Below are 144,179 nucleotides of genomic sequence, written 5' to 3'. Positions count from 1 at the left end.
TTTGTTAGTAAAGATGTGGTGAACGTGAGGGTTTTGCGTTTTGTTTCTGGAACGCATTCAACTGGTAGGCTACTCGTAAACCCCGGAAGTAAATTTGAAGACCAGTTAATGTAGCCAAGTCTGAGCGCAGTAGGCTATATGGCTTCAGCACGATACAAAGAAAAAATAAGCTTGATCGACTTGTGGATCCATACAAAATTGACATAGTCGCCATGAGTAAAGATCACTCATTGCCAATCATATCCGGACATTAACTATCTTTTGCATAGCGGCAGGTTTGACAGTGAGTGCGTTCACATGCACACTATACGCCGATCAACCGATAATTGTAATACAGTAGGACTCCACTCATCCGAACTTCAGAGATCCGAACCTCCCGGTCTACCGGACAGGCTTAAATTTTTTTTTTTTTTTTTTTTAGCCTGCTATCTGGTTACTGGTGGGATTTTCATTATAGTACTGTATCCTACTGTGAATAAAAACAGAACTATATGTAGACCTACATGTTGCCTGTAGGCTGTAGCCTACTGTCACGTTTCATTTCTTTGTTACTCTAATGTCGAGCGCAAAACGCAAACGAGTCTGCTGCGTGAGAGCTGCATTCCTTGGTAGCCAGAAAGCGGGTCAGCAACCTGAAGCAGAGGAGCATCGAGTCATTTTTCGTTCCCAGTTAATGGACTTCAGGAACAAAGACGTGTTGTGGGCATGTAGATTACTAGACCTACTAAACCTACTGTATTTGTTAAATAATAGCCTACAGCCTAGGCTACGTTAGCCTACATCGGTTGTTTTAGAGACTTTCTTTTAGGCTACAATAGCCAGACACAACAACTTTTCTGTCATTTCATTTATTTATTTCATGATTATCATTTGCTGTAATTGTTCTAATGTTGGGTTGTTTTTAGGCTATACCATTTTGTTCTGCGAATACAGTAGCCTATCGATGCAGCGTACGCCTCATTTGAGAATAAAGTACTGTATTTGATCAAAGCATGCACTCAAGTGGAAATTCGGTTATTTTATTATAGGCTACTGTAGGTCTATTATAGGCTAGGCTATTTGAGTTAAGTTGGCTATTTGATTGCAATTTTGATGCATTTTCACAAGTAATTAAGGTTATTTATCGGTCTATTATGAGTCTATATGGAACAAGTACCACTTATTGAATTTGGTGCATTTTAACATGTGTTTCAGTCATCCGGACATTTCAGAGATACGAACGACCTTCGGTCCCGTTGGGTTCGGATAAGTGGAGCCCTACTGTAATGCGATTATTGAAATGGTCTTGTGAAGGCCTTTATCTGATTTCCAGAATCGGGGTAAGGTCTTAGAACCGCCAAAGACGTCTATTGGACGATTGTGGGTTTTCATTTGTAAGTATATTTTAATAAAACATTGAAGTCCCCCTGTCAATGAATTTCCCTAAAATTGTGTTCTGTCGCACCCCCTATTGTTAAATTATAATATACAATTATAATATATATATATTCAAGATCATTCAAATAACAAAATATCGTGTATGTTTTTATTTATTTATACCGGCCGCCAGCCGTTCAATGAACGGCTATAGGGAATGCGCAGTTTCGCGCTGGCTACAGCCTATTATATGCACAGTTTCGCAGCGACGTCCTCCAGTTGGCTGAAGAGCTGCGCGCTCTGGCGTCCAAACAGCCACCGGCGGCGCCCCTCGCAGTGTCCACAGAAGAATACCCCCACCAAAATACCTGCATGGTGAAGACAAGAACAGAACTGTCTACAGGAACAGAACTGTCTACCAATGCATGAAGTGCACCATAGCTGTCTGTGGCAGTTGCACTGCCAAGGTGCAGAGGATATGCGCGAAGTGTATTTGAGCTGCCGCCTCAACCGTGCGTAAGAGCAGAGCGCCGTGCGTAAGAGCAGAGCGCATCAACTCGTCACGAGTTACTCGTGTATAGCTACAACTAGTAGCCCATAGCCATTAAAACGGCTTATTGTTTTATTCATATATCAACTAGATAATTCGATAATAATAAGTAGCCTAGTAGGCTATAAAAGGAATTCAATAGGGCCTAATTAGCCTTAAGTTGTAGCCTAGGCTAGAGTACAATCACAAGACGCATAGGCCTAGCCTACCGTAAAAAGCGTTGCGTTCTCATAGGCCTATTAACTTAGATAATTATTAATTAGATAAGTATTATGTATCTACGTTCTATGCTGCATCTGTACAGTAGACTACTGTTTTATTTGGATCCTTGGCCAAAATGCTGTTCTTGTAGCCGTTTCATCGATTCTTCTCCTTTTGTGAAGTGTAGGCTATATTCTTGTTAAAGTGCGGCCTAGGCTTTATTCTAAAAAATATGAGAAAGGCCTATGACGCCTTTCACATTCAAATCATATTTTGCTTTTAGTAACATTAAAAACAATGCAAATGCAAATCATGCAAAGTAAGGACTGCGTTTTAACTGCACGCGCCCTCCGACGCCGCAGGTGAAGGCAATCAAGGTGATTTGATGAACGAGCTTACGGCGGAGCTCTGCACACCGGGTCTCAATCATCTAATCAACCTCAACCTACAAGAACCCTGGTGTTCTCGACGCTCATCGCCAGATCTTCCCATAACGTTCCTGTGGCAAGTACCTAGCTAGTTTTAGCCAACTTTGACTGCTGTGCGTATCTCAGTTGTGTTTTTTCCGTCGTGTTATTTTTTTTCTTATCGTGTTTTCTGTTTATCCCCAGATCTGATGTGCAGTGCCGCTTGCCTGTCAATCCACCTCTGGACTGATACTATGGATTCCTCGACCCCTGCCTCGCCCCTGACCTTGACCTTGGATTTTATTTACTGGATTACGTACGCCGATCGCCTGACCCCGCCTGTGACTTTGACTCTGATTTTTGCCTTGCCCCCGAACTGTTTTGTAGGACCATTAAAGGCCCTGCTGGGCAAACCGTCCGCTGTCTCCTGAGTCGTGGTACTGGTGTACTGAGTACTGGTTTTAATTTTGAGCGACAAATTGGCTCTGTGGTTAAAGGCTCTTTTTTCCAGCTGAGGCTCTTATCCAAAGTGAAACCGTACCTCTCTCCTAAGGACCTGGAGACAGTCATCCATGCTTTTATTTCTTCAAGATTGGACTACTGTAATGCCTTGTATGTGGGCCTTGACCAGCGGTCACTGAGGCGCCTGCAATTGGTCCAGAATGCTGCTGCACGCCTCCTGACTGGAACCAAGAAGCGGGACCACATCACACCGGTGCTGGCCTCCCTCCACTGGCTTCCTGTTCGCTTCAGGATTGATTTTAAAATCTTAATGTTTATTTTTAAGGCTCTACATGGTTTGGCCCCCCACTATCTGGCTGAACTGATTCAAGTTCGGGCGACATCTAGAACCCTGAGGTCCTCCTCCGAGACTCTTTTAATAGTCCCTAGATCGAGACTAAAGACCAAGGGTGACCGAGCTTTTGCGGTGGCTGGCCCAAAGCTCTGGAACAGCCTCCCTCCACACATTAGACACGCACAGAACCTAGGGCTCTAAGTCTCAGCTTAAGACTCACTTGTTTGCACTGGCTTTTGAGGCCTGATAGCCTACATCCCCTGTCCTGTTTTGTGTCCTGTCCTTTTATTGTTCTGTGATTATGTGCACTTTATTCTGTTTTTTGCTTTAGTTTATTTTATATATTGTACAGCACTTTGGTGCAACTTCGGTTGATTTTAAACGTGCTTTATAAATAAAGTTGACCTTGACCTTGACCTTGACCATTCCCGGCTGCTCCAGGAGGCTTCCACCGCCGTGGCAGTGGTCACCGCTGAGCAGCGCTCTCAATCGGACCAGGACCAGGGACTCATCAATGCAGTCCAGGCTTTATCCACCCAGGTCATGGCCGCGTACGCCACCAAGTTCCGGACCCTAGCCATGGGCAGCGGCTGGAACGACGTGGGGCTGCGGAGCGAGTTCCGCCGTGGTCTGAGTGAGACCCTGAAGAACGCGCTAGTGCGAGACCGCCCCACCTCTCTCAACCATCTCATCTCCCTGGCTATGGAGATCGATGAGCGAAACCAGGAGAGGAGACGCGAGAGGGCACTGCGTCATCCTGCTCCCCTGTCGTCTGTCCGCTCTGGGGGCGCACCGGCTGTCCAGAACATCTCCAACTCCAGTCACCTCGGCCTCAACCCTCAACAGCAAGGAACCTATGCAGCTGGGACGGGCTCGTCTCACGGCGGCCGAGAGGGACCGGAGGAGGGGCCAGGGACTGTGTATGTACTGTGGAGAGAGGGGTCATCTCCGTGACACCTGCCCCTCTCTGCCAAAAGAGTAGGCTCGCCTGGGGGGGATTCTGGGTGAGCCGTATAACACATTCCCCACCATCTGTCAGTCCCAGGTTCAATGTCAACCTCGCCTGGCAGGGTCAGACCCTCTCCATCAGTGCGCTCATTGACTCGGGGGCGGACGAGAACTTCATTGACGCGCACCTAGCCCACACAGCGGCTCTCCCCCTCACTCTCCTGGAGTCCCCCCTCGCCGTCTCTGCCCTCGACGGTCACAACCTGGGCCCCCTCACCCACCACACGGAGCCCGTCTCCATGACCATCTCGGGGAATCACCTGGAGGAGATCCGCTTCTTCGTGCTCAAGTCGCCCCAGGCTCCCCTCATCCTGGGACGACCATGGCTGGAGCTCCACGTGCCCCATGTCAGTTATGGGACCGGGCAAATTCTTAGCTGGAGCACGGCCTGTTACGCGCGGTGTCTCCGCACCGCCCAGACTCCTTCCCTTTCGTCACGGCCGCCCCCTGCTCCCCCCGACCTCTCCACCGTACCGGAGATCTACCACGACCTGGGAGAGGCCTTCAGCAAGGAGCGCGCCCGCACTCTTCCCCCGCACCGGCCCTATGACTGTGCCATCGAGCTCCGTCCCGGTGCCAAGCTCCCAGTCAGCCGCCTCTACAGTCTCTCCCTCCCGGAGAAGGCAGCCATGGACAGCTATATCTCGGAGTGTCTGGCTGAGGGTCTCATCTGTCCTTCTCTCTCCCCGGTGGCAGCGGGGTTCTTTTTTGTGAAGAAGAAGGGTGGGGACCTCAGGCCATGCATTGACTACCGGGAGCTGAACACGGTCAGGAACACCCTCTCCCCCTCATGAGTTCCAACTTCGAGCCCCTCCAGGAGGCCACTATCTTTACGAAGTTGGACCTCCGGAGCACCTACCACCTGGTTCGTATCCGTGGGGGGGATGAGTGGAAGACCGCGTTCAAAACCCCCCGAGGCCATTACGAATACCTGGTCATGCCATTTGGCTTCACCAACGCCCGCTCGGTTTTCCAGGCTATGATGAACGGGACATGCTGGACATTTTCGTGGTGCTCTACCTCGACGACATCCTGGTGTTCTCCAGGAGCGCTGAGGAACACGTCCAGCACGTCCGCCTCGTCATCCAGCGTCTCCTGGAGAAGCGCCTCTTCATCAAGGCCGAGAAGGGCACCTTCCACGCTCCCTCTGTGGAGTTCCTGGGACTCATCGTGGAGGGTGGACGGACTCGGCCTGACACCAAGAAGATTCAGGCTGTCGTCGAGTGGGCACCACCCACCAACCGGAAGCAACTGCAGTCCTTCCTGGGCTTCGCCAATTTTTACCGCCGATTCATTCGGGACTACAGCCGGGTGGCCGCCCCCCTCACCGCTCTCACCTCCTCTCTGCGCCCTTTCACCTGGACACCTGCAGCCAGTGCCGCCTTCACCGACCTCAAGAGGCGTTTCACCTCCGCGCCGGTCCTGCTCCATCCTGACCCCTCGAGGCCCTTCACCGTGGTCATCCTGACCTCGACCTTGGATTATATTTACTGGATTACGTACGCCGATCGCCTGACCCCGCCTGTGACTTTGACTCTGATTTTTGCCTTGCCCCCGAACTGTTTTGTTGCACCATCAAAGGCCCTGCTGGGCAAACCGTACGCTGTCTCCTGAGTCGTGCGTTTGAGTCCTTTGCCAACCAGCCATAACAGTTCCATACCACAGTGGAAAGCAGCCCGATTGGTTCGCGTCCCTGCCGCTCGCTAAACAAACATGGTGGCAAACGAAGCAACGAGTGGTAACCATGGATGTATTAACCTTAACGTTAGAAGAATAAACGCAGCTATAGGTGAAGTTATTGCAGAAATAGACTGAATCACTTAAACAAGAACAAGAGTATGCACTAGTGGAGTTTCTCAGTGGAAAATACGTTTTTGCCGTTCTTCCGACTGGATTTGGAAAAAGTTTGCTGAAGGTGTTTGTCAGTCAAGGCAAGTACCCCCGCCCACATAATCTCTCTCTATGGGGCGAAGGCCAGACCGATATTGCGGAGCGAAGCAGTGAGCTCGCTAGATCGGGATGGTCATACCAGGCTACTGAACCTCTTGAATTACAACAGCCCCAAAACATCCCTCACCCACCACCATAGTTCACTGTGGGTATTAGGTACTTTTCCATGTATGATCAACACATGACCCACACATTACCACAACTCTCAACTGACAAGACAGTTGGCCATGGCAGACAGAACAAAATTTAACATATGCACATAAGTAACTCATTATTACCTTTCTATCACTATCTTGGCATTGTATTAAATAATGCACATACACACAAACACACAAACACATGCACACAATCAATTTGGCCTTATAGGGTTAGAATTCTCAGGTATTTACCCTTTAGAATGTTCAGGTACTGTATATACTCTTTAGAATGTTCCGGTACTGTATATACCCTTTAGAATGTTCAGGTACTGTACAGGGGGCGGCTGTAGCTCAGTTGGTAGAGCGGGTCGTTCAATGATCGAAGGGTCAGTGGTTCAAATCCCAGCTCCGACTGTCCACATGTCGAAGTGTCCTTGAGCAAGACACCTTACCCCAAATTGCTCCAATTAGCAGGTTAGCACCTTGCATGGCAGCTACCGCCATTGGTGTGTGAATGGGTTAATGAGAGGCCATTGTAAAGCGCTTTGAGTGCCGCTAAGGTGGAAAAGCAGTCCATTTACCATTTATATACCCTTTAGAATGTTCAGGTACTGTATATACCCGTTAGAATGTTCAGGTACTGTATATACCCTTTAGAATGTTCAGGTATCCCACAGTTGCAAAATAACATTCATACCGTAGGCCTTACAGGGTTCCGTACAGGACTGGGCCTAGCTTGTGACCAGGAAAACAGCCCTAGATGTCTAGTGTTTAGTTGCATAGAGCCTGATATGATATATGACATCTTGTGATTGAGTTAGTCTGCAGAAGGGGGTGGGGCCTCCAGAGCTTCTGCAGTGTGTCTGGGTCTGCTGTGTGATCTGCTGGCTGGGATCATGGACCTGGGCCTCCACTGTAAGACTACTGGGTTTCAAGCTACACTTTCTTAGTCCTGAGGAACCAGCATTGAAAACATGGATCATTTTAAAAGACTCTAAAATGTCTGCCTACTCATTATCATCTTAAAACCTGCCCTTATCAGAATATAACAACAAAAAAATCTCCTACAGTAATAATCTATGAATTTGGCCCATGTCATGAGTCATGAGTTCTACTGAACAGCAATAATCCACCAGGACAGAACACTACTACCATGGCGCTGAATGGCCCGGCCTCATAATAGTACGATGACAGAGACAAACATGGCCGCCTTGAGTTGAATTAACCTACTTTAATATTTTAACAAGTGTAGAGTCAGTTAAAACATTTTATGTTGGCCGTAACTACAGCAAGTAGGCCCAGTTCTTCTCATAATACTAATTATATCAGCCTGCAGGGTAAAGAGCTGCCTAACACTGTGTCCTGTCGCCGTATTTATACGTGAAACAAAGCACTCAATTTACAATAAAGATCTACAGTGTATAGGGGCTCAACAGAAATGACTCCATAGGGGAGAGAAAGCATCCATCTTGTTGATGTGATAATATGAGAGGGCATGGAATGTCTGACCCTATCTCTAACGAGCGCTCAGTAAACATGTTGTCCTCCACCAATGACGTATCGGCCCTTTGAGTCAGTGAAGGAGTGGAAGCAAATGTAAACATGTAGGGGTCATTCGCAGGCGTATTCTGATGGTAATACAGTGCATTGATGTAGCCGACACTTCAACCTCAATGGGAACTCCAGAATTCACCAAAACGAAAAATTACATTTTTGCTTTTTATTTTATTTATTTTTATTTTTTAAAACATGGGCCCACTGTACACTTAATATTCTGCGATGTTGAAAATAACCCCCCTCCCCCCAAAAAAAGAAGCGTGGACTTTGGACTTCCAGAGAAGCGGTTGGAACGGTTCCCTGCTTTGTTGTGGAAAATCTGACTGTTTGTTGTTTGTGAGCGTGACGTGTTCAGGGACGACGCTAGTCTGGATTCCTGTAATGAGGCGTTGATGAAAGGAGAGAGGGATGACACGGAGGAGAGGATGAGGAGAGGGGAAGGTCAGAGAGCGTCAGCTGGGTGGGGCGGGGCAGCTGAGGGTTGGTTCAAGTGGAAACACAGGAAGAGAACTGTAACGTACTCAGCTACACACGTTACTTTAGTCGCTATAGCCAAGTACCACTCTGCTACAGTTCTGCACATCGCTTAATCCATCAACTCTCTGATTCTGACAGGCCTCCATGTCTCTTAAAGCTTGAGTGTGGGCAGAGGGTGTGGAACTGGGGTTTAAAGGAGAATTGTACATCTTGGCTGCTGGTTAAGCTATAGCTCAGGCCTCTAGAGTTAAGGGTATAGTGTCTTTGTTTTGGAGTGATTAATTTTGCTTTGGTTTGACACAATGTCATGGCTTTTTACAGAAAGGACTAGCAATGACAATGTCATAATAACATCTCTAGCCAATTAATGATCACTTAAGCAATAGTTATTCAAGGTTAGTGAGTGTACTGGTACTGTAGAAGTCAGGAGGCCATGGACTTTGACTTGGAGTGACTCAGGTGAGCTGCTTTGTTGTAAGCTGCAATAAAAGAAGTCTTCAGCATTACTTGTTGATAGTAATCACCCAGGCGAGCGTTATAAATGGATTATAATCAGTTATAACAGCTTCTAACAGGGTGTCAGCGCAGGGCAGAGGCTAAATCCTGGCAGTAATAAATAGCATTTATATATAGCACCTCAACATGTGTGTGTATATATATATATATATATATCTCAATGATGCTTTGATGTGATGAACAAGTCAGACAGACAACAGACAGACCAAAACACAACCAACTAACTAACTTGCTAACCAACTAACTAACTTGCTAACTAACTGACTGACTGACTGACTAACTAGCTTATTGACTGACTGACTAGCTAACTAGCTAACTAACTAACTGACTGACTGACTAGCTAACTAACTAGCTAACTGACGGCCTTGGTGAACAGCCCTGACCCCACCTGTATTTAGTGATGGAGTCCAGGAGAACGGGGGAAGCAGGCTCCTGTCGTCATGCTACCTACATCCCTCTTCCCCTCTGTCGATGTTGTTCCATATACATCCTGTCTCCTCCCACTCCTTCCCTGTCTAAACACCTCCATGCACTCCTCCATGTCCCCATTCCTGCACTCCCTGTGTCCTTGTTTGAGGACTGATGAGCATGAGGAGCATATGACAGAGCAGTGGAACACAGCAACACCCCTGTACTTGTTCATAAGGAGCTCTCAACCAGGGGAACAAGGTAGGTGCCTTAATACGCTGGACTCCTTTTACAGGTAGAAATGTGTACTTACTATGGGTGAAACTCATGTTGTTTTTTATTTTACATTTATTTAACAAATCAAATGGAGGCTAATCTGCCTCATTGTCAGTTCATTTTATTTATTTATTTAGTATTAATTAATTAATACTTGTTATATTAATAACCAATTAATTAATTAATTTATTTTAATGAATAAATTAAGAGTCCTGTCTTTCTGCATGTCTTCCAAAGATGTACCTGGCCTCTCTCCTGCTGTGGGGTTACCTGAGGTGTTTTGCAGGGGCGTCCTCAGGTGAGCAGAGCACTGTTTCTGTTCATAATGGAATTCAGAGGGACATGTTTAATTGGATCTGATTTGATCAGTTGTGGTTGTAAATAAAATATTAGATTGTGTTTTCTCTCCATCTACTATATATTGTTTGATACAAGGGGGATCTCCTCAGACGTGGGTCAAAAAGTATTAATTAATATTTAATTAATTAATACTTTTTTTATTGATTTATTTAATTAATTTCACCTTCCTTCCTTTCTTTGATGTTGTTCAGGCAGCAGTGATTGGTGCTACAGTATCTGTGGTAAGAACAGGACTACATGTCCCAACAAGCACTACATTCTGTCCAGTAGTATGGGTCCCTGGTAGGGTCAGGCTGTGCTGTGCTGACTCCTGTGAATTCCCCAAATGGGGACATTTTGACTGCACCATGGTACCGGTATCCTGTAGTATGGGAAATAAAGATGTCTGAAACCTTGAATCAAAAATGTCAACTCCTAATGTGTCCCAGTAGGCCTTTATTTCAGTGTTTAAGGAAATATGCTCATCTGTCCTCATCCTTCCTCGTCGCCCTCCTCCCCCTCCTCTCCCTCTCCCCCTTAGATAACACCCCGTCACTCTGGCACGGCCTCCCAGGCTCATTCTGTGGAGGTAAGCGTCAGTCTCCTGTTGACATTGTGACCAGCAAGGCTGTGACCAAACCAGACCTCCCTGACTTCACCCTGGTCAACTTCAGCAACCAGCACGTCATGAAGTCCCTCAGCAACAACGGACACACAGGTACCAACATGGCGCCGCCGGACGCTTTCATTGGTCATGGCTCATCTCTCGTCTCACAAAGGACAAATAAAACAAAAGTCACATAGTTCTCTGTGAAAGTACAAACAGTACTAATGTTAACACCTGTATACATCACAGCGGGATTGATGTGTGTCTAACCCTGTTGTTTTTTCAACCCTTGATGTTTGTATAGTGAAAGAATTTCCTTATCTATCTTGCATCATTACGCAACGCAACCAGCGCCTGTTAGTACTCATGTCATTTAAAAGGGATCGCACAACTGTGCAGGGTGATGCGTGTGCTAGCTAGCTGGAGAAGGATTATCGTTGTTTCTCACACTCTGTCTGTCTGTACTATCTATCTGTCTGTCTGTCTGTCTATATATCTATCTGTTAGTAAAGTGTGATTTGGAGGAGGGTATGGTGGAGGTGAGGGACGGTGGCCTCAATTGGACATACTCTGCTCTCCAGTTCCACTTCCACTGGGGGGACTCTCAGTTCCAACCAGGATCAGAACACAGCATCAACGGAATCAGATACCCCATGGAGGTGTGTGTGTGTTGTAGTAATAGTAGTAGTAGTAGCAGCAGCTTTAGTAGTAGTAGAAGTAGTAGTACAGCAGTATTAGTAGTAGTAGTAGTAGCAACAGTAGTAGTAGCAGTAGTAGTAGTATAAGTAGTAGTAGCAGCACTACTACTACTACTATTTCCATCAGTGCCACTTGCAGCCTCAAGAGGGAGTAATAGTGCTCATTAATGCATAGCCTAATGTAACATGGTCTATAGTTCCCCTCCATGCAAGCAAAGTCCCACTTTCACTTTATGAAATCAGGAGAGTAAAAGAGAAGGCTGTCTAGAGTTTACAGATTGTCTCTTTAATGTTATCAGGCTCCCTACCTGCATTGGGTTTACAAAATATTGCCAAGTAGGCGCTTTTGTCTTTGTACATATATGGCGATTAGGGCTCCATCCATCCATCCATCTTCATCCGCTTATCTGGGGTCGGGTCGCGGAGGCAGCAGCTCCAGCAGGGGGCCCCAGACATCCCTTTCCCTAGCAGCATCAACCAGCTCTGCCTGGCCACCAGGTGCTCGCAGGCGGGCCCTCCGTCTGGGCCTGGCTCCTGACGAGGGCCCCGGGCTTTCTCCGGGCCGGGTCTCGCTTCCTTTTTGTTGTTCTGTCATCAGGGGTTGTTTGCGATTAGGGCTGTCAAATGAAAACAATAATAAGCTGTGATTAATCACAAGTTTAAGTCATTCGTATTATTATTTTTTTTTTTTAATTTTAATTTTTAATTTAATTTTTGTTGGGGGATGGGTGAAACAAATAGCCTACATGTGTGGTGTTAGAATAAAGAAATGCATGACAAAGTGGTTAGTAGCCTGACATTCAGATTCAGGGGCCAGGCTAAGTGGCTTTAGTAGCCTGACATTCAGGGGCTGGGGCCATTCTGGGGGGTGCAGGGGGGGCATGTCCCCCCCAATATTTGAGATCATTAAAATTGTCCCCCCCCCAATAATTATATTGGGGTAGTGGCATTCAAATGACCATACAGCCGCGTAGGAAGATGTCCCCCCCAAAAAATACTGTAAATGTAAATGTCCCCCCCAAAGTTGGATACAGATCCCCGCCACTGTGTGTGTCTCATATTTGTATACACTGTAACACTGTGTGTGTGTGTCTCATATTTGTATACACTGTAACACTGTGTGTGTGTGTCTCATATCTGTATACACTGTAACATGTTTCATGGTTTTGCCTAGATGCACATCGTGAGCCTGAAGAAGGGCCTCACTAAGGAGCAGGCCGTGGCAGACCCTGAGGGAATCGCTGTTCTTGCATTCTTCATAGATGTATGTACATGTAGCCCAATGCTTATTTGCATAATACATCTATGATTTATAGTTCTGCACAGACCTGCAGAGAAGCGATTGACAGGTATGCCACTAATCTATGTATTTAAGGTTTGGACCGGCCTCTATACACAAAGAGAACACATCCTGATTAGCTCAGATGGACATGGAGCTGGTAGAGGAAGAAGCAGCTGTAGTAGGAGGCAGTGTTTCTCAACAGCTGTGTCTCTCTTCCTCAGGGAACAGAGGACACCTCACAGCCCTGGGAGGACCTGACCAGTCACCTCTCAAACCTCAAAGAGGAAGGTTGGTCTTCTTGTAGTTCAGCCCCTCAAGGGTAACGCTAGTGCACTAGTGGAACACTGAATGCTGCCATCATTACAAAATAGTCACGTTTAAAACACCTCACTATTGTATGGCAGAAGTCAGTAGACATTCTGTTCTTCACAGTGTCTGCCTGGTGTGTATGTACAGTATGTTCACGATTAATCGGTCCACATATCGGTCCGGTATTACTGATATGAACTGGCCTTGTACACTCATCCGTGTAGCCAAACAGAATGTGAGCTCATGAGATCGGGGTGGTTGTACATCTGTGTTCAGAACATCAGTGTACACTTTCAATTACTCACTGTTCATGCTCTTCCCATCGCAGGCAGCAGCGTCGATATCCACAATATCCACAATATCTCCTTAAATGACCTACTAGGAGAGGTGAACCGCACCAAGTTCTACAGATACATGGGTTCTTTGACCACCCCCACCTGCAACGAGGCAGTGGTTTGGACCGTCTTTCAAGAGCCAATCCAAATTAGCAAGGAGCTGGTGAGTCAGCGTAAATAGATTGCATTGGTTTGTTATACAGTAGCTTTAATTATTCATGACCGTTATGTCATCGCTTAAAGGGACAGTCGCTCAAATAAGTCATTTTCTTTTCTGTGTAAGTAATCCCAACATGATGTCACTGTGATGGATTTTTACAAAATATCAAATGGTTGTTTCTGACCTTCAAAAAGATCACACATTTACTTAGACACCTGTTTTTATACTTTACACTGTTTGACTATGGTCAACATGATTTGAAGTTTTCAAGCTGAAATTGTTAAGTATGTAAAATATCACCACTTTGTCTGTGCACTTGTGAGTTTACTTAGTCAGGTAATCGAACCGTGTACAGTAGTTTGTTGAAGCTTGTGACTAACCAGTCAAGACATACAGTAGGCTCATGAACTATGATTGACAATAGGTGACCACATATTAGACAGTGAGAATACCATTTGTCACGTAAAAAATAACAAAAAAGTTGACAAGCAGAAAAGAAGCTCAGAAAAGGATGCCCCCTACAAAAAGAAAAACAATACAAATCTCATTACAAGAATGGAGAGTAATCAATTTCCTCATTGAGACCAGGAAACACAACGTTTAAAAATCCCCAACGTTTCCCTTTGCAAGAGACATTTAAGACCCCCCTCCTCCTCCTCCGAGACCTTGGGACCTGTGTGTGTGTGTGTGTGTGTGTGTGTTTGACCATAAGGTATTTTTAATTTGAGGCCCTGATTGCATAGATACATGCATGTCCCATCACCCCTATCTCATAGTCTGTTTGGTGCGACCTACATACTGTAGAAGCACTCCCGTTCATACTCCAGTCTGTAGACATGTAACAGGGTTACTGCTCTGGTATTATATTCATCACCCTTGGACCAAAGATCACCTTGTGAAAAAACACACTCCTCCCTCCCCCTTTTTTTCTAGTGTCAGTTTTTTAAAATTTAAAGTTTATATAATAGACATCCTTTCAAACGCTCAGCATTGTGAAACTGTACTAAACAGTCCGCCTTTTGGAGGAAATCAACCGAAGTCTTCAGCTGATTTAACCCTCATATCTCTCTGCCTCATCTCCATTCCTGTCCCAGAACTATTCAAGTCTCTCTTCTTATCTGTTGTTGATTGTTCTCCATCAACCACAACAGTCCTCTCTCTACAGTATCTCAACCATCTGCATATTTAGAATGGACTTCTCTATCTCTCCTAGGCCCCTGCGTGTGTAGAACACGAGGGGCCCTCACAAGACGCTCGGTCTGTGCAGGTGTTACGTGAGCGTCTGAACATGTGACTAATGCTCTGTGTAAATGTCAGGGGATGATGGTTTTACACAACAGAGTTCAGCTGAAGTTCAGAGTTCAGCAGAAGTTCAGCTGAACTTTTTCGGTGAAAGTCGTTACGTGTCGATAGCCTGGAGACTACATCACATGTCTAGGTTGTTATTCGTTCGCATGGCTTCTACCGTTGCTATGCCGATGACACCCTCCTGTCATTCCTGCTTTTTTTTTTTTTTAGATATATTTTTAAGGCATTTCTGCTTTATTACGACAGGACAGTGTAGGTGACAGACAGGAAAGGTGGGAGAGAGAGAGAGAGAGAGAGAGAGAGAGAGGGCAAGCAGTAGTAAACAAACTATTTTAAATGTAATTATTGTAAGTGGCATTGGATAAAAGTGGCTAAATTACTAACCTTCCGCTGTCTCTCTCCATTCAGATTAAACTATTCCCGATCAAGACAGGATTGAAAAGCATATATCGTCCTTCCCAGAGTCTCAACGGACGCTCTATCCAAGCCTCCCCAGGCATACCGTCCTCTCATGGTGAGTTGGGGGAATAACATACTATGTTGATGATTAAACTGCAATGCGGCCAATGCTTCATCAGTGCCCATTGAAAACGTCCTGTGTGCTTTCGGAACGGGCCGACTGCCCCCATTATAGTCTTATTATCTCATTATGGCCTTAAGCCGCCTTTACACCATTGCGGAAAAAATGACTCCGGTCTCCGCAATCCGCACCCTGGTGGACACCCCGTACTACCGTACACCATCCCACCCTGGTGGACACCCCGTACCACCGTACACCATCCCACCCTGGTGGACACCCCGTACCACCGTACACCATCCTCACCCTGGTGGACACCCCGTACCACCGTACACCATCCCACCCTGGTGGACACCCCGTACCACCGTACACCATCCCACCCTGGTGGACACCCCGTACCACCGTACACCACCCCAAAAACTTGCGGGTGCGGGGAACTGAAACTGCCGGACAATACGTCAGTGTAATGGCTAAAAGTATTATTGTATTCTTCTTTAACTATTTATCATTCTTATCTTTACTTCGAACCACTTCCAATACGGGAAAGAACAGAGACTACTCGTGTTTGACTGGTAAACTATGGTAGAAACGGTGTGTTGCTCCCGTCTTTATTGAACAACCGAAGTGATACAGAGCAACGTTCCTGATTCACTAAACTTGACTACGTCATAGGCCTACACTAAAGCATGTAGACTAGATCTATTCTTATTGACCATGAATTTGACTTATGTTCTATGCAGGCTATTCAGAGATAACTAAACTAAGAAATAACTACTCCAAGAAGCAGATAACAATGAAAAAAAAAAAAAATGGGACTAAGAAAATGGCACAGTCAGGTGCAGGGTTGCCAGATTGGTGTGATGTTTTCCAGCCCAATGAGTGCTCAAAATCCGCCGAATGTGATAAAAAACCGCCCAAATATTATAGTATATAATATATAGCAGTGCATGCTAAGAAAAATGCCTTTCAGTTGAAATACCGAAAATAATAATAACTCGTGGTAAACTGCAACACACGCCTACATATGTCACACACACAGCCTACGACAGAGAGAAAGTTGCGTAAGCCCATCAAATAGTCAAAGAAATTATAATGCAGGCAACAAATTATAATAACACATGAGAAGCATGGCTATATCATGAACAGATGACAAGCTAGATAACAAGCTTTAGTGGTGACAAGAAACCGCAGAATGTGACAAGTGGACTAGGCTACACAACTTCCAATGGTAGGCCTATATAACCACCTGTATAACCACCCATGAATAGCCTGCCTGCTCGCCTACAATAACCGAGTCAGGAGTGTGACTCAGGCAGGCAAGCAGGCAGAGACACAAGTAGGCTAATGAATCACTCAATGATGCGACATCCAGAAACACCTGCTGTATAGTATTAAGTAAAAATGTCTTACCGTCACGCCGAACAAGCCAGGAGTCCATTCCAACTTCTAACGTAACTCGTCAATGTAAAACTATGTACATGTGGTGAACTTGCTAATTAGCAAGTATTAATAGATGGTTGAGTCAAAGCTCCCCAACAACTGTCGGGGAGGGTGGAACGTTGCAGCCGTCAAACCGCTCCGTTAGACCGAGCGCACGTCCATGACAGCAGAAAGCAGCGGTAATCTCATGCGACTTCTGGCATCATCTTTAGCGTCACTTGGGAAAATTCTCTCTCCACATGAGCATTTGATATGGGCAGAGTGCCACATCCTGAAAGCACAGATTTCCTCCGGCATCTTTAACGGCCTCTACCTCCAGCCAAAAGGCATTGATGCGGTGATCATGACAGAAACCTGCTGATCCCACATCCCCAAATGGGCATCTTTAGGTTTCTTCGGGGGTAGCTAGCTAGATTTGACTCCGACCTCGACCTTCTCCTTGACCGTGTGAATCAAATGCATTGAACAGGGAGAGCTCCCTCGCCCCTATTGGACAGGTGCACATCTCCCACCCTATTAACATCATTGGATAAAATTGAAACTTCTGTCCCGCCTGTTTTAAATTTTTTTTTTTTTTTTTTAAACGCCCACCCAATGCTATTTTTTCCGGCCAAACGTGATCAAAAGAAGCCCAATTGGGCGTGAACCCGCCCAATCTGGCAACACTGGTCAGGTGTCGACGTCACCGAGCAGTCAGTAAATCTGTCAACAATCATCAGACATCGCGGTACAAATTTGCCAAACTATATTAAAAGGTTACAGACTTTGTAGCAAAATGTGTCTGTGGAAAAAATATTTTATCACCCAGCTATCTTAGTTACACCAATATTGAACTATTTTGATAGCTTTGGGTTGTGTGTGTGTCATATTTATTAAGTTTGACAAATCTACAAAGCTTAATAGCTAACTTTAGCTAACTAGCCATAGCCGAAGCCGGCTCTATGCTGGCTAGATTGTCTGGCTATATTCGTTATATTCGTTATATTGACAACGTGCTTCACTAGATCACATGGGATTGTTAATTCTGTTCGGAAAACGATATATTTTATAACATTAAATTCAAGTAAAGTGACAAGAAAGCGATCTATTATTGTTTACACACACCATTGTTTACCAAAACCATAGCAACGCTATTTTCCGGTCGTACTGCCGGACTGGGATTTGCCGGATGAGTTATTTTTTGAACGCATACAGACCTATACCTCCATGATACAGACCTATACCTCCATGATACAGACCTATACCTCCATGATACAGACCTATACCTCCATGATACAGACCTATACCTCCATGATACAGACCTATACCTCCATGATACAGACGTCCACCGGAGCGGAATTTTGTCCGCACCGCATCCCTCGGAGCCCTGTCGCATGCGGTCTGCGGACTCTCATAGGAAATGAATGACTTCCGGTCTTTTCAGAACCGTACCGCAGTCATTTTTCCGCAATGGTGTAAAGGCGGCTTTAGGCATACGCGCAGTTTGACTTTTTGATCAGGGGGGGCAGTCAGCTAGCAGGAGCCAGGCTGTTCAGTGCATTTCTCCAATCCGGTCGCGACCCAGTCTCTAGAATACATGTTTTGGACGCGTTACAGACAGTTTGCTCATCTGGCCACCAGGGGGGGCAGTGACCCCCCTTGCCCCAGCCAATCTGCGCGCCTGGCTTTAGCCCTTTTCAGGAACTATGAGTGCTCTGATGACGTAGCATTTGCTACCACAGTCCTTTCTACCAACATAGGCAATTTTGACTTTTAAATAGTCGCCAAGTTGGCGGCGCTTGGCGCTCATATTTAAAAGTGTCAAATAAACATTTTAAAGCCACTGACCAAAGCAGAATCGCCTATTCTAACAAACGATGGGTTTTGAAAGCTCTGCGCTACCGTTAAGTGATCTTTTTAGCCGTTTTTTGTGGCATCGTCATTATTTTTCGAGGTAGTCTTCTTCAACTGCCATACAACTCCGTATAGCGGACAGTGCCCCATCTGGTCGGAAATCCTCGAAACTACCTCAAAAAATAAAATAAATATATCTTCGTTGTGATTAAAAAATATATCTTCGCTGCGTGTTCAAACCAGCAGGATTTCATGTGCATCTTGTTGTGGTTCGACCGCCCTGAGGTGCTTCTCCGTCTAGGAGCGCAGTGTCAACATTATAAGGAAAAGCATGACGCGCATAACGACCCAGCTGGCATTTCAACGTTGATTAACAGGTGATTCAACGTCATGTGATGACGTGAATCAACGTTGGATTAGGTTTAGATTTTGAAAGGTGAATTAACGTTGATATCGCGACGTTGTTCCAACATCTTACTCTTCAACATGGGTGAATTAAGGTCTTACAATCACTGTTGAATGTGTGTTGAATTTGAAATGTGAATCAACTTTGAAATCCCAACTTTGTTTCAACGGCTTATTTTTCAACATGGGTAAATTAAGGTATTTGAATCAACTTTGCATCACTGTTGAAACTGCAACTTTGTTTCAACTTCTTACTTTTCAATCATGTAGCCATGGAGAAGAAAGGCGTGAACTTTTTACAATTTTATTTTACATTAGAATCAAGATGCACATGTAGGCCTACAACAGCAGTGAATGGGGTTGCAACACTGACAACTGTGCAAATAGCAACAACATCGATCCAACAATAATGTGAAAAATAAGTGTTTGTGGCACTGGCACAAACACACATTTTGTGACATACTTCTATACAGCAATGCTACAGAAAAAGGCATTCACAGTCAATCTGCCGGCTGGTAACAGCTTTTAGCTTTCTAAACATAACCTCATCTGCAGCACCATACGACCCAGGATGTAGCCTATGTTAAAACGCGAAAGCAAAACCAACAAGCTTAACAATATATTAACCTTTCCATCTACAATTAGCGGCAAAAGTTGAATAACAAGGGAATGACTGGCACATTGCTCAGCTTGTATAGAAGTAGATACTAGCTACGTCCAGCTAGTGCGAGACAAACAATACATCTATGGAGACAAACATTACACACGATACATACACCGCACCAACATTGCCAAAGAAACTACGGTGTCCATAATAGGACATCCTCGGATGTCCATGAAAGGAAATTTGAATCTCATTCTTTGTGCAAGCGCAAAATAAGGAATTGTGACCAATAAGATTAATTTATTGCAAAGATATATAAAGCAAAACCTTCGTTGGGCCACTTTTTACCTATATTGTGCGTTAAAGGGCTATAAGGTTGAAGACATCATGTTGATGTTGATGTACATCAACGTACAGATCTTCAACAGAATTTCAACGTTAATTTATAAGTATTTTATCAACCTTTTTCAACCATTGTGCATTCAATATTGTTTCAAGGTTGAAACCATGACTGACATTAATCCAACTATATTTCAATGTTGAAGGTCGGTCGTGTGCCAGCTGGGGACATGCAATAAGAGAGAATAGAATAGATTAATAAGGTTAGAATTATTATTGCCTAAAGGAAGGGAAAGTTATCACATCGCCCCCTAGTGGTAGTGTTCCTAATGCCGAGAGAATGAATGGGATTTCTCATAGACACGTCTTTTGAAAAATTATATCTTGGTCGACACCGAAAAGTTAGTAGAATGCCTTAAACGGCAAATACTTGGAGACAAACTTTATTGATTCTGGTGATTATAGTTGATTTTCAATCACAATCCGAATTATGAAAATATTTTTCTTAAATTCCATTGACTTTGACTGGAGGAATGGAGCAATTTTGAAATATTGAAAGAAGGTGAAATACTGTTTGAAATTCTCACGGTTAGTAGGTTATTACTGTAAAGACACCCAAGTTTTTGTTTTGATAACTTCACCAAAATGGCTTCGTAGTAATTATTAGAAAATCCGGTCTATGGGAGTTGAAACTCCTCTCCGATAGGAACAAATCCGCTAGGGGTGCATGTTTTCACTTTCCCTCCCTATTGCAAGCAGTCTTGTTGTGTATTATTCTTCAATTATAGGCCTAATGTCTAATTTGCATAGCATATAACAACAATCAAATGTACAGTAGGCTATTAGGCTACAACATTTCGTTTCTGTAGGCTATTCTATGTGCACTTTACCATCAATTCTGACTAGAATGTGTTACATTACTAACCTGTAGCTGCTGTACTCAGCTAGCAAGCCATGTTATGACACTGTGAAGAATCGTATGCCGATGGCAAGCGCCGCGTCTAGTCCCGTTATCAGATTGTGACTACGTATTCCTTCCCAGGTCAATTTCCAGTAGTCTAGCTCTTACCACACACTCACATACACATTACACTCTGCACACTCACTGTATACACACTGACCGCTACAGTTGTTCTTAGCTTGTCCTTTTTTGCACTAGCATTTTGTACTTGCTCTTTGCACTGTCCTGTCTTTGCACTGTCCTGTCTTTGCACTGTCCTGTCTTGTCCCTGCACCCTGTCCAATGTTGTCTCCTTGTTATGCATCACGACCGAAAGCAAATTCCTAGTATGTTGAAAAAACTGCATGGCAATAAAACAAATTTTGATTATCCAATTTAGTTGTTTCTGACGCTATCAGTGTCATTTTTGGCACAGTGCCCTCTGGCCGCACTTCCCTGGGTACCAGTGCCTGTTAACACGTGCCTGTTTCGGAACAGCCGATTAATTGCAGCTTTCTCAAGAAACACTTATCCAAACCACTTGAAACTGCACTTTGTTGGGTCCTGAGCAATAGGTTACAGCTGCCGAATTGATACAATCATGATACAGACAGACAGAGATTCCTGCCTTTATAGTTAGATGTCTTGCTCGCAAACAAGCCTTTTAAAATCTTAACTCAGTTTCTCTCCATCAGGTCATCACTGGTGCTACGACGAGCACTGTGGTAAGAAGAAATAAGTAATTTTGCTAATTTGTCAACCATGAACTGAAATTGTCATGTGGCATGCAAATTATAATCATATAATCAATCAATATTCCATAAACATTTGACTTGAACTCAAACCTTAATATGACTTCAGGTTGTATTCAGAATGTTCTTAATCTCTATAATCCCTAGAGTATAATCCCTCTCAATGGCATATGCTGCCCTCATCTCACTGTCGGGGTCAACGTCAGTCTCCCATCAACATCGTTGCCAATGAGACCAAGGAGAACAAGAAGCTGGTGGAGTTCACCTACACCAAGTTTGACGACAAGCACACCATGAAGCACCTGGTCAACACCGGACACTCAGGTACACCGCGGGGACATGTGTGGATCTGACTCTGAACCGGGTCATCGGGTTCCAAAGAGAGTTTAGAACCATCTCTTATTTTTTTGCTCTTTCTCTCTCTCGCTCACTCTCTCTCTCTCTCTCTATCTTTCCTCTCTGTCTCTATGTCGTTCTCTCTCTGTCTCCCTCTCTCTCCCCTAGTGAAGTGTGATCTGAAGGAGGACATGGTGGGGGTGTCTGGAGGGGGTCTGGGCTTTGACTACAAGACTCTCCAGTTCCACTTCCACTGGGCCGACGCGTCCGACCACGCCCAGGGCTCCGAGCACATGGTGGACTCCCACAGATACCCCATGGAGGTTAGGGACATGTCAGGCTTTACACAGAAACACATCTAGATACATTTAATAACAATATCGACAAGCCTTTCAAATACCAAGCAAGAATTCTCAATACTATTAGACCCAAGTTTAGTATATTATTCCAGTTTGATGGGATTTGTTGTGAGTCCAGGAGCTAAAGGTTGCTATGTCCTGTCTGCCTCTCCAGTTGCACATAGTCAGCCAGAGGAGTGACCTGACTACGGAACAGGCGAAGAAGACCCCAAATGGCTTTGCAGTGTTGGCATTCTTTATAGAGGTGCAGCGAGTCCCAATCCACTTCCCTGAATGCACAGTATAAGTATGCTGTTGATATGCAGATCTGCAAATCATCTGATCGTCTCTAAAGCGCATCTGACCTATCCAGTATCGATATTGATCAGAACAAATCTGGCATAGGGAGTGTTGTTCTTTGACTCATTGTGGAAAACAGGTCACCAGTTGAGATTGTTCTACATCTACAGCGTAGTTACTGATGACGTCATCTAAACCTTGGCACTCTAGCGAGTCCTGCACTCTAGCGAGTGATGGAGGTCCAGGGTTCACTGGGACTAGGGTGGTCTGGAAAGGACCAGTAACTATGATCCAGGGTTCACTGGGACTAGGGTGGTCTGGAAAGGACCAGTAACTATGAAGGAGGTCCAGGGTTCACTGGGACTAGGGTGGTCTGGAAAGGACCAGTAACTATGAAGGAGGTCCAGGGTTCACCAGGACTACCAGGACTGTACCTGCTCAGTGGAAGACTAACAAATCCACCAAAACGTTGCATCAAACACACAGTGATGCTGAAAATAACAGGAACATGGCATCTCTAGATGTGCCCGACATAATATGTTGGAGTGTGACTATTCTACCTGTAGTGCGAGAGAGGCTATAGGCGCAGGTGTGAATGCATTCACTGAGGAATGCCCTCTCCCCTCACCAGGCTAATGTAATGGAACTTAACTGATCTAGTCAAAAGGATTTACCAAGATTCGCTCAAAAGGTTAAGTCTGGTTCATTGTGAAAACATACGAGCGCAAGGACTTTCTGGACAACGCAACAAGAGTGGTTTATCCAGAGAAGCGCCGCCCCTGGGTCCTGCTCTGCCTTATATTCAAGCAAAACACAGGTACGGTGCCTCCAGGATGTGATTGGCTACTCCATTGTACGTCATAGTAAGGTGACGGGTATAAAACAGTGGCCGAGGGATGAAAAGAAAAGCGCGGTACACTTTGAATATAGACAAAGGAACAAAAGGCCTGAGCCAGGACGGGAAGGTTGGGTGTGAGGCCCTTCCTGTCTTGGTGAGGAGGAAGACAGAGGTTCAGGAGGTGTTTGGAATTACAAAAGAGAGAGAGGAACAAAGGTTTAAGGTGTTTGGATGTAAATTCTATAACAATCCCCCATTTGTGCCTGAACAGGTACACAAAAATAAAATATAAAATCCAAACACAAAGTGTAAACATTCAGCTATGCTATACATGTGGAAAGGAAGTAATCTCTCCACTAGGTGGAGCAAATTTTTTTTAATTTATTTTTTATTGTGAAATATTTAACAAAAAAATAGATTATTTTCTTTCCACGTGCAAAATCACGCACCAAAACCCCTTGTTTCAGAAATATGACAGGAAACGAGGTAAAAAAGATGACATGATTATATACTATTTATAGTCTAAAAGTGGACAACCATTCACCAAAAACCTTGATTTAAAGTTTGAAACAAGGTAAAAAGATGAATGGTTACCAGTGTAAGAAGGGCAAAAAAAACTCAATTTAGAGGAAAAACCCAAACTTATTTATCAACTCATGTTTCAACCATTGTAACTCTTGTAAACAAATATGATATTTTTTCAAGATAATTTCTAAGTTCATTCACTCCTGTTGTGAATAATCGCATGTAATTTCTTCTGGATCGTAGCTTCCATGTTTGCGTCTCTGAATGTTCAATGTAGGTTCCAGTGTGTGCGGTTAGAGGTGCAGTCATTGCTGTTGAGCTTGTCCACGTTGTCATAAAAACAACCACGAGAAGGAGGTGACCGGCAAGGTCAGTCTCCGATTGCTCATCAGAGGAGAGGACAGTGTGGCGGTGACCGGCAAGGTCACTCTCCGATTGCTCATCAGAGGAGAGGACAGAGTGGCGGTGACCGCTTTGCCCTTGAGATCTCTGGTTCGGCTGCATGGACCGTCCTCTCAGCTACTTTTGACAGCTATTCCACACAGGCCAGAATGCCATGGTCTTGATTGTTCCATCTTTGACGGGTAGGTTCACCCCGCTACATCTCTTTGACGGGTAGGTTCACCCCGCTACATCTCTTTGACTCCATGTTTTCTGGCCTGTTCTCAGGCTGCTCATCTGCTCCTTGGTTTGGGACGCAACGGCGTCGAAGTTCTCTCAGCTACTCTGGCAGCCGTCTGCGTGGTGAGTTGAATCTGGTACTGCCACAGGTCGCGGATCAGGACCCAACGGCCTGGTTGGAGATGATAAGAAGAAGCCCTCTCTGGCGTCCAGAATGGTCACCTTTCCTTAGTGGGGACTTCATACGGGGCAGGTCGGCAATGTCTTTGAGAGACATGGGAGGAGAGACCTGTGAATCCACAGATGAGAGAGACAACAGAGACACAACAGAAGAGCAAAAGGAGAGTCCTCTGGTCTGGTCTCCCTGTTCCCCTCTTTGAGTGGTCTGGTCTGGTCTCCCTGTTCCCCTCTTTGGTCAGGAACCCCCTCTTTGGTCAGGAACGGTTATCAGCAGTCTGTTGAAGATACTCAGAAACATCGTTAAGTGCAAGCCACATTCTATCATCCCCTCTTCCTGGCGGGAGATGATCCTGCTTTGGGGAAAAATGGTGTTATTCAGTCAGGAAAACTTAAACAGGGTGTCTGTTCAAGTGTCATTAGAGCCAGTCGGGCTCGTCAGTCTATGTAGTTTGTCAGTGGGGATCTAGCTTTTGTCCATTTACCGAATCGGACAGTAGCAGGGATCTAGGCTCTGCAGTAGCCTACAGTGACATCAGGGGCAGTGTAAGAATTACTTTAACACGCCCAGTCCCCAGTTGTGATCAAGGCAATTGGATTTTGCTCTTAGACTTTCTCTCGCGATTTTATGAAATAAAAATAAAATAAAAACATTCTTGTCTCAACAAAATAACATCCCCTAAGGGTAAAAACAAATTCCCTGAAGTCAGGATAAAACAGAGATGGGGGAAAAAAATGCATCACTCAAATAAAATAACACTAAAATGAACTTGCTTCATCTACAATTAACAAAACATCAATTATCAATCAATCAAAGCTTTATTTGTATAGCTAATTATTAAATATTGTATATCTAAAACTTCCCTCTTCTGCATTTGAGGACAGAGTATTGGGCACGCTTCGGACAAAATGGTCTCTTCCCTATGTCATACTTATCTGTCGTTCACGGTGAGTCGGTGACATGGCCCATCTGTAGGGAAACAGGCCGGTTACCTCCATCTCCGGTCCTGTGCCCGTCTCCTGGTTCGGCATTCACCCATCACTCCCGGACAACAGTTGTCTGTAAAAACACTCAGAAAAAACACTCAGACCCGATGAATGTGCCTCAAACTATAAACATGAGATATTTAACATAAACATTAAAAATATATAATTGGGTTAGGAGATGCTGTATTCAGATTAAGACACTGGCAAACATTATCTATCCCCCCCACTATCATGTACAAACCTTACGTCCTCAGCTACATATGTCTTTTCCTGTTTATTTACCTTAAAAAAATGGGTCTATATTGGCTAGTTAAAATCTACCTTGTGGGTTGTTCAAGTGAACCCCAGCAGGTGGCGCCGAATCCCAGGTTGCAGGATTCTCCCTCTCATTTTGCCTGCGGTAACTGTGACATTCTCTTATCCAGTGGCCAGTTTTACCACAATGAAAACACGCGTCAGTTTTGTCTCCGTTTTCGTTTCTCTCACTCTTTTTCATCCTGTAGTCCGTTCTGTTTCTACCTTTACGATTCTTGTTCATGTGACGGCCCTGTGGTCGTTGTTGGTTGGGAGCAGACGGAAAAACAGAGTTGGGAGGCGGGGCGGCAGCTGCAACAGCGGGTGAACCAGTCATAGTTTGAGCAGGATGTGTGAGCTCTGAGTGTCGAGTCGGCGTGATAGAGTTCAAACCGGAATGACTAGGAGGGGGAAGGGACCCTGAATATTTACCTCTCTGATTAACTTCCTCAGCTACGCTTCTTTCTGACTTGAAAAAACACTCATGTGCGACTATTTCCCACTTCCTGAATGCATTCCAATCTATCGCATTTCCAGGCTCCCTTCCTAACCTAGTCATCTCAAACGCCTGTAACTGAGCTCTTACAGTCGCCAACTCGAGAATCTTGAGTGTACCGGACAGGGGGAAATCAGAATGTCTCGCCCAGAGCAAAAACTGCATACAAGCATCATCCCAAAACCTTTGCGCAACAATCTTAGCTGGGCCAGACAGCGAACTAGTATTGGTATTCATAATTAACACAATACCCTACAGCCTATAATTCAAAACTAACAGTGAAAAGAAAAGTATAGTTAAAACAGGCGAGAAATAAACGAAGGAATACAATTTCGAAAGAAACAGACACATTAAACCGCTAAGTAACTCACCCAGCAACTGGTCCTTTGTTCTCCCTCTGGCTCGATGGCGGATCACGGGAGAGCGGAGTGGTGTTTTCTGCGTCTCCCAGACAACCAGCTACTAGATCTAGTAGTTGGGATTTAACAGTCGAAACAGTGTTCAAAATACTTACAATACTTACCTGGATAATAGGCGCGCTTAACAAACAATACAAGGCAAGAGCCGAAGCTCAAACAGTAAACAACAAAGACTAACAACCCCGTGCAGGGACACAGAACACAAAAGACGAACAAAGGCCCACGTTACACGTTACAAGCAAAAAAACATATGCCTGCCTGGCTGACCCCCAGCCCTCTTGGTTGGAAGCTACCCAACCACCCGGGATAAAAGGGACAAACGTTTCAATAAGAACCGCGGACCGGACACTACCAAGTCACTCCCAGTAGCTACCTTCGTTGAGAAAACATACAATGGCTTTGCGGTTTTAATTCCACCCGCGACCGGCCAAAGGGAAACCCGTTCTGTTCCAACTTTGGCGTATTAACTCAAAACCGTTCTAAACTGCACCCGATAAACAACCTAAACTGTACATCAACGGCAGGGAAACAAATCACGAGACCAAAGTCACACCTCTTCTGAAAGGCATAAACCCTAGTAACGAAACAAGGACGAAGTCAAAGAACAATACAATATCAAATATCGCTATTGTTGAGTCACAACTACTTAGACCGTCACTAAAACCCACCCCGGGGGTTTCTGTTTTCAACAATCTAGACCAACACAATCTGAAACGAAACCAAGGCAAATACAACTCAAAACTAGGGCTGTCTTCAACTCAGGATTTTGTGATTCGACTCAGACTTGGTGTTCAAAGCGACGCGTCGAATCGTCGATGTGTTTTTTCTCTTTCTCCTGGCTATCAGAAAATCACTTGACATCAAGTTTCCGTGATTATTTTGGTTAGGCCTATATTGGTAGCCTATAGAAACAATCAATTGTTGCCAAGGCACATTTCTGAGTAGCTTAGGGTATTTGAAATCAACGAGAATGACAGTTACATAATTACAGCATTTTAAATAGCTAGAATAGCCTGGCTATCGGTTTGTGGAATAAGATGGAGGGATGCTTCATTTTGTTCAATCTTTTTCTGAACGAACTTTCGTCCATTTAGGTTATGCTTGAATAGCCTTTATTGGGCTATTTTACCTTGATTGGTGTTTATTATTTTCCGTTGAACAAAAAAGTAGAATAAAGTTTCAAAATAAATTATTAGCCTTGCTCATATTTCCGCTCTGCTAAAATCCTCTCCGCTGCCTCCGAATGTGTTTGATAGCTTGTTTCAAGTGCAGCCCATCCCTCTTTCTTGCATTGTCGATGGTTTGGACCACTAATAATCGAGATAATTAATAGACAGGTTATCAATATCTTAAACATTTTGTCTTCATATCCATTTTGTGACATGTCGGGAGATTCGTCCCCCACCCCCCCCATATGTCTAGGCTGAGGGGAGACCGCCGGAGTCGGGAGAGCTGTGAAACTTTCAACTCAAAATTGCAGGCTGCACAATAAAATACACCTGTTTTCTTGTTAAACATGAATCATCTAGCATTGTCCATCTACTTCGGATGCCCCATGTTTTTATACAGTTTCACATATCCTACATTAGGGTTGGGCAATTTGACGATAGTCTCCTCAACTGCGCATTTGAATGCTTGCGCGAATCGGCTCATAGTTGGGCAGCAGTCAACAAGGAAATGTTTTGGCTGTCACTAAAGCATTTTCACAGACGTTAGAGCTCAAGCTGTCTATGGGAGACCCTATTTTTACCATTGGATATACAAGAAGATTGATTTAGGAAAGCAGTGTGATATTCCATTTGGGAAATGCACGTGATTGCTGGCGCATAGTAGGCTAGGCTAGGCTAGGCATAGACGCTTAGCGGAGGGGAGAGGGGCTCCCTGCCTTCTTCCCTCTGCTATATCAGTCTTAACTCTTCTTTTACAGCCCAACAAATAGCTACGGTAATAGCCTAGGTCTAAAATGAATGATTGGCCTGTCCTTGATCTTAGTCCACCTCCTAGTCCTTGACAGTGGAGCAGAAAACGACTGCTCGACTTAAAGAATCTCTGTCGACTTAAGGGTCTCCGACTGATGATTCGACGCGTCGACTTTCAGGGGGCAGCCCTACTCAAAACCATAAGAGGGTTCGTTGAAACGTACCTGTGAGTTCAAGAATCCAGTGGAAGAACTGAGGAAATAATCTCAGCGTGTGCTCTGGCGCAAGAGAGAAGATTGACTTTCCGAGCCCACTATAATGGACCGACACGTCTGTCGACCAATTCATCCACTGGAATCCCGAAGCAACCTGAGATAGTTCTCCCTTTTTGCCATTTCCCTCGCCAAATTGTAATGGAACTTAACTGATCTAGTCAAAAGGATTTACCAAGATTCGCTCAAAAGGTTAAGTATGGTTTATTGTGAAAACATACGAGCGCAAGGACTTTCTGTACAACGCAACAAGAGTGGTTTATCCAGAGAAGCGCCGCCCCTGGGTCCTGCTCTGCCTTATATTCAAGCAAAACACAGGTACGGTGCCTCCAGGATGTGATTGGCTACTCCATTGTACGTCATAGTAAGGTGACGGATATCAAACAGTGGTCGATGGATGAAAAGAAAAGCGCGGTACACTTTGAGTATAGACAAAGGAACAAAAGGCCTGAGCCAGGACGGGAAGGTTGGGTGTGAGGCCCTTCCTGTCTTGGTGAGGAAGACAGAGGTTCAGGAGGTGTTTGGAATTACAAAAGAGAGAGAGGAACAAAGGTTTAAGGTGTTTGGATGTAAATTCTATAACACTAACGAAGCCGATTCGTCAAGCAGCACTGGCCACCACAAGGTGAGTGAGTTCCTGAACATCACTAAGATAACATCCCAAAGCATCGAGGGTGAAGAAACCTGAAGAAATATCTCATGCTGAGGTTTAAGGCACCAACAAAACAAAAACAAAGCATCATGTTTCAGATGTGATATGAATGTACCAGTGATTTTAAGTACCAGTGATTTGAAGTCCATCTTCTCTGACTCTGTCATCCAGACGATGCATGGTTGAACAGGCCACCATTTACATTTACCTTACATCTGAGTTAAGACAGTTCTGTTTATCCAAAGAGACTTACAATAAGTGCATTTGATGGCTGTAGACTGTCTGTTGTATTCTTCAGCTAGATGGATGGATGGATGGATGGATGGATGGATGGATGGATGGATGGATGGATGCTTTAATGATCCTCTAAGGGGTAAATCTGGCGTTTCAGCAGTGGAATTACAGCAAGGTTGGAAAAGAAAACACTAGATACAGAGAAGTAGCCTAAGGAAGAGGAAGGACAGGGACTATAAACATCCATCTGTACTGCATGTGTTCAGTATAGAATAGAAACTATGTACATACATACATAATCTAAGGTCATGTCAAGTGAAAGTTGCTGTGTGTAAATCTACAGCCATGTACTGTGCAGGTGAAGATGAAAGTAAAGACGGATGTTTCTTTCTTGTCCTTTAAGACGGCGGGTTCGGAGCAGAACTCGGACGGCTGGACCAAGCTGATGTCGTACCTGCCCGCCATTAAGCACCTCAGTGAGTGCACACGCTTAACCAAGGCTACTCCAACCATCGTTTTACTTCCCTTGACAATGGCATAGTGTACAGTACTACAGTTACAGTACAGCTCATGAAGTATGTTCATTACGAAGCGAGACTCTAGCGATATCTAATAAATACCCTTACATATACACAATATAACGAATTAACTCTACTAGCAATGCCATTCTCCATTAGTGACTTAGGTCACTATCCATTAATTTACTTGGATGAATCAACAGGGTCTAAAGATGATTGGAAAAATAAGCAAAAAGTTGAAAATGTTAAACTATCCCTTTAAAGCATGGGACACATAGGGACACATACTAAGGAGACTGTACTGTAGGTTATTATTCTCCCTTCATGCTATCTACTGTCATTGTCGTAGACAGCCAGGTTGAAGTAAGCCAGGACATCTCTATGGACGACCTGCTCGGCGACGTGAACAGGAGAGAGTACTACCGCTACAACGGCTCCCTGACCACGCCCACCTGCGACGAGGCGGTGGTGTGGACCATCTTCAAACACCCGCTCAAGGTGGACCCGGCCCTGGTGAGTGGAGCGGCCCGTCTTGGAGGAGGTCAGGTAAAGCGCTGGAGGAGGAGAGGAGGAGAGCAGTCTGTCCGCCTCGTGGTCTCGCCTGTCAGTCACAGACAGCGAGGCCTGAGAAGACCCCCAACCGGGGGGCGGCTGTAGCTCAGTTGGTAGAGCGGGTCGTTCAGTGATCGAAGGGTCAGTGGTTCAAATCCCAGCTCCAACTGTCCACACTGTCCAAGTGTCCTTGAGCAAGACACCTAACCCCAAAATTGCTCCCAATGAGCAGGTTGGCGCCTTGCATGGCAGCTGCCGCCATATGTGTGTGAATGTGTGTGTGAATGGGTGAATGAGAGGCCATTGTAAAGCGCTTTGAGTGCTGCTAAGGTGGAAAAGCGCTATATAAGTGCAGTCCATTTACCATTTACCCACGCACCCCCCACTCCAGAGAATCAGACAACGCATACACAGCACAAGCGCTCTAGATTACAGGGTACTGCAGGTTTCAGCAAGTTACATTTAAGACATTTTAAGACCTTTTTAATGCCACTTGCGATTTAAGACCAAATTTACCCGGTGAGACCTGATGCCCAAGAGCTGCTGATATATTTTGAAAAGTAAAATCGGCAGATTACGACCCTTTGATTATTTGAAACATATATATTTTGGTGAACAGAATTATTCTATTATGTCAAAAACTGTGTTTTGACTGACTAAAAGGGAGGTCCAGGACAGAAAAAAAAAAAGTTAAGTCAAATTTTTTCCAGATCTGAAAGTCTAGAGTATACATTAAAAATGTATGACATCACTGGAATTGTTTTCCCTTTGATATTTTTCTGCGAATTCCCATATATACAGTAGGAAAGGGCTACACTGACTTTAATAAGGCCTGTACACAGAATTTAAGCATTTAATCCAAATAATATCAACGTAAACAAGCGACCCTGTCCCCCTTTAAGACTTAAGACTTTTTATATTTAGTTAACTTAATTTAAGACTTTTAAGGACATGTCCTGGTATATCTGAGAGGCGAGCTTCTGTGTCCTCAAACGACCGGAAGAGGATTAGGGCAGGGCTAAGCTTCTCATTATCATACATTCTCAATGATGTATAGTTCTTGGCATTCCTTAGAGCTGGTATAGTGAAAGATTTCACCTGTAGTGAATGTAGGGTAACAGGTTCTAGCACAGCACACAGACCACAGGATCAGGTGAGATATTATTGTAGAGCACATTTCAGACATGAATGTAACACAATGCACTTCACAATAACAAAAAATGGAATCCATAAGTCCAGCCTGACTGTCTGATCATGATAGTGCTGTTTGTTCGTCCCTCAGCTCACCTGCCCTGCCCTAACAGCACTGGCTCCTGCTTTGTCCACTCCATCAGATTAATACCCACAATGATAATATCTCTCTTCCTGTTCCCTGTCATGCTGGTTACGCACATCAAACAAACAAAACATTCAACGATTGGAAAAATGCATGGAAGGAGTTTACGGTAGCTAACAGTGATGTTAGCTGTGATAGTGAAGCTCCGAGGCCTGTGTAGAACCACGTGATGTGTGTTTGAGATTTAAGTTGTAGATACAAGACCCGAAAACCACCACCAATTGCCACAAAGTATGCTTTTATAAGGTTATTTATGATCATATGCGATCCCAAAGAAATGTTCTCAGAATCAAATGTATTAAGGTCACAATTCATCAGCTAGCCAGTTGGATTGGTTTCAGGTATAAAACTATTTATATAAGGATTTTCTGAAATGCCAATGGAGTTAATGTAGGCGGAATTCACTTCCTGTTTCCCCCCACTGTTGCACTCTATACAACGCAAATGGAGGGTTGCCTGATTAGAGATAGTCCTCTATCGAGTGATTTAAAAAGAGAAACCTTTAAGTAATGAATTTAAGACAATGTAAAGGGGCACACTTGTTTATTTGGATAAATTGTTTAAAATCTCTGTGTAAGCCTTTTTAAAATCACAATCAGTGTACAGTAGCTGTTTCCCTTCACAGAAAACTGAATGGCGGAAATTGTTCAGTGACATCACTGGACTTGTTTGATCCTTTGATATTTTTCAGCCGAATTTCCCGTGGATCGATGCCAATGAAGGAACTTCCCTGAAGGAAGTTCCTCAAGCTTTAGAGTTTGTTGTAAGTATAAGGAATAAAGGAATAAAAAAGCAGCCCTTCCGAGTTCCGATCATTTGATCAGGTCTGGTAGGTGCCAAGGCTCCAGTCCAACAGAGACGAGATGTATGGTGGATAAAGCACTGATAATGGCTTTGAAAATAAACAGATACCAGTGATAGTTACGCCTTAGAGAAAGAGATGGCCAGCCCATCTTATGATAAAGAACACAGTGGTGACTGTCATATCTATCACCCGTAATAAATCTAAGGGCAGAGTGGTGGACAAAGTCCAAGGGTTTCAAGGTTGACACTGAAGCATGTCTTTAGATAGTGTCACCATAGTCTAATACTGATGAAAAAAAACAGCTTGAACAATTCCTTTCCTGCTGAACATAGGAAAGCTTGAACCGTTTCTGTACAGGAAGCCAATTTTCTGCTGCAGTTTAGAGGCTAGATTACACACACTCACACACACACACACACACACACACACACACACACTTACTTGCTTATGGTAGTCCATCGTGACCGATGATGACTTCTGCTACTACACCAATGCATGATGCACACTGTCTGCCACAGACAGGGCAAGTGAAGGCCTGACCCGATGGGGCAGGTGTAGTCTTCTGACCCGATGGGGCAGGTGTAGTCTTCTGACCCGATGGGGCAGGTGTAGTCTTCTGACCCGATGGGGCAGGTGTAGTCTTCTGACCCGATGGGGCAGGTGTAGTCTTGGCCGCCTTTCTCCTCTCTCTTTTTGCCAGATGGTGTTTTCTTCTGTTCTCCTCTGCCAGCTCTGCTCCTTTGTGACAGAGTCAACGCCAGGAGGAACGATCTGCGGCAGCAGCTTCCATGGCAGCAGGCTGTATCTCACACTTTTTGAGGAGAGTCTTGAGCTGCTCTTTCAGCCTCTTCTTCTGGCCCCCTGCCGAGCGACGGCCTAGGTGGAGCTGGACATACAGGATTTTGCGCGGGAGGCGTAGGGTGGCATTCTGGTGACATGGCCGAGCCATCTGAGTTGGTGAAGCATGATGGTGACCTGGAGGTTATTGTTGTTAAAGACTCTCTTCCTCAGTCGCCCAAAGGAGGATGAGGCCTGTTTGATTCGGTTTTGTATACACACACACACACACACACACACACACACACAAACACACACACACACACTCTGTACATACTGTGGAATGTACATCTGACTTGGTGCTCCTCCCTCCCTGCCTATAGATGAAGAGGTTCCCGTCGTATGCGGGCTACAAGAACGTATTCCGCCCCCAGCAGGCCTTGCACGGCAGGACCGTCTACACCACGGCAGGCTCCGGGGCACGGGGGCCAATCAGCTTCCTGCTACTAGCCTGTCAGGCCTGCCTCTACGTCCAGTCTGTCCAGTCTAGGAGAGAGAGCTAGAACTCATTTGTGAGTCCATCAACCCGTCAATCAATCGGTGATCCTATGTTAGGAATCCTAAGCGGCTAGTATTGTTTGGTATTTTTAGTTGTATACCATCTGTCACATTAGTCTGGTCAAGAGAGGGGATGCAAAGACCATGTCACTATACGAGATCTACTGTAGTAGCTCACTTGTATACTATACCTACAGTAGCTGTGACAGTTCACATGTATACAGTACACTAGTCATTTAACATTAGCAGCTTTTATCCAGAGCGACTTAGAATAATTGCATTTAATTGAGGTCAGTGTGCTACTACTAGAACTCACAAGTGCATCTCCTTTCTAAACAAGTGACTAAGAGCATAATCTAGTGCTGAAGGCAAAGTGCAAGAAAAGCAAACAAAAATACAATAGGTGCTTAAGAGGGAGGATCCTGGTATTAGTACTTCTTGAAGAGGTGCGTTTTGAGCCTGCGGTGAAAGATGGGCAGTGACTACTATCCTGATGTCACATAGTCCTGTAGCTGCTATAGGGTGGTAGTTGTTCCCCTGCAGGGCAGTCTTTGCAGGGCAGTCTTTGCATGGCAGTCTTTGCAGGGCAGTCTTTGCATGGCAGTCTTTGCAGGGCAGTCTTTGCATGGCAGTCTTTGCAGGGCAGTCTTTGCATGGCAGTCTTTGCATGGCAGTCTTTGCATGGCAGTCTTTGCAGGGCAGTCTTTGCATGGCAGTCTTTGCAGGGCAGTCTTTGCATGGCATTTGCATTTGTTTAGTGTCTGTTATCGGTTGCATCAGTGCACACTGTGCACACTCACATACTATTTTGATTGTGTTAAAATAAGTTAAATTGCAGTGTAAATTTTAACTGTTTAACTGCATGCAATCTAGTTCACAATGACATAGGAAAACAGGCTTTAGGTTGACTATTAATTATTTATTGATGTTTTGGGTTGACTTACATCTTCTATAGCTATATGAAAATGTATTCTCAGGACTTTTTGCCGTTATTCATACACACACACACACACACATGTACACACATGCATGTGCGCACACACAAACACGCACACAGCACTGTGATAAAGGAGTGAGCATATAGAGATTAATGTATTGTTTGTTGGTGTTGTTGCTTATTACTCAGTTATTATTATGTTATTGTTGTCATCAAAGAATACAAGAAGCCAAACCAGTTGCTGTGTGATTATCATTTATAATGGTGTGATAAACACTTATTTTACAGGATACATTCTAACAGGACTTCAATATCCTTCACCTTTTCAAACAATAAGCTAACTACCTATTATGTGGTGGTATATTATTTAATCCATTATCTAAAAATTGATTAAAATTGTTATTGATACCAATGGAGGTCACTGAGAATTTGGCTATGAACTCCATCAACAGCTGTGAGTCTGTGAGTCTGTCAAGGACTGAAGATTACGCTTTTGGTTTACTAATGTGGTGTCTCTCGGGGCCCATATATATTCTAACTCATAACAAATTCCTAAAGGCTATATTCATTATTAGATTTTTCTAAAATGCACTAAATAAAATGAATATAATGTTACATACAATAGGCTACCTGAAACAACTCCCCTTCCTTAATAGTCTTTTGAACAAATGCACTCGGTAAAGATCTCTTCCCCAAGTCAATTCATTCACTACCACATTCATTTGTAATGTATATCAACACATTCCAACACATTCCAAGTCAATTCATTCACTACCACATTCATTTGTAATGTATATCAACACATTCCAACACATTCCAAGTCAATTCATTCACTACCACATTCATTTGTAATGTATATCAAACACATTCCAACACATTCCAAGTCAATTCATTCACTACCACATTCATTTGTAATGTATATCAAACACATTCCATTCCATTAGGATTCCAGTTCCCACTGTATGCATTACAAGTTATGCCGGCCCTCACAGACAGCTAGTTAACTTCAGTAGCTTAGCACAATTCACTATTTGTATATTTACAATCACTGAATGGTGGTCAACGGGCCGGTTTGGGCAGCTTCAAACGGCTAAAAAACAGGCTAGCTAGATTCTGTAGCCCAAGAGGACTCCAATGATGTCAAATGTTGACAGTTGGTCGATTTTACCGAACAGAACGTACCGGAAATTAGCATAATGGCTAGTGGACATTTTGTGCGTGTGTGTGCACATTGCGTGCCGCCTGCTGTCTGCTGCGGGTAGTGCTATCACTTATCAGTAATTGGCCATTAAGTCTGCCCTAATTACCAAATTAAACAAATCTGGCCCTGTCACTGCTCAAGATAGCAGCACCAGTGCCTAATGAACACTGTCAGGCCAACGATGTCTGAGGTAAAGACAGAGACATAAACAGAGATACAGAGACTTGCTCATTTAGTGTTAGACAAGAGGCCCAGTGGAAAAGCCCATAATTTTTAAAGGGCCTTAAATTCCTGTCATCGCCCTTTGTGACGCACATGCAGCTACTAACAGAGCGGACGAACCTGATCGTCGGTACAGTGGAATGTCAGCATCTTGATAAGATGATAGGATATCGTCAAACAAAGTCAACAGTGTCACAAGTGCATAATGGACAAATTGATTGGTTGAGGGGGGGGCGGGTGTGTCACTGTTTTCAGAGGGGAGGCCCACATTGATGGAGTTTGGGAACCCATGTTCTAGGGCAGGGGTGGCCAACCCGTGGCTCGCGAGCCGCATGCGGCTCTTTGCCCGTCAATGTGCGGCTCCTCCATCCATTGATTAAAAAAAAGTTGGCTTGCGGCTCTTCCATCCTTTCATTAAAAAAATAAATTAATTCATTCCATAAGAACGTTTCTCTCTCTCTCTCTCTCTCTAGTTTCTCTGTGCATTTCTTCCCGCCCATTTTAGTTTATTGCAGATTTGTCATTAAATCATATGATTCGTTTCGCTAGGTCGCGAGGAAGTCGCGTGAGAACCACTTCAAACCAATCATATACGTAGGTAGCAAATCACCTTGGTTACAAAATAAGAAATACAACAAGAAAATATCTTGTTGTATGTATTAAATTTAAATAAATTAACTTTAAATGTATATTTAATGGACAATAACGTTTTTCTTCTTATTTTAGACTAGGGTGCCTTGGGATGTTAAGTACTTATGAAGGATGCGGTGACTGAAACAATTTTTTGTGGCTCTTAATCTCTGACTGGTTGGCCACCCCTGTTCTAGGGTAATGACATCTTTAATAACCTGCCAATCAACCACACAACATGAGAGTCTCAGTCCATTGCATTGTGTTCATCATACAGTATAAAAGGTTGATGAAGTAAAATACAGTACCGTATATCACCTAACTGCTAATCAAGTAGCCTAGCCTAGATCAGCTGACCGCTCTAGAAACATGTTTTGAGTTCCATTTCATTACCTTCACACAATGGGTCTCTTTGGTAATATGTTAATGATCCCGGAATCATCAGGAAGAAACCAAAACTGCTAATCAAGTTTGGCAAGTAGATCAGCTGACCGCTCTAGAAACATGTTTTGAGTTCCATTTCATTACCTTCACACAATGGGTCTCTTTGTTAATATGTTATTGATCCCGGAATCATGAGGAAGAAACCAAAGTCCTACTGTGTTGAGTGGGACCACAAGTAGCCTATGACCTCAAGCAAGGACTACTGTACAGGGTTGTGTAGCAACATACAGTATGTAGCCTTTGTAGTAGAGTGTCTGTCGCAGTGGTGTGACATGGGGCCTGTTAGGTGTTGCTGTAAAGTGATGCCCCCCGCCCCTCCGCCATGAATATGTAAAGAGGCAAGTAGTAGTCAGGTTGCTTCAGAAGCGAAATCCTGAGCTATTAGCACGGGTGCGTTAACTAGGGTGGTAACGCCCCTCCATCCTATAAGCATGTGAAGACAATAAATAAATACAATGTGTATTATTCTCACAATCCTCAATTAAAAATGTAGGGTTTTCCTATAGCCTATTTAAAAAAGTGAATTTAGGTGTTTGTGCATTCTTTGACTGAAGGGTCACATTCACTTTCTTACATAAAGAGACCTATCGCTGATATAGTAGAGCTTCTATCCAGCTCGTCAACTCTCTAGCTCGTTACAGCGCGTCAATCATCCGAGTCACGGACTGCGTCCTATAGCTGCTTATCTTCAACCTCATCTTCACCTCCGCCGTGGGCGTTCTGCTGAGTGCGTCCAGGCCTCCGGTGGGAGTCGCTGGTCCCGGGGGAGTTAACTCCTCCTGGGCGGGCCGGCTGATAAAAAGAAGGATGAGGATGGGTCGCGTCCCAAAGGTGCAGCAGCAACACAGACACCGGGAAGGTAAGATAGCTGGCATTGTTTGCAATAAGACGTTTGGGGAGTTCATGTAGGATATTTATCTTCGCAAAGGATGATTATTAATCGATTTAGCTTATTTATGTGGATAATGTTGCAGGCCCTAAGGGGTTTTATTTAATTGAGCGCATGGGCAAAACGTTATTAGCTTATCAATTTAACTGTTGTGAAAGTCGGTAGCCTAAGCCTGTATGGTAGGCCTATATATATTTTTAGGCTAAATTATGTGTTCTGTTCCGTTTTTTTAAATCTAACTGCCTTAAACTGTCTGTAGAGAGCATGTCTGTAGTTATATAGGCCTAACTGAAGTTCACAGACAACTCATCTCATCAATTAACGGCCATTATTGGATCCACCTGTCAACTCGGCTCCGCTCTCGCTTCCCACCAATTAACACGCGACAGTATAATAATAATTAGCTAAACTGATCATAACAGCTCACATACCCCCACCAATGGCTGCAGTAATATGTAAGGCAAGCTTTTTGGACGGAAATCAGCGATCGGCCAGAAATAAAATGAACTCAATATGCTTCCTATATTTGAGCGATCAGCTGCTCCAGTTCGTTCGGCTATAGGGATGATTTAGCCTAGGTCTAGCTCTATAGGGATGATTTAGCCTAGGTCTAGCTCTATAGGGATGATTTAGCCTAGGTCTAGCTCTATAGGGATGATTTAGCCTAGGTCAAGCTCTACTTGCATGACCAAATGCTAGAGCTTATCCTACGTTTTTGAAGTTAGTTGTGGAATATGGTTTATGTATTTATTAAAACATTGTCAGGGGGGGGGCATTTCCATTTAATATGCATTAGGCCTAGCCTTCACTAAGCCAGTGAACAGTTAGGCAAATAATCAGGTTTTATGTTGTGTAGGCTAGCCTTTGCATAATCAACACTTGTTGGTGTCGGTGACATTGATGCAATACATGGCCTACATACATCGGCTAATTGCCTATATATTTTAACGTATTTGCTATGTAAATATTTGCTATTTTTGCCAGTTCGAGAGTAGAGGCACTGTAGGTTGTGAACCTAGGACTCATCCGCTACACCGAGTCACCTGATACATCCGCAAATTAGTAGCCTACATTTTTTTGTCTGCCATTAATTCTGTGCATCACTTCAGTTTGTGTGGTCTGTAATTCGTGAAGAGCAGCTTAAAAATTGGTATTCAAATAGCTTTCTTTAGATGTGGGGTTTAAGAAGGGGTCATTCGTGAATGTATGTTATTTATGTGTGTCACGTCCATATAATTTTCTGTACCAAATATCATTTCAGATGAACCGGCTTCTTGTCGTTTGTATAGCGTCCGTCTTTCTACCCACGGTGTACAGTGCTGATGACAATATCGGTAAAGTGTTATTGTGTAGGACTACAGTCAAAATGTTTAAAGCATGCGGTTACTGTCTACAGCTTGAGTCATAGCCCTCGCTATAGATTCGATTGTACCTTCTTCTTTCCACAGCCTGGTGTTACCATAGTTCAACTTGTAGTAAGTACTGGTATCATTCTATTTTTATTTACATACGGTTTGATCGTGAATTCCTCTAAGATAAGTAGCCTATACGTTTTCCTTACTTTAGTTCAACATGATTGTGTAAAAATGTTACCAGCTCATTAATTTAATCTCAACAAATGTCACTTCTAGAATGCATTTTTGTGACATTGGCACATGCCGAGAATCCCTTCAGTTACTAGATCTGTTCTTGATTGTTCTTGTCTGGCATAGTCATGCAACCAAAGATACACACCCGCCCAAATCAAGAATATTTGAAAGTTGAGAGAAGTACTTGGACCTGGGTATGGATCTGATTTGATGTCTGATATCCACTTTAAGACGATGCAACTTGGCCCACCATCGCCACGAAGTACTGCAACGGCAGCAGGCAGTCTCCCGTTGACATTGTCTCCGCGTCGGCCCAGAGCGATGCCAATCTGACCGCCTTCACCTTCACCAAGTTTGACGACCGCTCCGCCCTGACCAAGGTCAAAAACACGGGCAAGACAGGTGAGGAGGCCGCTGTCTGCTGGTGGAACCCAGCGGAACATGGAGTAGCTGTGGAGAACTGTGGAGAAACTCACTCCTCAAAGGAGCACTGACGGTCCCTCCGACAGGGATGTCCCTGTTGGCGCAATTGTCAGTGTGTCCACCTCCCAAGTGGGAGAAACGGGGGACACTGGCATGTAGAGTTGCAAGCCTCTTTCTTCACTCTGGCGCAGTAGATCTTACAGGGTTGGATAGGGAGGAGCAATATGTTAAGCCTCGGATACACTAGAAGACTTTCACAATCTTAATGACTGGGACTCTGGGAGTATACATTAGACGACTGGCTTCTGAGAGTACAGTATACACTAGACGACTGGCTTCTGAGAGTACAGTATACACTAGACGACTGGCTTCTGAGAGTACAGTATAAACTAGACGACTGGCTTCTGCTGATTTTTGTATGACAACTGAAACTGGGTATCGCACATTTAACGACTGGACCAACGAGTGACGAGTTTTCACTACACGATTGCGTCCAGAATCTGCTCAAAAATATCAAACGTTTGATATGCTCCGACTCGCATCGGGAGAAGTCTGTTCTCATAATACACTTGCCGATTTAAATCTTTACCCCTCATACACTTACAGATGTCTGTGCCAAATTGCCACTCCGACTACCCCCAACTATTGCAGACTGCTGCTGACTAGGACAGACTCGGCAGGATTGTGAATCGTGTATAAAATCCGGCGTAATATCTTGTAGTGTATCCTCAGCTTTAGAAGCTCCACTTATGCCCTGTCGAATCATTTGAGATCTATTCAAGCTGGCCGTGTAATGTAAGGAAGCTGTCCCTGAACAGGAAGAATCTAGTCTTTAGGCTCCTGAGCCAGCAACCATGCAGCGCATCATACAATACAACTCCCCTCCTTTCTTCTCTCTTCTCTCTCAGTGAAAGTGGAGCTGTCCTCTGGCGTCCAGGTGTCCGGGGGCGCTCTGTCCGAAGCCTACGACAGCCTGCAGTTCCATCTGCACTGGGGCAACGGCTCGTCCATCCCTGGCTCGGAGCACACCGTGGACGGCAAACGCTACCCCATGGAGGTACAGAAACGCTCGACAAACAAACCTGGACCTGACCTGAACCATACTGAGGCGCAAAAAGCACCTGATTTTGGTGGTCCTGTTAAAGAACAGCCTTTTTAAGGCAATGCATGTTTACAAATCATGAGAGGATAAGGAAGATGGTGAATATTCCGCCTTTGTATATCAGAGCACAAGATGGAAGCCATGTTGTAGTAGCAGTACACGTGAGAGTAGGCATGCGTTTACCTGAACAAGGCCAAGAACCTTGCCGTTTGCTGCTTGACTATATTTGATATGAATTCTGAGTGAATCCAGAAGTCTTGAAGGAACAGATGGTCGTTCTGTGCTTCACTGTTTTCCAGCTGCACATTGTGAATCTCAAGTCTTCTCTGAATGGTAGCACACAACTGGGCATTCAAGACTCCACTGGACTTGCTGCTCTGGGCTTCTTCATCGAAGTAAGCCATTGCTATACATTCCGTATATATTATTCATATATGCACACAAGATTCAATTGTAGGCTACGTTTGGAAACAAACTGTTGATGGAAAGAGAGTTGAGCTGTTAAATTTACACTCAACAGGTGGCATCTGGCAATGAGACTGGTTCACCAGCAAGCTGGAAAACCTTGACCTCCTACCTGGCCAACATTACCAAGAAGGGTAAATCCAGGCACCTCTCTTCTGGACTAATTCCTAGAAGCTCTTTCAAATTCCCCTGTTGGTTTATTTATTTATTTTTTATTATCAAGTGTAATTTCTAATACTACCTCGCCAGATGACTATATGGACATCACTGGTCTGTCTCTGGATGACCTCCTGGTGGGAGTGGACCGTACCAAATACTACCGCTACCTCGGCTCTTTGACCACCCCTGCGTGTAATGAGGCAGTGGTTTGGACTGTTTTTAAGGACTCAATCAAAGTCAGCAAGGACTTGGTAAGCATGCTTCACTCTGGACTATTTTGTGCCTTGAAATTGCCTCTATTCATTTGTCTCTATTCATTGGATGCTATAATAATGTAATGAATACTGTTTAATGGTCTCCATCCCTCCTCAGATCGACCTCTTCAGTACGACAATCCACATCGACAACACGACCTCATCGCTTTTGATGACCAATACTTACCGGAACGTCCAGCCGGCCAATGGTAGGCAGGTGACCACCAGTAGCTCCTCCCCCCTGTTGCTGGGCGGAGCCTCCAGGACCTTGTTCTCTCTTGGTCTCGTGTCTCTAGGTTGGCTTCTGCTGAGACACTAGGATCGCCCCCCCCCCCCCCCCCCCATGGGACTGCCATGACGTCACAAAGCAAACCATCTGTTCGGCCCTTCGAGCTGCTGTACCTCTCAGAACAAAAATCTGAGATTTATTTTTTGCTAAACTGAATCATTGATTAATTAGATTAATTATTAGTCATAATGTATTGTCATTTTGAGTGTAGGCCTTGTTATATATCCTTGTCTTGCCATTAAATGTGTTTTTAATGTGATTGATCTCACTGGCCCTCCCTCCATGTGAAACTCCTCCACCAGCTCTGTAGTGGAGTCATTGTTGGGGCGCTCCCTAGGTGGCAGGGTCTGTCCGCCCGCAGAATGGAGGCACTGATGGATAGCTTTGGTGTTTATGAAGGACTGATGCTTAGCTTTGGTGTTTATGAAGGACTGATGCTTAGCTTTGGTGTTTATGAAGGACTGTTTGTCAGAATCATTCACTGAAAGGAAGGGTGCCATAACATAATTATGGAAATGTTTATTGCTCTCACAATGTCTACTGTACATCCAACAGATATCGTTGTTATTCATTGTTAAAAGTAAGTTACTGATTGTAGATCTTGTCTTGTGTGTTCTGTCTTTTTCTTTGGTTTCTGACCAGTTGAGCTCTGATTGGTTCCTGACCAGCTGAGCCCTGGTGTAAGTTTTCAACCAATGAGGCTCTAGTTTCTCAATGGATCAGGCTTAAGCAAATAACTGATAAATTGTTCCATTACAGCAGAAAATCATCATCATAGTTTTGATATCAATATCGCTTGACTTGACTTCACAACCAGCTGGTATTTAGGATTAACTTGTGGGTACTTTGTTGCACATTTTGTGGCTGGATTCTTGCCAAACATTTAATTTTCAAAGCCTTACTAGAGTTTCGGAGAGGAAGGCGAGGTCCACACAGGTGGTAATAAGAGAAGCTGGATTATATTTCAAAGCATACAAAGGGACTTCCTTCTCCACTGTTTATAGCGTAAACAGTTTATATTGGATAGAGTGGATTCATGGGTAAATTGGGGTGTATTGTGGAGGTTGGCCTTTGTTTTGTCAAGGGATCTGTATCTTTTTGTGAGTGGCTGGCCGCGCAGCTAGAATAGCAAATGTCCAGTAGGGGTGTGCCCGAATACGAATACGGTATTCGGATGAGCACAAATAGTAGTTTTTGTACGAATAGTACAGAAAATAGTAAATTTGTACGAATATTGGAAAAAATATTCGGGAGGGGGGAGAACAGTCAAATACTGTATGAGCGAGCGATACGCGCACGTTCTCTCTGCTTGTTGACATGACACGACGAGGGAGAGAGAGAGAGAGAGGGAGAGAGAGAGAGAGAGAGGCGCACGCGCTTGCAGTCTCGCACCTGCTGTCTGTCTAGACGTCTAAACGCGGAGAGGGAGAGAAAGTTTGGAGCGACTCATTTTCCTCAGCTTATTATATATAGCCTAGGCTACATTTAATTTGGCTTTATGTCATATTTGCTGTGCAAATGCATGATTGATTGAATATGTATCTTATAAATTGAATATTTGGGTTGTTGGAATATTGTTTATTGAACATTTGTAATGTTATTTTCGTCCATAGTCTCTAGCACATAGGCCCGAGCGCGTTCTAGAGGCGCACGCTTTTTTGAACCATTTAGGCCTGCGTTACTGTAGTGGCTCACACATGATCCTAATTTGAATAGACCTATATAATTTGTGTTTAATGGTTGTGCTGAAGCAGTGACATGATATGACCCCTCCGATTTGTTTGGGAAAGGAAATAGAAAGCAGAAACTTTGGATTACGGACTCCTGAGGCATGTATTAGTTTAGAGTTTAGTTTATTGGTTTGAGTGTAAAATGTTAATCTTTTCAATTATATTTATAGTAATACATGTTTATTGCTGGGTTTGTGAAAACCATTACTAGTACACCGCGCTGCCTGTGTCAAATGGTTGCAGATAATATATTAGATATTATGGGAGAAATAGAGCTACTATAGCTGTTCTAGCAAAGTTGCTATGAGGACTTTTTTTCATTTAGTTTCTAACTAAATGTATAGATTTATATGTCTATATATGTCTGTATAGATTTGTATGTCCCCCAGTTAAGGGTGGTGGTGGGGTTCTGACACTTCATAGTTTGTTAAAATAAAAACATGCAGATATGATATGAGACTTTTATTTAATTAGGGAAGTCAATTGAAGGCAAAGTCCTCGATTAAAATGATGCCCTAAAGCATAATAAATATATAAGAAAAACAAAATAAAAACATTTGCATTAAATGCATACAGTAAATAAATAAAACAAAGCATTTGAACAACATGTATAAATAAAATATACATAGTCACAATAAAACACTATTAAGCAAAACATGTACATACCTCTTTACAGACGCTACCTAAAAGATCCTTGAACTTGTTCATAGAAACAAGACTGCTCAACTCAAAGGAGAAGGCTCCTTTTCAACAACCTGGACCTTATTTACGGCATATTATAAGACGTTTGACTCACCAAAATAACTTTGGTGTTATTCGGAGGCCTGTAGAAGAAATGTAAAATCCAGCCCGAGCCAAGTATATCCATGTAATGGCGGTGGACACGGCACCGAGAATGCAGTTTCTAAAAAATGTATTTTCTGCCGCCAAACGGTTGTTTTCATCAATCTGTCTTTATGAATCGCTAGTTGTCCTTACATAGAGCGAGGGCTTGTTGTGGTTTTCACATGCCTCTATAATATGATCTTTAGAAACATCTTTAGAAACAAAATAAAGCTTCCCCACTTGCTCCAGCACGCATGCGCACAGCGTGCAGACTGGCTATTCTCCGTCTGTAGGCTACACTCGCGGCTCACATTCTCTACGCTACGATCGGCTTCCATCATATTCTAAGTCATCTTCTATATCCTCAAAATCTGATAAATATTCAGCCATATTGCACACAATATTCCAGGCACCAACAAGCCGATCGTAGTGTTAATTCCTTTAGCTTTCCTAACCCAAACAATTGGGCAATGATCACTACAACCTTGTGCAAGGACACCGCTAGATAGATATTTGTGTGATCTATTTGTTAGAATAAGATCAATTAAAGTGGATCTAGACAGATCATCTAGGTTTGGCCTGGTTGGTGAAGAAATCAAATGAACTAAATTTAACTCTAGGCACAGGTCTTTCAACCTAGCAGAGTTACCAGATAACCAATTTAAATTCAGATCGCCTAGTACAATCAATTATGTTGAGGCATATGATGTCATATAGGATGATGAGGAGGATGATGATGAGGAATTATACTTAATAATTAATGATAATAATAATAATAATAATAATATATATAAACAGCAATTCTGATGCGTTGAAAGCACAGCAATTGCAATGCCAATTAATATTAGGCTAAAGAAATGACATTTCCCCTCAGTTTAAACCATTTTGAACCGACTTCCGGTTTTGTCAGAATACGAATACGAATAATTAGCTGTCAAATACAAATAGTTGCCTCTCAGCACACCCCTAATGTCCAGTAGTCGTCACTCCCTTTTTCCCTTTGTCCCGTTGTTGACCTGCAGTTCTATGTTGCTACCACAAGAGGCAGTGGTCCCAGAACCTGCAGTTCTATGTTGCTACCACAAGAGCATTTACCGTTTTCGGTCACAGGAGGGCAGCAACAGGCTTAGATAGACAGTTCCAGTTCTAGAGAAACACGGTCTTCACCGGTGGGGGCAGGTGGGTAGCCTGGAGAGGGCTCCACAGCCCCCGACCCAATACGACGCGAGGGGGCGGAGTCTCGCCGCCACACCATGGATCCCACAACTCAGCCCTCGAGTGGGCTAGAGACACAGGGTCCACGACCAGCTCTGACCCGAGGGGGCGGAGTCTCGCCATCACGCCACTATCAACTGCTAGTTGTTGTGAGCTCATGAGTTAACTGGCTATCTCGCTCTTATTGTACAGGATTGCAATAGCATTGGAAGCATTGGAACTGATGTTTCCAAGCGACAAGACCTATCTTAATTTATCAGACATTATTTCATGTCATTTAAATTCACAGTAATTTCAGAGGCATGACTAGCTTCCTTCCTACCGGTCCTGAACAGAAAGAAAGCCAGCAAGGCACATAAACCAGGCTGGACCTGGCCTGGTTTATCCTTTATTTAACCAGAGAAAAGCACATTTCTTTTAAGTGAACGCTGGCTAAGAAGGGACACAATTACAGACATACGATACAAAAGCCACACGACACACAGCAGATGCAACAGTTGGTGTTGAAACTAAAAAGTCCTACATTAGTAAAAGACACTTTCAGACCTGGATGGACCATGGTCTCCGAGCACGATGCCAAGAGAAACACGAGCCACAACGATCACGTTTCAGGTCCCGCAATATTTTCCATGGTGATGGACTAGATCCTCTCGTTGTGAAAAGAACCACAGAAGATCAGATGGCTCGGGGGTCAGGGTCAGATAACGAGCCTGTCAAAATGTGGGACGTTTCAGTAATAGTTAGTGTTAGTGAATAAACGAACAAACAAAAACTCAGCAGCAGTTGACGCTCCTTAACATTCCTAAAGGTTTTGAACAGGCAGCTACAATCACATGAATTATCAGTGGTGATTCTAGCCTGGTGTTTCTTGCCCAGGCGATGAGTGGGGCCCCAGGGCCCAAACAAGGCTACACTATAGGGAGGACATCATGGACCTGCAGGTGTTCAGCGTCATATTTCAGCACATCGCCTTATTCACACGCTGCTATGTGATGCTGAAATTCTATATGACGTTGGGAGGGGTGGAAACTGTTTCAGGGACATAACCTAAGTATTGCGTTTCAGTCTTTGAGGTGGTGTCAAATATCTTCATTTCCTCCATTCCGTTCATTTTAGGCTATAGGCAATCTGTGGGAAAATGTCACTCGACCCAGGACTAATTGCAACAGAATTGAAAAACACGAAACCCTTCCTATTTAACATACCTGAGCTGAAACCTTCCCAGGTAACATACCAAATCTCCATGAAAATCTAAGTGGTGGAACATATTGGTCAATATTGGCATCATTTGTGCATGAGGTCAAAATACTGTCCGTTTTACTGATATAAGTTAATAATTTGTTGTGGTCATATTATAAATGTATATGACGAAGAAATCATGTGTATTGCATTATTAGGAAAGCTGAAACCTGAAATAATATGTATTTGTATAAATCTGCAGGTTAAATCAGTGTGAGTGGTGTTTGTTGCTGAATAGTTCTGTGTGGTAAAGTTCATGTTCTTGTGGGGGTCAACATCCCTCTAGAGGTGTACTGTAAGTGTAGGACAAGAGTTCCGTCCTCTTGTGCACCTCCCATTATACATACAATAGTAGGCTATATATTCTTGCTGCACGTTGCTGTAGGTCAGTGCGCTTAAGCTAATGTACTTTTGCTACCAATAAGAAATGTTACCATACTATACCACGGTACGTACCATGGTATAACGTGGTATATACTATGACACAGCTGAATGTACCATGGTACACTAGTATGTATCGTGGTACAACAAGGGATGTACAGTGGTATAAATGAATGTACCATGGTACACTATAGTATGTACCATGGTACAACATGAAATGTACGATGTACAGATGAATGTAAAGTACCATGGTAAACTAGTATGTATTGTGGTACAACAAGGGATGTACCATGGTATAAATGAATGTACCCTGTCACAGCATGGGAGAATATGACGAATCATGGTAGTATGATAAACACTATAGTACAATGCTAAAGTTAAATATTATCATTATTTTTTCACCATTGCACTGAGCAAATTAGCATGAGCTGAAGTGAAGGCCAGCTACTCTCTGTTCTCTGCTACTGCACGACACACTAGGTCTGGCTCTGCAAGGAATGCATCATACCCACTAAAATGGTGCGCTGCTTCCCTCACAAACCATGGATTAATAAGGGCATTAAAGCCCTAATTAACAGGAGAAGGAGGGCCTTTATGGTGAAGGACAGAGAGGAGGCCAGGTCAGTCCAGAAGGAGCTGAAGAGGGAGCTGCAGAGAGAGGGAGGAGAGCAGACTGGAGCTGAGCAGCACCAAGGAAGAGTGGGAGGGGATGAAGAGAACCACTGGGCTGGGTCCTTCAGGCCCAACTGTGGAGGGGGGTCAAGAATGTGCCAGCGGGCTGAACCAGTTCTTTAAGAGGTTCGACACAGCCCCTACCCCCACCCCCGTGAGGCCAGAAGGCAACTCAACACCCCTCGTATGTCCGCCTGCAGGGCTGCCTGTCCGACGTGGTGATTAGCAACACAGTTGCCCGCCAAGGAACAGTCCTGTCTCCTTTCCTGTTCACCCTCTACACCTCTGACTTCAGCCACAACTCTGGTGCATGCCACCTTTGTTCTCGGATGAGTCCTCTATTGTGGGCTGGATCAGGGCAGACGATGAGGAGTACAGGGACGTGGTCAGGAGATGGGTGGTGGACTTCAGAAAGAACAGGAGGCCTCCAACCCCCAACTCCATCAAGGGGGAGGAGGTTGAGATGGTGGACTCAGACAAGTTCCTTGGAGTGCACCTGAACAACAAACTGGACTGGACTGACAACACTGAGGCCCTCTACAGGAAAGGACAGAGCAAACTGTTCTTCCTCAGGAGGCTCAGGTTCTTAGGTGTGTGTAGCAGGCTGCTGAGGATGTTCTACCATTCTGTTGTAGCCCGCACACTGTTCTTTGCTGTCGTCTGCTGGGGAGGCAGCATCAGGTCTGGGGAAACCAACAAGCTGAACTAGCAGGTGAGGAGAGCCGGCTCCGTCGCGGGGCAACAACTGGACAGTCAGGTATGGGGTTAGATCTGTTTCAATACTTGTCAATATACACCACATGTTTCACAAATGTTTTTTGGTGATTCACAAATACATTTGTGTGGTTCACAAATAAATTCTTGTCTCACAAATGTTTTTTGGTGATTCACAAATAAATTCTTGTTTCACAAATGTATTTTTGTGGTTCACAAATATATTTAAAACTCACAAACTAAACGTATTTACTTGTACCTGAGACACGAACCATTCTGGCGAGAGAGACACGAACCATGAAACTGCTGACACAAATCAAAATTGATTTTGAAACAGATCTACCGTCAACCCTATGGTAGTTATTTTTCATAATGTTTGCAAATATATTTATGTGATTCACAAATACATTTGTGTGATTCACAAATAAATTCTTGTTTCACAAATGTATTTTTGTGGTTCACAAATATATTACAAACTTGTGCACCGCTTGTATTTACTTGCCCCGCTTGTATTTACTGGCACCTGGGAGACACGAACCAGAAAGCGAATTATGAAACGTTTAGAAAAAATGTACCCTGCCTCATCTCCAGCCAATCAGATTACAAGGCAGCTCCGACCAATCAGTGTGCGCGTTTTGTTTTGGTTCCGTCACTCAGCTTCGGTTTCTTATTTTGTTAGGGGATTAATTGAAGTCCAGAGTTTAGGGAAGGGACCTTACATTTTCAGTCACACTTTCGATTCCCAGGCTTGTCTTTTTTGTTGCCCTTTTTTATGAAGTAGGCTACAGGACATTTTGATCACACCATATAGGTTCCCAATACAATTAAAATAAATAATGGGAGTCAAATGTATCTTCTACAACTACCGTAGATGCTCAATTCACCTTCACATGGGCACCTTCTAGCCCAAGTATGGCTGATGTGATGTCAATGCACTCTGAATTTTAGACTTGTAAAGACAATTTCCCCTAAATTCTCAGCTGATACATTTACACTCATTCTAAGGGTGTTAGAAGCATTTTACTGTGAGGAACACCATGCTTGTGGTCTCACCTGTGCTGTTGTCCTCCAGGGTTGCAGAGTGCAGTTGAGGAATGGATGGTGTGTTGACTTGTTCAGACTAAGATTTGCAGGTGTTACTGGAGAACCTACCATGATATGAAGTGCTACCCAGCAAAAATGCATTTATATTTTACAGCATAAACAAGCAACGTTATAAAACAGTGTCCTCTTTTCTTTTTTTACCACAGCGCAGCAGGCTAGCCATGGTCTATGACTGACAAGTTAAGGTCAGTCAGCAGTCAAGTAATTTAAAGGATGTGGGGACACCATATTGTGGGGACACGATGTTGGGGGGGGGGGGGGTACTTGTCTTTCTTACTGTAAGTTTAATTATTCTTAGTTGACAGCCCAATTCAGCAGGTTGTGTGCACCCCATAAGTGACAAGGTACATCAGGAGGGTATGAAAGGACATACAGTACATAAGTGTCCATTTTCACCAGCTGCTTATTACAAGGTAACCTAAGGAAGCTTTACCATAGACTAACCCTTTAATTACTCCACTTTATAGAACTGAAAGGTGTACCCTATGGCATCTATGACAATCGATTCATTTTTACCCGAAGGAGACAGTGAGGGCATAAATAGGGACTTTTACAATTGAGAAACAGAACAGGAACTTGGTACGCATTTTATTTCATTCATATCTTTTCTGTTCAATGTCCCAGTGTCTGTTCAGTTCTGAGACTTGCTGCCTTCTACCTCCAGCTTCATCTCCATTCGCCCTGTCACCTGGGGTCTACTGGGTTCCGTGGTGACTGGTGACAAAACATTGAGCAAGGTTGGTGGGTAAGGAGGTCAAGGCATACTGACGCAAATGGCAGTCGAGACGATGTAGCTGTATTTATGTACAGACATATAAGAAGGCTGAAGGCTAACAGAACATTGGTGTGTGTGCGCGTGTACTGACCTTTGCGCTTGCAGATGTCAGTGATGATGCGCCGCCTGTCACTGCCCCCTCTTTGGTGATGATGTTCTGACCCACCCAAGTTGTCTCTAAGTAGATCCTCCTCCTGGAGCCTTTGGCCACCACCAGCCAGGTCACGCGGTCGTCAAATCTGCGAATGTGGAGGATTGCCAAAAGGGGGACAGGAATGCAATCCATAAACACAAATAACGTGCGGGCTCTGCAGTCTTCAGAGTTAGAGAATGAGAGAAAAGCATGTTACCAGCAAGTACAATTCTCAAAGCAGCTGGATTAGGTCAGACACATGCAAGAAGGCTTAAGAATATAGACTGCCTAGAAAAAGAAAATAATTATTATTTTTTTTTTTTTAATTAAATTAAATTAAAATTAATAATTAAGAACGGCAAAAATTTATTTTCCACCGAGAAACTCCGCTAGTGCATACTCTTGTTCTTGTTGAAGTGTTGTGATTAATATGTACAATCTGATATGTCTACAAACCTACAGAACAAGCCTACAAACTAGATTAATCTATTTAAAACAATGGCATTTTCAGTATGTACAGTATATGCTCACATTCAATCACAGTACATTTTGTTTGGACATCTTTTCATGTAATGACACTCAACTCCTCAATGCCCCTTACATTCACAACAAATTTAGCAGCATTTGAATTATCTGCATTATAAACAGCCAACTGGTTACGGTCCCTGTTTCTTATAGAATATGAAAAGCTCTGCGCAAGAGCATTCCCGTTCACAGCAAGGTTATTATAGTTAACGGAAACTAACTAAAAAATGAAAACTAGGTGTGAAAAAACATTTTAGTTAACTGAAATAAAAACCAAAACTAGGCTTTACAAAAAAACGATAACTAACTAAAACTGTATTGTGTGTTTACAAAACTAACTAAAATAAACTAAAATTGTAGAGAAAATGTCCTTAGTTTTAGTCTTTTTCATTTCATACATAAGCCTAGTATTTTGGGTGGATATGAAATCTATCCTCCATTATTTCTTTAGCTGTGCCTTTGAGCTGAGCTTTAAAAACGAATTAAAACTAAACTGAAATTGAACACAAAAAGTTAAAACGATATAAAAATAAAAACTAATGAAAAAAGCAAAACTATTATAACCCTGGTTCACAGTCACAATTTTAAGGTAGCACAACAAGAGCGTCAATCAAACCAAATGAATTGTTTGTGGCTATGGCTGCATTACATATTGTGAAGCCTACACTATAACCTTTCGTAGTGAGCAGAATGTTCCCAACAGCACAACATTTGTAAGCAGTTACATTGTTTTTGTGTTGCAGGTTTGTAACAAAATGTCATGGTTTTGAAAAATGTTATGTTTTTAAGTGCAGTATCTTCTGTTCTCACAAGCTTTTGATAGGCAAAGAAATAGATAAAATGTGTGAGGGGACAGCTTGGGTTCCACTAAATAGACTAAGGAGTTTTCCATTTGTGTCTTCATAAACAAATGCTGAATATGTCCATAGGAGGCCCCAGTCTCTGACACTGCGAGTGAGGTGTGTTGCAGCTGTATGAGCAGTTTAGTTCTGGAACTTGTGTAACAAACTGGGCAAAGCATAACTCGCAAAGTTAAGCTGGCCTTTGGTGGTATGAGACAGTAAAATATGCAATGATGCACAAGCCAGGAGCATCCAGTGGTTATAGAACGGCCTTGGTAGTGTATTTCTCAAGAGAGCCGGAGAGAAAAGAAGAAGAAAAGCTCCCCTTTCAGAAGCTTTTCCAGCCATGTCAGTTGGCAGATGTTAAGTGGAAAGCAGCATTGGCAAAGTGGGAATCAAATCAAAGATTTAAAAATTGTCTGACAACCCCGAGACACTGAGTGCATGTAGTCTGGTACAAAATCTTTTATGACATGAAATGATGGCAATAAGATAAGGGAGCTTGGACCTTTTACACCCATTTCTGCCTGGGAATTGTTCCTATCAGTAGCCAGCTGGGCTGGCTGCACTACTGGCCATGTTTCTCAGTTGTGGAATCTGCTCTTCTAAAGGATACACCCCTGGAAATCCCCTTCCCTTGGCAACAACTTCACGTTTATGATAACCAAACCCACATCCAAATTCCCTGTTAAATTGCTTGAGATTCTAAACCATGGCTCTTGCTACGGATCTCTGTGGAAATGTTGACTGATCTCTGACATCAAGATTTTGCTAAGCTGTGTTTTGAGGGGCATAGCTAGAAAATAATTGGCTAATTCCAGTAGGGTTTAGAAACTCTCGTATGACAAGCATGACACTGGTCACCAGGAATAAGACCAAGCATGACACTGGTCACCAGGAATAAGACCAAGCATGACACTGGTCACCAGGAATAAGACCAAGCATGACACTGGTCACCAGGAATAAGACCAATGTAACCAATGTAGCAATCAGGACAGTAAAAGTGTAGTTCAGCTTTGTCATTCAAGTCAAAGAACTGTTTGTCTAAGAACCATTTTGTTTTGGGCACACATCCCGGTACCACATAGTGCAGCAACAGGAGTAAATCTTTCACTGCTGCTGTTGACAAGCTGTGTCTCAGGATGAACACTGTCAGAAGAAGTAGAGCACCCATGGTCACAGTGTGTATGGTTTTGTCACGATCAAATGAGGGGTCAAACATATTTTCCTATTGATATAAATAAAAACACGTATTTAGTACATTTATTACATGGCAAGTAGAAAAACAACCATCAAATTAAAAGAAAAGCCTTCTGGCAATGCACCTCAGATGTAATACCATTTACCACAGTAGTGCCAAATAAATATTACACTTGATATGGTTATTTCTGGTCAAATATAACTGGAAGTGTTATTTTCAGCCCCCTCGTCAATTTGGGGTCCATCAGGGTTTTTCTCCATCAAGCTACCATATGAGAACCAGGCCAGGTCGAGCCTGGCTTATATGCGTGACTGGCTTGTTTCTGTTCAGGGCTGCGTTTCCCAGAGGCATCGTAGTGCTATGTTCATCGTAGTGCTACGATGAACGCCGTAGCTTACGATGAACGTAGCGCTACGATGCCTCTGGGAAACTCAGCCCAGGACTGGTAGGACGGAAGCTACTCATGCCATTGAAATAGCTGTGAATTGAAATGACATGAAATAATGTCTGATAAATAAAGATAGGTCTTGTCGCCTGGACACATCAGTTCCAATGCTTCCAATGCCAATACAGCACAATAAGAGCCAGTTGGCTCATAGGCTCATAACAACTAGCAGCAGCTTCCATAACATTAATGGTAGCGGTCAGTGGCTAAAGCAGTTACACTGATGATAACATAAAGTCATCCCCACCGGGTCCTGAACCCTAGTCTCCTGGGTGGGAGTCCAATGCGCTCACCACTACTCTACTTGTGCAGTGGAGATCGGCGGGTGGGTTTTGGTGTCCTTCTTCCAGTCCCTCGTGTGGGTTGGGGTTAGAATATGGGTTGGGGTTGGGACAGGATCTGACCTATAAGGCAAGGGGTATAGGTTGGAGTGAAAGGATGAACATGTGGAGGTTTGGGGTATAGTCCCATAAAGTCATCCCCACCAGGTCTTGAACCCCGGTCATTTTGGTGTGTCCTTCATTTTGGTGTGCTGGGACTACTGCCTCTTGTGGCGCCAACAGAGAAATGCAGGCCAACATGGTCCAGAGTGACGGAGGGAGGGAGGGATAACCGTACAAACTCTATACTAGGAGTGCTGGCTTACAGCCACGCACAAAAACAGTTAGAGCTCTCTGCCATGGCAGTTGAAGACATAATATAATATTAACCATCTCCGTCACTTCCATCATAGCTTTACAGACACAAAGGGAACTCTCACATCCAGGAAAGTAAAATAAAAGGTTCCAAACCACCTCTGTTACTGGCACACATACCAGGAAGTCATTATTTTCAGGTGCTATCCCTACTAACACAATCAGGTTGCAGCAATGTTGCAGAAACGTGCAATTTAGACTTTTGTATGGTCCACTCAACGTCAAGTTAAACGTGCATGCAACGCAAACGCGGTATCTGCACACAAGTTGCTGCAACGTGCAGGTCCAACGTGTCTGCAACGTGCCTGTAATGTGTACACAACGTTGTGATTTCCGTGATGATTTCGATGTATATTGCTGCAACGTTGTATACACGTTTATATATTACTTTATATGTTACGTTGCTGCAACGTGGCCTACACTTCCGTTGGCTACATTTATAATTTGCATTACAAAACAAATCAGCTCCTTGCACAAGCTCCACTACTTCCTGAAACTCTACAGGCATATTTCTTTACCGTCCTATACTATTGGATAGCAATAGCGATGAATCCGGTGTGCAGCACACCTGATCAATCACTTCCATCCACTAGTATAGGACAGGAAAGAAATACGCCTGTAGAGTGTCAGGAAGTAGTGGAGCTTGTGCAAAGAGCCTATTAATGTCATAGTCAATGCAGCAAGCAAAATTATGGTACAAAAGTTATGACACAACACCATTCAGTCAAGAACAATTTATTTTATAAAAAAAAGTACACAATGTCTGGCCTGCAACATGATAAACAAGTTTAAAAACAAAAAGGATTAAAAAAAAAAATACAAAAACAGTTATTTACAAAAAAAAGTATTTACAAAAAAAATGGCAGGCTGTGCTCAGATGGGCTGCGGGTGGGCGTCAGATGGGCTGGGGGGGGGGGCTGTGCTCAGATGGGCTGGGGGGCAGCTAGGAAGGGAAGTCTTCCTCATCAGAATGCTGGGGAGTGCTCAGATGGACTGTTCTTGGATGGGCTGTGCTCAGGCGGACTTCTGCAGATACCTAAAGACACAATGAAATGGCCGTAAATACACAACGCACATACATGCACAAAAAAGTGGTACACAATCTTTGGAACCATGCAGTCACACTGGGTAGGAGAAACCAAAAAAAAAGACATCACTTACCCTTCTGCATTTAGCAGGGGCATGTTTCAATGTCTCCTGCAGCTGGGCGGCCACCTCCGCCATCGTAGCCTTTGGCATGGAGACCATCACTGCACCTTTAAGTTATCAAGAAAGGTAATGGTTTCAATTCACATCGGTCATGGAACAAAGACGATGTATTAAAAAATATTCAAAATATGAACCATTTCTTACATGTTAGAACATTGAAGAGTGTCATACTCTTCATCATGTCTTGGCGTCTTCACTCAATGTTTTATGTTTTCACTAAACGTCTAACAGGTGTCACTGCGTCATTCGTCAGTATCTTCCACCCTGACTTACGAACACACGTGACTACTAGAGTTAAATATTTTTCCCGAAATTTGCATTTTTTTCCTCCCGGGATTTGCGTCTCTCTTTCCCGGTATTCCCGGGAAAAATATTAATGTTTTTTATTTTATGGTGTGGAGCGCACACAGTGCACACAACTCTAATAATTTTGACCTAGAATCTATACTGAGATAAAGTTCACATGCAGAATAGCTTGGACTCTAGAGGCGTGTTTGTGTGCTTTGTCATCTAAACGAACGCAGTAAATGGCAATAATAATCAGCAGCTTCTACTTCAGTAATGCTGGGATGTAGCCTACGTGATCCGACTGCAGGGAAGCACTAACAGCTGGCCTGGTTATACACGATAAACTTAAGACATTTAATTTGTTAAATTCACCATGAGGTCGCTGCTCCGAAATGATCACTCAATGCTCAATGTTTACAGAATATTTATTTTGCAGTCATTCGTAGAACAGTTCACCACAAATATCGTAATCTTTTTTATAAAGCGACTGTGACAGCCTGTGCAATTAAATGTCTCGAAAAATAAAAAACAGGTTTGCATGGCATCCATAATATGAGAAAAACAGAGGTAGGTCTTTTTATAAAGTAGGCCTACGCCTAACAGTAGCCTGTGAAATTAAATAGGCCTAATTTATGTTTTTGGTTGCTCGGAAATATTTCCACACAAAGCTGGAGTGGCTGGACATAGCCTATGGGATGTTGTAGGGTAGCCCACGCACGCGGTAGCCTACGGTACGTCATGCAGAAAATAGACATGCACGTCACTACGCACGCACTGTGTGCAGAGATTGCAATAATATCATGCAGCTCAGCTGTTAAAATAATAATTAAAACCCATGCCAATGGATTTTTTGGTTAGATTATTAATTAAATTATTAATTATTATTGAAATTGCAATTCCCGTTTTCCAGCTGTTCATTTCCTGGGAAACGAGAAATGGTTCCGAGGACGGGTCCCGGGAATACCGGTAGTACCGATTTAACTCTAGTGACTACCTCTCATAAACACTGCTACCAGCTACGCCACAGAAAAGTGAGCTATTCGATGGCACCGGGTGGGCGGTACTTACTGAGGACTGAGTCCAACCAATTCAACTCGGTTTCACTCCTAAACTCACTCCACACACCACAGTGACCCATGGGACGGTCCGCACACTGTATAAAGCTCCCAATGTCAGTTTTATTAGCACAACGTTTCGGCTGTAAGGCCTTTTTCAAGGTGCAGTGCTGAACAGGTGTGGGGTGAGGGGTATATATCCAGGGGTAACATGGGTGTGTCGCCTATCAATCAATCAATCAATCAAAGCTTTATTTATATAGCGCATTTCATACCCAGAGGCAACACAATGCGCTTTACAGAGAACAAGGGAGGTGGGCAGACATCCCACCCCTACATATTCCAGAGGGAAGCAAAAAAACAGTAATCACCCGGGGGCCAGATAAGTGAGTGAGCCTATTAAGTGAAACATACAAACTATACACAAGAGGGCATCCTCACCCTAAAGGACATGGACAACACAGTATAAATAATCATTGCCTCCATAGGTCTACTCAGTAAGATGTCAGAGGCTCTATTATGAACAATAATAAAGAAGGGTCCACACTCAAAACTAAGTTTATGCTCTTTTAATCATGATGGTGGACAGACCTGACAGACGCGTTTCGGCTCTGCCTTCTTCAGTGTTTAGCCTCAGAGGCTCTATTATGGGCATTAGTATCATACTGTAAAAGTATTTAAATAGCACATCAATAAGTATAGTGCAAACATAGTTATTCTGAAATGAATGTAAAACACATGTTCAGCAGACAGATAGTATAACAGTAGAGAGGAAACAAACATGAGCTTGAGAAATATCATAAATAAAAATAAACCAGCCTACAGAAAAGGTTTTATGTCAAAATCTTGGTTCATCCCGCAGGTTTAGACTTGGGGGTATCAATAAGCAGTGAGGAGTACCTTAAGGTAGAGCCCAATTGAAAATTAGGAGAAGGGTTTTGAATTCAATCCTGCAGGAAATGGGGAGCCAGAGCGAAGATGCCAGGATGGGGGTGATATGGGTATATTTAACTCTCTCCAGAATAGTGCATTGCAGTATTCACCCTTGATGGTGATAATACATACTTTATATGTATTGTGTTGTTCTCTATATGTTAAGTGTCTGTTCTTCAGTATGTTGAAAAGCGTTCTATAAATAAAATGCATTATTATATAATTAATGTTGCATTGCCTTTTTAATTAATTGCAGCTTCAACTAAATGGCCCATTGTAGCTTTTTAGCCAATCTAGCATGCTTGTAGCTTGCTGTCAAACACATTACTTCCTTAAACAAGGTTTCTGATTGTGTGAGGAATAGTAAGAATGATACTTGTCAGTAACCTTCACTACAGTAGCGTAGCCTGTAATGTAGCCTTACATTTTTATGAGGAGACAATCTCAATCAATTACATTTTACAACAGTAAAAGTTAACATGTAATAGCTAACTGTGTGTGTCCCTAATTAATTGGTGAAATATCCAAAAACTATATTTGGATATGCCAATCCATTTATTGTCACTGAGGTACCAATTAGTCCTGCACACGTACAGTAAGGAGGTAACCATGGCTACCCACAGCGTCACCCAACAGCCAACATTGAAATGACTCCTGGCTCAGATGTTTTTATTTTTATTTAACCGAAGATTAAGATCATAAGAGAAACTATAGCCCACATAATGATTGAACATAAACACATACACATTGATGAGAAAAAAACAGCAAACATGTTATACTTGAATTGGCTCCAACATACAGGCTATCATGTATTTACTGAAGAGCTAAAAGCTAGCGTAATAAATGCAATTAATTGTATGAATTAGTTAATTTATTTCATTTTAAGGAGTCAGTATTACGTTTTAAAGTATCAATACTTTTGATATACCAATTTCATGCGTTCCAAAGCAAAGTCTAAAGCAGGAATAGCCATGGCCACTACTCATCAGGCCCTGGCCGGGTGATGTGCTTGGTCTCTTTAGCTCATACATCTATGTTTAACTCAGATGTTACTGTAATGTCCATATCAAGTACACACACAGCAATCCATTGCTTTTGCGGCAAATGCTTGGCGAAGATTGCGCAAGTGCACACACAGGTAGAGAATTGGGACAGAGGCTGCAACCAATTTTCTAATTCAGAGCAAATCCAATGAGTACAGACGGGAGAATGAGCCAGCTGACACTGAGCCTCGCCGAAGATCCTTTCAAGTCACAGTTGCAGCCTCTAGGAAGCTGTGTGGGGGCGGGAGCCGGACACACAAGCCAATCAACCGCCACGGATTTAGAAGTGACATCATCTTGATCCATCTGTCCTCTCTTCACCACCCAGTAGAGGTTGTTCTTGAAGAAATATGCATCTCCTGGAGAATCACAGAATTAAAAAACAACATGAAGAAATATGAATCTCCTGGAGAATCACAGAATAAAAAAACAAAAACAAAACATGTATCTCCTGGAGAATCACAGAATAAAAAAAAAAACATGAAGAAATATGCATCTCCTGGAGAATCACAGAATAAAAACAGTTGTTATTTGGGGTAGGTACTGTCGACTACAGTAACACAGTAGCCTAACATACAGTACGTTCAGGTTCAGAACATTTAAGACATAGACATCAGTAATCAGAGATATGGACAGCATTTTACATGCAAATAAATAAATATATATATAGAATGAATATACAATTGTTATTGCATGTGAAATTATATATATATATATATATATATATATATATATATATATATATACACAGTATATACTGACTATAATGTAGGGAGTTATAATAATTGCACCAATTGCTGCGATATAACACCATAAAGTATTCCTTAAATGTTTTTATTTCTTTTAAAAGAGGGAAAGCAAAACATAAAGCTTAGAGACGGGGATTGAAACTCCAGTCTCTAGGAACGTGTGTATGCGTTCGAGAGCCCAGAACCCACCTTCGCCCCAGGTGATGATGTCATCAGGGTGCGACGGCATGCCTCTCCAGAGGGTGGCGTCTCTGGGGTAGCCCGCCTCCGGCTGGCGCCGCTCCTCCGTGCGCATGCGACTCTCGTCGAAGCGCCAGAACTCCCCGTTGCTGAACAGGTATGTTTTGCCGTTGTGGGCCCAGACGAAGGCCGCATCCACTCTGCGCACGGGCTGACCGTCCGCCCTGGACCTCATACCCCACTCCGATAAGGGCCTGGGGTAGTTTGGGAGGGCCCTGGTGTCCTGGAAGACCCAGTACTGATCCCCTAAATGGGTGCAAATGAGGGAAACTGATCATTCATCAGTCATATAACACACGATGGATGCGTCATAACTACTCTAACCGTCATTTTACAGGCAGTCGGTTGAAGTTTGTTCCTACCAATGAAGAAGACGATTCGGTTGTCACTCTTCCTCTCATAAACGGCGTCGATCTTGTCGGTTCCAGGGGGGAGCCCTGTCCAGAAGTTCTTGATCAGAGCTGGATTGAGGGAGAACAAGGAGCCGGTTTGCCGGATCCTCCAAAACTTTGGGCCTGGAACAAGAAAAGAGAAAAACCCCACAACCAGTTAACGTAAAAGGGCACATGCAGCACTTGTTTTGGCTACTGGGAGCGTAGCAGGAAGACCCAGATGTTGCGCGGATAGACTGCTGAGGTCATCGTTACATGAGAGAACAGTTTGAAAGTAATTTTTAGGAGATGTGGATGCAGCGTTCTCATGTCCCATGCTGGTCCACTAGCAAGGGGGTCTAATGCTGACCAGAGTTGAGGCAGTTCCTCCACAGTGCCAGACACACCTGCATCCTTCTGCTACTCTACTCTGCACTCCAAAAACAAGATGAACGCTCAAAATACTGTGCAGATATACAGTAATAAGCCCAGCAAGAGCTTGCCACTATGATGTCACTCTGATGTTGAGTCTATAGAACTTGAACTATTTTCTCTTACTCTAAGTGTTACTGTACAGTAACAATAGATTAGACAGACAGACAGACAGACAGACAGGCAGACAGACAGATAGATAGATAGATAGATAGATAGATAGATAGATAGATAGATAGATAGATAGATAGATAGACAGACAGACAGACAGACAGATACAGTATGATATTAACTATTTATCCCTGCAGGGAAATTCACTTAAAGGAGTAGTAAAGGGAAAATGCATGTTTAGCCCTGTTTTAAGGTTACTTATGATCATATACAATGGTTCAGATCAAAACGTTGACAAAACTAGCACATTTGAGAAAGTCTGATAATTCCTCTACCACCGTTTTGGTCATACAATGGATGTGGGTGGGCACTGTGAAAAATCATTCAAAATCATGTTAAACTCTAAATTTCAAAGACAAGAAACTCACCAAGGTGTTAGTTGGCGTTCTGACATATAATTCACCATAAAGTAAGATTCTGGTTCATCTGGAAAGGCTTTTTTAAATATTTAGCATAGAACTATTTAGTCGCAGCACATACGTGTGTAAACTTCCGCAAACTAGGTAGCCTAGCAACATAAACAATACCAATAGCTACCGTAAGTAGTTCCGCTTCCTGAATCCCCTCTGCGGATTGATCTACACATCTACAACGGTCGTGTCAATACAAGTCAATGGATTTCATAAAATGATCAATAAAACCCTACAGGATTCATACTTTACAGCGAATTTGATGTCAGAACACCAACAGACACCAATTACCCCCTCGGTGAGCTTCTTGTCTTTGAAATCGAGAGTTTAACATGTTTTTGAAAGATTTTGCAAGGTGCCCACCCACATCCATTGTATGACCAAAACGGTGGTAGAGCAATTATCAGACTTTCTCAAAAGTGCTAGTTTTGACAATGTTTTGATCTGAACCATTGTATATAATCATAAGTAACCTTAAAACAGGGCTAAACATGCATTTTCCCTTTACTACTCCTTTAATGTCTAAGCATACATGCTTTTCTCTCATACCCTTGAAGAAGAACACCTCCCCCCTGATGTTGGCCACAGCGTCGAAGCCCCCCGAACAGCGCTCCTTGGCCGACGGGTCAGACCTGTGGCAGGGGAGCCGGCATCGGAGGGCAGGATGGACAAAAAGAGAGAGGATTGCAGTCAGTTAAACCTCAATATCCCAGGACAGCACAAAAAAGGCATTTAGGCCCCGTCAGTAAGCAGTTTAAAAATACGTCTATAGAATTGAAAAATCCTGTCCACGAACAATAGCTACCAGTCTTGTCCACGAACGTTAGCCAGCTAGTGACATCAATAGTAGCCATCAATGACAAGATAGCTAGCTAGCTAGCTAGCTCACTAGCATAAAAATACAACCCATTCTTTTACCCAGTCATAACAACAGACCATTACGTCACCCGGACACATTTTGGCCTGCCAGCCTCAGGCCTCCGGGTCCCAGCGACCATGGAAGCCACTCCCTGTCCCGTGCTTCTACTCACTGCAGCGTTGGCCGAGGAGGCGCATAAGTGGGTGGGCGGGGCCTGGCGGTAGCCCCGCCTTCGGGCGCCAGCGTGGTCAGCTTCTCCTTCCTCCCTGTTCGCATGTTCAGAACACAACCGCAAAGTTACGAGAGTGATGATGGACTGGAAATTGACACATGACCCAACTGCCCACATATGGCAACAGAACATTTATTTGGAAAACGTCCAAGAACTGTTTAGCACATTTTAACAGACAAGTATACTGTATAGGTTACGTATAATGTTAGGACAAATGTAGCCTAAAGGCGTTTGCCACACAGTCACACGTTTTAGCATTGTATAGTACTGTACTGTTTTAGCATTGTATAGTACTGTACTGTTTTAGCATTGTATAGTACTGTACTGTTTTAGCATTGTATAGTACTGTACTGTTTTGCCACTAGTTAAGGAAGTAGTTATTCACAGTAGTTTGGACACTGGTTAGGCAACTAGTAAGGCTAGTTTGGATATGTTTGTTCACTTGTTAGGACACCAGTTGTTAGGACACTAGTTTAGAACAGTAGTCAGGACACTAGTTAGTTCAGTAGTTAGGAGAGTAGTTAGTAGAGGTAGGACGGCCCTGATGTTTGTATTTTATAACATTTTGTAACCTGGTATTTGCAGATATTTTTTAGGGCACCCCTCCAAATCTTTGGAACAATCCCCAAGCTAAGAGGAAGAATAGAAATGTGTGTTAGGTGCCCAAGTTCCAGCTGATAGCAGTGAGGGTCCTATGGGAGAGCGGGTTCTCTACCGTAGAGCTCCTGGATGGCGCGGGTGTCGTCCAGAGGGAGATTGTAGGAAGTGATGTCACCCACGGACCCCTGGTAATAGGGCCTCATGATGGAGGGGTCGGAGGAGGAGTGGGACAGGCCCAGGGCGTGGCCGAACTCATGGACCGCCACAGTGAACAGGTCCGTGCTGTCACTGTCACCTGCGAGAGTGGGGACACAGCAACGGGGATATATCCTCAGCTGATCAGTTATTTACATTATATCACCTGTCTGTCTGCTTGTGTATCTGCCTGTCAGCTAATCATTCTACCTGCCTGCCTGTCTGTCTGCCTGTCTGTCTGTCGGAATGTCTGTCTGTCTGTCAGCCTGTCTCTGTGTTTGTTTGCCTGTCTTGTCACTGCCTTTTCTGTCTATCTGTCTGGGTATCTGTCTGTCCGCCTGTGTGTCTGTCTGTCTGTCTGTCTGCCTGTCTGTCTGTCATTCTACCAGCCTGTCTGTCTGAATGTCAGTCAGTCTGCCTATCTGCCTGTCTGCCTGTCTGTCTGTCTGTCTGTCTGTCTGTCTGTCTGTCTGTCTGTCTGTCAGTCAGTTTGTCTGTCTGTCTGTTTGCCTGTCTGTCACTGCTTGTCTGTGTGTCTGTCTGGGTGTCTGTCTGTTTGTCTACCTGTCTGTCCGCCTGTGTGTCTGTCTGTCTGTCTGTCAGCCTGTCTGTCTGTCTGTCTGTCTGTCTGTCTGTGTTTTAGTCATTCTGCCTGCCTTGCTGTCTGTCTCTCTGGGTGTCTGTCTGTCAGTCAGCCTGTCTGTCTGCCTGTCTGGGTTTCTGTCATTCTGCCTGCCTTCCTGCCTGTCCATCTATCCATCTGTCTGTCTGTCTGTCTGCCTGCCTGTCTGTCTGTCTGTCTGTCTGTCTGTCTGTCTGTCTGTCTGTCTGTCTGTCTGTCTGCCTGTCTGTCTGTCTGTGTACAGGGCTGCTGTGATGTGTTCACCAGCTGTGTTCCTAGGAAAGAAGCAGGAAATGATCTGAGGCTAAACCACAAAAAGCCCACTGTGGTGTTCCTGTGAAAAGCTCACTGTGGTGTTCCTGTGAAAAGCTCACTGTGGTGTTCCTGTGAAAAGCTCACTGTGGTGTTCCTGTGAAAAGCTCACTGTGGTGTTCCTGTGAAAAGCTCACTGTAGTGTTCCTGTGAAAAGCTCACTGTGGTGTTCCTGTGAAAAGGCCACCGGGGTATTTTTATGAAATGAAATTAAGTAGAAAAAATGTTACCGTTCCCTCGGAAGCTGGAGAGAAACGTACTGCTTCCTGTTTTAGCCCTGAAGTCAATCTCCTCACCTCTGAAGCTCCAGACCTCGTCGTCATCGAAGTGCGTGTCCCCGGCGATGTCGTCCCTGCCGGGGAAGAAGGCGTGGGCGAGCGTGCCCCCCCTCCCGTCGAAAGGGTACCCGTCGTCATGGAGCGAGCTGGCGAACGACACCCTGATGTCCCCCCCGGCGCCCGGCTCCGCCTCCCTGGTGCTAGGCGGGACCTGGCGGAAGTTCAGCGGCGCCACGGCGCTCCAGGTGTGGAAGGCGCGAGTCAGGATGTTCTCCACCATGCCGGCGGAGGTGAGGGTAGGGGAGCGCTCGCGTGATGGGTAATTAAGGACGCTGGACAGGGCGGGGGGGCGGAGTCAAAAACTTACACATTGGATATAACTTGTTTAACAGTTACTGAGCAATATCAAGTCTGGCGCCACACTAAAGGTTAAAGGTCGCACAGAAATGAAAAAAGCATTCGGCCCCATTTTGGTTCACATAATTGGTCATAGTGTTCACCTATTCAACGATGTATGCCAAAAAAAAAAAAAAATTCTACTTTTGTTGTAATCTTATATCAAAGTATATAATTTCTTACTTCCTGGAAAACGGTAGGTCACGTGCAATTACGACAACAGGTACCTTAGATTTTAGGCCAATAATCTCACAACATCCACCCGTCAATCAACGCTATCCTTCTATCGAATCTGTCTAAAGTTCTTAAAACCCGTCCACTTGTCAATGTTTCAATCAAATTCTCTAAACATTATGTCCCACCCTCATAGCTTGTTTGAGTCAGGAATACGTCAAACTACGGAAGTTAGATGATCTCAAACGTCTGTTTCTGTGCGACTTTAAAGTCCCAATGATTGTCACACACCTGAGTGTGTGAAATTTGTTCTCCGCATTTGACCCATCCCCTGGGGGAGCGGTGAGCAGCAGCGGTGCCGCGCTCGGGAATCATTTGGTGATGTAGCCCCCCAATTCCAACCCTTGATGCTGAGTGCCAAGCAGGGAGGCAATGGGTACCATTTTTATAGTCTTTGGTATGACTCGGCCAGGGATTGAACTCATGACCTCCCAGTCTCAGGGCGGACACTCTAACCACAAGGCCACTGAGCTGGTTAAAGGAGCCATACCTAAGGGCCATACCTACCATACACATTGGATATAACTTGTTTAACAGTTACTGAGCAATATCAGCTATGGCGCCATACTAAGGAGCCTTACCTTGACTCAAGGTCAGTTTGAGTGCTATAGTTCCACCATTCTGCTGCAAGATTATTGCAACCGCTGAGGTGAAGCAATGTTTGTTGCTCATGACATGATGTTGGTCATGTGTTTAGTTGTCAAGCGTTTGCCACATAGGATGTGGTGCTGCAAGATGAGCTTGGAATAGTTAGTAAACTCTGAAACAGAGAGGAACACACACCTCCAGGTTAGGTCGGTCTTCTCCCAGTGCAGTCCTGACAGGGCATATCTCTTCCTCCTCCTCCTCCTCTTCTTCAGCATGTCTTCGTGTCCCACAATGTCAGGGAGGGAGCACCTGGGCATGGACATGAGCTTCAGGGTGTCCTCATCTGAGAGACAGTCAGCGGAGGACAACAATTGATTGTGGGAGAGGACAGACGCAGTATGACTCCGGGAAGGATGAGTTAGTGAGGTAAAGTGAGGTAAAAAATAAATTAAAAAAGAGAGAAAAAAAGGGGTTGATGGAGAGCTTACATAATCACTGATCACAAATTTAGATTCTCTTGAACGATTTCATGGCTCCCCAAAATATTCTGATATCTTTTTTGTACCCAAAAAGTTTCTGTAGAGAGTATAATTGGCTAGCATTCTAATGAACAAAGACATTTAACGACAGTGTGGTCATTTTACCAAGCTTCCCGGTTTCGCTGAGCCCTCCGAATCTCTGCATGACGCGGATGGCCTTCTCAATCCCCTCCTTGGTCTGGAGCTTACTGGTCCGAGCGTCCGGAGGGGCAAGGTACCCATACCTGCTCAGCCAGTCCTGAGACAGAGACGGAACGTAGGACAGTGGTCAGCCATGATGACCATGTTGTTAACATTTGACTTTGATATGTTATTTTTTCCTTAAACCTTGAATATTTTTTTTTGACATTTTACATAAAAATCAACATTAATTTACTTTAATCGATTAATAATAATGATATTCAATCAATAATAACTAGGATATATATTGTAGAAATGTTTCATGATCTGTCCCAGGTCGTGGGATGGACGTTGATGGGGGAAATAGCGTGTGGGTCTCAGGTCCTGTTCAGTCACACACAGGAAGTGCATAATGTCTGAAAATAAAACCTTGCAGAGCTGAAACAGATGATTCACTCCATCACGTGGATGTTGTCTTCCTTTTCAGAACCCCCCACACCCCCTCCAAAAAAAACCTCACAAACAGACCCAAGCACACAAAAACAGTTCCCTTGTCCACCAGACAACTAAACATCTATGTAATAAAACATGTAATGTCAATCTATTTTGAGAAACACATGACAAACATCTTTACTACAATGATAGAAACGTCTGTCTGTGTCCCGAATCCTCAATATCTCTACAACCGGCTGCTTTGCCGAGCAGTCATGACACGGCACCGTGCTAGTTGGGCTACAATGATAACTGTTGGGGAGAGTCGTGAGGTACCGCAAAGACATATTCATGACCGTGCAATGACTCGTGTTGTGTTGTGGTATGCCAGGATGTCAGTTTTTCCGAGGCGTGTACCTGGACCCGCCCTCACACAGGTGTGGCCACACAGCGCTCTCTGAACTCAACACCACCGCTTAACGCTTTTCATTTCCTGTTCCGTTGAAGTAACGGTTCTCCTTTGCCCTTGAAGTGGAGTTCTAGTAGAGCAAGACCGCATGAAATGTGTCACGAGCAGAACGTTTTGAACGTTAACATGAGATATTAATGTGAAACTAGAAAATTGCATTTCCTGTGAATACTGAGCAGCTGAAAGAAATTGCAAAAGCAATTGCATCACACTGTATAGCTAAAAAAAACTGAAATGTGAAACTGGCATAATTGGAAGCTGAACAGCATTACTTAAAGAAGTTAATAACTTTAATACTTTTTAACTTTTCAGCCTGAGTAGTTTAAGCTTTGAACTGAGCCTGCAGCTTGAAAGATGAGCAAGTTGTTTAAATTCTGCTTATTGACCCTTAGATAGAATGCATATTAAGTACAATGTCAAAGGGATGATGCGCTAAGCAATTAGACCTCTGTACTTCTTGTTTACATGCCGTTGCATTGTTGATGAGTGGTGGCCATCTTAAATTGTGTCCATTCACCCTTAGATAGCATGCATATTAAGTAGAATGTCAAAGTGATAATGCGTTAAGCAATTTGACCTCACTTCCTGTTTACGCGGCGTAGCATTGTCATTGAGTGGCAGCCATGTAGAATTGTGCTTACTGAGACTTAGGAAGCATGCATATTAAGTAGAACATCAAAGAGATGATGGGTAAAGCAATTAGACTTCACTTCCTGTTGACGTGGCGTTGCTTTGTTGTTGAGTGGCGGCCATGTTAAATTATCGTAAGGTAGGTAGGAAGGCAGGAAGAAAGGAAAGAAGGAAAGAAGGAAGGTATGTTGTAAGAAAGGTAGGTAGGAGGCGGGTAGGTGGCCCGGAGAGGGGTACACTGTCATACATGAATGATGGTAGATAACCAGATTTTGAAAATGTAAAATTTTAATTTGAGTTTCAAAATGAACAATTGATAAAGCTATGATGTTGGGTTTTATTCATGTTGATTGTTTGACTCATGTTTTTGCAGTTTTGTAATTATGCTTTTATTTTTCATGATGTCATTTGTTTATGTATTTTGTATTGCTCAGTATCCTTTGTGGAAAGACATTGTCTACTTCAGGGTTAAGGTTATCAGGGGGGATCCAAAATAAGCAATAAACCACCATTGTGACACTGTAGTAGCCTACCGTCTCTTTAAGAAGAGCACCCTAGTGTCGGTAGGGGAGGTACCTTCAAAATGAGTGGTGCCCTTATCAGCTGTGAGGATCCGACTCGTATCCTTTGTTTGGTGGCGGGTGGCTTTCTGTCATGGGAGTGCCACGCTGTGTATGGGCTGGCGTGCGGTGTCCTGTGAGTCCACAGCCCTGGGGGGATTTGGGGACTGTTCTGGGTCCTGATAAAGCAGGGAGGGCGTAGCGAGCGGCCGGGGAAGACGGATAGTCTGGACCCAGCTGTAGGACAGTAGGAGCCTCTGCTGTTTTGCCTCTGTCTAGTGTTTCATGTCCTGTCAGCTTTGTCTGCCAACCTGCTGCTTTTAGCTTTCTCTCTCTTGTATATTTGATTTGAGTAGGGGGGTGGTGCTTTGTGCTCAGGTTTTAAAGGATAAATTGTAAAATAAATTGTTTTTGGACTGTGACCTGTGTCTTCTGCCCTTCCTTTGGTTGGAGGTCTGTGTGTGTGTGTAGAAAACAGTGTAGTTCCTGGGGTGCGATGGGGTCTGCCTGGGGTCCCTGATCGCAACACTTGCCACATTTTGTAGACTTCTATCCCCTGGATTCTGTATACTACTGATGCTTGATAATGCATCAGAAAGATCACACACTTGAATTTCAAATCGTACTAAAAGAATGATTTATAAAATAAAGACTTACAACAAATTTATATTAGATACTTTTTTTTTCCCCCTGGCAATTGTAGGCAATGAAATTAAACTCACCACTCCCCGGGTGTACTGGTCAGCTGGCACAGCGTTTCCCGGTGAGATGAGCGTTGTCACCACCATCCAGAGAAGCCCGGACGCCACCCCGAACACCATAGCGCCCTATCAACGTTGATTAACACAATAGCAGCCAGCATTTTCACCCGCTATAAATATTCATAGCAAGTTGTGGTAATAATAGGAGGAATGAACGTGAATGATCCTTATATGCGTCATGCACTTTTCTAGCACTTTGTAAGATTCCGATCATGATGGTCTGAGCATCAGCTTACCATCTGTTCCTCTCTCTTACTGTCCGTCTTCCTCCCCTGCTGGGGGCTCCTCGTGGGACTAGGCAGGGCAGATGGATCAATAATGAGAAGCAACACACTCCTCCTCTATGATGAACAAACAGGATGTTGAGAGAGAGAGGGGGAGAGAGGGAGAGAGAGAGTGCCTTTCCTACTGCTATTATAATACTATAAGTGAGATAAGGTCAGGTAATTCTAGATAAGGTAATACTACAACAGTAATTCTATATGTGAGAAATAAGATAATACGTACGACATGTCAATCTTCAGACGGGGTGTGAGAGGGGGAGGGCGGGGATACAGGAAGTGTTCAGCTAACTGTCATCTGCTTAGAGGCCACCGGTTTCCCTTCCAAGTACTTAAGTTCTCCACAGTAGTGCTAGTAGGCCTTGTAGTAGTAGGCCTACACACACGGCCATACTGCCTGGGTCCTCCGATGACCCTCAGGATCACTGCCTCTGATCCTGCTGCTTTCCCTCTGCAAAGCATCCCTGGTGTCACCTTTCTCCACCAGTCCCTCCTCCTCCTCCTCCATCAGCTCCACATCCTCCTCCTCCTCTCCTTCAGCTCCACCTCCTCCTCCTCCTCCATCAGCTCCACATCCTCCTCCTCCTCCATCAGCTCCACATCCTCCTCCTCCTCCTTCAGCTCCACCTCCTCCTCCTCCTCCATCAGCTCCACATCCTCCTCCTCCTCCTCCTCCTCCATCAGCTCCACATCCACCTCCTCCTCTACCTCTCCTTCAGCTCCACCTTCTCCTCCTCCATCAGCTCCACATCCACCTCCTCCTCCTCTCTCCTTCAGCTCCACATCCTCCTCTACCTCTCCTTCAGCTCCACATCCTCCTCCTCCTCCTCCATTAGCTCCACATCCTCCTCCTCCTCTACCTCTCCTTCAGCTCCACATCCTCCTCCTCCTCCTCCTCTCTCCTTCAGCTCCACATCCTCCTCCTCCTCCTCCTCCTCTCTCCTTCAGCTCCACATCCACCTCCTCCTCCTCTCTCCTTAAGCTCCACCTCCTCCTCCTCCTCTACCTCTCCTTCAGCTCCACCTCCTCCTCCTCCTCCATCAGCTCCACATCCTCATCCTCCTCCTCCATCAGCTCCACCTCCTCCTCTACCTCTCCTTCAGCTCCACATCCACCTCCTCTTCCTCTCTCCTTCAGCTCCACATCCTCATCCTCCTCCTCCATCAGCTCCACCTCCTCCTCCTCTCTCCTTCAGCTCCACATCCTCCTCCTCCTACTCCTCCTCCATCAGCTCCACATCCTCCTCCTCCTCTACCTCTCCTTCAGCTCCACATCCTCCTCCTCCTCTCTGCTTCAGCTCCACATCCTCCTCCTCCTCTCTCCTTCAGCTCCACATCCTCCTCCTACTCCTCCTCCATCAGCTCCACATCCTCCTCCTCCTCTCTCCTTCAGCTCCACATCCTCCTCTACCTCTCCTTCAGCTCCACATCCTCCTCCTCCTCCTCCATTAGCTCCACATCCTCCTCCTCCTCTACCTCTCCTTCAGCTCCACATCCTCCTCCTCCTCCTCCTCTCTCCTTCAGCTCCACATCCTCCTCCTCCTCCTCTCTCCTTCAGCTCCACATCCACCTCCTCCTCCTCTCTCCTTAAGCTCCACCTCCTCCTCCTCCTCTACCTCTCCTTCAGCTCCACCTCCTCCTCCTCCTCCTCCTCCATCAGCTCCACATCCTCCTCCTCCTCCTCCATCAGCTCCACCTCCTCCTCTACCTCTCCTTCAGCTCCACATCCACCTCCTCTTCCTCTCTCCTTCAGCTCCACCTCCTCCTCCTCTCTCCTTCAGCTCCACATCCTCCTCCTACTACTCCTCCTCCATCAGCTCCACATCCTCCCCCTCCTCTACCTCTCCTTCAGCTCCACATCCTCCTCCTCCTCTCTGCTTCAGCTCCACATCCTCCTCCTCCTCTCTCCTTCAGCTCCAAATCCTCCTCCTCCTCCTCTCTCCTTCAGCTCCACATCCTCCTCCTCCTCTCTCCTTCAGCTCCACATCCTCCTCCTCCTCCTCCTCCATCAGCTCCACATCCTCCTCCTCCTCTACCTCTCCTTCAGCTCCACATCCTCCTCCTCCTCCCAGTGGTGTATTTTGGCATGGTCAACATGGGCAGCGGCATCTCGGGGGCGGCGGCAAGAGGAGCAGAAAAAAAACGTGAATCTCCGCGAAGTAAACCTCGTCCCCCCATCAACAAATCGCACATCAATCAGAATTGTCAGCACCCGCCCCCCCCCGCCCTCAACAGCTTGCTGAGAGTTTGTCATTCTCAATCGGAAAGCCCGTTCATTTCACGTTTACAAATCGAAACTGAAAGTGTCCCATCTCACCGCGTCGGCTCAGGGCCGTAGCGGGGTGTTCGCCCAGGGTGGCATATAAGCTAGAACGCTACTGCCTCCTTCAGCTCTCCCTCAGCTCCACCTCCACCTCTCCCTCAGCTCCACATCCACTTCCTCCTCCTCTACCTCTCCTTCAACTCTGCATCCTCCTCCACCTCCTCCTCTCCCTCCTTTAATTGCCTTTCTCCTGGGTCCAGGGTGAGTCATGCTATTAGAACGGGTCCCAGATCTGCTCTTTCTCTTTGGTCCAGGGCGCTGTATAAATAAAGTATACTAACTTAGTAATGCTATTATACCTGAGCTGTGTTTCGAATCGCTCCCTATTCACTATATAGTGCATTATATAGGGTGTCAGCCATTTTGTTTGTAGTGTCCGAATTCTCCACGGAATTTTCGTTCCCTATATAGTCCACTATTTATTACCCACAATTCATCTTGATTTGCAGGGAACAGTGCATGTACCCTACATTTTCTCCGTTCCCTAGGTAGTTTACTCACTTCAGTTTATAGGGAATAGGGAGTGAGGGAACGAGGGAGCGATTCCGAACACAGCTCTGGTCACAGCTTTGCTGATGATGATAATGACCAGAGAGTAATGCTGTTAGACCTGGTCCAGCTATGCTGATGAGAGTAGCTAGCTAGCTACTCACCTACTATGGCCTGGTTTACTCTCGCTTGTGCGTTCTAGCTCATTTCTCATGGGAAAGGACGACACTGAATTGTTATCAAATGCAATAACAACTCAACACAGTTTATTCCACATCATTTTATTTTCATTTAAAGGGTGCCAGAGCTTTCACAAAAGGGCTGCGTTTTCACACACAAATAACACAGTCACTGAACAACACACAGAAGGATCATGTTATTAATGAATTAATAAATAAATAAATACATGAGTTATACGATATTTAAAGAGAGGTGAAACAGAAATACACAATGATATAAATGACAGTCTACTGTCAGGAATGTGAACATCATTAGTAATGAATATTAATAGGCTATTGTACACTTATAAACTGTTAGTCAATTATTGATTGCCAAATGCCACATGCATTTTGGTAATTGTAGAAGCCACAGATTTATTATTATTAGTTGTTTTGTTTATTGTCTTTGATTATGCATTTGATTATCCTTATCAGTAGTTATTGTTTTCTATATGTTTATTATTTTGGGGCACTAGGGGGCACATCTCACACAGGTAGTCTGGTTATCTGTATATAGGTAGGCTGGTAATTGGGCTAGGTGGGCACCTGATGGACAGACGGTTTTTACCACAGTCAGCACAGCATGGATATGGAATTGTTTGCCTGATTTCACGGAATAAATGACCAAAAACGCAAGAATCCGTGTGGACAGTGGAACTTACTTTGCCTGCATGCGTAAGATCATGTTCTAAGGGTGCATCAAGTGTTGGCGTTATGAAGTTACCGTTTGTTAAATGAATGCCAATACAGTCATGATTGTTTTGTTATTGTACAGCCTGCTTATTATTTCAAGATGTAATTAGTTGTTGATCATTGGCTCTTCTGAACATTGTCATTCGCTGAGGTCTTCATTATTGATTGGTTGCTTATCCAAACACCACCTCTTATTGATTGGTAGCTAAATGATACTTGATTGTCATTTGGACGGTTCATATGCATCTCATTAACTGCATTTGATCAGTTGATTGAAAAGTCATTTTCTTAAGTCTACTGATATGTAGTCAGATGATTGATCAGATGAAGTCTACTGATAGGTAGTCAGATGATTGATCAGATATCCGATGAAGTCTACTGATATGTAGTCAGATGATTGATCAGATATCAGATGAAGTCTACTAATATTAAGTCAGATGATTGATCAGATATCAGATAAAGTCTACTGATATGTAGTCAGATGATTGATCAGATGAAGTCTACTGATAGGTAGTCAGATGATTGATCAGATATCCGATGAAGTCTACTGATATGTAGTCAGATGATTGATCAGATATCAGATGAAGTCTACTAATATTAAGTCAGATGATTGATCAGATATCAGATAAAGTCTACTGATATGTAGTCAGATGATTGATCAGATATCAGATGAAGTCTACTATTATGAAGTCAGATTATTGATCAGATGAAGTCTACTGATACGTAGTCAGATGATTGATCAGATGAAGTCTACTGATATGTTGTCAGATGATTGCTAGCTACATTCTCCAGCTCATCACTCGATGCTCTTCGAGATGCTAGTATTGTACCTGTAATTCACTTGGCTATTCAGACATGAAATGAAACAATGAAACGCCACTTATAGTATTTCGGTACAAAAATAGTCAGGCTGGTAATGACTGTTGCTGGTAGATATAGTCGCTTGGGACACAGTTCTTGATTAAAACTATGTCCGAGTTGATTGTCATGGTAAGCAAGATTAAAATCTTCACAGTAGTAGGCTGCACAGCCTTTCACAGTTAAGAGAACGAGCTAACTGTCTTTGAGGTGCAGTTCAAAACACTTTGGTTACACTTTATTTTACATGAAATAAATGTGTTATTTACGGTGCATATTTCTGTCATGGTGAAGTGATAGTGTTTACTTATTTAACAATAACAGCCGTGGTTGGAATACTTAATAACAGGCCCCATGGGTTAGGATTCGGTACCATAAATCAAAATTGTTGAATAATTTAAACTAAATACCATGATGAACATGCTGGTATCTTAAAATTGAGGTTTCTTGAGTGGAAAATGCCGTTTCATACCGTACAACAAAATATAATACTGTTTCATACCGTACCACAAAATAAAATACTGTTTCATACCGTACCCCAAAATAAAATGCAATGTCATACCGTATCCCAAAATAAAATACCATGTCATACCTTACCACAAAATAAAATACCATGTCATACCGTACCACAAAATAAAATACCATGTCATACCGTACCACAAAATAAAATACCGTTTCATACCGTACCACAAAATAAAATACCGTTTCATACCGTACCACAAAATAAAATACCGTTTCATACCGTACCACAAAATATAATACCGTTTCATACCGTACCACAAAATAAAACTGTTTCATACCGTACCACAAAATAAAATACCGTTTCATACCATACCACAAAATAAAATACTGTTTCATACCGTACCACAAAATAAAATACCGTTTCATACCATACCACAAAATAAAATAGTTTCATACCGTACCACAAAAAAAAGTGCAACCAAAAGTGCTTCCTGCCGTGTATTAGTAAACATTGAATGCATATCGGGGTCTGCCTTGAATCAGCCACCTCTCCCAGGGCCAGATACACCTCCAGCCCAGACTTGCTTGCTTGCTTGTTTGCTTTCTTTCTTTCTCTCTTTCTTCCTTCCTTCCTGTTTTATGCTGGGTTCCGATGTGGTTTAGTCTGCCCCATTTCCAATCTCTACAGTAGTCTGACCCGGTACCAACCCAGACCCTGGCTCCATCTCTACTGTAGTCTGGCCTGGCACCGACCCAGACCCTGGCTCCATCTCTACTGTAGTCTGGCCTGGCACCGACCCAGACCCTGGCTCCATCTCTACTGTAGTCTGGCCCAGTACTGACCCAGACCCTGGCTCCATCTCTACTGTAGTCTGGCCCAGTACTGACCCAGGTTCTGCTGCTCCCCACCAGGAACCTGCACTGGAACCGAGACTCCGGGAGATATAAGTCCTGGGAGAGAGAGAGAGAGAGAGAGAGAGAGAGAGAGAGAGAGAGGGACGGAGAGAGAGAGAGATAGGGATGGAGAGAGAGGGATGGAGAGAGAGAAAGAGAGAGGAGGGGAGTAGAGGGGGGAAGTGAGAAAGAGGAGAGAAACAGTGAGCGAGGACAGACCTACAGACAAACGTGTGTGTGTGTGCGCGTGTGTGTGTGTAATAATAATAATGATACATTTTATTTATAAGGCGTCTTTCAAGTCACTCAAGGTCACCTGTGTGTGTGCGTGTGTGTGTGTGTGTGTGTGGGTGTGGTTACAGTGTGGGTGGATACAGTGGGTGGCGGTTGATGTGTGATAGAGAGAGACTGCGGTGAAGGAAACTGAGAATTGACTTCCTGTACAGAAACCATTCTAGCTTCCCTACGTTCAGCAGGAAGATTTGTTCAAGCTGTTTTATCAGTATTAGACTATGGGGACACAATCTATAGACATGCTTCTGTGACTACCCTGAAACCCCTAGACTGTGAGAGTGTCTACCACTCATCCATCCATCCATCCATCCATCTTCATCCGCTTATCCGGGGTCGGGTCGCAGAGGCAGCAGCTCCAGCAGGGGGCCCCAGACATCCCTTTCCCTAGCAGCATCAACCAGCTCTGCCTGGGGAATCTTTAGCCGCTCACAGGCCAGTGCGGAGATGTAGTCCCGTCACCTAGTCCTGGGTCTACCCTGAGGCCTCCTCCCAGCCGGACACGCCTGGAACACCTCACTAGGGAGGCGCCCAGGCCAGGAGGCATCCTCACTAGATGCCCGAACCACCTCAACTGGCTCCTTTCGACTCTGTCTACCATTCCGCCCTAAGATTTATTACGGGTGATAGTTATGACACCCACCACTGTGTTCTTTATGATAAGGTAGGCTGGTCTCTTCTCTCTTTAAGGAGTAACTATCACTGGTATTTGTTTATTATTAAGCCATTATTGGTAAACTTCCACCATACATCTGGTCTCTGTTGGACTGGAGGCTTGGTTCCTACCAGACCCGATCAAACGATCGGCTTGTTTTCAGGGTTCCTCAAGTGCACTCTGAACTTGGTAGAGCTGCTTTTTTCCATGATTCTCCTTATACCTGGAATAATTTACAACAAACTCTAAAGCTTGAGGTCCTTCCTTCAGTCACAGAGTTTAAATAGATGGTTCTTGACATTTGTACTTCGACCTGTAACTTTGTAATTGTTATTATTAGTGTGGTTGCCCCAAGGGCAACACACTCTAGTACTTGGTCAACTTTATTTGGATCTAGAGCAACCCCAAATGTTTTCCACGCTACTCCTCCCACATTTCTAACGGCACACACACTAGTCATATGGTCATATGTCAAATTGACCGGCTTCATCGGGAATCGTGTGCTTCCTCATTGCTAAGCAATATCTTTGATAGTTTAATTTATATTAATTTATTAGTGAATTAAAATTCCCCTTTGACTTGAATGGGAATAGGGAAAATCTCCAGTTATGTTTTTAGAGTGGTGGCAGCTGTTGCTTTGGAAATATTCACACATTTTGTAAACTGCTGGCACTCCTACAGTTTTAACAGCTCGTAGACATATTATACATCAAAACATTCACACAACTGTGCTGATTCGTACAATGTAATTATCTAGGCTGTGTGACTTATAGTTTTCACTGTATGACGATTTGTTCGGCAACTGCGCTCCATTGAAACGTTTGGTGCCGCACTCTAACCTTTGAGCTGCTAATTTTGAATTTTTACCCTTTTTCTAACTTGTCGCCATTGCTAGTTCTTAAGCTATACAGATTTTCATATACATGAAAATGTTCAGCAAGTTCCCAGGATTCCTACTGTGGTAATATCTAAGCTGTAACATGTATACTTTTTGAGAGAGATAGCTGTCTGAATCTAGCATGCCTTTACATTTAAGTGAATAAAGGGCTGCTCAGTGTCAGTTGGTATTTGAATTTGGGGACACGAGCAGGATCTCTTAAAGGTACAGGCACACTTTTATGACTACAGTGGTAGCATCACACCACAGACCACACACCTCCCCTAAGTGTGGTAGAGACACACGGCCTTCAATGATGAAGGCAGGTGGGTGGCCCAGAGAGGGCTACACTCTCCGCGACCTGCTATGACATGAGGGGGCGGAGTCTTGCCATCACGCCACTAACCACGCCACGGACCCGTCAACTCAGCCTTTGAGTGAGCTAGAGACACACAGTCTTCGCCGGTGGGCTCACATGCACACACTCAAGACACACACACACACACACACACCAACACTAAGTAATAATGACAGAATGGACAACCACACTTGCAATTTACCCAAATTGCACATTTCTAGTTATTATTATTACTATTATTACTATTATTGTTATTATTGTATTTGTTGTGTTGTTATTTATGTATTAGTGTGGACTCGTCAACCCTGTAAATGAGGGAAACCTCAATGCTTTACGAGTATAAATAAAGGTTTGAAATGAAATGAGAAGTGAGTTCCAGGTCATGGGGGGGTCAGAGGAGCCTGCGGGCCTCAGACGGGGGGGGGGGGGGGGGGGGGGGGGACTGACCTGAGCTGGAGCTGGTGGCGGGTGGGGGTGGCAGGCGGGGGGACGGGTACGCTGGCAAGTCGTAGCCATGGGGGGCGGAGGGGGAGGGGGGCAGCATGCAGGGGTAGGAGCTGACAGACTGGGGAGAGACGGACTGGAGGGGGGGGGGATGGACAGAGGACAGGACAGGACAGACGAGAGGAGGACAGGATAGACGAGAAGAGAGGAGGAAGAGAAGGAGAGAAGGTGAATTAGTTTGATTGTCCTCCACATGAACGCACTGCACTTCCTCAGGCAATAGCAAACGCACCATTTTGACGGAATTCAATCATTGCCTTTGACTGAGTAAGTCGTAAGTAAGACATCAAATCAATCAATCGTTTTGGATTGTGAGTCACTTTGGATCATGTAAATGAGGTGATGTAATGTAAGTAATTCCTATGTCTTCTGGTCTAGTCCCATATCCACCTGCAGGTGCTGTGCTCAGCAGAGAGGAAGAATGATTAGTTGGTAAGTAAAGCTTTATCTCTATAGTGCCCTTCACAGCACGAGTGCAAAGAGTGCTTCACAAGTGGATAAAAAATACAAATCACACACACATATACAGATATATAATACAAATACACATATAAAATACAGGCCGCGCCTATAGGGTTGGTAAGAGATGTTGATGTTGAAGTCCTCTTCAATCGTCTCTCATCATGTATCTCCTCTAAATGTAGTTACAGGCGTCTCTGACACACAGAGTTCTGGATGGCTGTCAGAGGAGAGTCCAAGTCTAACCACAAGATGGCAGCAGAGCAACACGATGGAAGATACTAGGGTCCCTCCCAATACCGGAGTAAGATGTATAGCTGTGCTCGAAACCACTCACTCACTCACTCACTCACTCACTCACTCACTCACTCACTCACTCACTCACTCACTCAACACACTCACCGGACCCTCACAACACGCTAAGAACACGCTGACCTTACCTGACCCTCGCAACACGCCAAGAACACACTTACCTGATCCTCACAACATGCTAAAAACACACTTACCTGTCTCTCACTAAGCTGCATTCATACAATAAACCACTGACCATTACCAAGATAATAAAGACAAATAGTGAATGGCCCTACTTTCTCAAAGGAGGTAATGTTAAGATGTTATAGACATAGACATGAAGATGTTATAAAGAGGGAGATAGGCATTCAGATGTTATGAAGACAGAGATAGACATAAACATGTTATAAAGACAGAGATAGGCATAACAATGCTATAAAGACAGAGATACTGTAGGTATACAGATCTTATAAAACAGAGATGGATATAAAGATGTTATAAAGACATGGGCATAAAGATGTTATAAAGACATGGGCATAGTGATGTTATAAAGACAGGGACAGGGACAGGATCTTATAGAGACATAGTGATGTTATAAAGACAGGGACAGGGACAGGATCTTATAGAGGCATAGTGATGTTATAAAGACAGGGACAGGATCTTATAGAGGCATAGTGATGTTATAAAGACAGGGACAGGATCTTATAGAGGCATAGTGATGTTATAAAGACAGGGACAGGATCTTATAGAGGCATAGTGATGTTATAAAGACAGGGACAGGATCTTATAGAGGCATAGTGATGTTATAAAGACAGGGACAGGATCTTATAGAGGCATAGTGATGTTATAAAGACAGGGACAGGATCTTATAGAGGCATAGTGATGTTATAGAGTCCCAGAGGTAGAATGAGCCCACCTGGACGGCGCTGGAGAAGAGGGACGGCCTGTAGCTGGACAGAGCAGCCTCCCTGGGACTCAACATGGAGCCTGCAGAGAGAGACACGCCTCAGAGACACATGGGACTCAACATGGAGCCTGCAGAGAGACACACGCCTCAGAGACACATGGGACTCAACATGGAGCCTGCAGAGAGAGACACGCCTCAGAGACACATGGGACTCAACATGGAGCCTGCAGAGAGAGACACGCCTCAGAGACACATGGGACTCAACATGGAGCCTGCAGAGAGAGACACGCCTCAGAGACACATGGGACTCAACATGGAGCCTGCAGAGAGAGACACGCCTCAGAGACACATGCGCTCACAAGACCGCTCAGGACAGGAGGTCGAGGGACAGCACAGGACAGGAGGGAGAGGGACAGGACAGGACAGGAGGGAGAGGGACAGGACAGGACAGGACAGGAGGGAGAGGGACAGGACAGGAGGTAGAGGGACAGGACAGGACAGGAGGGAGAGGGACAGGACAGGACAGGAGGGAGAGGGACAGGACAGGAGGTAGAGGGTCAGGACAGGACAGGAGGGAGAGGGACAGGACAGGAGGGAGAGGGTCAGGACAGGAGGGAGAGGGTCAGGACAGGACAGGAGGGAGAGGGACAGGACAGGAGGGAGAGGGTCAGGACAGGACAGGAGGGAGAGGGACAGGACAGGAGGGAGAGGGACAGCTCAGGACATCCGGCTGGCACAGAAGGTTTTGCACACTACCTCTGAATCTGGACTAAAGGGCCTTTTAAATTGAGACTTTCTTTGGGGGGGGGGGGGGGGGGGGGGGCTTATCTCATAACTCATGTTTACTTCAGAGGAATTAGGTGGATTAAAGTGGTATGCCGGCCTACTGTGTGGTAGAATTAGGAGGATTGTATAATTCAATATCAATCAATACTGCTACTTTCAATTTCTTTTTTATGTGATTTTCTTTTCTCATTTTAAATGTGTAATAGATATTATCATAATAGGTATTATCGCACTGGATCAATGATAAACTACACAAGTATATTATAATCCGCCATACTCTGAATTAATAATCATCTCATGAATTATAGCATGCATTGTATCTGACAGTGAAATCCAGAAAGCAGGGCTTCTTATGCAGAGGCCCGGCCCACCTGAGCTGCTGCCATGGTGGTGGTGATAGACAGATGTGTTGACAGATGTGTTGAAGGAAGTGCTCAGCGGAGTCTGAGCCTGACAACAGGAAGCCCCGCCCCCCGATCTCCTCTGATTCCGAAGCTTCTCCTCTCTCCTCCACTTGGCTCTCCGGTTGGAGAACCACACCTGTCAATCATCACAGAGATGTGGCTGATGTCAGAATGCTGCTCGCTATTGCAAAGTCCCATCAGTGTGATTTCAGAAAAACATGAGCGCATTAGCATAATCACATCACCCAGGATATGGGTTAAGATGTTGACTGGGTTTGGCATCAAATAAACAAGTGTTCCATACCTGTATCCGTGCCTCTGGGAGATCAATCTTGTTTGCCAGTCCCTCTCTTGCAAAGACATCTGGGTAATGTGTTATCTCAAACTCTGTGGAGCAGATGAGCTACTTTAGCCGGGCAGGCAGGCAGGCTCCTAAGGCCCTGCGTCAGAAGGTGGGGTATTTTATCCTCCATGTGGATGGCTGTTCCATCTCCCCATCCCCAAGGTTCACAACCTGGGGGTCATCCTGGATTCCACCCTCTCATATCAATCCCACATAAAATATGTTGTCCGATCTGCCTTCTTCCATCTTAAAAACATCTCCAGACTTCGGACTTCACTCACTGACTGTTGCTGAGACCCTCACCCTCACTTCCCGCCTGGACTATTGTAACGGACATGGGCGTCGGAACCATTATAAGTGGGGACAAGTCCCACTCACTTAATAGCTGAATCCCAATCTGAGTGCGCAAACCACCCTTGCGGCCCCTCGCACTTGCGGCCTGAGGCCTGAGCACTTAAATGACGTCAGCTGGAAGGGCAAGAGGGTGCAGGGCCGTGAATTAAATGGGACAGCACTTCCAGCTGCGCGCCAACGATTCCCAAGTCAGTTTAGCTCAATGCCCCCCCACTTTGTTTGTAAAACCAACCCAACATTAGAACAATTCTGTTAGGGTTTGAGGCTGGTGGAGGTAGGACCCAATAGCAGACGGCAGGCAAGCAGCTCAGGTTCAAAATATAGGTTTTAATATCCAAAAACAACAGAGGAACACCGGGATTAAACACTAACATTAAGAATGAACCGACAGAGAAAAAAGGAAACAGGAGGGCATATATACTCAGGGAGAACAATCAAGGAACAACGTACAGGTGTGCAACAAGACATAACGAGACACAGGTGCAGACAATCACCCAGACAAGGACATGGAGGGATTCCAACAAGACACCAACACAAGGACAGAGGAAAAAGGACACAAGGGAAGGGAACAGGGAACGAGGCTGGGACATGGAACTAGAGCGGGGAACTAGAGGGCCAGGAGAGGGACTGGAGTGACGTAAGAGTAGTGAGGGGACAGGTGTCTAGAGCTGGGAGGACACAAACCAACATAGAAGACAAGACAACAGACAAGACAACGAACACAAGACCGAACACACAAGGAAAAAGAACAAAACCAAGTGACAGTGACCAAAGTGTACAAGAGTCTCTGGGGGTAGTGCAGGGGCAGTTACTGGGAGAGGAGGTGCTCAGGGTCCAGGAAGGTCCAGGGGGCACAGGAGCTCAGGGTGAGGAATCCAGGCCGGGAACAGGGGGTGAGCAGGGCGAACCAGGGGTCCGGGGCAGGGGCGAGGGTCTGGACCGGGAGCGAGCAGAGTGGACCAGGGGTCCGGGGCGAATCAGGGGTCCAGGGCAGGGACGAGGGTCTGGACCGGGAGCGAGCAGAGTGGACCAGGGGTCCGGGGCGAATCAGGGGTCCAGGGCAGGGACGCGGGTCCAGACTGGGAGCAGGGGGTGAGCCCCTTTGTTATGGTTTGGGCCGGGTCCGCCCCGAACCATAACAAATTAAAGCAAATGATAATCGAGAAATAAATAAATGAAATGACAGACAAGTTAGTGTCTTAGGCTATCGTAGCCTAAAAGAAAGTCTCTAAAACAACCGATGTAGGTTGTAGGCTATTATTTAACAAATACAGTAGGCCTACTAGGCTAATCTATATGCTCACAACACGTCTCCTGAAGTCCATTAACTGTGAACGAAAAATGACTCGATGCTCCTCTGCTTCAGGTTGCTGACGCGCTTTCTGGCTACCAAGGAATGCAGCTCTCGCGCAGCAGACTGCGTTTTGCGCTCGACATTAGAGTAAGAAAGAAATGAAACGTGACAGTAGGCTACAGCCTACAGGCAACATGTAGGTCTACATACAGTTCTGTTTTTATTCACAGTAGGGTACAGTACTGTAATGAAAATCCTACCAGTAACCAGATAGCAGGCTAAAAAAAGAAGACGTTTTTAAGCCTGTCCGGTAGACCGGGAGGTTCGGATCTCTGAAGTTCGGATGAGTGGGGTCCTACTGTAGTTGTGTAAACTGTGACAAATGCTAATCCCTGGCTCTAATGTTCACATTACTTGAAGAATAACTAACCTGCAAACTGTATGTGTGTGTGTGTGTGTGTGTGTGTGTGCATGTAGCCAGCCAGCCATCATGTATATATACAACATTATTTGATATTTCTCCTCTTGCTATAGCCAGATAAAAGTATCGAACCACCTGTAAAAATGCTCTAGAATACAGGAATTGGCATCTCTTCGCTTCAAAATTTTCTGAGGGAGGGCCCCTAGACCCCCCCCTTTTGGTGTCCCATCCACTTTCATTTCCCTTCCGACGCCCATGATAACGGTGACTTCTGTTCAGGCTCCCAACCAAGCCCTGGACAGACTGAAGTGTGCAGAACTCAGCTGCCAGGGTTCTCACCCGGACCAAACCTTGGCAGCACATCACCCTTACCCTGGAACACCTACACTGGCTTCCAGTCAAATTCTGCATCATCTACAAGCTACTCCTCCTCGCCTATAAAGCTCACCATGACCTCGCCCTAACTGCCATGTCTGGGCTGACTCATTCTGATTCCATAACTGATACGTCTGATGTAAAAACTCTAACAAACACTTGACACATACAGTACTCATCAAATGATGACAGTGCAGAGTTGCTCTATAATAACAACGGTATACTTCCTGTAGTAACAATATTATTATAATTTAACCGTGGAGAATAAGTGTAGTTAAGAAAAGTCCTTTTTTACAATAAGGTATATTGTCATAAACTAGCTTCACACCTACTAAATAATAAATACCAGAAAGAATTCTGGAAGAAGTCTAATAGAATAGAATATTCCTAACTGGTGACGATTATTAGAATTGGCATCAGCCCCTCAAGGTCAGCTCCTGCTTGTTAATGTAATGTGCCCATAGTGATCGCACACACACACACACACACACACACACACACACACACACACACACGGCTGTGTTTACACTTAACTGCACAGTGGACACAGCGACCCCTCCCCAGTATGTGTGTGTGTGTTTGTGGGTACTCGCATGTGCGTGTGTGTGTGTGTGTGTGTGTGTGTGTGTATGCACTCGCATGTGAGTGTGTGTGTGTGTGTGTGCACTCGCGTGTATGTGTGCGTTCACACCAGGTCACCAATGCCACATGGTGGGAGGAGGCAGCACAGAGAGTTCTTAAGCATAATGTTTTACATTTAGTGGATGAATAGAGATAATAAAGATGGTATCTGGCGTCTGCTCTGTTCTGAACGCCTCAGGACATGTGTTGTTCCAGTTTTCCATCAGTAAGGGGAATGAAACACAGTCAGGGGAAGTGCATCCTGACTCCAGCACATATCCAGTTACATACTGCCATCTATGCAAGTCACTGCTTAGATACATTAACGCTAATATGTGTTAATGTGTCCGAAATGGGGTTGAAAGACTAGGTCCATTAGCCTCCATTCTTGGTTGGGTGCTGGGCTGTCATTGGCTACCCCGCACAGTAACTGACGCACACTCCTAGGCAGAGAACGGAGAGCTGTGATTGGCCGAGGCTGAAGGGGAATGCCTGACCTTTCTCCAGCGCCTGGATCTGATCCTGGCTGAAGCTGGTCCTGTTCCTCTGGAGCTTCCTCTTCAGCTGCAGCCTCAGCTGACACTCCTCCCCCCCCCCCCCTCTCCCCCTGCCCCCCCCCCTCCTCCTCCTCCTCCTCCTCCTCCTCCTCCTCCTCCACCCCCCGCCTCCACCCCCAGACCGCCATCAACGTCCAGAAGACAACCTTCAGACACTGTTGGGGAGGAAAGGATGGGAGAGAAACATCACGTCACAAATAATGTCTCAGCATCCTGAAGGCAACGTAGAGGTGTGTGTGCCCACCTCAGCCAAGCCTGGCTGCTTTACATGCAGCTCTACCAGTCTGTTTCATGGTGTTTATTTGTTTATTTAGAAGGATCCCCATTAGCTATACCCTAAAGTAGAGCTACTTTTAGTGGGGTTCACATTTAAAACATTACATTACAAATAACATTTAAAACATACATTACATTGCATATATCAAACATATAAAACATACATTTTAAATGTCAGACTTTAAAATAGTATCATACAATTCTACATTGTCATCATAAAAACACTCATAAATATATAGCATAAAACACACAATCTTCAAACCATGTAAAACTACACATTTTCATTTACAGAGCGTCGCCATCTAGTGTGTTGAGTATGCAGTACCCAAGTGTTTCCTTATTTTTGAACATATATTTATGTGTCATGGTTATAATTTCTGTTGGTAGAAGGTCCCATGACTTCATGGCTCTGTATCTCACAGTGCTGGACATCAGGACAACACATGGGCAGTCCAGCTGCTGTGTTTGAGGTGGCAGCTAGCGGATAATGGATCGTTCTTTCCTGGACCGAGGCGGTTGTGGGTAAGTGTTTCATGTGTATCGGCGGGTCACCGCTCGGAGCGGCGCCTCTCACCTGTGCTGTGCTCCGCCTGGACCGAGGTCGGGTCGTGGTACCAGTGGTTCGGCCCGGTCCAGTTGGAGCCGCTTTGCAGGTTCAGCATGGTCAGCTTCTCATACATGCTGGGTCCAGGGCCTCCGACATACGGGTAGAGATGCGCGCCGCCCTGCCCCTTTCTCCTCCCTCACCTTTGACCCCGTCTCCTCTCCTAAGAGGCGGAGCTGGGGGCTGAGGGGGGGGGGGGGTATTACATGAATTCACACATGGCTGCTATTGTGATGAATTAGCTTCACGTTGACAGAGGAGGAGCAGCGTTAGCTTCATGCGGGCTGGCGTCGTGTGCAGGCTGTACGCTGGCGTGCTAGTGACCTCAGGCAGGCAGCGCATGTTAGTTATTATGCTACTTGCTTCTAACTCTAGCACAGTGGCCAACCCTGTGAGCACACTGGCGTTCTCTGAACCAGCTCAAAATCAGCTTCTCAATCCACTTTGTTATCAGGATATTTTACAAAGCAGAGTACGTTTTAGAATCAGTTGTTTATGTGATTGTTTATGCATGCAGATATTCTATTCTCCATTTATTGATCATGTCCTCCCCATGCTGTAGGAGCTTCAGACAGTAAAGCTTCAGTGAAGCATGCAGAGATATATAGGGGGTTGGGGTTAGGGGGTATGGGTGTTGGGGTTAGGGGGTGTTGGGGTTAGGGGGTATGGGCGTTGGGGTTAGGGGGTATGGGTGTTGGGGTTAGGGGGTATGGGTGTTGGGGTTAGGGGGTGTTGGGGTTAGGGGGTATGGGCGTTGGGGTTAGGGGGTATGGGTGTTGGGGTTAGGGGGTATGGGCGTTGGGGTTAGGGGGTATGGGTGTTGGGGTTAGGGGGTATGGGCGTTGGGGTTAGGGGGTATGGGTGTTGGGGTTAGGGGGTGTTGGGGTTAGGGGGTATGGGCGTTGGGGTTAGGGGGTATGGGTGTTGGGGTTAGGGGGTATGGGTGTTGGGGTTAGGGGGTATGGGCGTTAGGGTTAGGGGGTATGGGTGTTGGGGTTAGGGGGTATGGGTGTTGGGGTTAGGGGGTATGGGCGATGGGGTTAGGGGGTGTTGGGGTTAGGGGTATGGGTGTTGGGGTTAGGGGGTGTTGGGGTTAGGGGGTATGGGTGTTGGGGTTAGGGGGTGTTGGGGTTAGGGGGTATGGGCGTTGGGGTTAGGGGGTATGGGTGTTGGGGTTAGGGGGTATGGGTGTTGGGGTTAGGGGGTATGGGTGTTGGGGTTAGGGGGTATGGGTGTTGGGGTTAGGGGGTATGGGCGTTGGGGTTAGGGGGTGTTGGGGTTAGGGGGTATGGGTGTTGGAGTTAGGGGGTATGGGTGTTGGGGTTAGGGGGTATGGGCGTTAGGGTTAGGGGGTATGGGCGTTGGGGTTAGGGGGTGTTGGGGTTAGGGGGTATGGGTGTTGGGGTTAGGGGGTGTTGGGGTTAGGGGGTATGGGTGTTGGGATTAGGGGGTATGGGCGTTAGGGTTAGGGGGTATGGGTGTTGGGGTTAGGGGGTATGGGCGTTAGGGTTAGCGGGTATGGGTGTTGGGGTTAGGGGGTTTGGAGGTATTGATCAAAACCTACTTTCATCCTCTGGCAGAGTGATCATGTCAAAGGTCAAAACAATCCACAGCCACAACAAATTCCCATATGTGCTTCATGTCAAATCTCTAATCTCGTTGTGTTGTGACCCTCACTTTGATTCCATACAGATTCACGTGAACAAAAGTCACTCTTTAATAACACGTGTAATTAACACATGTAACACTCTTTAACACATGTAATTAGCACATGTAACACTCTTTAACACATGTCACAGTACACACGCTGAGATACCCAAGTTGCATGACTGGACGCAGAAAGACTTAACCATCTGAAACTCACCAAGTGTTGAATTAAAAGATGCAAAGCTCTGAATGCAGTGTCCGAGTCAAAGGTATTCCTCTTCTTCTCTTCTGTATCGCCTCGTTCTTCCTCTCTCTCGCTCTCCCGCTCTGTTCACAACACTGTGCATAAAGGGAGAGAGCAGGAAGGAGAGATGGAGAGAGTTAGACAGGGTGAGAGAGAGAGAGAGAAGGAGGGAGGGAGAGAGTTAGACAGGGTGAGAGAGAGAAGGAGGGAGGGTGAGAGAGAAAAAGTGTCTGCAGGCACTGGTCCTCCAAGTGATAGAGAGAGAGAGAGGTGGAGAGAGAGAGAGAGAGAGGGATGAGAGAGACGGGGAGGGAGAGAGAGGGAGAGGGGTGAGGGATGAGAGAGGGGGGGGTAGAGAGGGGTGACAGAGTGAGTCAACATCAGTGTCAAGTTTGAACTTAAGGGCAGGCGGAGGAGGAAGGGAGGAGAGAGCAGGGCAAACGCAAACAACATCATGGAGAGGCAGGAATTTATTTTTAGGTAGCCTATACACACACACACACACACATATATATATAGACATGTTAATGTATTCGTTTTCCTCCATCTTTGCTCTCGGTGGATGTTCCTTTTCTCTTTGAGCCCGACTTTGGAAACTCGTAAACTATTTGGAATAAAAGTAACCAGCTTGGACTTTCAAAGATGAACCTTGGCATTCTCGACTACTCTTTTCCTAATTATTAGAATAAATCAATAGCATCATGTAACACTTATATCATATTTTATTGGGGGGTGAGGGGAGGCGGGGGAGGAGGGCGCCAGCTTGTTTTCTTTTTTTTCCGGTTGACAAAATTGCGTGCTTCCTCTCTGACGCTCCCTCTCTCTTTCATACTCTTCTGTTCTCTCTCTCTCTCTCTCTCTCTCTCTCTGCTCTCTCTCTCTCTCTCTCTCTCTCTCTCTCTCTCTGTTCCTTCCATCCTAGAGAAAGGAGAAGTAGAGAGGAGAAGGTAAATGAAAGGAGGATGGTGGAAGCACAGAAAGAAAAAGAAACTAAGTGAAGAAAAGAGGGGATAGAGGATAAAATACATGATATATCTACAGTAGTTACATTATAGTTATGTATATCTAGTTACATTATAGTTATATATATCTAGTTACATTATAGTTATGTATATCTAGTTACATTATAGTTATATATATATCTAGTTACATTATAGTTATGTATATCTAGTTACATTATAGAGTTATATATATATCTAGTTACATTATAGAGTTATGTATATCTAGTTACAGTATATAGTTATATATATATAGTTCCAGTATATAGTTATATATATCTAGTTACAGTATATAGTTATATATATATAGTTCCAGTATATAGTTATATATATATATAGTTCCAGTATATAGTTATATATATCTAGGTACAGCATATAGTTATGTATATAGTTCCAGTATATAGTTATATAGATAAATGATGTTTAATCTGAAGCTGTATTTACTTAGCGTTAGGCTTAGCCTTCATCTTGTCATTGTAGTATATTGTTGTGTTTTTGCTTTCTTTTGTGTTTGTGGATTAATCATGTGCTGATACAATCTGTGTGTCTGTGTGGCTGAGTGTGTGTGTGTGTGTGTGTGTGTGTGTGTGTGTGTGTGTGTGTGTGTGTGAGAGTGTGTGTGTGTGTGTGTGAGAGTGTGTGTGTGTGTGTGTGTGTGTGTGTGTGTGTGTGTGTGTGTGTGTGTGTGTGTGTGTGTGTTTCCCTGCAACGATTCATGCAGCTCCGGGGCATGCAATTTTGGGGGGGGTTCTTGTTCCTTCATTGCTGTCAACTCTCTCTCTCTCTCCCTCTCTCTCTCTTTCTCTCTCCATCCCTCTCTTTTTTAGCGCTGGAAGGGGATATAGGCAAGGGGAGGAGAGAGGGAGTGGTCACCATAGCAACAATGCCATGACAAATATTCATCAAGTTCTAACAAAAACAAATGGGAGATATTATAACATCTCTGGATTCAGATACTCTGACTGAGGAGACATTATAACAGCTCTGGATTCAGATACTCTGTCTGAGGAGACATTATAACATCTCTGGATTCAGATAATCTGACTGAGGAGACATTATAACATCTCTGGATTCAGATACTCTGACTGAGGAGACATTATAACAGCTCTGGATTCAGATACTCTGACTGAGGAGACATTATAACAGCTCTGGATTCAGATACTCTGACTGAGGAGACATTATAACAGCTCTGGATTCAGATAGTCTGTCTGAGGAGACATTATAACAGCTCTGGATTCAGATACTCTGACTGAGGAGACATTATAACAGCTCTGGATTCAGATACTCTGACTGAGGAGACATTATAACAGCTCTGGATTCAGATAATCTGTCTGAGGAGACATTATAACAGCTCTTACTGACTGGTTCCTGTATGGATTCACATACTATGACTGAGAAGGCTGGGATAGTCACACACAAGAGACATACTGCACTGTTAGGGTTGTGGCGTGTCACATCCATACTGTACTGTGTCATCAATGACAAAGAGAATAACTGTAATTTGCTCTACTTGAACATTTGTCATTTTCTCTTAACTCCATCTGTAACCTTCCATTTGCTTTCTTTCCTGATCACTCCACTTCTCTCTCTCTCTCTCTCTCTCTCTCTCTCTCTCTGTCTGTCCTTCTGTCTCTCTCTCTGTCTCTCTCTGTCAATTTCAAATTCAAATAAGCTTTATTGGCACGATAGGTGAAAAGAACCCACATTGCCAAAGCAGTACATAAAATCAACATTCTAAATTCTCTCTCTGTCTCTCTCTCTCAGTGTCCCCATCTCTCCCTAACCCTAACCCCCCCTCTCTCTCTCTGTCTCTCTCTCTGTTTCTGTCTCTCTCCCTGTCTCTCTCTCTGTCTCTCTCTGTTTCTCTCTCTGTCTCTCTCTGTCTCTCTCTCTGTCTCTCCCTGTCTCTCTCTCTGTTTCTCTCTGTCTCTCTCTCTCTCTCTGTCTCTCTCTCTCTCTCTGTCTCTCTCTCTGTCTCTCTCTCTCTGTCTGAGGGAGATGCCCAGCGGGGGGATATGGGGACGGTAGTTGAGAGTGTAGTTGAGCCTACTGACAGTAGCGCCGGTTTGGTGGGCGGGGCTGCTGCTGCTGTCGCTGAGCCGGGCCAGAGAGTGACTGTAGGCCAGGAGACAGCTGAGCAGCCGGTCCCAGAGAGTCAGACTGTTGACGACGAGATGGACTCTGATTCAGACAGTGTGTCACTGGCAGGCTCGGAATACTCACAGGATTTGTATGCAATTCAGGAAGTGAATGATTTTCTTGATGAAATGTTTGGAAAGCAGGTCAAAGTAGAGGATTATTTTCCAGACACTGAACAGTTTATAAAATCTGTTACGGTGTTGAGCAAGATTGTAGGGTTGCAGTTGTTAGATGAGAGAAAGCGTTTTAGGCTGAAGAAGCTTGTGACTAGTTTAAGACGACCTAACCTTCTTCTGCCTCCAGGCAGAAGGCGTAAAACTCAGAAGTGATGTTTGAGAGAAGGGTGAGAAGGGTGTTTTCCTATTTCAATCTGTTTCTTCTGCTCTTTTCGCTCTCACTCCTCTCTAACTTCCTTATGCAGGCTTTGAGAGTTGGGTCACTTGATATCAATGGAGGCAGGGATAGGCAAAAGAGGGCTTTAATCTCTGAAATATTTCAGCCGAAGAAATTAGATTTCTTATTCTTGCAGGAAACACACACTGATAAGTCGAACGAGCTAGATTGGGAGATGTGGTGGGGGGGCAACCTTTTCCTCAGCCATGGGACTAATGTTAGTGCAGGGACTGCTATAGTGTTTAGTGTCACTGGCAATGCCAATGCCAATGTAATTTCTAGTATAGAGATAGTACCAGGTCGGGTGCAAATGGTGAGGGCTGAAATAGAGAAACAAGATTTTGTTTTGTTAATGTGTACGTACCTAATGTGGGTTCAGAGAGGCTGGCCATGTTTAGAAGGTTAAAGGATGCACTAACACAAGCTGATCAGAGGGACTGTCTCATGATAGGGGGGGACTGGAATTGTACAGTGGATTTCACCTTAGATAGAACCACTGAGGAGCCTCATCTGCAGTCATCCAGGTTCCTATCTAATATACTTGTACAGCTGGATGTAACGGACACTTGGAGGATGAAACATCCTTTGGCGAGGCAGTATACCTGGGTTAGGGTTGTGGATGGTCGAATGTCTGCAGCTAGGTTGGATAGAATATACATATCCCGTTTTTTTAGGAATAAGTTGTTGAGGAGTTTTATTTATCCTATGGGTTTTACGGATCACCATTTAGCTGTTGCAGATATATGCCTTGCTCCCAGTGTGAAAGCAAATTCGTACTATCATTTCAATATCAAACTTTTACAGGACAGGGTGTTTCGTGAGAAGTTTCAGGATTTTTGGGATAAATGGAGGACTAGTAAGGTTGACTTTGTGTCTTTGAGCCAATGGTGGGAGGTGGGGAAAGCACAAATAAAGGTGTTTTGTCAGCAATATACTGCTCATTCCACAATCAGAGTGAAAGCAGCAGTCTATCGGCTAGAGCAGGAGATCACTGCTATTCAGAGAGACCTCATGAGTCATAGAGGTTCAGCAGGAGAGGAGATTGATTGAGAAAAAGAGGGAGCTCGCTAAATTTAGCAGGAAAGGGTGAAGGGTGCCATGGTGAGGGCTAGGTTTATTGGTATTAAGGATATGGATGCACCTAGTGCATATTTCTTTAATTTAGAGAGGAAGGCCTCCCAGAAAAAGCAGATGGTGTGTCTTCGTCTGGTGGATGGGGGGACAACGACTGATCCGGCCCAAATGAGGAGACATGCTGTGTCGTTTTACACTGGCCTCTACAGGGAGGAGGGCTGTGACTCTGGCCTCTATGGGGAGGAGGGCTGTGACTCTGGCCTCTATGGGGAGGAGGGCTGTGACTCTGGCCTCTATGTGGAGGAGGGCTGTGACTCTGCCCTCTATGGGGAGGAGGGCTGTGACTCTGGCCTCTACGGGGAGGAGGGCTGTGACTCTGGCCTCTATGGAGAGGAGGGCTGTGACTCTGGCCTCTATGGGGAGGAAGGCTGTGACTCTGGCCTCTATGGGGAGGAAGGCTGTGACTCTGGCCTCTATGGGGAGGAGGGCTGTGACTCTGGCCTCTATGGGGAGGAGGGCTGTGACTCTGGCCTCTATGGGGAGGAGGGCTGTGACTCTGGCCTCTATGGGGAGGAGGGCTGTGACTCTGGCCTCTATGGGGAGGAGGGCTGTGACTCTGGTCTCTATGGGGAGGAGGGCTGTGACTCTGGCCTCTATGGGGAGGAGGGCTGTGACTCTGGCCTCTATGGGGAGGAGGGCTGTGACTCTGGCCTCTATGGGGAGGAGGGCTGTGACTCTGGCCTCTATGGGGAGGAGGGCTGTGACTCTGGCCTCTATGGGGAGGAGGGCTGTGATGTGGATCGCCTAGCCCTGGACTCGCCATTTTCCCTTGTGGAGTTTACGGCAGCGGTGAATCAGATGGCGTCTGGCAAGGCGCCTGGCGTTGATGGCCTCCCCGCCGATTTTTATAAGGTCTTCTGGGGCTGTATTGGTGAGGACCTGCTGGAGGTGTTGGTGTGGGGGGAGTGGGTTGTTGCCGGTCTCGTGTCGGCGTGCAGCCCTTTCCCTGCTGCCAAAGAAGGGGGACTTGGCTCTTTTACAAAACTGGAGGCCTGTGGTGCTTCTATGTACGGACTATAAGCTGTTTTCAAAGGCGCTGGCGAATAGACTTAAGAACCATCTGGAGCTGCTGGTCCATAAGGATCAGTCCTATTGTATCCCAGGGAGGACGATTATGGACAACCTTTTTCTTGTACGGGACTTGTTGGATGTATGTAAACTGTATGATGTGAATGTTGGTATGTTATCTCTAGATCAAGAGAAAGCTCCACCGGGGCTGATGGAGGAGGTACAGAGGACTGTTGTTGACTTTTTCTGGTCCGGGGGTCACTGGCTGAAGGCGGGGGCACTCTCCATGCCGTTCCATGAAGGACGTTAGGGGCTGATTGACATTCCGTCGAGGATTAAAGCCTTCCGGCTTCAGACGGTCCGGAGGCTCCTGTATGGGGCGGGGTCCCGCTGGCGTGACACCGCGGGGCTGCTCCTGAGGAGGGCGGGGCGTCTGGGGTTGGACAAACAGCTGTTCCTTTTCCAACCTGATTTGGTCAATTTGGCGGGATTTTGAACCCCTTTTTATCGGACGGTGTTGGTGGCCTGGAGAACTTTCACGGTGCGACGTGACCCGGAGCAGCGAGCGGGACCCTGGCTGTTTGAGGAGCCCCTTTATGGGTCTGACCTTGTTAAAGCGGAGACTTTCGCTTCCCCTAGTCTGCGTTCCCGGCTGGGGGAGGCAGGCTGTATTAAACTGGGACATCTTTTGAGGACGCCTGTGGATCAGCTGGGGGAGACCATGGCGGTTCGGTCGGTACGCCTGCTGAGGAAAGTGGTGGCGGAGGTCATCTCGTCCCTGCCTGAGGAGTCTGTGGCGTATGTACAGAATGGTCTCTGTCTGACACAGTGGCAGGATGGACGTGACTGGGCCTTCCCCTCACTCTCAGTCTCTCCTGCTGTTGGGGAGTGGGAGGAGGAGAGAGGGAGTTTTTTGACATTCCGGACCCTTGAGCTGGGAAGATTACAAGCAGGCAGTAAGAAGGCTGTCTACCTCGCTTGTGTGAAAGTCGCACACTTGCGGGCTTTGGCCACAATGAGGGACTCGAGGTGGGCAGATTTTTTTGGTCGGGACTTCTCCCCGAAAGGCTGTTGGCGGCCCCTGTACAAGCCACCCACTGATAAGAGAACCGGGGATCTCCAGTGAAGGGTCTTGCATGGGGCTATAGCTACTAACAGGTATCTGGCGCACATGGATCCTGGTACGGGGGAGGGCTGTCCGTTCTGTGGGCAGGGGGAGCGGGTGGAGCATCTATTTGTTACCTGTGTTAGGCTTGGGGGGCTTTTTGATCTTCTTCGAGGTTGGTGTCAGGGGCTGGGGGTGACTTTTTCATTTGAGGTTTTTATTTTGGGTCCACGGTACTCTGTGCAGAGGGAGGGGGTGCATGTACTGCTGAATATGGTTTTTGGCGTGGCGAAGCTGTCCATCTGGAAGACGAAGAGGAATTGCATTGTGGGTGGGGGGGTCAGTTGATCTGGTGGCGATGTGCAAGGGGTTGATGACCGCGCGGCTGAGAGTGGAATTTGACTGGCGACTGTCCAGGAATTTACATCCAAACACCTTAAACCCACCTTAAGCCTTTGTCTTTATAATTTATCACCTCCCCCCAAGTCCCCTGCAAAACCCCAGTTTCAGTCATGTAAAACACCTCAGCTCTCCCCCTTTTGATATTGTAAACACACTCTGCATAGCTCTGCCTCGCTCTTTTGTCCAAGTCAGAAAGGCCACACCTTGTCCTTCCTGCTCTGATTCAGACCTTTTGTTTTCTTAGTTTTCTCATGTCACATGTCTTTACTCTTGGCCACGCCTGCCATTCATGTACAATGCAGTAGCCAATCACATCCTGGTACACTGTACCTTTGTTTTGGACTGTACATAAGCCACAGCCAGAAGTGACTGACTTCACTTCTCTGACAAACCACCTTTGTTTGCGTTGTTCAGGAAGTCCTTGCGCAAGTATTTGATTTCATTCAATAAACCAGACTCAACCTTTTGAACGTATCTTGGTAAATCTTTGGACTAGACAAGTCTAAAATACGATCACAGTTTGGCGACGCGGATGATCTGGGAGGACTACCTGCGTGTTGCCGGGATTCCAGTGGATAGGACTGATCGGCAGACGTGTCGGTCCATATGGGCTTGGAAAATCAATTTTCTCTCTTGCGCCAGAGCGCTAGCCGAGATTATTTCCTCAGTTCTGCCACTGGATTCCTGAGGCTCACAGGTACGTTTAAACGAACCCTCTTGTGGTTCTGAGTTGTATTTGCCTTGATTTGGTTCAGTTGTGTTGGTCTGGATTGGTTGAAAACAGGAAACCCCAGCGTGGGTATTAAGTAAGTAACTATCCAAGGAGATGTGAACAGCAATATACATATTTATATCGTATTGTCGTTTTGACTTCGTCCTTGTTTAGGCTACCGGGGGGTGTGTTTTGGGGTTGGGACTCGCTCCCTTACAGTTGATGTAGACTACAGTTTAGATTGTTTGTCGGCTCGGCTGTAGTTAAGAAGTGAAAGTGCACTTCTAGGATAACGTTTTGGGTTGCTTTAGCTCGATGTTCCAGAATTAGCACAGAAGGGAACCTATTGAAGTTCGCAGATAGTGCGATTTCCACAGGGTTGAAGTTCGCAGTGAGTGCGATTTCCACAGAATTGAAGTTCGCAGATAGTGCGATTCCCACAGGGTTGAAGTTCGCAGTGAGTGCGATTTCCAAATGGGTTGAAGTTCGCAGTGAGTGCGATTTCCAAATGGGTTGAAGTTCGCAGTGAGTGCGATTACCAGCTAATCTCCGGAGTGTCTGTTTTTTGTCCCCGAACGGGGTTGTGTTGTCTTTATGTTTGTCTAAGCGCTATTTTTCGCCGGCTCAGTGGGATTTTTTGATTGCATTTTTGAGCCTCGGCTCTTGATTGTATGTTTGTTACGCGCGCCATGGATCCAGGTAAAGTATTGTTTTGTACCCTTTTTAGACTGTTAAAATTCTGCTAGATTCCCAGTAGGCTAGCTAACTGGTTGCCTAGGAGACGCCGGAAAACAACTCCCGGTGATCCGCCTTGAGCCAGAGGGAGAACAAAGAGATTCCTGACTGAGTGAGTACTAAGCGAATTTAATGTCTTAATGTGTGTTTCTTTCGAAATTGTATTCTTTCCCGCCGTGAGTTAACCATAAGGTTTCCTTTCATTGCTGTTTTGGGGTTTTTTAGGCTGCGTCGTGATTATTTGGGATTTGTTTCTTTAAATTTCCCCGCGCTGCCAAAGACAATTTCCGGGTCATACATGCAACATTTTGGGATCACCACTAGGTGTCCCTGTAACACTAGTTATTAAGATATGCTAGAGGATGTAAAGAATTCTACTGCAAACGTCTAGCCTGATGACATTGTTGCACTGAAGCATATTTCTGCGAGCGTTTGTTGGCAGAATTTCGTTATGTGCTAAAGCATTTTCGATTTCTTACATCCACATCTGACATTTTAGTGTTAAATTCTAAGATTCGGGCTCAGCTAGAGGGTTAAGGGAAAAGCCTGTTACTTCTCTAGACTGGTCTGTTTTTAAGATTTGGGAGAGTAGAACGAGAGAGTTTTTTTTTTAGGTCAGGAAGGAAAGTTTAGGGGATTCAGGAGTTCCGGAAGGAAGAGCCTCCGATTTTGAAGTCGAGCGCCACCTGCTGGACTTCCCTTGAACAACCCATAAGGGTGATTTTAAACTAGCCAAGATAGAGAGTTTTAATTTTTAAGGTAAATAAACAGGATAAAATAGATGTAGAGCGAACTCAAAAGTCTGACAGGGTTAAATAGGTGTTTGATTCAGGAGTTTTGTTTCAATAGTCAATGAATGGCCATAAGCTGTTCGTTTTATGCATTTCTACTGTATGATTTTTCATTCATATAATGATAATGTGTTTTTTGAGGAGCTGGCATTAGGCCTTCTCCTCTGCTATTGAACCCAGTCTGTGTTTTGAGTCTTAATTTTCAGGTGCTATGGACCCTGGGCGGCAGGTCTTTGAGAAGCCTGGATCATGCCTTCCTGGGGACTGCTTGGGACCTGCTGTTTGTCTGTTTTAACTGTTTGTTTTGTCTCTCTTTCTGATATGTAGCTTAAGACATAAGCGTTGTGCATAATAGTGGGGGGAATAGATAAGGGTTGCCAGTATCTTAATCTGAATGCAGCATCTCATAACCCAATTTATATATATTTTAAATGAGTATGTTAAATATCTCATGTTTATAGTTTAAGGCACATTCATCGGGCCTGAGTGTTTTTTTCTGAGTGGTTTTTTACAGACAACTGTCGTTCCGGGAGTGATGGGCGAATGCCGAACCAGGAGACGGGCACAGACCGGAGGTGGAGATGGAGATTACTGGCCTGTTTCCCTACAGATGGGCGATCTGGGTTTCGTGAGATGCAGACCAACGCCATGTCACCAACTCACTGTGAGCGACAGATAAGTATGAAACAGGAGCAGTGCCCAAATACTCTGTCCTCAAATGCAGAAGAGGGAGGGGTTTAGAGATACAAATTTTAGCTATACAAATGAAGCTTTGATGGAGTTTTTTGATTAGTTAATTGTAAATGAAGCCAATACATTTTTAGTGTCATTTTCTTTGCCTCATCTCTATTTTTTATCCTGACTTCAGGAAATTTTTGCTTTCACCCTTAGGGGGTGTTGTTTTGTTGAGACGAGAATATAGCGTATTTTATTTTCATAAAATCGCAAGAGAACTGCTAGAGCCAAATCCAATTGCCTTGATCATGACTGGGGACTAAGCGTGTTGAAGTCATTCTAACACTGCCCCTGATGTCACTGTAGGCTACTGCAGACTGGCTCTAAATGACACTTGAACAGTCACCCTGTTTAAGTTTTCCTGACAGAATAACAACATTTTTTCCCCAAAGCAGGAGCTTGCGCTTAACCATGTTTCTGAGTATCTCCTACAGACTGTTGAATAACCGTTCCTGACCAAAGAAGGGAACAGGGAGACCAGACCAGAGGACTCTCTTTTGCTCTGTTTTGTCTCTGTTTGTCTCTCTCATCTGTGGATCCACAGACGGAGCACTTCATCAGCCTGTGCTGGAGGCGGGAGCGCCGAGGTGAGCCCTCCAGCAGCACGACCCGGGCCGACCCTACGTGGAGCAGTACAGGGATGGACCGGGTTCAGTTCAAGAGCCTACATTTCTGACCTACAAGCATCTGCTCCACCTGCGGAGAAAAAGAAATGAAGGACTAAGTGCACATTTCCACCACCAAACTAACCTGTATCTAGGGCCTAATGACAAACCTGTACTACCTCGTTCATGTTTTCATTATGCTTTCAAACTAGCCCACGGGCCAGATCATGTTTCAAAACAGGGGTGGCGGAGGATGTTAACAGATGTCTCCAACAGAGTGAGGACCGCCATTTCCTGAGGCTAAGGAGGGGTTCCTGCATCACATCTCTCCTGGGGATTGGGTCCTAATCCACGACCACAGACGAAGGAGCTGGAACTCGCCGAGGTGGCTCGGGCCGTACCAGTTTCTACTCATCACGCAGACAGCGATCTGAGAGGACTTCGTTGGACCCATGCAAGCCATTGCCGACGGGTCCAAGCAGCAGAGGACGGTCCACCAAGGGATCGCAAACACCAGGAGATCAGAATGCAGCTGAACCAGAGGGCTCAGAGGCCAAAACCATGGGCCATCACACTGTCCTCTCCTCTGACGAGGAATCGGAGGAAAAATGACCTTGCTGGTCACCTCCTCACAAGATGCACCACACACACACGCACACACACCTGCACACACTAACATTGAACATAACTGATTTCAAGCAACGCGACATCGAAGTTGCGATCTAGAAGAGAAGACGCCTTGCATTCCCCAATGACATTCTATTGCCCAAAAGAGAAGTGCCACCTAAATGACTGTTGGGATACACTGTGAACAAGAGTGACCTTGACAGTCACCGCCACACTCTCCCCTCCTCTGATGAGCAATCGGAGACTGACCTTGCCGGTCACCTCCTCACAAGAGTGAATGAACTTTGAAATAATCTGAAAAATATCATATTTGTTTACAAGAGTTGCAATGATTGAAACATGAGTTGATAAATAAGTTTGGGTTTTTCCTCTAAATTGACCAAGAGGTTTTTTGCCCCTCTTACACTGGTAACCATTTTATCTTTTTTTTTGCCTTGTTAAATCAAGTTTGTTTTTTGGTGAATGGTTGTCCACTCTTAGACTATAAAATAGTATATAATCATGTCAATTTTTTATCTTGTTTCCTGTCAAATTTCTGAAGCAAGGGGTTTTGGTGTGTGATTTTGCACGTTGAGAGGAAATAATTAAAGTTTCCACCTAGTGGAGAGATTATTTCCTTTCCACATGTATAGCATAGCTGACTGTTTACACTGTGTTTGGATTTTATTTTTGTGTGCCTGTTCAGGCACAAATGAGGGATTGTCCAGGAATTTACATCCAAACACCTTAAACCCACCTTAAGCCTTTGTCTTTATAATTTATCACCTCCCCCCAAGTCCCCTGCAAAACCCCAGTTTCAGTCATGTAAAACACCTCAGCTCTCCCCCTTTTGATATTGTAAACACACTCTGCATAGCTCTGCCTCGCTCTTTTGTCCAAGTCAGAAAGGCCACACCTTGTCCTTCCTGCTCTGATTCAGACCTTTTGTTTTCTTAGTTTTCTCATGTCACATGTCTTTACTCTTGGCCACGCCTGCCATTCATGTACAATGCAGTAGCCAATCACATCCTGGTACACTGTACCTTTGTTTTGGACTGTACATAAGCCACAGCCAGAAGTGACTGACTTCACTTCTCTGACAAACCACCTTTGTTTGCGTTGTTCAGGAAGTCCTTGCGCAAGTATTTGATTTCATTCAATAAACCAGACTCAACCTTTTGAACGTATCTTGGTAAATCTTTGGACTAGACAAGTCTAAAATACGATCACAGTTTCACCTGGCGACTTTTATGAGTGTATGGGGGGTTGGGGGGGCCTTATGCTGTGTGCGGGATGGAGCGTTAGTGTTTAATTTTTGAGTGTGTACGGATTTTTGTTGGTATTGACGTTTGTGGTTGTTGTTATTGTCTGTTTTTAGTGTGAATTATTAATAAAGGGTTTTTAAAATTCAAATTCTCTCTCTCTGTCTCTCTGTTTCTCTCTCTGTCTCTCTCTCTGTCTCTCTCCCTTTCTCTCTCTCTGTCTCTCTCTCTGTTTCTCTCTCTGTCTCCATCTCTCCCTAACCCTAACCCCCTCTCTCTGTCCCCATCTCTGCTTCTCTCTCCGTCGTTGTGTAGCCTCAGGCAGCACTCTATGGTGTCTCTTTCTCCCTCCTCCTCTCTGTCCCTGACCCCCCCTCCCTCCTCCTCTCTGTCCCTGACCCCCCCTCCCTCCTCCTCTCTGTCCCTGACCCCCCCTCCCTCCTCCTCTCTGTCCCTGACCCCCCCTCCCTCCTCCTCTCTGTCCCTGACCCCCCCTCCCTCCTCCTCTCTGTCCCTGACCCCCCCTCCCTCCTCCTCTCTGTCCCTGACCCCCCCTCCCTCCTCCTCTCTGTCCCTGACCCCCCCTCCTTCCTCCTCTCTGTCCCTGACCCCCCCTCCCTCCTCCTCTCTGTCCCTGACCCCCCCTCCCTCCTCCTCTCTGTCCCTGACCCCCCCTCCCTCCTCCTCTCTGTCCCTGACCCCCCCTCCCTCCTCCTCTCTGTCCCTGACACCTTCAATTTCCCTGTGAAACTAGACACAGCCTAGGGGTGGGGGAGGGAGAGAGGGAGAGAGAGAGGGGGGAGGGAGGAGTAGAGAGAGAGGGGGGGAAGGGAAAGAGAGTGGAGAGAGGGGTGAGGTTTATACCCAAAAAAGCAAAACAAAGGCAATTAATAATGTAGAAATGTATAATTAGCACTGTTACAGTAATCCAGTAAATCCGAATGAGTGAGACAGATTCATTTTTACACTAAGAAACTCAATTGAACATTCAAAATATCATCTTTTGAAAGCCATATATAGACAATATGTTTTGATAGTCTCTCTCTCTCTCACACACACACACACACACACACACACACACACACACACACACACACACACACACACACAGACGGAGAATTCATGTAACTTTAGCTTTAGGTCAAAGTTGATATTTTATAGTTGGTGATGTTCATTGGCACATTCAATCTACCAGCAGTCAGTCAATCCATGTCCACTGGGACCAGAGCAGATCCACTGGGACAAAGGGAAACCGGAGAGGCTTATCTTGAGCTGGGATGTCTGCTGATCACAGCTTCCTTTCTTGTCAGACCAGCTCATCCAGTTTGGAAAACTAGAGCATATAAACGTCAACCAGCCCATGATGTAACATGTAAGATTTTTTATTTTATCTGTCATTATCTATGCTGTTTATTATTGACATGACAGTTAAGCTGCCTATTGATCTTCAAGAGAATTGTCACTATTGATCTGTAGGTGTCATACGCTGTCTCAGATGCACATCACTGAATTATTTATATCAATCATGTTGGTGTAGACATGTTCCGTCTAGTTTTATGTTTCGGACAGACAATGAAAACATATTTATTTTATATATGCCTATTGACTTATACTTATATATATATATATACTTTATATTTATACTTTATATACTGTAGACTTTCGAGTAGTTCAAACATGTGAGGTGGGTACTGTACTGTAGCTACTTTATGGGTCCCCGGGGGGGAATTGTATGCAAAGGACAATAAAGGACCACAATCAAGAATAAATATAAACTTAAAATAGATACAAAATATACAGTAAATCAAAATATACAATCGCGTGACACATCGCATCAGACGGCTAGTGGGCTGCTCTCTCTCTCCATCCTTCTCTCGTCTCTCTCTCTCTCCATCCTTTTCTCGTCTATCTCCATCCATCTCTCGTCTATCTCTCCATCCTTCTCTCGTCTCTCTCTCTCTCTCCATCCTTCTCTCGTCTCTCTCTCTCCATCCTTCTCCTGTCTCTCTCTCTCTCTCCAACCCTCTCTCGTCTCTCTCTCTCTCTCCAACCCTCTCTCGTCTCTCTCTCTCTCTCTCTCCAACCCTCTCTCTCTCTCTCTCTCTCTCCAACCCTCTCTCGTCTCTCTCTCTCTCTCTCTCTCTCAAACCCTCTCTCGTCTCGAGAGAAACATGAACTAGCGGTGTGGATAGTGTGGGCGGGGTCAGAGGTGTGATTGGCTGCTAACGAACAGGTACGCTAACCTACTGAATCCTGAAACCTCTTGTCGAGGTCGAAACCAAACCTGGCGCTCCTATAATCGTCCTACCGTTGTTCGCTAGAGTTTTTAAATCCGAGTTCGTCTACCTGTTGGACTGTACGCCTACTGTTGCTATTTATTTCTCAGTCTTTTTTAAACCCTGTCTGAAGTTCTTACGGAGGAATTTGCTAGGTCACTCTATAAAAGTTCGGAACAATGGAACTATTGTTGATCTATTCGACGATGTAATTCGATCAGGGTCAACTCTCAATCTTCAGTTTTTAAACAGTGAACCTTTTGGATCCTGTGGGGAAAAGTTCTACCTATAATCCGCCCGCAACTCAAACGCGATGCCAGAATCCTATTTTTATGTGAGCCTTTTTTGGTGTGTAACAGGTGAGTCTTTCTTACCTTCAGGCACTGCTTTTCTTGCTGCTGAAGTGGCGGCGTTTTAGTGCCATTCTGAGCCCCGGGATAACGGCCTGTTTTTTCAATGTTATGTTTGTTTGTTTGTTTGTTTGTTTATTAGGATCTCTTTTAGCCATCGGCTAGTCTTCCAAGAGTCCTCAACTAAAACATACAGTACAATACATACAATGTATACAATAATGCAGAAAATACTACAATTAGTAGAAAATACTACAATTCATAAATAGAATTCAAGAATAAATAAGAAAAGAAAGAAACATGATAGTGAATACAATAATAACAGTAAAATACAATAGTTCAAAAACACAGCTACTTACGAAATCACACATCTAAAATTATTGTAACAAAAGATTACAATGTATTTATTGGTTTATTTGTCAGGGACAATACAAACAATATTGTAACAGGTTACAATAACGTGAAACAGATGTGTTATATATAGGGTTTCTAGCCGAGGCTAATTTGCGACCCTAGTCCCTGGTTATGCTTTTCCATTGACCACTGGGATATCATCCACAGCTATCTCTGTCTGTCGTGCTCAACAATGTGGTCGACCACCCATGATGGAGAACAGGATTGTGGGAGGAGCAAATGCCGTCGATGGGGAATGGCCATGGCAGGTGGACATCCAGGTAGTGTGTGTGTGTGTGTGTGTGTGTGTGTGTGTGGGTGGGTCATCATGCTGACCTGCTGGGTGAGGGTCAATCTGGCCTTGCTGTGGTGGCTCACCTCTCTGCCCTCTCTCCCTCCCTCCCTCTCTCTCTCTCTCTCTCTCTCTCTCTCCCTCTCTCTCTCCCCCTCTCTCCCTCTCTCTCCCTCTCTCTCTCTCCCTCTCTCTCTCTCTCTCTCGCTCTCTCCCTCTCTCTTTCTCTCTCTCTCCTCTCTCTCTCCCCCTCTCTCCCTCTCTCTCCTCTCTCTCTCCCCCTCTCTCCCCCTCTCTCTCTCTCCCTCTCTCTCCCTCTCTCTCCCCCTCTCTCCCCCTCTCTCTCTCTCCCTCTCTCTCTCGCTCTCTCCCTCCCTCTCTCTTTCTCTCTCTCTCTCTCTCTCTCTCTCTCTCTCTCTCCTCTCTCTCTCCCCCTCTCTCCCCCTCTCTCTCTCCCCCTCTCTCTCCCTCTCTCTCTCTCTCTCTCTCTCTCTCCTCGCTCTCTCTCTCTCTCTCTCTCTATCTCTCCAGACGACCAAGGATGGTCACGTCTGCGGAGGCTCCCTCATCAGCCAGGAGTGGGTCCTGTCTGCCGCCCACTGCTTCCCAGAGTAAGTGACCTTACCTCTAAATACATGACCTTACCTCTAAATACATGACCTTACCAATACCTCTAAATACATGACCTTACCTCTAAATACATTACCATAGTCATTTAGCAGACGCTTTCATCCACAATGATTGCATTTAACGTAGGTAGTCAGTGTACTACTACTCACCAGAACTCACAAGTGCATCTCCTTTCTAAACAAGTGACTAGGAGTATAATCTAGTGCTGAAGCCAGAGTGCAAGTGTAGCAAAATATAAATACAATAGGTGCTTGATATGGATAGCACCTTGAATACATGTAGGAGGAAACTCAACTGTATTGTTTTGTAAACAGGGCTTCCTCCCAAAAGCTAATGTGTTCCAGCAGGGTCTCTCTCCCTAAACAAAGAGAAAGAGAATAAAGTCGCTTCACTTTCAGTGTGTAAGGTGAGTTCGTGGGGAGGTGATCGTGTGTTTGCAGGTCAGAGAAACGGAGATTGAGCCCAGCGTGGAGGGAGTGAGCCTGAGAGCGCCTCCCGACTCCCGTTCATGTGCTGCGTTCTGGACACCAGACCTAGACATAGAGCTGTGGTCATCTCCCACACCGTAGAGCTGGCTCATTGGTCATCTCCCACACCGTAGAGCTGGCTCATTGGTCATCTCCCACACCGTAGAGCTGGCTCATTGGTCATCTCCCACACCGTAGAGCTGGCTCATTGGTCATCTCCCACACCGTAGAGCTGGCTCATTGGTCATCACTGTAGAGCTGGCTCATTGGTCATCTCCCACACCGTAGAGCTGGCTCATTGGTCATCTCCCACACCGTAGAGCTGGCTCATTGGTCATCTCCCACACCGTAGAGCTGGCTCATTGGTCATCTCCCACACCGTAGAGCTGGCTCACTGGTCATCTCCCACACCGTAGAGCTGGCTCATTGGTCATCTCCCACACCGTAGAGCTGCCTCATTGGTCATCTCCCACACCGTAGAGCTGGCTCATTGGTCATCACTGTAGAGCTGGCTCATTGGTCATCACCGTAGAGCTGGCTCATTGGTCATCACCGTAGAGCTGGCTCATTGGTCATCTCCGTAGAGCTGGCTCATTGGTCATCTCCGTAGAGCTGGCTCATTGGTCATCTCCCACACTAGAGCTGGTTTCACTGGTCGTCACGCTGTCATTCCAGCCCCTACGACGTGAGCGACTACTCCGTGTACGTGGGGCGCTACCGGATCGAGAGCGTGAACCCGCACGAGACGTTCCATGAGGTGGCGCGGGTGGTGGTCCCGTCTGGCTACGTGGAGCCCCACCAGGGGCAGGACCTGGCACTGGTGCAGCTGGCCTCGCCCGTGACCTGGTCGGAGCGCGTGCAGCCGGTGTGTCTGCCGGATGCCGGCGTCCTCTTCCCCGAGGGCATGGCGTGCTACGTCACCGGCTGGGGGAACATCCGCGACGGAGGTAAGCAGGAAGGGTCGGCGCCGCACGCCGTCGTGCTGAGGAGAGAGGATGTCCATGGCGTCGCTGCTGAGTAGCTGTGCGTCTTCGTTTCTATCAGTTAGTAGTCCAACGGGTTGTTTTGAAGACCCATAACAGTGCGAGCTGCTTGGGGTAGGTAGTCATAGGTGGGGGGTAGGTAGTCATAGGTGGGGGGTAGGTAGTCATAGGTGGGGGGTAGGTAGTCATAGGTGGGGGTAGGTAGTCATAGGTGGGGGGTAGGTAGTCATAGGTGGGGGGTAGGTAGTCATAGGTGGGGGGTAGGTAGTCATAGGTGGGGGTAGGTAGTCATAGGTGGGGGTAGGTAGTCATAGATGGGGGTAGGTAGTCTTAGGTGGGGGGTAGGTAGTCTTGGGGTAGGTAGTCATACAGTACTGTATGTGGGGGTAGGTAGTCATATTTTGGGGGTAGGTAGTCATAGGTAGGGGTAGGTAGTCATAGGTAGGGGTAGGTAGTCTTGGGGTAGGTAGTCATAGGTGGGGATAGGTAGTCTTGTTGGGAGAGGGTAGGTAGTCATAGGTGGGGGTAGGTAGTCATATTTTGGGGGTAGGTAGTCATAGGTGGGGATAGGTAGTCTTGTTGGGAGGGGGTAGGTAGTCATAGGTGGGGGTAGGTAGTCATATTTTAGGGGTAGGTAATCATAGGTGGGGGTAGGTAGTCTTGTTGGTAGGGGGGGGGTAGTTGTAGGTGGTTAGCAGTCTATTGTCTGCTGTGTTTCACTTCAAATTCTGCTTTAAAAACCTAACCAACCCTATCCTTCCCACCCCTAATCATAACCTAACCAACCCTATCCTTCCCACCCCTAATCATAACCTAACCAACCCTATCCTTCCCACCTCTAATCATAACCCAAATAGAAGGTATTTATGGCTGAACTGCATCAAATCTGTACGCTGTAAGAACAGCCATTGCCGGGCAAATAAATGACTCAACCTGCGGGATGAGTCTCTGAGCCGTGCTGCTGAGTGTGTGATGGCTGCTTGGTCTCACCCTGCGGGATGAGTCTCTGTGCCGTGCTGCTGAGTGTGTGATGGCTGCTTGGTCTCACCCTGCGGGATGAGTCTCTGTGCCGTGCTGCTGAGTGTGTGATGGCTGCTTGGTCTCACCCTGCGGGATGAGTCTCTGTGCCGTGCTGCTGAGTGTGTGATGGCTGCTTGGTCTCACCCTGCGGGATGAGTCTCTGTGCCGTGCTGCTGAGTGTGTGATGGCTGCTTGGTCTCACCCTGCGGGATGAGTCTCTGAGCCGTGCTGCTGAGTGTGTGATGGCTGCTCTGTCTCTGTCCCGTCCTGCCAGTCCCTCTCCCTGGCGTGGGGACCCTGCAGGAGGTGCAGGTGCCCATCATCAGCCGAGCGTCCTGCCATGACATGTACCAGCTGGACCCGGAGGAGGAGCGCGTGGACGTCCTGTACGACATGATCTGCGCCGGCTTCCAGCAGGGAGGCAAGGACTCCTGCCAGGTAACCTGACAGCGGCGAGACCGCGCGCGAGAGGCGAGACGCGGAGGTGTCGGGTCGTAGGTCGTACGCCTGTGCCGTCACGCTGTCTTTAGCAGGCGGTCTGCGACGGGCGTGTGTCACGGCAGCTTGTCGGCGCGCGGTGTCGGGTTGCGGTGCCTCCGCGTCATAGCAGATGAGTAACGCCGTCCCCCCCCCCCTCCTCCCCCAGGGCGACTCCGGCGGCCCCCTGGTGTGCCAGATGGTGAACGGGACCTGGGTGCAGGCAGGCGTGGTGAGCTTCGGACTGGGCTGCGCACAGCCCAACCGCCCCGGCATCTACGCCAAGCTGTCCACCTTCTCCAGGTTCATCCGCAGGACCGTGCCGGACATCCGTCTCTACGGCCGGGCCAGCCCCAGCTGGGCCGGGGGACTGACCGTCCTGGCCGCCTCTCTGTCCGCGCTCCTGGTAGCGCAGGTCCTGAAGTAGCGGGGGGGGGAACTGAAGGACTGGGGGTTTGAGACGATATCTCACCAATGAAGGAGGAAATCTCTGTATGGGTGCAAATGTAAACACCGATATGAAGGCAAGTGGTTCACAATTACAATGCTATTTTTATCAGTGAAATTTACAGGGTTGTATTACATTTGATTCATATGGAAGCCGTAATATGGTATATGGAATTGTATCTATTGTAGCGCAAATGATGATCTGCCAGATGTGTTTTGTGCCTTTTCTAATGAAGATTTGCCCAACGTTTTGATTTCATGAAATGACAAATGTAAATAAATAAATGATCAATAATTTCTGTATTGAATATGAAAACAAAGCAAATCATTGTGTTTTCTGTATCTTATTTCCTTTATCCTTTTTTCTCCTTGTAACATGAGCTTTAGTCAGAACCAGGAGAGTCTGTGCTGGAAGGCAAGACTTCTGCTTCACCTCCCTCTCAACTAGGGGTGGAACAATATATCGTGCCACAATATATTGCGATACAGAAACGTCACAATACGTATCGTCAAGGTGAAAACAATATTGTGATATGTTTATTGTATATCAGTGTACGCTGGCTACACAGTGCTGGTAACAAACACGTCTTTTGTCTCTAGGCCTCCATGATATTACAACAGTTAAGCTCTAAATTCAGTGTAGTGGAGTAGAGATGTGGAGAAATGCACTACTGGTGTGAACAGCAGCGCTACTGCAACGCTTCACACCTGCCCTTAGTGTATCGTATCGTATTGTTATCGTCAACCCAATAGTGTATCGTTACACCCCTACTCTCAACTGTGTAAAACTTTATAGGACAGCACTGAAACTTAAACACTTGTAAAACTGCTCATTCCTACCAACTATTCTGGTCTTATTCCTCTAGTATAATGGTCCTATTCTGGTCTTATTCCTCTAGTATAATGGTCCTATTCTGGTCTTATTCCTCTAGTATAATGGTCGTATTCTGGTCTTATTCCTCTAGTATAATGGTCCTATTCTGGTCTTATTCCTCTAGTATAATGGTCCTATTCTGGTCTTATTCCTCTAGTATAATGGTCCTATTCTGGTCTTATTCCTCTAGTATAATGGTCCTATTCTGGTCTTATTCCTCTAGTATAATGGTCCTATTCTGGTCTTATTCCTCTAGTATAATGGTCCTATTCTGGTCTTATTTCTCTAGTATAATGGTCGTATTCTGGTCTTATTCCTCTAGTATAATGGTCGTATTCTGGTCTTATTCCTCTAGTATAATGGTCGTATTCTGGTCTTATTCCTCTAGTATAATGGTCGTATTCTGGTCTTATTCCTCTAGTATAAAGGCAATTATGTGGTCTAGTGTCATCTTCCTTATATAACAACATCCAAACAAGTTGACACACATTTTCTTTATTAAATAGAAAACGAACACTGCGAGATAGAATGATAGAAAACATTGGCACAAGGAACAGGCTGTGCTAGTAGTGTTTAGAACGAGACGCAGACCTACTACTCCTCCAGTGTTCCTTTCATCTTAACAGAGCTCAAGCTTTCCTAGAGTAGTAACCTCCAGCAGAGCAACAGGAGGCCTCGCTGAACTCAACCAGAGCACCGTGACATCAGGTCCAAGTAAATAGGAAGTACACGCATGCAGACACGCCCCTTTTTGGGTGAAACGGAGGCGGGACTAGGGCGGGATTTGCCGCCGATTTGAACTTGCCGCCATTTCAGATTCAAAGTTATTCAAAAAGGGGCGGTAACCACACCCACGGCATGACGCCTCTACTCTATTGTTCCAGGAGAAACAATGTAGGGAGTCAGGAATCATAGAGGATCATGGGAGGACAAAGGGAGGGAGTCAGGTGTCAGGGGGGATGGAGTCAGAGAGGATCATGGGAGAGCCCAGTTGGAGCTCCTGCTGAAGGGACTCCAGGTCGGCCGGAGTCATACGGTGAACTTCCAGCCAATCGGACAGCAGGGAGGCAGAGAGGGGGGCGGAGTCGTTGTAGCTGTTGAGAGAGGGGAGAACGCTGCGGTGAAGAACACAGATCCCGTCATGGCCGCCAGGCTGGGCTGCACTTCATATCATTACATCCAACTTTAAAAAACAGATGTTCCATTTGATCAAACGCTCACTCTAATGAGCTGAGTTAATATCCCAGACCAGGCGCTCCCTCCACAAACACACAGACTAAGTGAATGATTTACCCGTCTCTGAGGTCGGCGTGCTGCAGGTCAGTGAGGGACTGGTTGAGGAGGTCGTCCAGGTCGAACCCCACGCCGTACCCGGCGCCGCTGCCCTTGGGCGTGACGGAGAACACGGGCGGGAGGACGTCCTCCACCTGGAGAGAGTGACGAGACGGCGTCAGGGGGAGGAGCCTCTGCTGATACCTCAGTACGTACAGCGTTCAACTTCCTCCTCGGTGTGAATACCCGCCCGCCCACCGTATCCAATCACTAGCTTTTCGGTGGCGCGGAACGCTGTTGTAACCAATAGCCTATGAGTGACAGTCGTCAAATTACTCAAAATAACAGTTTTCATTAAATTCCATTTCTGAATGGTGCAGCTAGCCTGTCTGATGCAGGTAGCGTTGTAATAATGTGATTAAAGCCATAGATGGGTCCTGGAAACTCAAAGGTAGTATTTCAATCATCTACCATCTAGTGTGGGAAGAAAATTATCACATGAAATTATCTTCACCATTCTGTGTATAATGCGTTTGAATACCTTGGCAGTTGACCTTTTAAAGGTGCAGTGTGTAGAATTGAGTGGCATAATTTTGCGTAGGCAGAAATTTTATATAATATTCATAAGTATGTTTATTGTTAATCAGTGTATAATCCCATGAAAATAAGAACGTAATTGTATTCAGTTGGTTGCGATCTGCAACCTCACCACTAGATGTCGCCATTAAAACACACACTGCACCTTTGAGCTCAAACACCACATTGGAAAACACTGGGAGAAAGCGAGGAACAAGTGGGGCAAATGGGGTCCTGCCACAGACCCACCTGTGACTGGGACATCTGCAGCGTGACGGTGTGGATGTCTGGGGCCGGGGGGGCCGGCTGCCCCGTGTCTGTGAAGCCCAGACAGGTCTGGGGCTGAGAGGGGGCCCCCGGGGGGCCGCAGGAGGGGCTCAGTGCGTGGGTCCCCGACCTCTCTCTCAGAGAGAATAACAGCTTGTCTAAGGGCTGGGTGTGCTGGAGGCTGTTCTGCCCTCCCCTGCCCACACCGCCGCCGGCCTCTCCGGGCGCGAGCGCCGGAGCTTTACTCAAGAACGTTTCCAGGGAGGGCAGCTGAGGCTGGGGCTGGGGTTGGGGCTGGGGGTGAGGCTGGGGTTGGGGCTGAGGGTGAGGCTGAGCCTCTGGAGGCAGCTGAGGCTGGAGGAAGCTTGCCTGCGGGGTTTGGGACGTTGTGTTTGGAAGGAGCTGCTGCTGCTGTTGATGAGACGACCCCGCCCCTACCGGCTGCCCCGCCCCGCCCTGCTGCCCCGCCCAGCCCCGCAGACAGCTGAAGCCTCCCTGGCCGCCGCTGCCTTCGCTCTGCGCTTTGACCGCGTTGTTGTTCTTGACCGCGCCGCAGCCGGGCGCCGCCGTGTCCATGACCTTGGACCGGCGGCCGGGGAACAGGGCGCGGCCGCCGGAGGGCGGGAACAAGCTGGGGAGTGCGGCGTCCGCTCCGGGGCCCGGCGCCGTCTGGGCCTGGCTCCCCCCCCCTCCGGCCTCCTCGTCCATCTGCGGGGGGCCGGACCGCGGGGGCTCCAGACGAGGGTTGGGTTTGGTCTTTTCCCCGTTGGCGTCGCTGGCCGCCGGTCTGTCGCTGCGGCCGTCCATCATCCTCCTCCAGCGCTCCAGCAGGCTCTTGTCGTTGTCGCTGAGGAGGTGACCGCCCAGGGACTCCCCGTGCTTCACCTCCCTCCGCTCCTTCTCCTTCTTCCTCTCGCGCTCCCTGGCGCGCTCCTGGCGCTTCCGGCGCTTCTCCTCCCTCTCCCGCTGGCGCTCCTGGGCGGTGACGGGCCGCCGGGGCTCGGACAGCGAGGAGGAGAAGGTCGAGGACGGGCCGCCGCCCGCCTCGACGCCCAGGGCAGCACTGCCGCCGTCTGAAACCAAGACGACTAGGGATGTTAGCAGTTCATCTACTATCGATTAATTGCCGATAAGAATTTACTCAAGTAAGATTTGGTTACTTGATTAATTGCTTGTTAATGGAACTGAACTTTTTGGGGGGGGAACGAACGTTATCAATGGGAGTTGCGTGAAATGTAATCATGATTTATGGTCTGACTGCACATGATGGCGCCACGCCATGTAGTGAAGGCTGATTGGGATGGCGGGAAATTTCAACGACACAGCGGAAGACGACAAAAAAATGAAGCGAGCAAAGCGCAGTCCGGCATGGGACGTTCTTATCAATTAATCGACTACCGTTTGTTAAGGTTAACAGTTAGCGATTAATGAAATTCCTTGAAATTTGCAACCCTAAAGACGACTATGAATGATGATGAATGAATATGACTATGAATGATGTTCTGGTTGAGAGAGGTCAGGGAAGTGTTCTCACAGGTCAGGGAAGTGTTCTCACTGGTCAGGGAAGTGTTCTCACTGGTCAGGGAAGTGTTCTAGAGGTCAGGGAAGTGTTCTAGAGGTCAGGGAAGTGTTCTCACAGGTCAGGGAAGTGTTCTCACTGGTCAGGGAAGTGTTCTAGAGGTCAGGGAAGTGTTCTAGAGGTCAGGGAAGTGTTCTCACAGGTCAGGGAAGTGTTCTCACTGGTCAGGGAAGTGTTCTCACTGGTCAGGGAAGTGTTCTAGAGGTCAGGGAAGTGTTCTAGAGGTCAGGGAAGTGTTCTCACAGGTCAGGGAAGTGTTCTAGAGGTCAGGGAAGTGTTCTAGAGGTCAGGGAAGTGTTCTCACAGGTCAGGGAAGTGTTCTCACTGGTCAGGGAAGTGTTCTCACAGGTCAGGGAAGTGTTCTAGAGGTCAGGGAAGTGTTCTCACAGGTCAGGGAAGTGTTCTAGAGGTCAGGGAAGTGTTCTCATTGGTCAGGGAAGTGTTCTAGAGGTCAGGGAAGTGTTCCCACAGGTCAGGGAAGTGTTCTCACAGGTCAGGGAAGTGTTCTAGAGGTCAGGGAAGTGTTCTAGAGGTCAGGGAAGTGTTCTAGAGGGCAGGGAAGTGTTCTAGAGGTCAGGGAAGTGTTCTCACAGGTCAGGGAAGTGTTCTAGAGGTCAGGGAAGTGTTCTAGAGGTCAGGGAAGTGTTCTCACAGGTCAGGGAAGTGTTCTAGAGGTCAGGGAAGTGTTCTAGAGGTCAGGGAAGTGTTCTCACAGGTCAGGGAAGTGTTCTAGAGGTCAGGGAAGTGTTCTAGAGGTCAGGGAAGTGTTCTCACAGTTCTCCTATATGGGCTCAGATGGGTGAACTGTTTTTTTGCTTCCCTTTGGAAAATCACGGGTAGCATCAATATGTAAATTATCCCCCTTTTTATTCCTGTAAATTGTGTGCGCATTGTGTTGCCTTTGTGTATGAAATGCGCTATAGAAATAAAGGTTGATTTACTATTATCATTATTATTATTTTAAATGATGATAATAATAATAATAATAATAATAATAAAAATAATAAAAAAATAAAATAAACCTCAGCCACAACAAATGAATAACACCCTCTGGTTCTCTGATTCTCAGCTACCGGTAGACATATTGGGAACTTTAGCCCTTTCAAAGGGTAAAAAAGGATCAAATATACTGCATGACTTACCCCTGGCTTTGTTTCTGAGCAAGGCTGCTTTCAGCGCTGCCTTTGTGTCCTCCGAGATGGCCCCTTCTTTCCTGGCCCCTTCTGCCGCCCCCGTGGGGGCCCTGGGGCCCTTGGACAGGGACTGGGAGAGGGTCTGGGACAAAGAGTGCACCTGGGCCTGGGACAGGGAGAGGCAGGGCAGGGAGGCGGGTAAGGGGGCCATGGCCTGCCCCGAGGTGGACGACGCGGCCCGGGACAGGAGGTTCTGACCCACGGGCAGCTCCTCCTCCTTAGGACAGTCCCTCATGGCCTCGGAGGGCGACGCCCCCTGGCTGGACACTGGGGTGATGAGGTCGATGGTCTCCGGCTGGCCGCTGTCCGAGCTGGCGCTTAGCATGTCCACGTCCTGGCAGCTCTCCGCCTTGGTCAGGCGCAGCAGGTTGCTCTGGGTCAGCTGGGACGGGGGCGCCTCCAGAAGGGGCGTGGCCGCGTGTTTGCTAAAAACCGGCAGTTGGTTGTTGGCGAAGGTGCGGCCGCCTTGGTCTCGTTCGTGGCTCGCATTGTTCTGCTGCTGCGCGGACGCGGCCTCCGGGGCTTGGTGCTGCGACAGCATCTGCGTGTGATTGGTCAAGCTGACCACGGAGGCCTGCGAGCTCCTCCGGTCGTCGCCCAGCGCCCCCCCCCCCCGCGCCCCCGCCGCCCCCCCTGGGCAACGGCCTGAACTGCAGCCTCTGCCGGTTGCTCTGCTTCTTGCGGTGGAAGTCCTGGATCTCCACCAGGATGGCCTCCTTGATCTGCTCCGTGCTCATCGGCAGCTTGTCGAACTCGAAGTCGAAGGCCGGCACGCAGACGGGCTCGTCGTCCGGGTCGTGGTACTTGGAGAGGTAGGGGTGCTCCAGCGCCTGGACCACGCCCGTGCGGTCTCGCGGGTCGAAGCGCAGCATGGCCTCCAGCAGGGACAGCGCCTCCGGCTCCGCCCGCGGGTACAGCTTGCCCAGGGGCACGGCGGCTCGCAGCGGCAGGTTCCGCACGTAGGCGCGGACCCGGTCGGCCCCGATGGCGCCGATCACGCCCTCCGGCGGCGTGCCCAGCACGGACAGGATGAGCTGCAGCTGGTGAACGTAGTTCTTCCCGGGGAACAGCTGCTTGCGCCCCAGCATCTCGGCGAAGATGCAGCCCACCGACCAGATGTCGATGGCCAGGCTGTAGTGGTGCAGGGACAGCATGAGCTCCGGGGCGCGGTACCAGCGCGTGGCCACGTACTCCGTCATGAAGGAGTGGGACTCCTCCGGGTGCGAGCTGAGGCCCCGGGCCATGCCGAAGTCCCCGATCTTCAGCTCGCAGTTCTCGTTGACCAGCAGGTTGGAGGGCTTCAGGTCGCGGTGGATGACGTTGGCGGAGTGGACGTACTTGAGGCCGCGCAGCAGCTGGTACAGGAAGTAGCGCGTGTGCTCCGGGGTCAGGGGCTGCTGGGAGTGGATGATCTGGTGGAGGTCGCTCTCCATCAGGTCCAGAACCACGTACCTGCAGACGCAGGGGGAGAGAGGTTACACTGGCCTGTCTCTGCTCTGGCCTGTCTCTGCTCTGCCCTGTCTCTGCTCTGCCCTGTCTCTGTCCTGTCTCTGCTCTGCCCTGTCTCTGCTCTGGCCTGTCTCTGCTCTGCCCTGTCTCTAGCCTGTCTCTGCTCTGGCCCCTCTAGTCCTGCACCCTGTCTCATGTCGTCCACCCATCAGTGTTATGCACCAACTGACCAGAACAAATTCCTAGTGCGTGTTAAAAACAACCTGGCAATAAAAGTGATTCTGAAGAGGGCAGGGGGGAGGGGGAAGGAGGGAGAAGAGAGAAGAGCAGGGGGGAGGGGGAAGGAGGGAGAAGCGCAGGGGGGAGGGGGGAGAAGAGAGAAGAGCAGGTGGGAGAAGGGAGAAGAGAGAAGAGCAGGTGGGAGGAGGGAGAAGGGAGAAGAGCAGGGGGGAGGGGGGGGGAGGGAGAAGAGCAGGGGGGAGGGGGGAGAAGAGAGAAGAGCAGGGGGGAGGGGGGAGGAGGGAGAAGAGCAGGGGGGAGGGGGGAGGAGGGAGAAGAGAGAAGAGCAGGGGGGAGGGGGGAGGAGGGAGAAGAGCAGGGGGGAGGGGGGAGAAGAGAGAAGAGCAGGGGGGAGGGGGGAGGAGGGAGAAGAGAGAAGAGCAGGGGGGAGGGGGGAGGAGGGAGAAGAGCAGGGGGAGGAGGGAGAAGAGAGAAGAGCAGGTGGGAGGAGGGAGAAGGGAGAAGAGCAGGGGGGAGGGGGGAGGGGGGAGAAGAGCAGGGGGGAGGGGGGAGGAGGGAGAAGAGAGAAGAGCAGGGGGGAGGGGGGAGGAGGGAGAAGAGCAGGGGGGAGGGGGGAGGAGGGAGAAGCGCAGGGGGAGGGGGGAGGAGGGAGAAGAGCAGGGGGGAGGGGGGAGGAGGGAGAAGAGAGAAGAGCAGGGGGGAGGGGGGAGGAGGGAGAAGAGCAGGGGGGAGGAGGGAGAAGAGAGAAGAGCAGGGGGGAGGGGGAAGGAGGGAGAAGAGAGAAGAGCAGGGGGGAGGGGGGAGGAGGGAGAAGAGAGAAGAGCAGGGGGGAGGAGGGAGAAGGGAGAAGAGCAGGGGGAGGGGGGAGGAGGGAGAAGAGAGAAGAGCAGGGGGGAGGGGGGAGGAGGGAGAAGAGAGAAGAGCAGGGGGGAGGGGGGATGAGGGAGGAGGGAGAAGAGAGAAGAGCAGGGGGGAGGGGGGAGGAGAGAGAAGAGAGAAGAACAGGGGGGAGGAGAGAGAAGACAAGTGGGACAAGTGCAGTGTGAGAGAACGCCTGTGTGGGCTGATTGATGGGAAGCACATTTGTAGTTTTCCACGTTTATAAAGGGAGATTAAAAATTCTGTCCTAAAAATAATTTACATTAGAAATGCTTTTAAATCTAGGACTAGGCTCAACGGTTCTTGCTGTGTGCATTATAAACTACCCCTATGTAAATGAATGATGGCTTGGTGTATAAAAGTGTAAATATGAAAGAAAAAATGAAACATACACAGATTTAAAGGCAGAGTGCGGCAGGCTTGGCTGGAGGATGTCTTTGATTGCGATGATGTTGTCGTGTTTGAAGTGCTTCAGGATCTTCAGCTCTCTCAGCGTGCGCCTGGCGTTGGTCACGACCTCGAAGGCGTTGGGGATCTTCTTGATCGCCACCTGCTGGCCTGGGAGGTAACGAGAGGGACGTCAGGATGAGCGCAGCACATCTACAAAGGTCCTGTCTGACAAACATGTGGTCAACCTCCCTTCTTCCAGCACGCATACCGCAGTATAAACAAGACATTTATTTCTCCATCCCAAGTCCAAACTCCAAGTTCCAGAAGACCTCACCGTTGTCCCGCCTCCTGGCCGAGGACACGACGCCATAGGCCCCCGTGCCGATGGTCTCTATGACGTCATACTCATCGCCCACCTCGAACTTGACGTCCAGCGAGTGTGCTTTGAGCAGCGCCAGGTTCTTGGCCGTGGTGCTGGAGTCCGCCAGGACGCCGGGGTCCTCCGCCACACCGCCGCGGTGGTTCTGCTCACGCTCCACGTCTTCACATCCCATCGGAGCGGCTTTATCGGTCTCAGGGTCGCCGCCGCCCACACCCTCCGTGCACGACATGGTCCTGTAATCCAGGTGAGAAAGAGGAGAGAGAAGGATGAGATTATCAGATTATTCATTAATTATTGCTTAATGGTTTTAATCCCATATGGATTTTCCCATGGATTTTTTCTAATATGAACACGTGTTTGGATCAGATTATGAAACTGGAGGTTATGAAATTTGAACCGTCTCTGCTGCTGTATGGTTCTGGGTGAAATTACAGCAGCATCTGTGGGATTTGACTGCAATGATGGAACTAATCAGTTTCAAATCCAGTTTAGATCCAATAAAATATATAGATTTGAAATTCTGTTATAGCCTATACTGTTGACAACCAGGCCTAATTCAATGATAAGCACTCCGAAAAGCCACAGGCAGTAATAAAGAGCGCTCCATAGCCCAGAGCGCATCGTCGATTGTTCCACTTGAACAAGTTGCGCATTCGGAACGAAGAGTATCCTCATACCCGTAAAGACCTCGGTGTATCTGTATCCTCATACCCGTAAAGACCTCGGTGTATCTGTATCCTCATACCCGTAAAGACCTCGGTGTATCTGTATCCTCATACCCGTAAAGACCTCGGTGTATCTGTATCCTCATACCCGTAAAGACCTCGGTGTATCTGTATCCTCATACCCGTAAAGACCTCGGTGTATCTGTATCCTCATACCCGTAAAGACCTCGGTGTATCTGTATCCTCATACCCGTAAAGACCTCGGTGTATCTGTATCCTCATACCCGTAAAGACCTCGGTGTATCTGGCTGCACCTCACTGTTTCTGAAAGCAAGGTAGACTACAGTGGCCAAAGCTAAATGAGGAATGTGTTTATACCTCATAAATAACTCATGACATATAGTACACGTTCGCATACATGGGGATAAGAACATATCTATATTCACCTGGAAATCAACTACAGTTGCTGTAATATTTCCAATCCTGAAATGGCATGGCAATTGCTTGGTCTTTCTTCTGGGTAACAGCCGACTTCCTCGTATTCTTCCGTATTGTCTTTTTGAATGACAGGTTTTCGAACCAACCGATTTTGGGCATTCACAGAGAACCCCCAATGGAAAAGCTGGCTTCTCTAGGGCGGGTTCAGGCTGCTTAGGCATGCGATGGTCGATTTTTGGGCGGTGTCTTGGCAAATCATACACACGTCACGGATTTATGCTCCAAAATGATTTGTTTTGAGTAGGCTACAAACATCATAACATTTCATGTCATCACGATAAAGAAATATTAAACATATGAATCCCCATGGTTAATTCCTAGGACTTCGCCCTCAAGTCAATGCTATTTAGTCTCTCGGTCGGGCCAATGCTGCTTAATGTGAATTAAGGCTGAATTTGGCAGGTTTTTGAGACGAGCTCAGCAGCTCAGCAGGTCGAAGTCCGCCGTGACGTCAGCGGGTGTATTCTATGTAAATAAGGCACCGCTGGTACATCTGCACCATCCAATAGTACAGACGTCCCGTTACCCAATCACGACCTGCAGCTACGAGGTTTTAACACGGTCCCCAAATATTTCACTACGACATTTCTCTCAAGGAATTTCTAACAAAGGTCCGTTTTATTTTTCAAAGACAGAAACATCACGCTTTTGGTGAGAGCTCTAGGCAAGTAAGCCAAGCATCCTTGTCTCAGTAAAGACGTAGCAATTGCTTAAAGCTAAAGATTGTTACTGATTTTGCTGATAGTAAACAACACTATGACATCTAAAAGTATTTTGGTTGGAATTCCAAAATGGGAGCGAAGAACCAGAATCGCTCTGTGCGTGTTCGGTCTGCTGTTGTCGGTGTACGCGCTCCACGTTGAGCTTTCGCGAGAGAGAGACCCCGAGTACCGGGCGATGTGCGATTTGGCAGATTCCGTAAGCTGCTCCAAAGTTTTTACTTCCAGGTAAATAGTAATTTATCAATACACACTTCAATGTTAGATGCAGTGGTCTGTTTGCGCATTGCCAGAGTATTTAGGCCTATCCACATCGTTGATGGTGATTCTCTAAATTTGCCCAAGATAGCTTTTCTGTCACCCCTGCTTCACAGTCCTCGCAGTGCCACGTTTTGAATTCCTCTGGTAGCAGCAAACTCCTGGTTCGCTATGACACTGATGCACGTTTTAAAATCCTTTTACATCTGTTATTAATATTTATTGCACTGGTTAAACCCAGTATTTACATGTCTGGATAAAAAAAGGTTCAGTACATGTACATGAAAAACGCAACTATCGTTTAATATTTTTAACCCCATATAGATTTTTCCTAATCTGAAGTGTTTGAATCTCGTCTCTTTTAATTAAATCACATGTATTCTGATCAACTCTCTGTGGCAGATGGGGACGTGGTTTTGGGCTGGTTCAATACTTCGCTGCCAAAGACAGTGTCCTGAATCAGCCGAACAGCGTGCTGGGGATCATCTTCTACACCCTGCAGCTGGCCCTGGGTCAGTTCAATGTACTTTACAGTGTGCGGTTGTATTCATTCCATTTGAGATCAAATATACATTTACAGATTTGTACACAATTGATGCCGATTATGAGCACCCTGATAATGGCTGTCAGTTTATGGGGAAAACACACACACACACACACACACACACACAAACCAGTTACTACTGTTCAGATGAGGTAACCAGTTTACCCAATGCTATTCGTGCGTCTCTGTGACTGCAGTAATGAGCAGCCCTCTCCTGTCCCGCGTGTCTGTGCAGGCCAGTCGGTGTCCAGCCGGGCGGCCCTGGCCCTGGTGCTGTCGTCCTGGGTGTCTGTGGCGGGCTCCCTCTATCTGGCCGCAGTGCTGGCCTTCATCCTGGGGGACTTCTGCATGGTCTGCGTCTCCACCTACATCGTCAACTTCGCGCTGCTCTTCACCAACCTGAAGAGGAGCTCTGGGCTGGAGGAGAAGGAGAAGACGGGGTGAACCGCCGTCTGCCTTCCCAATCGCATACTTCGACTTTTTGCCACCAGTACGCACTACAGCTGCCCCTAGAAAGTACATACTGAACTTTGCACGCAGTACGCATCCAACAGGGACATACTACCTTGTCATAACATTGCACCTTGAAATTTGACCACATCTGTCGCTGTATAAAGCAACATTCGTCCACAGCTGGGATTCATCATAATGCCATAGCCAGAAAAGTCTGCTGGCCTGCATACTGCAAAACATGACCGGATGTAGTAGGACATCCTGGTATTTTTGCCATACTGCATGTGGCGAACTATGTATTGGGACATACAGTATTGCATCAGTTTTTGGAGCAGCCCCCTCCAGTAGGCCTTCCTCAGAGTATTTAGAGCTATCCTGCCTTTTCAGATCAGTGCAAATAAAACCATGGCTCTGGTAGAGTCTGGGTTTCCCCCAGAGGCAAGATGCCCAAACCAAAGGCATCTTTCCCAGAACTATGTCTGTGAAAATGTAACATTTCAGTCATTTATCTCTTTCAATGTGTTCCCTTGGTGTAGAGAAAGAGAAAATGTGTGAATTGTGTTGTGATTATTTGAGTTTAATTAACTCACATATTCACATGTACCTTTGAAATATTGGCTGTTTCATTTCAGACCTAGGCCCTATTAAGTAATACAGTAAGCTTTAAAATAAATAAATAAAATCTTTGTCCAAAAACAGTTGTCATTGTTGGATTTTATATGAAACACTTGAAGCCACAGGCTCACCCACATATATATTCTATATTTTTCACATGCTGTATGTATGGATGTATATATTCCTTGTTAATGCTAATGCTAATCTGCTACTATGTATATTCTGCATTTCCAACCTTTGCTGTAATTTCCCACTGCTGAAATGCACCCACCCAACCCACCTACCCCCCTACCTACCCACCTACCTACCTACCTACCTACCTATCTATCTATCTATCTATCTATCTATCTATCTATCTATCTATCTATCTATCTATCTATCTATCTATCTATCTATCTATCTATCTATCTATCTATCTATCTACCTACTTACCTACCTACCTACCTACCTATCTACCTACCTACCTACCTACCTACCTACCTACCTACCTACCTACCTACCTACCTACCTACCTACCTACCCACCTATCTATCTACCTACCTACCTACCTACCTACCTACCTATCTATCTACCTACCTACCTACCTACCTATCTACCTACCTACCTACCTATCTATCTATCTACCTACCTACCTACCTATCTACCCACCTACCCACCTACCTACCTACCTACCTACCTACCCACCTACCTACCTACCTACCTACCTACCTATCTATCTATCTATCTATCTATCTATCTATCTATCTATCTATCTATCTATCTATCTATCTATCTATCTATCTATCTATCTATCTATCTACCTACCTACCTACCTACCTATCTATCTATCTACCTACCTACCTACCTACCTACCTACCTACCTACCTATCTATCTACCTACCTACCTACCTACCTATCTACCTACCTACCTACCTACCTACCTACCTACCTACCTATCTATCTACCTACCTACCTACCTATCTATCTATCTATCTATCTACCTACCTACCTACCTACCTACCTACCTACCTACCTACCTACCTACCTACCTACCTACCTACCTACCTACCTATCTATCTACCTACCTACCTACCTACCTATCTATCTACCTACCTACCTACCTACCTACCTACCTACCTACCTACCTACCTACCTACCTACATTTTTTCATGCAGACACCAGGCTCTTAGAATTCTCATAGCTGCAAATGTCTTTCATGAATGCAGGATATTGAATCAATATAGTGCTACCTCAATTGCCAATAGATAGTAGTGAAATGAACATTTAATTATATTAAAAAGTTTGAGATTTTAGTTATAGCTGGTGTAAAATGTCCTGTCAGTGCAGAGTCTGTGTTATACCACTAACATACCACTAGATGAAGCCAAAGCAATGTTTGCGGAGCAATTTGTTTATGGATGATAACCTATGTTACAATCCAGTGCAAGAATGTTGGTACAATTTTTAATTTCTCTTTTTTCTCTCTTTCATGTGTATAACATTTTCATTCAAGTCATTTCAACCAGGGAAATTAACTATTTTAGTCTTGAATTGATGATCACACCCGCATATGCATGTGTAACCGAGTTGAATTGGTAAAAGTAACTCACTCGTATAGCCTGCTACTGCCTACCCACTCTAACTCCTCGGTATAGACCGGCCTACCGCCCACCCAATCTAACTCCTCGGTATAGACCGGCCTACCGCCCACCCACTCTAACTCCTCGGTATAGACCGCCCTACTGCCCACCCACTCTAACTCCTCGGTATAGACCAGCCTACTGCCCACCCACTCTAACTCCTCGGTATAGACCGGCCTACCGCCCACCCACTCTAACTCCTTTAACTCCCTGTAGAGGCAGACCTACCGCCCACCCACTCCCTAGCTTTTCGGTGCCGTATCTGGCGTGGAGTTTATGAAACATGGTCATGTGTGAGAAGTGAGGGTGGGAAGCGATATTGGCACGCACACCCACACAGCTTTAAACACAACTTCAGAAGTTTCATGCCCCGTAAGATAAAGATAATTGTTTACGAATCCTTGGGCATACATGTTTTTACATAGTCCGCTCAAATGTCTGTTTTGCATGTTACCAGTCTTATCAGAATCAGATTGATTCAGCCAGCTAGGTTTTAACACAAACGAGGAACATGTTGTCTAATGATAAACCCTTTCATGAAGTGACTTGAACATACTCACACGATACCTTTAATAGTTCAACTGTAATCTCTAGCCTGGGTGTTGTGGGACTGGCTCGGAGCGCGTCTCCTGCGCACTCCTGGAACGCCAAAAGGGTAATAATTCGCCTTGATTTTTTCGCCGTCACCAAGCGTTTTTTCGTTGAAAAATGTCCAATCTATCGGCCAATATCCTCTAACGCTTTTTACCATCGATTTGATCGAGTAGTAGTACACTGACTACCTATGTTAAATGCAATTATAAGTCGTTTTGGATAAAAAATAAATAAAAAAAATCTGCTAGATCAGCCTTTCTCAAACTTTTTGTCCCAGGGCCCAGTCATCCATGTCCATCCATCCATCCATCCATTTTCATCCGCTTATCCGGGGTCGGGTCGCGGAGGCAGCAGCTCCAGCAGGGGGCCCCAGACATCCCTTTCCCTAGCAGCATCAACCAGCTCTGCCTGGGGAATCTTTAGCCGCTCACAGGCCAGTGCGGAGATGTAGTCCTGCCACCTAGTCCTGGGTCTACCCCGCGGCCTCCTCCCAGCCGGACACGCCTGGAACACCTCCCTAGGGAGGCGCCCGAACCACCTCAACTGGCTCCTTTCGACGCAAAGGAGCAGCGGCTCTACTCCGAGTCTCTCCCGGATGACTGAACTTCTCACCCGATCTCTCAGGGAGACCCCAGCCACCCTCCGGAGAAAACTCATTTCGGCCGCTTGTATCCGTGATCTCGTTCTTTCGGTCATGACCCATCCTTCATGACCATAGGTGAGGGTGGGGACGAAGATAGACCGGTAGATCGAGAGCTTTGCCTTTTGGCTCAGCTCTCTTTTCGTCACAACAGTGCGGTAAAGCGACTGCAGAACCGCACCAGCTGCTCCGATTCTCCGGCCAAACTCCCTCTCCATGGTTCCCTCACTCGTGAACAAGACCCCCAGATACTTGAACTCCTTCACTTGGGGTAAGGACTCATTTCCTACTCGGAGCGGACAGGCCACCGGTTTCCTGCTGAGAACCATGGCCTCAGATTTAGAAGTGCTTATTCTCATCCCAGCCGCTTCACACTCAGTTGCGAACCTATCCAGAGAGTGCTGGAGGTCGCAGGCAGCTGATGCCATCAGGACCACATCATCTGCAAAAAGCAGTGACGTGATCCCCAGCTCACCGAACTGCAAACCCACCTCCCCACGGCTACGCCTCGATATCCTGTCCATGAAAATCACAAACAGGATTGGTGACAAAGCGCAGCCCTGGCGGAGGCCAACACCCACCGGAAAGGAAGACGACTTACTGCCGAGGACCCGGACACAGCTCTCGCTCTGGGTGTACAGGGATTGGATGGCCCTAGGTAGGGACCCCCTCACCCCATACTCCCGCATAACCCTCCACAAGACCTCTCGAGGGACCCGGTCGTAAGCCTTCTCCAAGTCCACAAAACACATGTAGACAGGTTGGGCAAACTCCCAAGCCCCCTCCAAGATCCTTGCGAGAGTGAAGAGCTGGTCGGTAGTTCCACGACCAGGACGAAATCCGCATTGTTCCTCTTCGATCTGAGGTTCGACTATCGGCCGGACCCTCCTTTCCAGCACCTTGGAGTAAACTTTCCCTGGGAGGCTGAGTAATGTGATGCCTCTATAATTCGCACACACCCTCTGGTCCCCTTTTTTGAATATTGGGACCACCACCCCAGTCTGCCACTCCTTCGGCACTGACCCAGACTTCCACGCAATGTTACAGAGGCGTGTCAACCAAGACAGCCCCTCTACACCCAGCGCCTTCAGCATTTCTGGACGGATCTCATCAGTCCCTGGGGCTCTGCTACTGTGGAGTTGTTTGACTACCTCAGTGACCTCCTCCAAGGACATTGACGACCCCCCATCATCTTCCGGCTCTGCCTCGATCGTAGAGGGTGGATTAGTCGGGTTCAGGAGTTCCTCAAAGTGCTCCTTCCAACGCTCAACAACCTCCTCAGTTGAGGTCAGCAGTGTCCCCTCCTTGCTGTATACAGCTTGGATGGTCCCCCGCTTTCCCTTCCTGAGGTGTCTGATGGTCTTCCAGAAACACTTTGGTGCCGACCGAAAGTCCTTCTCCATGGTTTCTCCGAACTCCTCCCACACCCGCTGCTTTGCCTTGGTCACGGCCGAAGCCGCAGCCCTCCGGGCCAGTCGATACCCTGCAACTGTTTCTGGGGTCTCCCGGGCTAACATATCCCGGAAGGCCTCCTTCTTCAGTCGGACGGCTTCCCTGACCACCGCTGTCCACCACGGTGTCTGAGGGTTACCGCCCCTTGAGGTACCTATGGCCCTCAGGCCACAGCTCCCAGCCGCAGCTTCAGCAATGGAGGCTTTGAACACCGACCACTCATGCTCGATGTCCCCATCCTCCACAGGGATGCCTGAGAAGCTCCGCCGGAGGTGGCAATTGAAATCTCTCCGGACAGGCTCTTCCTCCAGACGTTCCCAGTTCACCCTCACTACACGCTTGGGTTTTCCAGGTCTGTCCAGAAGTTTCCCCCGCCATTGAAACCAGCTCACCACCAGATGGTGATCAGTGGACAGCTCTGCCCCTCTCTTTACCCGAGTGTCCAAAACGCATGGCCTCAGATCAGATGATACGATAACGAAATCGATCATCGACCTTCGGCCTAAGGTGTTCTGATGCCAGGTGTACTTGTGGGCATCCTTGTGTTCGAACATGGTGTTTGTTATGGACAAACCGTGACTAGCACAGAAGTCCAACAACAAAACACCACTCGGGTTCAGATCGTGGTGGCCATGCCTCCCAATCACGCCCCTCCAAGTTTCTCCATCATTGCCTACGTGTGCATTGAAGTCCCCCAGTAGGACACTGGAGTCCCCTGCAGGAGCCCCCAAAAGGACTCCACTCAGGGTCTGCAGGAAGGCTGAGTACTCTGAACTGCTGTTCGGTGCATAAGCACAAACCACAGTCAGAGTCCCCCCCCCACAGTCCTAAGGCGCAGGGAGGCGACCCTCTCGTCCATTGGGGTGAACTCCAGCACAGAGGCGCTCAGCTGGGGGCTAGCTAGTATAGCCACACCTGCCTTACGCCTCATACCGTGAGCAACTCCGGAGAAGAACAGGGTCCAACCCCTATCCAGGAGTTTGGTTCCGGCGCCGGTGCTGTGCGTGGAGGTTAGCCCCACCAGGTGTAATTGGTATCGCTCCACCTCCCTCACAAGCTCCGGCTCCTTCCCCCCCAGCGAGGTCACGTTCCATGTCCCCAGAGCCAGCCTTTGCCGCCCGGGTCCGGTCCGTCGGTGCCCCCCGCCTTCACCGCCCCCTAGTTGGCAGCGCACCCGACCCCGACAATTCCTCCCGCGGGTGGTGGGTCCACGGGACGATGGAGGAGGAGATGGTGCTTCCACGTTGCTTATCCGGCTCCGTGGTAAGCCCGGCCACCAGGCGCTCGCATGCGGGCCCTCCGTCTGGGCTTGGCTCCAGACGAGGGCCCCGGGCTTCCTCCGGGCCGGGTCTCTCTTCCTTTTTGGTGTTCTGTCATCAGGGTTTTTTCCTGTAACCCCAGGTAGGGGGGCTAGGGGGTACTACCACTTGCCCAAGGTGGACCCCCAGACTAGTGGAGGGAAGGAGGCGTCTTACTTCTCCATTCTAGTTTTGCAACTAGCCACTGCCACTTCAATGTATTTTATTAAAAACATTTGGTAACGCTTTATAATGCAGCCCCATTTTAACGTAACATTAACATTTAAATGTGTATCTCTCTTGTTTGCACCACCTCATGTCTATTTGTCTCTGTTGTATGCCTGTCTGTCTCTGTTGGCTGTCTCTCTATTGTCTATCTGTCTGTTGGCTGTGTTGGCTGTCTGTCTGTGCTGTTATCATGGACCTCCTCTTTCCCTGCAGTAAATGACAGATACGAATTAGCTTTAAAAACTAAATTAGACAAACACCTTCACACATGACTGACATTCCCTCAAATCATTTTGCTGCCATGTGACCAAATCAATATTTAATAAAAAGCTGTGTGTGTGTGTGTGTGTGTGTGTGTGAGAGAGAGAGTAGGCTACGGAAGCCCTAAGCGGCCATGCATTCCTTTTTTTCTCACCGTTTTCTTATCATAACGAGTTAATTTCCTTTGTTTTCTCGTGATAACGAGTTAATTTCCTTCGTTTTCTCGTGATAACGAGATCATTTCATTTGTTTTCTCACGACAACAAGATAATTTTCTCGAGATAACCAAACTTTGTTTTCTCGTGATAACGAGATAATTTAATTAGTTTTCTCGAGATAACGGGATAATTTTCTCGAGATCTCGAGATAACCAAACGTTGTTTTCTCGTGATAACGGGATAATTTTCTCGAGATCTTGAGATAACAAAACACGGGCCTATAAATAGCCTAATTGCAGGACAGCGTGTGACATTTCTATTCAATCAAGGCCGGACACAGGCTGAAATACTGTAGTTGTGTGCCTTGGCGTTACGCATTACAGAAAGGCTAATGTGCATGATCTGCAGCTAGATACTAAAGAGCAGACTGAATGAAAAAAAAAATCAAATGGAGGAATGAATGGTCTCTCTGTAACAGAGAGCACCCTCCTCACTAACGACCTGCAACAGATACGGGATTCTGAGCAGGAACACTTGAAACATTTTTTACAAAAGACAATGACACCTGTTAGAAAGGGTCAGTTCTGCCTTTTCCATTAGTACTGACATTGCTGTGATGTCAGCTAGACTACTGTGTCAACAGCCACAACTATGTGCAAATATACTTGTGTCCACGCCTGTCCCTTACCCAATGAAGTGTGGCGTCTTTGAACGGAGGCAGTAGGTTGAGTGACATAGCAGGTAAATCAACTCCTGTGTAGTAACAGTGTAAGGCAGGTGCTGACATGGGATGTATGAGCTTACTGGGAACTCACACAAATTTTTTTTTTAGCTGCGACCAGCTTACTCTGTTTTTGTGCGTGTCTGGAAGCCAGCGCACCATAGATAGCAGTTGTCTGGTTGTCACTCATTCCCTCCCTCCTTCCCTCCCTCCTTCCCAGTTTCCCTCCGTCATGTTCTTGACCTGCAGTTCTATGTTGCCACCACAAGAGGCAGTGGTCCCAGCACACCAAAATAAATACACTATGACACTGCACACTTTCCAGATCCTCGGTGGTGTAGTGGATAGGGCGTCTGCCTCCTATGTTGAAGATTGCAGGTTCAAGCCATGGTATGGGTGATTTTTTGTCACTGGATGTTATAGAAGCTATGTAAAAAATGTGGTTACTTGGTGGTGCTATGTCAGTTATAGAATGTATGTGCAGCAATTCAACAATTGAAATACTCCCGTTTTGAAATTATACCTACAGTATTACCAGGTAAATGTTTAGTTTTTTCCGACGGACGGGAGAGATCCCATGGGAACAAAATGTGTTTTGTTTTTTACAGTACAGTCTGTTTTGCAGTTTCATTAACTGTGTCAAACTGATTGTGCCACCACAAGAGGCAGTGGTCCCAGAACACCAAAATAAAACCACTACGACATCATGCAGTATCAAGTTCCTCTGTAGTATAGTGGATAAGCCGTCCACCTCCCATGCCGAAGGTTGCGGATTCAAGCCATGGTGTGGATGTTATAGAAGCTATGTAAAAATGTGGTTAACCTGGTTCTGCTATGTCAGTTATAGAATGTATGTGCAGTAACTGAACATTTGAAATACTTTTAAATGATACCTACAGCATAGGTGTCTCAGTAATTACCCATTATATATTAGGCTATACTTTGCATATGTGACCGCCGCTGGTAATTTGGTCCTCAACTAGGCATTTTCATTTTTCATTTTTTTACAGATTATGAAAGTGCAGATTGTAAGCTTTCAAATGAGGTCTCATACATTGAAATCTGAACATATTTGAAGAAGATATGCTTATTTGAATGCTAGTACTGCCAAATCAACTTAGCTGAGAAATTTCCCTCCAAAGTTCTCCAACATTTTCACACCTCTGACTGCCAGGTAATGGGCGTGAACAATAGCCTGGTAACCCCACCCCCAGCCACTCCCCCACTGGACGATCTGTCATTATCTGTCAGAGTGGCTGTCAACTTGGGGTTTTACCTGAGAGTGGCTGCCAAGTGAGGTGCTCTCTCACTGATGACCCCACACTCTTTGAGTCAGTATTAAAGGGCAATGCTCGTTTTTGACAACCTGGACCTTATTTACGACATATTATAAGAAGTTTGACTCACCGAGATCACTTTGGTGTAGTTCGGAGGCCTGCATTCTCGGTGCCCCGATCACCGTCATTACATGGATATACTGGCTCGCGCTGGATTTTAAATTTCTTCTACCGGCCTCCGAACTACACCAAAGTGATCTCGGTGAGTCAAACTTCTTATAATATGTCGTAAATAAGGTCCAGGTTGTCAAAAACGAGCATTGCCCTTTAATCTTGTGTTGTGAATGCAGTTAAGAACAATATAAGATGAAGTTCAAATTTAACGTTCTTTATTGTCACATACATGATATAAAGTACAAGCATAATTAGTTAAGTGTACAAAAAAAGGCAACAGTCTAAGTGTTAAAGTGTACAGTCAGTTGTCTGTTTTATAGACAAGGTGCATAGTGTTCATTGTGATCAAGTGTACAACAAAGTAATAACAGTCCCCAGCTCAATACTCAAGGTAATAACAACAGTACTCGGCTCAGTATTCAATAGTCTGACAATGCAGTCTGTGCAAGTGTGGGCAAGTCTGTGCAAGAGAACAAGCAACGCTTCAGTATACAAACAGGAAAAGGCTGTGGCCTTTCTCCTGCAGTGCTGTCCGTCCTGATGATCTGCAGTGAATCTACAAGCGGACAGTCTTGTTCTGAGCTGCTGTGGAGTTTGGCGGGGGACATGTGACGTCTCGTCCCTCATCAGAACAGAACTCTCTGATCTTGTCAAAGAGATACGTCTGTCTGGCCATGTCCAGTCCGGGTGGGGCTTGCACAAGAAGACCTTCTCTGGGGGGCAGGACATCAGGCTTGCGCAGCAGCTGAAATTCGAGTGCCGGTGCATCACGGTGTTCTCTGGCCACAACCATGCCAGGTCTCTCAGCATCAAAACTGCAATAGAATAGAAGGAGGAAAGTACATTCAACTATTGCCCACAGTACTGGCACTCCATATAGATAAAATAGTACCAGAATGTGTTGATTAAATAGACTAGCTGGCTAGTTTAGGAACAAAGGGCTAGCTCAGCTAACTAGCATGTCAGCTAACATTAGCTAGCTAGCCTTTGTTAGTTAGTGCTAGTGCCTTTGTTATGCTAGCTAGACTTAGTCACTTGTTTACAAAGGAGCTTCTGCTAAACGACTAACGTTAATGTAATGTAAACAGCACAGATAGTATAAAGATCAGCTTACCCCAAAGCAAAGCAGAATGCTTGGCGGTGGTGCGAATCTGGTACCTCGTTCGACGCAACTCTGCGCTTGGTAGCAACTTGCTTTGTTACAGTCATCTCTGTATCACAGGTCATCAAGAATAAAACTCCGTATACGAACGAGTCCTGCTCTGCTGGAGTTTTGGCTGCTCTTAAAACTCTTCCCATGTCCTGGATGCCATCCCCGTCTTCTCTTTAGCAAAAGCTGTAGCATCCATGGTTGAACTTGGGACTGAATGTAAACAAAGCCGGCATGTTGGGGAAGGGTGGGGGGCGGAGAACCCGGAAGCAATAGCCAATGAAAACAAATCATGCTAATCGATCTGCCCGCCCCCAAGCCCGGCTCGAAATCAGCTAAAAACGAGCTTAGTTTGCAGACTAATTATACGTATTTCGTGAACCTAAAACTGTTGTCTGTTATAGTAAGTGGGTTCTTCACAACTTCAACTTTGGTAATACAAAATAAAACAAAAAACGAAAAAAAACGTTTTTTTATTTATTTTGCCCTCTAGCGCATTTCGGGGTTTGCCGAGTTGCGGACCAAATCACCAGCCGCTGTCACATATATTTACCAGGTAAATGTTTAGTAATTGAGGGACTATGAAAGGAAGGGTTACCCCCAAAATTTTCAGAGTAAGTTAATTTACCAATATAAATCCATAAGCATAGGGCCAATGGGCCTAGGATATAGACAATAAACTACCGGTGGAATGGTGGTGGAGCAATAGCGGGAGCATTTCAGATTACTAGCGGACCGCTGTCCCTGACGCTAATAATCCGCCAGAGGTCCGCTTGCCATTCGATGTGCAAATGGCCAAGAACCCGCAAGCGGATTCGGCCAGAGGTCTGCCAACTCGTCCATCGGGGACCTGCTGTAGGTCCGCTAGCCTTGTGTTATCTGGGTTTATCCCTTACCTTTGTCCAGAAACAGAAGTTGAACCAATTGCAGCAAAATAGCTAATGTTACAGGAATCATCAGTGTAACTGCTTTAGCCACTGACTGCTACCATTAATGTTATGGAAGCTGCTGCTAGTTGTTGTGAGCTCATGAGCTAACTGGCTATCCCACTCTTATTGTGCTGGATTAGCACTGGAAGCATTGGAACTGATGTGTCCAGGCGACAAGACCTATCTTAATTTATCAGACATTATTTCATCTCATTTCAATTCACAGCTATTTCAGTGGCATGACTAGCTTCCGTCCTACCCGTCCTGAACAGAAACAAGCCAGCCACGCACATAAGCCAGGCTGGACCTGGCCTGGATATTTATTAATTTATTTATTTTAAACCTTTATTTAGACAGGTGAATCTCATTGAGACACAGGGTGTCATTTTCAAGAGAGACTTGGTAGAGTCTCAGCCCGTTCTGTTGATTCTGCTCTCTCATCTCAGATAAGACTTGAGATGTAGCCTAGACCAAAAAAAGTTTGCTTCCTGCTTTTTGGGAATGAGCAACAGATGCAATAATCCTGCTATTTTGTTGGCATGTATTATTTGATGTTGATGTCATGTATTATTTGATGTTGATGTCATGCTATTTGAAACTTTTGGTTCTGATGGATTCATTCCATCAAGACAAAGCTGACAGTCAATGTTTTTGGACCATAGACCATGTTCTCTCCTGTAGATAAATAGAACGATATGTCTGCACACCGCAGGCACGTTCTGGGACTGACTGTTTCCTCTCTGTGTGTGCTAATGTGTACTCAATAGAGTTAAGCAGACCCTCACACCTTGCAACTGAGAACCTTGCAGCTGAGAACCTTGCAACAGAGAACCTTGCAGCTGAGAACCGTGCAACTGAGGACCGTGCAGCTGAGAACCTTGCAACAGAGAACCTTGCAACTAGAGATGTAGGCCTTGCCAACTTTGTCGCTTTAGTATATCTGGTGACTTTTGAGATGGATTTTAACTGATATAGTCAAAAAGGATTTACCAAGATTCGCTCAAACAGGTTAAGTCTGGTTTATTGAGAAAACATACGAGCGCAAGGACTTCCTGGACAATGCAACATGAGTGTTTCATCCAAAGAAGTGCCGCCTCATGGTCAACGCGGCCTTTATTCTCAAGCAAAACACAGGTATATCTCTTTGAGGATGTGATTGGCTAACCCATTGTACGTCATATGAAATGGCAGGCGTGGTCGAGAATACAGACACGTGACATGAGAAAAGGCGGTAACTTCTTGGAGACAAAGGATGGTTATTCTGGAGTAGACAGAGTTCTAGGTATGTGGACCTCCTGGAGGTCATCCTGTAGGTTAGCACAGCTATGTGAACGGTTGAGGGAGGTGGTGAATTACAAAAGGAGAGAGAGGACAAAGGTTTAAGGTGTTTGGAATAGAAAGGTCTTGAGGCCAGTTGTAAATTCTATAACACTTTCCAGACCCCTTTGGCGACTTAATCAGTCAAAGGCGACCAGTGACAAATCTAGCGAGTTTTTCTGGTAATATGGGGATTGATTGTGTTGACAAAGCTCTTCAAAAGTATCTAACATATCCCAGTCTGAGGTTCACGGTACAACCGAGCTCACGAGAGCCAAATACTACTGTGGGCTTTTGGAGTGAGGTATACAGTTTAGGGATGCAGCATCAACCCGTTTCAGGAGCTTGCCATGGCTGCTATATCTGTTTTGTCCTTGCCACACTCAAATGCTGAAATTGAGAATTGTGTTTACTTATTTAAGTTTGCAAACATATGTAATTTTCTTACCACATCTAATGACTAAATGATAGCATAGGTTTCAAGTTTCATACTTGCACGTCTTGGATGCTAGCCTGGTACCATGTGGGGGTCTGATGAGCTCCGGAAGCCCGGCTGATAACCTGTGGGTCTCATCTGCCAGAGTCGCTTGCCTGGATACACTACTTTAGCTCATTCATTCAATTCATCATTCATTGTCAACCATTCAATTCATCGTTCATTGTCAACCATTCATTCCAATCAAAATTCCAGTAAACAGTACGCATTCAATTGTTGTGTAATCTTTAAAATTGTGAAATCTGGGGTGAAGAAAGATAGCTCATAATTAGGGCTGCCAATTTAACGCGTTAATTAGATAAATTAACTATGCAAAAATCACCAGATTAATGAACGCAAATTAATCGAAATTATATTAAAAAAGAAAAAAGTATTAATCAATTTTGCCCAGCGGACCCCATAGGCTACAGAGAGCAAGCAGGATTGAGTAGACTAAGTCTACCTCAGACTAATTGACAAATTCCATCACAAAATGAATTACTATGGACTGCAGGTACTGTATTGCTGTGGTAGAAGACAAGGGCTTCATGGAAGCATTGCAAATTATATCCTCCAATGCAGCTACAAGCTGCCATCAAGAGGTACAAGTTTAGAATATCCAAGGACATGTGTATTGACAAATATGTTGATCAAATTGATTGATAGCCTTACACATAAGTTTAGCAAATAATAATAATTTAATAAAGCAATATATTGACTACTAAAGCCATCTTTTGTAATGTCTATTCAATGCTTTACTTGTCTGCCACAATAATCGAATGGATTTAAATTTAAATATCTTCATTTGGGGGCTTAATTACAGATCATGTAATTAATTTGATTTTTTTTTTTAATCGATTGACAGCCGTACTCATACACTCTGGTGTAAGGCAAGGCAAGTTTATTTGTATAGCACATTTCAGCAACAAGGCAATTCAAAGTGCTTTACATGAGACATTAAAAGCATCAAGACAAAGTGCAAGAAACACATTACAAAAGGACATATAAAACGAAATGCAAAAAAACACATTATAAAAGGACATTTAAAACAAAATGCAGGAAAAATAATAAAATAATAAAAGATAAAGATAAGAAATCAAGTAAAATACAGTGTAAAAATGACATAATAAAATATTGTACTGGATAATTTTAATCCTAATCAATGAATTAATTTAATTAATTTTCACTCTTTCAATTTGTCCCGTCAATGAGAGCCTGCATGTTCCCAGGTCATGTAATACTACATCCGGTCCTCAACCTATTATACTGTATATTGGTCCTGGCCTTCCCCAAACATGTCCTTCCCTCGAGTCACTCACTGACATCTGTGAGTAGCTATTAAGGCCTTATAATCTCTGATTATCTTTTATCACAAAACATATTATTGGTTGCACAACATTGTGATGTTTAAGCACGGTTCGGACAAGGATTTTGAACATATAGTATATATTGACTCAATACAAATTATGTCTAATACACGTGTTGAGCGTAAAGAGAATTACAACCCTAATAAACAGAGATATGAGGACCCTTAGTTGACTGCTACTTCCGCCCCACTCCTGTGCAACTTTCAGCCTGCTCCCTAGGGACCAAAGCACCATTGCACTCAGTTCATTCTCTGCGTATTTATATTAAGCAGCAGAGTCGCTACCCATCTTTCGTCGCAGGCTCTGTAACTCATCTCTTCAAGAAGTACTACAACAATCCTCCCTCCTTCGCACTTATTGTATTTTAGATTGCTATTCTTGCACTTTGCCTCCAGCACTAGATTATACTCTTAGTCACTTGTTTTAGAAAGGAGATGCACTTGTGAGTTCTGGCAAGTAGCAGTACATTGGCTTTTCCTACGTTAAATGCAATTATTGTTAGTTGCTTTGGATAAAAGCGTCTGCTAAATGACTGTAATGTAATGTAATTAAAGTCATGCTGTATATCTTAGAACGAAAATTACAGCTGATAATAGTGAAGGACGTGCAAGTTGTGTCATAAAACATGAAATCTTTACCTCTATTAATTTTGGAATAAATTATCAAACAAAAGTGTTACTTTGGTCCTGGCTCTCCCCTACTCCACCACATGGGTCAGACTGATTTACGAAATTGGACCCAGGAGTGAAAAAACTCGGAGGGCGCTGGGTGGGCGCGCTCCGCGTATCACAATACCCCTGCTCGGGCACGCTGGCCTGGGGGCTCATATCTCAATACCCCTGCTCGGGCACGCTGGCTTGGGGGCTCATATCTCAATACCCCTGCTCGGGCACGCTGGCCTGGGGGCTCAAATCTCAATACCCCTGCCAGGGCACGCTGGCCTGGGGGCTCATATCTCAATACCCCTGCTCTGGCACGCGTTTTACCCAAAACCAGAACAGTGCAGTATAACACACATCAAATGTTACATCCTTTATGCCTTCACCTCTGCTCTGTACGGAAGAGTATTAGGCTCAACAGCAGAGTTTTTTTTTTTAAGCTTCTGAGTTTTTTCTCAGAAATTCTGACTTTAATCTCAGAAATTCTGACTTTAATCTCAGAAGTTATTTCTGACTTTTTTCTCAGAAATTCTGACTTTAATCTCAGAAATTCTGACTTTAATCTCAGAAGTTATTTCTGACTTTTTTCTCAGAAATTCGGACTTTAAAGCTTAAAAAAAAAACTCAGTTGTTGGCCCTAATGCTCTTTCTTAGCTCTGATTTTGCAATGTAGCTGTGTAAATGGAGCATAAATCCAAACATTTCTGTCAGTTTTATTTATATGTATATAGCACATAGTCAAACAAGTAAATGTAGCACACAGTGCTTTCCAGAATAAGAAAAGATAAATAAAAACATAGTTTATTATTAATAGGTACAAAAAAAGAAAATAAAGCAGGACAGATAATATATGATAAAAAAGAAAAGAAAATAAGAAACAGTAAAAATTGAGAATTAAAATTAAAAATTTAGAATATTTAATTTTAACAGGAAAATCTACATGATAAAAGCAAGATTAAAAAGGTATGTCTTAAGATCAAGATTAAAAAGGTATGTCTTAAGATCTCGCATAAAAGCTCCTACAGTTACAGCCATTCTTAGGTTTTCTGGCAGGGGGGATAAAAACTGATGGCTGCCTCCCCATGTCTCCTGGTCCTGGCTCTAGGAATCGTTAAAGTTCAGTGCCAGAGGACTTCAGGGACCTAATTGGTGTATATCGTAAAAGCATGCCTGACATGTATACAGGTGCATGACTATGGAGTGCTTTGTAAACTAATAAAATAATCTTAAAATCGGTTCTAAAACTGACAGGTAAACAGTGAAGTGATTGTAAGACTGGTGTAATGTATGTGCCCTCCTTCTGGTCTTAGTGAGAACATGTGCTGCAGCAATTTGTATCATTTGAAGTTGACTAATAGCTTTCTTTGGTAGACCAGATAGGAGAGCGTTACAGTAATCTAACCTGCTACTGATAAAAGCTAGCCTGGTACGACCATCCCGTTCTCGTGAGCTCACATTCTGTTTCACTAACGCAGAAGGGTCTGGCCTTCGCCTCCTCCAGAGTGATTATCCAAAAATCCAGACCATACCGGGCCAATCAGGGGCTGCGTTTTAACTGCTGTTCCGAAAGCAGCCCCTGATTGGTTCGTGTCCCTCCTGCTTGCTAAACAAACATGGCAGCTCCCGAAGCAACGAGTGATAACGTTAACGTTAGAAGAATAAACACAGCTATAAGTGCAGTTATTGCAGAAATAGACTTAATCACAACACTTAAACAAGAACAAGAGTATGCACTAGCGGAGTTTCTTGGTGGAAAAGACGTTTTTGCCGTTCTTCCGACTAGCCTCGCGTCACCAGTCTCTCCTCGGGGAGGAGAGCCTGGTGTCTATTTACTTCACTGCCTTAAGCCTGCCCCTTCTTCCGGCTCGAGCCTGTAGAGCCCGCCTCCTACTTCCGCTTGCTTTATTTACATCGATGGAAGAAAACATGGACATACCTGAAGAAATATTTCAAGAAGTCATAGAAGAAGTGTGCCAGATACATAATATCACACATTTGAAGCCACTGCAGCGTCTTAGCCTCCGAAATTATAGATACAACTGTTCTTCTTCCGGTCCAGACCGGAGGATTATGCGATGCGTCATCCTAGGCGCTTCTCCTCTAGACCGGCGAAACAACTGAGAAAGAGACAGGCCCCAGACTACTTCCGACTGGATTTGGCAAAGGTTTCCTGAACGCTGATTGGCTGAAGGTGTTTGTCTGTCAAGGCAAGTACCCCGCCCACATGATCGCTCTCTATGGGGCGAAGGCCAGACTGATATTGCGGAGCGAAGCAGTGAGCTCGCTAGATCGGGATGGTCATACCAGGCTAGATAAAAGCATGCATTAGTCTTTCAGTGTCAGCCTAGAAGAGAAAAGGTTTCACTTTAGCAATGTTTCTCAAGTGATAAAAAGATGTCCTTGTTTTTAAGTGCCCAGATAGTCTCTCTCTTTCATCTTTTTCAACAATGATTTAGTCTAAAACAACAGTGAATTGAGAAACAAACACACACACAATACGCACGCACACACACACATTTCACTGCTAAATGTTCAACACTCGAGAGTCAAGATTTCTTTATTTGTAATGTACGTGTACAGCTATAGTGAAATGTTGCTGCAGGCTCCAAGATTATGCTCGATACAGATAAAGTCCAATTTTACTCAATTTACAAATGTACAAGTTACATATTTACAAATTTGCTTAAGTACAATTTCTATACATATAAAGATGGTAAAAGAAGGTATGATGTAAGATAATGATGTACGGTATGATGTAGTATGTGACAAATACTTGAACTTTGAACACCCGCCCTCTCTCTCTCTTTCTCTCTCACATCACCATGACAAAGCGGTCCTCACTCCCTTGTTACACAAAATGCATTACTAGGTAAACAACAGCAAAATACAATTATTTTCCTACAACCCTGTCTGGAAACTGCGCCTGAAAATGTGAAAGTGTAATGACATGGGTACGGATCTGAGAGGGTTACCCAAGAGGAAAGATTTGTAAAATGCCACACTTTTCACTTTAAAGTAGCATAGGCCTATTCTGTAAGTACTGCATTAGAACAGTACACACATCCTCTATGGCAACATGAGCAGTAAGGTCTGTCTTGAGCTGGTCTCTAGATCTCTTAGCTCCGCCTTCTGAGTCTCAGATTATTAGAGGATTCCCATTGGGTGATTGCAACAAGATCAGTGGTGATGTACTAGTCAGGCAAGTCGGGGCTAGGGTTAAATATTTTTCTCGAAATTTGCATTTTTTTCCTCCCGGGATTTGCGTCTCTCTTTCCCGGTATTCCCGGGAAAAATATTAATGTTTCTCATTTTATGGTGTGGAGCGCACACAGTGCACACAACTCTAATAATTTTGACCTAGAATCTATATTGAGATAAAGTTCACATGCAGAATAGCTTGGACTCTAGAGGCGTGTTTGTGTGCTGTTTGCCTTCTAAACGAACGCAGTTTAAATGGCAATAATAATCAGCAGCTTCTACTTCAGTAATGCTCGGATGTAGCCTACGTGATCCGACTGCAGGGAAGCACTAACAGCTGGCCTGGTTATACACAATAAACTTAAGACATTTAATTCGTTTAATTCACCATGAGGTCGCTGCTCCGAAATGATCACTCAATGCTCAATGTTTACAGAATATTTATTTTGCAGTCATTCGTAGAACAGTTCACCACAAATATCTTAATCTTTTTTATAAAGCGACTGTGACAGCCTTTGCAATTAAATGTCTCGAAAAATAAAAAAACAGGTTTGCATGGCATCCATAATATGAGAAAAACAGAGGTAGGTCTTTTTATAAAGTACGCCTAACAGTAGCCTGTGAAATTAAATAGGAAAAATAAAATCAGGCCCGCATAGTACTCAAAGGCCTAATAGCCTACTCATTAATGATAAGAAAACAGACTCGTGTGCAAAACAGATCATTTCAAGAACAGATCGAAATAGTTGGGTAAATCCTGTCTATAAAAATAAAATCTGGCCCCTACGGTACGTCGTGCAGAAAATAGACATGCACGTCACTACGCACGCACTGTGTAGGAGATTGCAATAATATCATGCAGCTCATGATGATCATGCCAATGGGTTTTTTGGTCAAATTATTAATTCAAATTATTATTGAAATTGCAATTCCCGTTTTCCCGCTGTTCATTTCCCGGGAAATGAGAAATGGTTCCAAGGACGGGTCCCGGGAATACCGGTAGTACCGATTTAACTCTAGTGGGGACTAACCCGAACAATTATTAATTTTGCAAACTCCATTTACTGACGTGTGTGTCAGTGTCTCCAATTTGATACCATGCAGGAAGAATGAATCAATGGTGCGGTCTCAGCCATGAAGAGATTTGCATGGGTTCATATGTGCCAAAGAAACTGTGCTTTAACTAAAAGCCTAGTTGTCGGGTTGACTGCTGTTTACTTGGCACACCTGACCTCACTCCGTTTTCAGGTCTCCTCTGTGTTTCTGGCCGCTGTCAACATTCCAGGAAGTATTTCAGGACTTTGAGATTGTTTTCATATTGAAGTGCTTAATAAACTAAACAAACTATTCTTCTTCTTCTTCTTCTTCTTGTTATTATAATGTATAGTATTATTATTATTATTATTATTATTGTTGTTGCCATTATTATTATTAGTATTATTATTTGTATTGGCTCCGCCGCACCTGCCTCGCCGGTCCATTTCCCCCGACTCTGTCTCTGACCCTGTCTCTGAGCCTATCCCCGTCTCTGAGCCTGTCCTTGCCTCGGAGCCTGTCCCTGTCCCTGAAGATGAGTCCCCGAGCACTTCCCGGAGGGCGCAGAGGGAACTGCGAGCACATCAGCAGCGGACTGGAGTGGGGTGCGCTCCCAACCAACACCTGCCGTTCATCTCTGTGACTGTGCCCCTCCCTAGCCAGCCACCAAGAGATCCCGCCTCCCTCACCAGCCACCGAGAGATCCCACACCTGGGGCTCATCAACCCATCTCCTTGAGGTTAAGACACCGCCCCACACACCAGTCTGGGCCAGATCGTTGACCAGCCTAGTGGGTATCACGTCTGTAGCTGTGACTTAGCTTGCCTTCAGCCGAACCCTGCCTTACCCTTTTTTGTTTTCCTTCTTCCTAGCCTGACCTCCCAGCCACTGCCTGAACCCTGCCTAACCAGACTACCACGTACCCGCCTGAACACCACGCCTGTCTGACTGCCACGCTCCTGCCCGACCCACGCCTGTCTGACTGCCACGCTCCTGCCCGACCCACGCCTGTCTGACTGCCACGCTCCTGCCTGACCCTCACCTGTCTCACTGACCTGATCCTGCCCGACCCTCACCTGTCTCACTGACCTGATCCTGCCCCGACCCTCGCCTGTCTCACTGACCTAATCCTGCCCGACCCTCACCTGTCTCACTGACCTGATCCTGCCTGGCCCTTATACAATAAACACGCCTCCAGGCTTCACCTCCTAGCTGTTCGTGTCTGCTTTTGGGTCCTCCTCCGCTAGCCCTAAAATTTATTATTATTATTATTATTATTATTATTTAGGAAGCTTTTCTCAAAATGTCAGACAATCATTCTGAATTCTTGAGAAACCACATTAGAAGTTTTGTTTTTAACCTTTGTAGGAGACATTTTGTTTTGTTGGAGCCAACTTGCAGACAGCTTTTTACATAATATAATAGTGGATGTGAGCTTCCCTCCATCCAGGAGCTAAACAGCGGTCGGAGAGCCAGTAAAGTCTGCAGGATCATCAAAGACCCCAGCCACCCCTAAACCATGGCCTGTTTCAGCTGCTACCGTCTCCTGCATCTGCAGGCTTCGGGACAGCTTCTTCCACCTGGCAACCAAGCTCTTGAACAATGGACACTAGTACCTAATAATGTTAGTTATCTGACCTGACCGCTTCTGTAATGCAGCTGTGCTGTGATACTACAAGCTGGAACTACATCCCATAGAGAAGTTGATAAGTACATTAACTTCAATGTTGTTACTACATAAATCACTAGGTATTTACTTGTTGATAAGGTGATAAGTAATTGATGAGTAGAAGTAGTAGTAGATGTCCCATACACTTGCCAATCCTGAATCCAAATTCAGTTTTTTTTTAATAACTGTGAACCAGGAGCAAAGTTGGGATAATCTACACAATATAGAGAACAGCAAAGTCATTACAGTATGTTCCAGCGTTATGTAAAGTTATGTAATTATTATCAAAGCATGACCTTTCCACAGTGCTACAATGCATCCCGTACAGAAAGTACTACTACAAAGTACCATGACAGATGAGCATTTAAAGGTTGAAGCCATCACAGGGGCCATTGTCAGTGGTTCATTATTTTCTCTATGCTTGTTGTGTGAGCTGTCATTGGTTCTTCATGGATCATGTCATCACACCAGCCACATACATTCCTTTGATGCATTGTTGTCTTGTGTTGGCACATCATGTTCACATCACTACACACCCTGCCCTCCCACACATGTCCGCTGGCGTATGTAGTCACATAAACATATTCAAAGTAGAATACATTTAGACATCAAATTGTGATGAATATCAATCACGTGTAGAGCTAAAGGAATTACGGATCGATTTGCTTTGGTTGCAGCCCCTCAAACATCCTCAGATGTTTCTTGTTCCATCGCATGATAATCGGCTCCACTGATGTTGTCAAACTGTTCACTGTGAGCTCATTCCACTGATGTTGTCAGTATTTAGAATCAAGAATCAAGAATTATTATAGCCAAGTAGGTTTGTACCTACAAGGAATTCGCCAATGGCCAGGTTTCCCGAAACCTTCTTAGCGCTAAGAAGCTCTTTGAGTCTTCTTAAAGGAGTAGTAAAGGGAAAATGCATGTTTACCCCTGTTTTAAGGTTACATATGATCATATATAATGGTTCAGATCAAAACGTTGACAAAACTAGCACTTTTGAGAAAGTCTGATAATTGCTCTACCACTGTTTTTGTCATAAAATGGATGTGGGTGAGCACCTTGAAAAATCATTCCAAAAACAGGTTAAACGCTCAAGTTCAAAGACAAGAAACTCACAGAGGTGTTAGTTGGCGTTCTGACTCATAATTTGCCATAAACTAAGATTCTAGTTCATCTGGAAAGGCTTTTTTAAATGTTATATTTAGCATATAACTATTTAGTCGCAGCACATATGTGTGTAAACTTCCGCTTGAACTGATTCCGATCTCGCGCAATGCCTTGAAGTAGTTCTGCTTCCTGAATCCCCTCTGCGGATTGATCTACACATCTACAACGGTCGCTTCAATACAAGTCAATGGATTTCATAAAATGATCAATAAAACCCTACAGAATTCATACTTTGCGGCGAATTTGATGTCAGAACACCAACGGACACCAATTACCCCCTTGGTGAGATTCTTGTCTTTGAAATCGAGAGTTTAACATGTTTTTGAAAGATTTTTCACGGTGCCCAGCCACATATGACCAAAACGGTGGTAGAGCAATTATCAGACTTTCTCAAAAGTGCTAGTTTTGTCAACGTTTTGATCTGAACCATTGTATATGATCATAAGTAACCTTAAAACAGGGCTAAACATGCATTTTCCCTTTACTACTCCTTTAAGGCTCCCGAAACAAGCAAACGGGAGCCTTAAGAAGACTCAAAGAGCTTCTTAGCGCTAAGAAGGTTTCGGGAAACCCGGCCTATCTGTTGGTGCATGAGTCTAGCTGTTCCTCACTGTCACTGATCATCATGTATTTGCGAAGAATGAAACAACTTTTGACAAGCCCTACACTCTCAGTAAAACGGTGCTAACTTGAACCATTTGGGGGTTTTGGGTTGTCCCCAGAGAAACCCTCTGACAACCCATTTTTAAAAACCTTTTTGGTCCCAGGTAGAAAAAAAAAAGAAGCCAACTGACAAAACTGCGAAACACCAGACTCTGTGAATCCCTATTACTCCACCCCAAACTGTTCTATTCGTAACTATGACAGCCTACACACACGTAACATTCTTACACACATGACATTCTTACAAACATGTCACATTCTTACACACGTGACATTCTTACAAACATGTCACATTCTTACAAACATGACATTCTTGCAAACATGTCACATTCTTACAAATATGTCTTACACATACTGTACAAACATGTCAAAAACGTCATATACAGTACTATTTAATTACTCTATTTGTGTTACGTTTCTTATAATGTTGTATTTATTCCATGCTTAGTGCTCTGTAAAATGTTCCTATAGCTAATACAATTAAACATTTTCCAGGAGTTTGCTTGATCGTCTCGTTGAGAGAGGTCAGGGAAGAGTT

General features: G+C 45.6%; 7 protein-coding genes across 7 annotated transcripts; 4 read left to right on the top strand and 3 right to left on the bottom strand.

Moving 5' to 3' along the window:
• Positions 1–9,876: 9,876 nt before the first annotated feature.
• On the top strand, positions 9,877–22,205 carry LOC311323702 (putative carbonic anhydrase 3; the record flags this gene model as incomplete). The annotated part of the gene is made up of 10 exons (XM_084455998.1): positions 9,877–9,937; positions 10,520–10,696; positions 11,093–11,244; positions 12,458–12,547; positions 12,787–12,853; positions 13,203–13,372; positions 15,086–15,191; positions 21,451–21,480; positions 21,655–21,831; positions 22,012–22,205. The coding sequence occupies 10 exons, from the start codon at positions 9,877–9,879 to the stop codon at positions 22,203–22,205; spliced, it is 1,224 nt and encodes a 407-aa protein (XP_084312124.1).
• Positions 22,206–30,073: 7,868 nt separating this feature from the next.
• Positions 30,074–43,095, top strand: LOC311323701 (carbonic anhydrase 4-like; the record flags this gene model as incomplete). Its single annotated transcript, XM_084455997.1, has 9 exons — positions 30,074–30,391; positions 30,783–30,946; positions 34,287–34,461; positions 40,605–40,775; positions 41,705–41,853; positions 42,198–42,293; positions 42,419–42,497; positions 42,613–42,773; positions 42,895–43,095. The coding sequence occupies exons 1-9, from the start codon at positions 30,280–30,282 to the stop codon at positions 43,093–43,095; spliced, it is 1,308 nt and encodes a 435-aa protein (XP_084312123.1). The 5' UTR covers positions 30,074–30,279.
• An 8,481-nt stretch (positions 43,096–51,576) lies between these two features.
• On the bottom strand, positions 51,577–70,349 carry mmp25b (matrix metallopeptidase 25b; the record flags this gene model as incomplete). Its single annotated transcript, XM_084455996.1, has 12 exons — positions 51,577–51,659; positions 51,883–51,959; positions 60,250–60,448; positions 61,028–61,324; positions 61,441–61,593; positions 63,012–63,094; positions 63,494–63,587; positions 64,269–64,448; positions 65,579–65,892; positions 66,974–67,121; positions 67,423–67,555; positions 70,251–70,349. The coding sequence occupies 12 exons, from the start codon at positions 70,347–70,349 to the stop codon at positions 51,577–51,579; spliced, it is 1,860 nt and encodes a 619-aa protein (XP_084312122.1).
• Positions 70,350–76,474: 6,125 nt separating this feature from the next.
• Positions 76,475–86,959, bottom strand: pax10 (paired box 10; the record flags this gene model as incomplete). Its single annotated transcript, XM_084455995.1, is given in 8 exon segments — positions 76,475–76,563; positions 79,135–79,267; positions 80,858–80,928; positions 82,006–82,174; positions 82,343–82,425; positions 85,944–86,052; positions 86,055–86,158; positions 86,854–86,959. Coding segments are annotated over 8 exon segments (864 nt in total).
• An 8,208-nt stretch (positions 86,960–95,167) lies between these two features.
• Positions 95,168–108,714, top strand: LOC311323698 (serine protease 33; the record flags this gene model as incomplete). Its single annotated transcript, XM_084455994.1, has 6 exons — positions 95,168–95,288; positions 104,587–104,699; positions 105,242–105,321; positions 106,483–106,754; positions 108,085–108,248; positions 108,457–108,714. The coding sequence occupies 6 exons, from the start codon at positions 95,168–95,170 to the stop codon at positions 108,712–108,714; spliced, it is 1,008 nt and encodes a 335-aa protein (XP_084312120.1).
• Positions 108,715–110,147: 1,433 nt separating this feature from the next.
• On the bottom strand, positions 110,148–119,037 carry mapk7 (mitogen-activated protein kinase 7). The gene is given in 8 exon segments (XM_084455993.1): positions 110,148–110,702; positions 110,902–111,035; positions 111,706–112,796; positions 114,445–115,111; positions 115,113–115,947; positions 117,456–117,621; positions 117,788–118,068; positions 118,947–119,037. Coding segments are annotated over 7 exon segments (3,321 nt in total). The 5' UTR covers positions 118,065–118,068; positions 118,947–119,037; the 3' UTR covers positions 110,148–110,551.
• A 482-nt stretch (positions 119,038–119,519) lies between these two features.
• vkorc1 (vitamin K epoxide reductase complex, subunit 1) lies at positions 119,520–121,657 on the top strand. Its single transcript, XM_084456348.1, has 3 exons — positions 119,520–119,945; positions 120,378–120,487; positions 120,755–121,657. The coding sequence occupies exons 1-3, from the start codon at positions 119,755–119,757 to the stop codon at positions 120,961–120,963; spliced, it is 510 nt and encodes a 169-aa protein (XP_084312474.1). The 5' UTR covers positions 119,520–119,754; the 3' UTR covers positions 120,964–121,657.
• Positions 121,658–144,179: the final 22,522 nt, after the last annotated feature.

Source organism: Borostomias antarcticus (genome assembly GCF_949987555.1).
Source record: "Borostomias antarcticus genome assembly, chromosome: 22".
NCBI classification, from domain to species: Eukaryota; Metazoa; Chordata; class Actinopteri; order Stomiiformes; family Stomiidae; genus Borostomias; species Borostomias antarcticus.
Note: the sequence above shows the minus strand (reverse complement) of the source record. Positions and strands in the feature narration are given on the sequence as shown.

What these genes read in the sequence shown, in the direction of transcription:
- vkorc1 (XM_084456348.1), top strand. Translation starts at nt 119,755, where the DNA reads ATGACATCTAAAAGTATTTTGGTTGGAATTCCAAAATGGGAGCGAAGA. An exon ending in TCCAAAGTTTTTACTTCCAG is followed by an intron (nt 119,946 to 120,377) that starts GTAAATAGTAAT and finishes TCTCTGTGGCAG; the next exon opens with ATGGGGACGTGGTTTTGGGC. An exon ending in CACCCTGCAGCTGGCCCTGG is followed by an intron (nt 120,488 to 120,754) that starts GTCAGTTCAATG and finishes GTGTCTGTGCAG; the next exon opens with GCCAGTCGGTGTCCAGCCGG.